This window comes from Rhamphochromis longiceps, linkage group LG7 (genome assembly GCF_057381845.1).
Source record: "Rhamphochromis longiceps isolate RC_006_pf linkage group LG7, R_longiceps_female_GT1.1, whole genome shotgun sequence".
Classification (NCBI taxonomy): domain Eukaryota; kingdom Metazoa; phylum Chordata; class Actinopteri; order Cichliformes; family Cichlidae; genus Rhamphochromis; species Rhamphochromis longiceps.
This window is the reverse complement of record NC_140563.1, coordinates 40,001,007-40,117,037: the sequence shown is the minus strand read 5'-3', so window position 1 is coordinate 40,117,037 and position 116,031 is coordinate 40,001,007. Positions and strand designations below refer to the sequence as shown.

General features: G+C 40.8%; 1 protein-coding gene across 4 annotated transcripts; it reads left to right on the top strand.

Moving 5' to 3' along the window:
- The first annotated feature begins 49,338 nt into the window (after positions 1-49,338).
- Positions 49,339-114,084, top strand: plppr1 (phospholipid phosphatase related 1). Of its 4 annotated transcripts, none has more exons than XM_085413626.1 (8): positions 49,339-49,381; positions 71,587-71,697; positions 86,543-86,731; positions 99,384-99,516; positions 102,424-102,674; positions 106,482-106,658; positions 112,009-112,140; positions 112,701-114,084. In XM_085413626.1, the coding sequence occupies exons 2-8, from the start codon at positions 71,638-71,640 to the stop codon at positions 112,731-112,733; spliced, it is 975 nt and encodes a 324-aa protein (XP_085269752.1). In that variant the 5' UTR covers positions 49,339-49,381; positions 71,587-71,637; the 3' UTR covers positions 112,734-114,084. The 4 variants fall into 4 exon arrangements, with proteins under 4 accessions (XP_085269752.1, XP_085269754.1, XP_085269751.1 ...); XM_085413628.1 differs by lacking the exons at positions 49,339-49,381; positions 112,701-114,084 and adding exons at positions 49,920-50,109; positions 112,480-112,693; XM_085413625.1 differs by lacking the exon at positions 49,339-49,381 and adding an exon at positions 49,921-50,109.
- The last annotated feature ends 1,947 nt before the right edge of the window (positions 114,085-116,031 follow it).

The following is a 116,031-nucleotide window of genomic DNA, read 5'->3' as shown; positions in this document are numbered from 1 at the left end:
CTCAACTCATATACAGTGGGGCAAAAAAGTATTTAGTCAGCCACCGATTGTGCAAGTTCCCCCACCTAAAATGATGACAGAGGTCAGTAATTTGCACCAGAGGTACACTTCAACTGTGAGAGACAGAATGTGAAAAAAAAATCCATGAATCCACATGGTAGGATTTGTAAAGAATTTATTCGTAAATCAGGGTGGAAAATAAGTATTTGGTCAATAACAAAAATACAACTCAATACTTTGTAACATAACCTTTGTTGGCAATAACAGAGGTCAAACGTTTACTATAGGTCTTTACCAGGTTTGCACACACAGTAGCTGGTATTTTGGCCCATTCCTCCATGCAGATCTTCTCGAGAGCAGTGATGTTTTGGGGCTGTCGCCGAGCAACACGGACTTTCAACTCCCGCCACAGATTTTCTATGGGGTTGAGGTCTGGAGACTGGCTAGGCCACTCCAGGACTTTCAAATGCTTCTTACGGAGCCACTCCTTTGTTGCCCGGGCGGTGTGTTTTGGATCATTGTCATGTTGGAAGACCCAGCCTTGTTTCATCTTCAAAGTTCTCACTGATGGAAGGAGGTTTTGGCTCAAAATCTCACGATACATGGCCCCATTCATTCTGTCCTTAACCCGGATCAGTCGTCCTGTCCCCTTGGCAGAAAAACAGCCCCATAGCATGATGTTTCCACCCCCATGCTTCACAGTAGGTATGGTGTTCTTGGGATGCAACTCAGTATTCTTCTTCCTCCAAACACGACGAGTTGAGTTTATACCAAAAAGTTCTACTTTGGTTTCATCTGACCACATGACATTCTCCCAATCCTCTGCTGTATCATCCATGTGCTCTCTGGCAAACTTCAGACGGGCCTGGACATGCACTGGCTTCAGCAGCGGAACACGTCTGGCACTGCGGGATTTGATTCCCTGCCGTTGTAGTGTGTTACTGATGGTGACCTTTGTTACTTTGGTCCCAGCTCTCTGCAGGTCATTCACCAGCTCCCCCCGTGTGGTTCTGGGATCTTTGCTCACCGTTCTCATGATCATTTTGACCCCACGGGATGAGATCTTGCGTGGAGCCCCAGATCGAGGGAGATTATCAGTGGTCTTGTATGTCTTCCATTTTCTGATGATTGCTCCCACAGTTGATTTTTTCACACCAAGCTGCTTGCCTATTGTAGATTCACTCTTCCCAGTCTGGTGCAGGTCTACAATACTTTTCCTGGTGTCCTTTGAAACCTCTTTGGTCTTGGCCATGGTGGAGTTTGGAGTCTGACTGTTTGAGGCTGTGGACAGGTGTCTTTTATACAGATGATGAGTTCAAACAGGTGCCATTCATACAGGTAACGAGTGGGGGACAGAAAAGCTTCTTACAGAAGACGTTACAGGTCTGTGAGAGCCAGAGATTTTCCTTGTTTGAGGTGACCAAATACTTATTTTCCACCCTGATTTACGAATAAATTCTTTACAAATCCTACCATGTGAATTCATGGATTTTTTTTTCACATTCTGTCTCTCACAGTTGAAGTGTACCTCTGGTGCAAATTACTGACCTCTGTCATCATTTTAAGTGGGGGAACTTGCACAATCGGTGGCTGACTAAATACTTTTTTGCCCCACTGTAAGATAATTTCCTGATATAAAGGGTTTTGTTTGGAACAGCATTCCTCGTTACAAAAGACTCTTTTATCTTTAAATATGTAAGAATAATCGAAATGTTCTTTCTTAGAACGAGCAAGGCATTGTACAACAGAGATCGTTTTTAATCCCAAACACAATTCTCAACACATATTTCCTCATTTTTCTTGGCTGTGTGGTTTCATGACTACTTGCTTCATTTTAGGCTGACTTTCATGCTGTGTCTAGAAAATAACTGGCAGTTAAATTTCACCAAGTGGCTTTTTAAAATTTCATTCTCTTTCTGCTTTTGCACTGGTTTATTTCTCATGAGTTAAAAAAAAAAAGCTATACAAATGAACACACGCACACACAGACGCACAAAAATTACACACAGGAAGCAGGGGTCTGCAGCATGGCGGACTCTGCTGACACAGAAAAGCTGGACCAAGCCTGCAGCCTCCACATTGACAATGCTACAACTTAACACACTGCACACACACATACTCTCCCTCTCTCTCTCTCTCTCTCTACACACACACACACACATACATATATATATACATATATATATATATATACATATACATATATATATACATATACATATACATATATATATATACATATACATATATATATATATATACATATATATATATATATATATATATATCATGCATCCCAGACCAGGAAGGGGATGGAGGAAAATGAGCAAAAAGGAGTGCAAAGCTGATTTTCTACAGAGACAGGCTGAAGACACAAAGCAAAGACAGCAACACAGAGAGGAAAACAGAGCGTAGCATTAAATGGCTGATGTGCTTTAAGGTGAGATATCTGTGGTGGGAGTGCGAGGGCAAGTGAAGAAAAGAGAGGCAGAGTGAGATGAAGAGAGGGAGGAGTGTACACGGTGTGCCGCGTGTCTCCTCTCCAGTCATGACTGAGCAGCAGCCTCACCATGACGGAGCTCCCGTTCCCATGACAACCCTGGCTGTCAGATGGAGGGAAGAGCAGAGGAGGGATGCGGGTGAGGAAGGGAGCGATGGACGGAGATAGAAACATAAAGATGAACGTGGTTTACTTACGGGGCGTTTGCCGTGCCGTTCCGCTGCAAAGGTGTGTCTGACATGGCTGCAACACCTGCTTCTTGCGCTCCCTTTTCCTCTCTCTCCTTCCTCGTCCTCTTCTCCCACTCCTGTCCTCTAGTGTCCTTTTGACAGAGTTATGTCCTCCTCCTCCTCACCTCCTCGTCCTCCTCCCTCTTTGCCTCTGTATCTTCTCCACCTCCTCCTTCTTTCCTTCTGCCTTTTCGGTGTGTGTTCTCTATACGCCAGGATGTGTCAGAGCAGCTGCTGCCGCCGCTCCTGCATCACCCCGCTCTGCTAGCAGGAGGCAACGGGTGCAAGCATGTGTGTGTATGTGTGTGAGTGAGAGAGCGAGAAGGACATATAGACAGAAAGAGCGAGAAAGAGAATTTAGTCAAAAGATATGGTTGAGGAGGGAGTGATGAAAGAAAGCATTGACTGTTGCATAGAGATATAGCCAGGGATAGGGAGGAGAGGGTGGCAAAGAGGCAGCAGAGAGAAAGAGAGAGAAACAATGGCTTTAGGGAGTTGAAGGATGATGAAAGGAGTGGCCAGCTTGTTTTCACTAACTACCTCTTGCAAACAACCTTTCCCCTCTGAGGATGACGAGGGGTTTCTTTAAAGAGACAGGTGGGATAGTAAAAGACACTGTTTGGTCAATTTAAAAAAAGATTTCAGAAATGGAAGATTTCTGAAGGGATAAGAGTGACAGGACTGCGCTGTGTTATAACACTGATTTGAACATGACAGAACACACTGTCTTACACTGACTGGCCATTTCATTAGTTACACTTAGCTAGTACCTTCAGAGCTGCTTTAATTCTTCATGGCGCTGATTTAACAAGGTGATGGAATCATTCGTCAGAGATTTTGGTCCATATTAATGTGACAGCATCACACAGTTGCTGCAGATTTGTACATCCATGATGTGAATCTCCCGTTCCATCACATTCACGGTGCTCTGTTTGATGGAGGTTTGGTGACTGTGGACAGTGAACACATTGTGATGTTCAAGAAAAGAATTTGAGATAGTTTGAGCTTTTTGACATGAAATGGAGATGGTCAGAAGCAATACTCAACTAGGCTGTGGCATTTAAAGGATGCTCAGTTGGTACTAAGGGCCTCAAAGTGTGGCAAGAAAATATCCCCCACACCATCTCACCTATATGAGCCAGGATGGGTCCAGGGCGTCATGTTGTTTACACCAAATTCTGATCCTGCCATTAGAGTGTTCATCAGACCACACAACGTTTTTCCAATCTTCTATCGCATACTTTTTGTGAGTCTGTGCAAACGGTACCCTCAGTTTCCTGTTCTGAGCTGACTAGGGATGGGTATCGTTTAGGTTTTATCCGATACCGGTGCCAAATCGGTACTTTTGAAACGGTGCCGGTGCTTAAACGGTGCTCAAACCGGTGCTTAAAGAATGGAGAACACAAACTTTGTCCAAAAACCTCTCATGTTCAGCTGGTTTTTTTTGTAAAAAGATAACAATGTTAGCCTTTTCTGCAGCTATGTGGCATATATGGCATCACTCTTGGCTGGAAGCAGTGCTTAAACAATGGAAAAAACACAAACTTAAACCCTCTCATGTTTAACTGTTTCCCACTTTTTCTTTGGTCATTTTAGCCTTTTTGGCCAGGGTGAAGGGAGTATCTGCCATCAAACAAGAGGACAGCTGCATGTAGCTATGATGATGTTTGCTAGTTCACCTTACATGCATTAATGTAATAACGTGGTTAGCCTACTCAACGTAAATTACACACGAACAACATGAAGCTACTCACGCAGAGAAGAACGGCTGCTGCTGCCATCATCATCCGTCATCATTTCTGCTACACTGGCAGGGCTAGGGGCCAGGACTCTATTCTTCGGGTTTTTGGGGGATGTTGCTCCGGGTCCGATAACTGGCAACCCACCCGACGTGCACGGTGTGAGGTCTCGCAGCAAGCTATCAAATACGGCGCATTTCTCGGCTTTTAAAAAAACGCTATGTGTCGCCAGCTGTTTAATCGGATTCTTGGTGTTACCTCCTTTGACAGTATCACAGTATCAGCTTAAAGCACTTGTTGCAGGCTGCTGAGTTTGCATATTTTGCTGTGAAGTACAGCCAGACTTTTGACCGCTTCGCCTTGGACATTTTTAATCTGTAGCTCTGCTCTAACAGAACGTACGTACCTGGCCCCGCCTACTATCCTCGGAAACGTAAAATGATTGGCTAGAAGTGTATCACAGCTCAGGAAAAAAAAGCACCGAAATAAAGCACCGAAATGTGCGCTGCTTTTCGGTCTGGTTACTACCGTTTATGTCAGAACCGGTGCCATCATGGCACCGGACACCGGTACCCATCCCTAGAGCTGACAGGGATGTCACCCATTATGGTCTTCTGCTGCTGTAACCCATCTGCTTCAAGGGTTGACATGCTCTTCTGCAATACTTTGGTTGCTGTCAGCCCAAGCAGTCTGACCACACTCCTCTGAAATCTAACGTTAATAAGGGATTTTCTTCCAGAGAACTGCTGCTCACTGAATATTTTCTCTTTTTCGGAGTATTTTCCTGAACCTTAGCTAGGATTGAAAATCCCAGTAGATCATCAGTTTCTGAAATATTCAGACTAGTCTGGCAGCAGCAAACATGCCATGTTCAGAGTCAATTTAAATCACCTTTCCTCAATATTCTGATGCTCATTTTGAACTTCAGCAGGCCGTCATAAACATCTCTAAAATCCTAAATGTACAGAGGTGCTGTTATCAGAGTTAACAAGCAGCTGAACAGGTGTACCCAGTATGGTGGTGGTTGACTATCCAACATGCCTGAGTTTTACAGCGAGAATGCATCCAAAACTAAAACACAACAGAAACTGAAAATGCATCCTTACCCCAGCAGCTCTCGTATCTCTAACAAGAGCCCCTCTCACCAGACAATTACGTGTTAAATTATTTGTGTCATATGTGTTGAAAAATTAAACCAAAGGTCCACAGAGATGTTTGGTTTTAGATTGGATATGAAGCCTGTTTTTCTGGGTGAAAGTCCTCTAAGCTCTTCAGCCATGTACGTCTATCTATGTAGACTATTTTGCTCTTACCCAGCAAGACCGGGGCCCTATTTCAGGAAGCCGGTTTAGAAAACTCAGAGTGAAAAACGATACTCAGGGTTGAGTAACCCCGAACTGTCCAACTCGGAATATTTGGTTTCAGAAAGGCTGATAACAATTAGTTCAGTCAACGCGGAGTTGCTTTAACCCCAAGTTAAACGCGCGCACGAGGATACATAAAGCCCTGATTAGTGGAGCACAGATTAAGCGAGTCACCATGGAGACGGAGGGAAAGAAGGCGCGGTCAATGCATTTTACAGCGCTTGAGGCCGAAATTCTGATGGCAGCATATGCCGATAACATGCAAATTTTGCGGAAAAAAAATAACACAGCCTCAGCTGCAAAAGAAAGGGAGCATGCATGGCAAAACATAGCCGACAGAGTCAATGCGTGAGTGTTCATTTAAACATTGATCTAGGGATTTCCACCCATTTAACACATTATCTTATTATATTTCATTATATTTTATTTTATTTTTTATTTCATACATTTTATTTTGTGATGTGATGTGAGCGCAGGTGCAACCCAACAGGCCCCAAACGTTCCTGGCAGCAAGTAAAAATGAAATATAAAAATATAGTCCAAACAGGTAAGGTGTAATTGTATTATGAGCCATAGTGCTTGGTCTGTTTGTCCGATGTAAATCAATTGCAGTTAGAGGCTACATTAATTTCCCCTCTGTAAGCACTTATTGAAATTATCTGAGCACATTACAAGTACATATTTGCTTACTCTGTATGATCAAATGTGACCCGTTATAGCCACTAGAAAAAAAGCGGAGGCCCGAAAAACAGGTGGGGGTCCTCCACCACCACCACTCACAGAGCCTGGCCACTTGGCTTCCACATTTGTGATAATGTTGGCAGCATCATATATGATCTTCACAGTGCAGAGAACACAAATTAGCATCCATTACTATAATGAAATAATCTGTTAGTTTGAAATGCTACAGGGAACTATGTACCTGTACATTAATGCTGTGGAAAGACTTCCTGTTCACATAGTCTCCTTCATTTACTGAAGGAGCAATGATTGGAATGTGAGTGCCATCTATACAGCCACTCACGCCTGGGAACCGTGAGAATAAATGTAAAATTTAAGTAGTAGTTCAAGTATCATCACATCATGAATTAAGTTTCGTTCATCCTGATACCTGCAATTTTGTGGAATCCCTCTTTGATAAATCTTGTGGGTCTGTGACCGGGGAACACCACAAACGAGTACAGGAGACGTTTCAGTGCAACTGTAACATTCCTGACTGCCCGACAGACGGTAGCCTTGGAAACGTGCTCAGCGTCACCAATATTATACAGAAAGCTCCCGTTTGCAAAAAACCGAAGTGCAATACAAATAATATGTACAGAACTGAGCGAATGTCCGCGATGTGTCACATGAGCAATATTAGGCCTGAGGATGTTATTCAAATAAATTATAGATTGTGCTGAAAAACGGTAACGTTCACACAGAAAATCATCAGGAAATGATAAAATGTCCGAACGCGCTCTAATCACTCTCTCCCGGCGGAGAGCTCTGCGGAGAATTTGGGCTTCAACATCTACTGGCTCTTCAAGGAAGGGGCACGCCATGTCTGACACTTCCTACAGTCAGGTTTCTGACAAAGAGGCGGAGAAGGTCAGGGTTAGTTGAAGTAAACCTGCTAGGGGGCAGGTTAGCTTCACGGAGTGTGTCGTCATAGTAACTCACTCAGAATTAATCTAAACTCGCTTTGTGAAACCGAAAACCCAGAGTTTTCGTTAACTCAGGGTATACTTACTCAGAGTTTGCACTAAACCGGCTTCCTGAAACAGGGCCCGGATGATCTGATATCCTCGTGTTGGTGTTGTTCCCAGACCATCATGAAAATGTTGTTCCAGGTTCAACATTGCAAGTGACCAATCACATTGTTGTGACGTTATTCCTTTGCGCGCCAAGCCATTCATGCATTTATGAAATTCCAATGTTGCAAGGACAATATCAATTCTGCTTACTGTTTATTAAAGGGTTACGGTTAGGGTTAGGGTCAGGGTCCGTTGATCGGCGGACAGAGGCGGTGTCACGCAGCTTAAGTACAGTTTTTCGTTTTACGCCGGTTTTTCCCGAAGTCGCAAAAGTATGACGTCACAACATTCTGATTGGTCACTTGCAATGTTGATCCTGGAACAACATTTAGTATGATGATCTGGGAACAACACCAACACGAGGATATCAGATCAACCAGCAAGACCTGTGATTGGCTGAAATCTCCCGCCACAGGCTATATTTTATTAAGAAAAAAACCTAGTTTAGAATTTTTGCTTGGACATGTAATGACTACATTTGGGAGATTGCAGTTAGTTCCTTCAGATTTCAGCTTGAGAAATGAGAAATATCTAATACGTCAAGGAGAAGTGCAGCACACTGAAAGATAAATGTCCATTTTTCTCTCTATGACTCCAAAAATATCTAACAAAACTGTAACGTGTTCTTTAATTTGTCTTTCACTGTAACAGTTTATAAATATCCACAGCTGGCAGCAGTTTCCCGTGTCCAACTACAGATCTCTCAGATAAGTACCACAAACAAACTGAAAACACAAAGAGGATTGTGTATCAGCTATTGAATTAACACAACATATTACAGATATTCCCAATGTAAAAGTGGTTTGTGGCTTTTTGGATGTCATCAGATATTTTAAACTGACTACTGGTTGCTACAGTAAGTGCAGGGTAGTGATTGCTGTTTAGTCTATGGGAACTTTTCTCAGAAAGCTGAACAAGGAGCTCAGATGTCTTTTTATGGGCTCTATAACCTGCTGGATGCACACTTAGCAGCAATGAAAGGGGGCCAGGGAAAAGCAGAATCTAATCTTTCTGGTTTCTCTTATTTCCTTCTTTTAATATTTGACCAAGTCCATGAGAACGTGCCTCACTCTGACATCTTTCCTTTTTTCCTGCTGTTATTAACCAATATTTTTCCCCCACTGACAGGAAGAAGGACATGAAAACATTTACAATGCAATACAAAAGATTACAGCTGAAGTAAAACAAAAACTCAAATCCCTTAGGGTTAAGGTGCTACTCATCTACCACCGTCACCCATCTGTCTGTCATCTATCCCAGAATCTCACTAGCTAAGTGGAGCACACTTTTAAACCAATCAATATTCCCCCACTGGCCACTTTATTAGTACACCTCTTCAACTGCCTGCTGATGCAAATATATAATCAACCAATCACTTGGCAGCAGTGTTGGGAAGGTTACTTTTAAAATGTATTCCGTTACAGAATACAGAATACATGCCCCAAAATGTATTCTGTAACGTATTCCGTTACGTTACTCAATGAGAGTAACGTATTCTGAATACTTTGGATTACTTAATATATTATCGTGCTTTTTACAACAACGTGAATGTACTATTGCTGTGTGATTTATTACTATTACTGAAGGTCCGCGACTCCGAACTGTAGTAAAGGGACCTCTGACTAATACGGCGGGGTCCCTGTCGGCTCATAGCCGAAAAATAGCTTTACTTTGTTGTGTGGGTCAACTTTTCTTGCGAGAGACAGAGAGAGGCGTTGAAAGACTGCTCCAACGGAACTTATTGTTTTCGGAGGAAAACACGAACACGGTGTACAGTCGAGTCTTAATAGCTTACTTACAGCTGGGCTCGTCAGGCACTCTTCTTGGCTGCAGTGGTTATTATTATATTTACATGCTTCCAGCTCCCGTTTTTCCTCGACGACAACTCGTACCTTTCCACTCGCCTTTTTCTCCCTCCTCGCGCTCACAGACACATAACGTGTATGGCAGTCCATTCTCCCTGCAACACGGACTACACTGCCCATGATGCTGCATTCTTTAGAGCTATGCTTGTAGCATTCTGCCTGTTAGCTTAGCACAACAACAACAACGAAAAGGCGCTCTCTCACCCAGGAAACACACAGTCGCAGAGAGAGAGAGAGAGCGTCGCCCTGTAACCATGGCAACCGTAACGCTGCCGCCTGGAACGAAAGAACGTAGCTGTCAAACAAAACCCAAACAGTCCTGACCCGCGACAAAATGAAACAGGAAAGTACCGCAGTGTAATCCATTTATTTCAACAAAGTAACTGTATTCTGAATACCACCTTTTTAAACGGTAACTGTAACGGAATACAGTTACTCATATTTTGTATTCTAAATACGTAACGGCGGTACATGTATTCCGTTACTCCCCAACACTGCTTGGCAGCAACTCAACACATTTAGACTCAGGATGTAGACATCATCAAGACGACCTGCTGAAGTTCAACCTGAGCATCATAATGGGGAAGACAGGTAATTTTGCACAACGTATGGTCTGTAGTTGTGTGTGCCAGATATTCACAGACAAATTATAAGACTTAGGAGGTTAAATACACTCTACAAAAATATAAACGCAACACCTTTGTTACTGCTCCCATTCCCCATGGGATGGACGTAGAGACCTAAAATTCATTCCAGATACACAATATAACCATCCCTCCCAAACAGTGGTCACAAATCAGTCCAAATGTGTGGTAGTGGGCACATCTGCTATATTGAGATAATCCATCCCACCTCACAGGTGTGCCACATCAGGATGCTGATCTGACATCATGAGTAGTGCACAGGTGTACCTCAGACTGCCCACAACAAAAGGCCACCCTGGAATGTGCAGTTTTGTCTCACAGCAAAATGCCACAGATGCCACAAGCAATGAGGGAGCGTGCAATTGGCATGCTGACAGCAGGAATGTCAACCAGATCTGTCGCCCGTGCATTGAATGTTCATTTCTCAACCATAAGCCGTCTCCACAGGCATTTCAGAGAATATGGCAGCACATCCAACCGGCCTCACAACCGCAGACCTCGTGTAACCACACCAGCCCAGGACCTCCACATCCAGCAGGTTCACCTCCAAGATCGTCTGAGACCAGCCACCCAGACAGCTGCTGGAACAATTGGTTTGCACAACCAAACAATTTCTGCACAAACTGTCAGAAACCGTCTCAGGGACGCTCAACTGCATGCCCGTCGTCCTCATCGGGGTCTTAACCTGACTCCAGCTCGTCGCCGTAACAGACTTGTGTGGGCAAATGCTCACATTCGATGGCGTCTGGCACGTTGGAGAGGTGTGCGCTTCACGGATGAATCATGGTTCACATTGTTCAGGGCAGATGGCAGCTGAGAATGTCCCAGTTCTTGCATGGCCAGCATGCTCACCGGACATGTCACCCATTGAGCATGTTCGGGATGTGCTTGACCGGCGTATACGACAGCGTGTACCAGTTCCCACGAATATCCAACAACCTCGCACAGCCATTGAAGTGGAGTGGACCAACATTCCACAGGCCACAATTGACAATCTGATAGACTCCATGCGACGATGTGTTGCACTGCATGAGGCAAATGGTGGTCACACCAGATACTGACCGGTTCTGGGTCCCCAGACCCCCAATAGTGCAAAAAACTGCACATTCCAGGGTGGCCTTTTGTTGTGGGCAGTCTGAGGTACACCTGTGCACTACTCATGATGTCAGATCAGCATCCTGATGTGGCACACCTGTGAGGTGGGATGGATTATCTCAATATAGCAGATGTGCCCACTACCACACATTTGGACTGATTTGTGACCACTGTTTGGGAGGGATGGTTATATTGTGTATCTGGAATGAATTTTAGGTCTCTACGTCCATCCCATGGGGAATGGGAGCAGTAACAAAGGTGTTGCGTTTATATTTTTGTTGAGTGTAAGTTGTAAAGCTATTTTGTATTATAGCTCAATACTGCCATAAATGTTCTTGGTCTTGAGTTTTTCGCTGTGCAGGTCATTTACCCGGCTCAAGGACAAAGTGAATATCACATTTCTTAAAGCACTGACATGTTTCACATTCCTGGTTGTCACACTTTTGTCATCACTTGTATGGTTTCTTCTCAGCTCATCTGCTTCCTCACTGCTGAGCCCTCTTTCTCCCTCTGTGTCCCTTCCCATCAGTTTGTGTTGAGTCCATGGTTATCGTGTTGCTTGGTATGTCAGCTATTTAGAGGCAGCTCTTGAGGTTTAGGTAGCGACCTTAAATGGGCATCACTCTTGCACCCTCCACCCTCTTTTACACACACCAACACTCAATCCCACCCTGGAGGCTGTGTTTTACTAGCGTGTGTTTGGTTATTCATGTTGCTGAGCGTAGGCAATATATTATAATGGTAATATATAGATTTTAACATATACAGTTAATGCATTATCCCCATGGGCTTGGTTCTTCTTAAGTCTTTTTCTAATATAGAAGAAATAGTGATGCTCAGAAGTGACTCATTTATAAACTCATAACTTTGAGAAATTAAAAGTTTTAATATTATAGGTTATTTACTGAACTCAATTTGTTTATGAGCACATTTAAGAAAAAGTTGAGACATATGAGACACAGAAAATTGGATCAGTTAAATTCAAAGCACAGAAAACATAAATGGATGTGCACTAACACAACAGCATTGTGCAGAGGATTTCACAGAAGAGAGACATATTTTCATGACAAGGCATGAAAAGGCAACAGAAAATAAAATGGTTGTTAGATATTTTACTGATAAAACCTTTGAGCTCTTTATTTCAGCCAGTAGTTGTGGAGTTTGCTGAAGGGCTATGATCACCAGCTTCAGTTAAAACACGGTTTTGTGTGCAGGAGAAGTTATATATATATGTATATAACTCAGGGAACTCACTAAAGGACATATTACTGAATTCCAGGAGCATGTGTCAGACTTTGATGTCTTAAAAATAAGTCATTGTCACCCTTAGATGGGCAGGGTGAGGTGAAACCTAAAACTTGACTGAAATTTGTGCAGGATGCAGAAGAACTGATCCATTAGAGAGCAGACTAATTTAGCTTAATTCAAATGTTAAATAACTTGTATTAACAAAAAACAGAATTAATTTCAATGTAATATTTAAAGAAGACTGGGGGGCATGAGTTTATCTGTGAAATTTAACTGTTAAGGATGTTGAGTTCTGAGATTATGTGGCGCTAATTGTTTAATATTAGGAAACATTCATATATAAATGGTAAATGGCCTGTATTTATATAGCGCTTTACTAGTCCCTAAGGACCCCAAAGCGCTTTACATATCCAGTCATCCACCCATTCACACACACATTCACACACTGGTGATGGCAAGCTACATTGTAGCCACAGCCACCCTGGGGCGCACTGACAGAGGCGAGGCTGCCGGACACTGGCGCCACCGGGCCCTCTGACCACCACCAGTAGGCAACGGGTGAAGTGTCTTGCCCAAGGACACAACAACCGAGACTGATATGGAATATTATTTGCTTCAGGATGACTTTTAAATACAGTCTGAAACTGTGGTTATTATACCAATTACAACTCTATGGATGTGTTTGAAAATGACATTTAAAAATATATATATATATTTTTCTCTCCATGTTTTGGCTCATTGTTGACATTTAGCAAGAGTATTAGAATCTGCCACATGTGGCTTTTTTCCATTTTCACTCTGCTCCCCTGCAGTTCTGATATTATGAGTTGTGGCCTTAGATTAGTGCTGGGACATTTTCTGCCTTTCAAAGACTGAGTGAAGAATATTGATGCAGGGGAAACTGAATATTATGAGGCGTTGTTTTGTGCCCAGGCCACCAGTTAGTCACATTTGGGTTTAGTAGCATTCAATAATCAAGTGACTCATAATGTGAACTACCCTGTAATATCTTACAGTCGTACTGCATATGTAACCCAAGATGATGAACATTGCAGAATATCTTTAAAATCATGAAGTCTACTGCCATCTTATGGATTTATAAAGCTATTAAAGCTACTTCCTTGTTCAGTAGGGATTTGTGTTTGTCCCAGGAACAAACCAGGGATCACTATGGAGCCATTCTAAAATTTTAAAAGGTGATTGATGATTTATAAGTCATGTAAAAAAAAGACATATAGGTGTAAGTACAAATGGAACAATGACTGTGTTTTTAAGAGATCCTTAAAACAGGGTTTATGTATTTTAAAGAAACTAATGTTTGAAATATAATAAGATTTATCTACAGTCTACTCTGCAAAAGAAAGCTAATTATTGTCATTATTTTGTGGCCAATTATATATTTACTGTAAAACAGATGCAATGAGGCATTATTTATATTGTAACAAAGGATATAATAACCTGAATATGCAGGATTTAAAGTGTTATGAGTTTATGAGTTCATATAGAAAAGTTTGTTAGACTAATGTTATAATTCAAAGGTTATTTTTGATTATGTTGAATTTTCACATTTTTATGTGTGCAATAATGAAGATGTGCCGCAAGTTATGAAATTTATGTTCTTTCCAATTAAAAAATAATGATTAAAAACCTGACGGTCGCTGGACTTGCGCGTCCTTGAAGCATCCAGTAGAGGGCGCTGGCTGTCAGACTTTAAAGTGGAAGTATGCCAGTAATTTCCTACCTTAGAGATTACATTGCGATTATATTCTTTTAGAGATTTACTGCAACTTATAGCCACATTATCTCTCCCTATATGTGTTGTTTTTCTCATTACAATTCTCAATTCTCAAAAAATGTCTATGACAAAAAACAAATCTCTGTAAAAGAGACTCACAATTCAGCCTCGCCTCAAAAGCTGATGTTGTATGCAGAGAGTGCTCTGCTGTTTAGCAAATCTTTTTCAAGGTAAGTTCTACACTGTGTCAGACATTTAGCTTGTTAGTGTGTGTAGTTTGTATAACAAAAATGTCAGGCCTGGTTCCTGCACTCTCAAACAGATGCACAGACAGAGACAAGTGGTTTCTGCTTTCTGCTCCACTGGGTTTTGGTTGTTGAAGAAAGTCTTTGAGCTAAAATAGCCCAGGTATACCACAGGAACCACAACTGGGATTTGCTCTGACCCACTTAGTACCTCAAACAGATTTTACTCCAACACAAATGACTTCACTAATACTGGGGACAAAAACACTTTAAACACGAACAACTTGCTTTCATTGTAATGAAATGAAATCTCAGAACATTAGGCATCAAAACATACCTGAAGGACTTAAAATAATTAGTGGCCTTTCAGTGTGGAGTGTGCAGGTTGTTCTTGTGCTTGTATCAGTTCCCTCTGGACATTCTGGCTTCTACCCAAAGTGGTTGTTACATGTAATTGTTACAATTACACTTTGTTGCACACGTGGACTATGGACATCAACAGCAGTATTCATTCTTGTTCCTTGAATTCCACCTTAAGGGTGAATGCATATTTGGTGCAATGTTATATCTCCATGGACAAATCTGCATGGTAGATAGAAGCTAAGCGGCTTGTCGTCTGATTGCAAACTTTCCATAAGACCCAAGTTGATCCAAATGTGCTCATGGACATGGAAACTTAAACAAGCCTCTAAGTTTAACTGGTGATTCAAAATCATCTTTAATAGTGTGTCATTGTCCAACTCTCTATTGGCCTTGAATTAAAGATAATACTTTAGTTTTAAGGACTTACAAAGCAAACAAACAAGAACTGGATGCACAAGTTTGAATTTATTTTGGATTTATTCTAATCCACACAGGGTCAAAATGATATATTGAGTCAAATATACACATACACAAATATACACATACACTTCTTATTGGTAAGCTTGATTGACTATAACTGGTAGTTTCTTTTTGCCAGCATAAAAACAATTTGTTTGATCGCATTGGATTAACCAATATTCATAACAAAAGTCCAAAGAAAAGTCCAAGGAACTCAGTGAAGAACTGTAGATTTACACAAACTGGGAAGATCTCTCGTAGCCATTTCTAAACAACTACAAATTCCAAACTCATCTGTTAGTAAGCTTTTCAGATGTGCGACTACTTTGTCAGGATCTGCAAGATGATCAAAACTATCATTCTCAGATGAGAGGAAATTAGGAAATTGCAGCAAAAGGTGGTTCTACAAAGTATTGACTCAGGGGGCTGAATATTTATGTAATTACGCACACCCCACTTTTCAGTTAATTATTTGTAAAAAATGTTTGGAATCATGTATGATTTTCGTTCCACTTCTCACGTGTACACCACTTTGTGTTGGTCTTTCACGTGGAATTCCAATAAAATTGATTCATGTTTGTGGCTTTAATGTGACAAAATGTGGAAAAGTTCAAGGGGGCCAAATACTTTTGCAAGCCACTGTAGGTCTGTAGGAGCTACATTCAGTTTTGTCTTTTCCAGACTTTGATATTACAGAGATAAGAGCTTGGTTCCATGATACTGGTATTTTGCCACCCCCCAGGATATAATTAAAACAGGATTTCAGTAACGGTGTAATAATATGTTTAAAGATTTTATACCCTTCTGAGGGAAAACCATCTGAGGTTTACATTAACATGGACTGAGAGGGCACAGACCAAGATAGAAGGCCCTGCTCCAAAATGATCACCTTCAAGCTTGAATGAGAAAAGAGGTTTGTTTGGAAAAGTAAAGCCAAGGCTTTCAAACCTGAACACACTGTAGTAGCTGTCCAGCATGGTGGCTCAACTTCATCTCAAATAAACAGCTAAAACTCGGATACAATCGGGTGTTCCAAGAGGATGATGATCCTAAACACACATCAATAATGGTTTTTAAATGGATAAAGCAGACTAACATTAAGCTCCTGGATTGGCCTTCCTAAAGCCCTGAACTCAGCCCTCTTACAAATGTGTGGACAACGCTTAAAAGCTGTGTCTATGACAGAAAACCAACCAGCTTAAATGAACACTACCGAGCATTTTATTTATCGAATGAAGCCAGCTGAATCAGATTTTCATTACTTAAGGCAGTTATACAAGAAATATAATTAATAAGAACAATATGCGCAAACTTTTAACATAAAAGTTGTATAAGACATTTTTAATGCAATCAAAACAAGTAAATGACAATGCAAATTTTCACTCACTGCTAGTACTTTAAAGCAGTACAAAAACATTTGCAGATACTTAACTTTGATACAGACAGTTTGAGTGGTTGACCCACTTCAGTTGTGCAAATACGTGTGGTGATAAACAATTCATAAACATCCGAGGCAGGATTTGGAGGAACATGCAGGATGGCAACATCCTTCCAGTCAGGAAAAAGTTATTAAAAGAAATAAAATATTAAACAAAAGAGACCCATTCTCTGATCTGAAGCGCAACTACTGGAACAGGTGAGGCTCACTGCTATTTTTAGCACCTGTTTTTTAAGGTCAGTCTGCCATCAAAATGTAAAATAAATGGACAGTGACAAACCAAATATGGGATACAAAGGACACTTACCTTATTTTTTTGGTATTTAATATCATAGCTATCAGCTGAGTAAGAAGGTAAGTAAGAAAGGTGCAGACATGATGGACGAGTAGTCAGTCTGCTTGAAAACTGCATGTATAGTGTTTCTGTAGACAAGTCTGTGCAGTCACAAAATTGGCATGGGGTGATGATATGTGCACGGAGTGGCTCACCATCTGATCACAGTTTGTGTTACTCGGGCTCTTGGATACTGTGTAATGGTGTGCTCAGAGCAAACTGCCCAAATGGTCTTGCATCACTGTTGCAAGGCAAGACAGAGTGCAAATACTAATTAGAAAGCCATATTATTCACTTATATCTGCAAGAGATGTAAAAATGATTTCTGCAATGAAGTTCATTTTTCAGATTGCACAGTAATAACAGCACTTTTTAATTTTCCTGAAATTATCAGGAAAAATGCTTTCCAAAATGTCTTATGTCGAAAAAAATACCCAAACATTTACAGAATCTCAAGTCTGAATACTGTTTTCATGGTTCAACACTTTCAACAGTTGAGAAGATAAAATAAAACCATGCTAATTAAATTTTTCTGCCAGTTCCTTAGTGATGTTTTTCAGACTAAAAGCTTGAAGCTTAAACTAAACTTCTGAGTTCTGGTCTGATGGCAATGTGGAGTCTATCTGCCGTCAACATTTATCCATCTATGAGCAGTGTGAATAAAACATCAGAGAGGAGATTGTTAATTGTGTCCTGTTTGCTGACTAGTCATATTCATAACGTACACACAGACACAGGGCTAACACTTCGGTTCAGACTGTTGGGGTGGTGGAGTATATGTGAAGTATATATAGAGCTATAAAGCAGTTGGTAAAGGGAGGAACATTACTGTTAGCATTTTACTGGGAAATCCCAAGTACTGGTTTGGAGGAGGGGAAACTGTGTGGGAATAACTGTGAGGATAACCCTGTGCTTGGAGGGTGGGTGCTGTGTGTACATACAGTACTGTAACAATGTGTGTATGTGCATGTGTGTGTGTGTGTGTGTGTGCGCGTGCACTGGCAAGTAAATGTTTGTTTTGTGGGTTGAATGTACTTCTACTTATGATTTCTGCAGGTTTGTTTTGGTGTCTATGCATGCACGTGTGTGTGTGTCTGTATATGTGCATGTGAGCGCGCAGCTGTGACACGCAAAAGAAGGCCAGGGCCCCCGAGACAAACGTGGCCGCTTACCCGCTTGGTTGCCATGACAACGGCAAGATTGGAAAGGCTCTGTCGGAATTGCCATTAAAATGGAGAGCGGCGCACCACTGCATGCCTACACACACACACACACACACACAATTCATTCACATGAAGACAAAGCAGGCATAAAATCACACACAAACACGAGCTTACACACAGTGTGGATCCTCTGTGTTGGCTGCATTGCTGTGGCGTTTGTGGCATAAGAGATATGGTAAAATATACAAACCCGCCACAACTACAACATCGATATCACAATTAATGGCTCATAATTCCCTAAGGGCAAGTGGTGTGAATGTGAGTGTGTCTGTGGGTGTGCATGTGCAATAATGGGACATTGTTAAAATAGTGCTGCGTAGGAGAAAACAGGAGGACCCAGCAGTATACTTAAAGACAGACAAGGCTTAAGGAAGTCTTGTGTTTTCCTGTGTTTATGTGGATGTGTGTGTGTGTTTGTGAGTTTTATTTATTCTTACATCTTTAATAAGGTCCAAGGTGAGCACGTTTTTGAAAGGTGAAAGGTGAGTGTAAAAATGCACAAACAGTGAAGGACAATGGCATTGTCTCACACTTAATTCTCAGTGTACCCTTGCGGGTCTATAAAACTCTACCCTCTATTTCTCTCAAACACACACACAAACATCACACACACACTGAATCTTTGTTAGCTGGATATGTCGACACAGTCTCAGACTTTTCCTGCTTGTACAACAAACTGACTCGCTGACTTGCAGAGAACTGGTGAAACCCAGACCTCTGAGAAAACTGCTGTCCTGTAGCGAAGATCAACTGGCAGGTCTTTACTACCATGAGGTTCGTAGTGGATCATGTTGGCAGGGAAAAGAGAGCCAACTCCAACTATTGGGATAATGTGTTGGGATAATGTGTTACAAAGTAGCACACTGAAATACTCGGATAACTTTTTTTTTCTGATAATAAGTGTAATTTAATAGTTCATTTCTCAAAAGCCTGAATATGCATCCATTCAGGCATTCATAATGTTTCTGTCTCCTTCTGACTCTTCGCATATTCAGTCCTATGTTTGTGGCAGATGGCGGAGACAACGGCCTTTACAAGTATTCACATTAATCTCTCTTTTTATTATGTATTCTGATAAAGTGTCTCTCAGCTGATGAGGAACTAACAAACATAAACTCCACTCTTGGTGAGGCCTGTTGGGGAAAATAACAACGATGATCGTGCTACAGTTAAAAACAGCGAGAGGTAGCTAAAGCTGTCGCTCAGTGGAAACTCAACAAGCGTGTTTCATGTTATCAGCTGTTTGCACGGCAAAGTGAACACATCAGAGGTAACTGTGCAGCAGGTTATATAGATACAGATTTATCTCTAAAGATAAAATTGGTCGAAAAATGGCAAATATGGTGCTTATGTAGCGTTTTTCTACTCTGTTTCTTTGTGAGTCTTATTCATCAGTTCACGCAAACACATTTTTCATGGCCAAAGCACTTTAACCAAACATTCACACTCTCACATGGGTAACTTCTGGTGCAGGAGGGGGGAATTAGACCACCAACCTTCGAAACTAGTCGCCGATCAACTTTACCTCCTGAGCCACAAGGAAAAAACACAGAGAAGCTATTTCAACTAATAAAAAGATTGTCTAGCAAGCATTAAAAAGCTCTTAGATGATGAGTAGGAGACCACTGTGAGAATGCTATCTGTATGGGAAGAGCAGCCTTTGCTACTCTAGCAAAGTTAGAGTTACACTAATTAAACATTGCATTATTTATTTACCTTGGAGCACAAGTAAACATCCTACCGGGCATAATAAAGATATTTACAGAGCACACGATTGGACTGGAAAGTCTCTCAAAAAACGTTTATTTCCTTAAGTGAGAATATTTTTTTACGGCAGGGCAGCATCATAATCACTGTGTTAATTTGCACTTGTCTCATACTTACACTTGAAAAAATTAGATTTATATTGTAGTAGGAGGTGGAGATAGAAGCTGAAATGTAACCTACTTGTGAAATGTTGACTGTATACACACAAAGAAGTTTCTGTTATTTAAGTCATACTGAATTTGCTGCTCATTGAATTCAGACATTCTGCCATTAGACAACAAGTGACACAGTTTTGTAATATTTTGCTGCAGCTAAACCCTAATTAAAAATTTATTTACCTCCAGCTGCAAAGCAAATACAGCTTCATCCCCTTTTTAGCAGCAATACCTTTTAGCTATAAATGCAAAATTAAGTGGTTACTAATGTTTCTGCTTCTCTTATATATATCTGTGATCACTTGCAACCTCTCCTCCTCTCCCATTTCACTAAAATTGCTGTTTATATCTTCTTCCCATTAATAGTTTTGCAAAAACATGTAGAATTTCTAAACAAGACAGTTTTACTATTCCACTATGCTGCAAATAGTGTAGTTAATTTTTTACCACTTCTACTGCTTTCAGTAAATGTACACATATTTGTTTGTTCGTAAGTTGTAACTCATGTTTATCAATTTGGAGATTTAATTGGAGCTTGCCAACCACTTCATTAATGCCCTGGTCCCTCTTTTGCCTTTAGAAATGCCTTGGCATAGATTTAACAAGATGCTGGAAACAGAGATAAGAGATTTTGGTCCATAATGATGTGACAGCATCAAGCAGCTGCTGTAGCTTGCGATGACTGAGCTTTGTGACATGGTGCATTATCCTGCGTGAAACAGCCACCAGTTGGTCACTGTGTTCAACAAGGGAAAGACGTGGTCAGCAATAATACTCAGGCAAGCTGTGCAAAACAATGTTTTAAGGAGCCTAACAAGTGCCAAGAAAATATCCCTTCATACAAGGCAGGATGCATCCATGAGCTGCCTAAGTTAAAATGATCAGTGTTGTTACTAGTACTAGCAGTACTGGGCCTATGTTTATATGTATCAGATCAATACTAAAATTTGCAGTATTGCACACCACTACCATTCAGAGATGCTCTTTTGCATATCTGCATATCTCATTTATAATGACAGGCTTTTATTCAGTTACCTTCTAACTATTTTAGTTGCCTTCTTTGAAGGGGTTTAGTCATTTTCCTCTATCCTGTGGCATAAACAAGGCATTTTCACCCAGATAAATGCCGCTCAGTGGATACTTTTTCTTTTTCAGACCATTCTCTGTAAACCCTGGAGATGATTGTGTGGGAACATCCCAGCAGATCAGCAGTTTCTGAAATACTCAGAACAGCCTGACTGGTGCAAATAACCATGCCATGTTCAAAGTCCTTTAAATTCCCTTTCTTCCCCATTCTGATGCTCAGATTGAACTTCAGCAGGTCGTCTTGATGATGTCTACATGACTAGATGCACTGAGTTGCTGTCATGTTACTGGCTGGTTAGACATTTGGATAGGTGTATCTAGTGGCTAGTGAGATTAAACAGGTCATACATTTTCCAACATCAAGGGAAGTACAGCCAGCAACAATAACACAGCTGCAGTCGATAAAATCGACTGGAAAAAATAATCAGTTCCCCATATCAACTTGCTGTTGATTTAATTTCAAGTTCTGAGAATGGCTGACCAACTCTCAAATATATAGATTTTAATATACACATTTTTTTCTGTACTAATCCACCAGAAAATGAAATCAGTTGCTAAGATGTTTCACAGCTGAAACAGATCTTCCCTCAGTGGTTTTGTGTGTCTGGACATTCTGCGTGATTGAATCCTCTCAGGCGTGATACACTTGCTTGTGTTTTTATAGTCCGAGCAGGGGCAAGCGGTCTACACACCCACTGTAACGAAAGGTTAACCTAAATGTTAAAGAAAACCTCAGGGGTACTTTTTCTGAATCTCAACTGGCTTTCAAGTGTGTTCACTCATTCATTCATTCAAAGAAAGTGATTTGCATGTTGGAAAATAATGTTGAACTGGGAAGTGGATGACTTCAAGATTGATTAGAAGGTAATGTGTCTTACACACATAATGTATAATTATTTTTATAAAGTCAGTTTCTCTCTCTCTCTCTCTCTCTTTGTCTCTGTTCTTCACTTCGTTGACCAGATTTCTATGTAGATTCACATTGTTGCCTAAGGCCATGGCTTCAAAAATATGGTTTCGTAATACTGCTCCTTTGCTGCCTACATAATCCCTTTTCTCAGGCTCTGGATCCCCCTGCCTTTATTTTTCCTCTTAGATGCTGTCTCCCTAATTTAGGCTGCAACTCCTACTCTTTCTCTCTCTCTCTCATTGTCATAAATTCTCAAAGAAAAGAAAATGTCTTTGTTTCTCTGCCTCCTTTTACTCCTAGTGTCTTTTCAACAACATAATTTAGCTCCAGCATAAATATTTAACATCCATTCCACTACTGTTCCACTGGTATTTATTTTATTTATTACACAAACAGCAATGGTGTGTGTCTATAAGATTGATTTGCTATAGCAAAAACAGTCAAAGGCATTCAAGCTATCAGATACTAACATCAAGTCAGTGCATGTTGCACACTTAGACACCTCTATACACTGTTTTTATCCAGATCTGTTGAGTACACGTGTGCATATGCCCAGAGTTGATCTTATGCTTAATCAGACATTGCTTTGTGTAAAACAATCTATATAACCATGTCTCAAAATCATAACAGGTAAAGGAAATATTGGAAAACAATGTCCTGGCTGAGAACGCTGTGTCATCCTGAAAGGATTACAAAAACAAAGAGTTTTCTAAGGTCTGACGTGACATCATCCTGGCTACAGGTTTGCCAGTTTCATCTTTGATTGCATTTTATGCTGTCTAGCTTTTGATCTTTATATAAGGTGAAATAATTTTTGATGTTCAAAATTGATCAGTTTCACAGTGTGTGTGCTTCGAGCAAACACCAAACGGAAAACTAAATGTGAAATATGGTGATCTCACATGTGCCAACACACATATGCTTCTAGTAGCTGCTGTGCACATGGCAGTCAATGTTGCTGTAAACATGCTTAAAGGATGCAGATGAATAAGAGTGGCAAGTGTAATTTCACATTTCTTTAATGACATCTTCGTCATAAAAAATGATATTTTGCTGTTTCTTTATGTATTTAGTTTGTTTCTGTTTATGAATAACCTGTAACCTTTTCATCTAACCTTTATAAATTTTGTAACGTGTACAGTACTGTGCAACAGCCTTGAGTCACCCTTTTGTTTCTTTATAATCTGCTAGGAACAGGAAATAAGTACAGCAAATCACTGAAAAGATATATAGAAATACACTGAATAAGGAGTCTGTAAAATTCCAAAATAAAATTCCCAGTCAATAATTGGTATGATAACCTTTATTTTCAACACAGCTTAACCTCCTAAGACCCGAACTATTATTACATGGCATGCATTTTTAATTTCTTTTGATATTTGGGCATATTGGGCCCCAATGAATGTAAAAACAAAACAGTTGAAAACAAATTGAACTGTATTCTTCCACCATTTTTGATCAGGCTTTGATGAACACTACATGGATCAAGTGAAGGTCCAGATGCATCTCTCAGGTTCTGTGTCAGCCTGACACACAAAGACATGACTTTCAGGTACTGTTCATCTGGCTGTCAGTTCTTTTTTTACTACATGTGTCTATTTTCTCAACTTTTCAAATACACATGATGAGATATGCCAAGTTTTCAGCTAATAGGTCTTTTGAAGTCACCTTGTTATCAACACAAGCCTGTCAAACTATGCTATTTTTGCATTTTCCTTATATTCATCTAAAGAAATGTGACCAAATGATGTGTTTTTGCAATGGCCTGTTAGTAAAAAAGTGTCTAAAGATACAATTTAAAACAGAGTTTATGCTAAATTGTCTGTTATATGTAGACACAAGACTGCTTTGTCTTGAGTTAGGTGCCTTATCCTTGAATGATTTATAGGTCAGTGTTAAGACGCTTAATAACCAAATATAAATTTTTTTAAGTTAAAACATTTCTCTGAAAATACCAGGTACAAGGACTGGACTGAAAATAAGTGAAAAAGCAGCCAAAGTCAAAAGAAACACTTCAGAAATCCTGAAGAGTTATTTCGCAAGACTGCAGTAAAAGCTCACATGAAAGTCTCACTCCTTGGAATCAAAATATACAGAAATGAACGGTGGCTCTATGTAAGTGCACCATATTCATAGTGCAATGAATAGAGATATACTTGTCTATGTGAACACAACAGGGTAAATTATCTCCAGTTAGAATTGCTGCAGCAGATAGTGTAATTCCAGTGGCACAGTGATTTTAAACCATAGATATAATGTCAGACTACCCTAATATTTAGGTAGTGTTATTACCGTAGTCCTGACATTTATAACAGCTGCTGCATTGTGTCCTACAGTGTAAATTACCTAACACAAAAAAATTTACTGCTGCAATCAAGCATTATGCTCACATACAGTCAGTAAGTTTATGAGGACAAAGCCATTGCTGAAAAAGAGTGACCTTTGAGTGACGCTAATGGAAATACAGGCTAAACAGACTTTGCTTTTCCTTATTTTGAAAGAAGAATCTTACAGCATTAAATATATTAGTGCACAGACGGGTGGCTGGTAGATTTGCATCACATTGCAGCTTGTGCTATCTTCACTGACCTGTGAGACTCTGTGAGAGGTGGGGAGGTGACAAAACATAAGAGGGAAGAAAGGAAGTGGTTGAACAAAAGATTGCATGCTGTATTATTTATCTCCTGCAGATGTAAGTCTACAGTATTTATCCCCATGGGCAGCACATTTCTGCTCTGACCGGTAATAAATTACTTTTCTCCTGTGATGGATAGTTTTTTATTTTATCATAGGTTTGATCATCTGCGTGTCTGCTGTGTGCACTTATAATGTGGAATTGAATCAAACTCTCAAAATATAAAGTATTTGAGTACAATAGATATATTTTTTATATGTTCCACTGTTGGACACTTTGGTGCCCTGAGCCAAATCCATTACTACTGTGTTTGCTCCACTTTGTTGTCCTGGTGTGCATTTGTTTGTGTGCATGTGTGTGTGTGTGTGTTGACTCATATTGCTTCCATAAGCTTTTAACCATCTGAGTCTATAATGGAGATGAATGCTGGCTGCTCTGTCTTACAACAGTGATTTAATCACACAAACAGGCAGCTAGATTTTATGTGCACATACTGTATATATGTGTTTGTGTATGAATGATCTCTCAGTCTTTAGCTCAGACCACACAGATCTGTGTTTCTGACAGAGAACCCCAGGGCATAAGTATGAAATTGCAGCAAAGTGGATGAAAATGTTTGTCTATGCAAGCCTTCTTGAAAGTATTCATGAGTTTGGGAGCAAGATTTTTTGGTCATTCTCATTTAAAAATGAGATGAGAATTATGGGTTGTTTTTTTTCCCTGAGGCTAATTTAGACGTAAGATGTGAGTTATTGTGGATTTTCAGTCTGAGGTTTACAAGTATATACTCAAAACTATGATCAAATTGGAGCCTGAATTATTATATATTGTGAAAATGAATTCAGTCAAAGTCCTTTAATAGTGTGCCAGCCTGTTTCTTTATAATTCTTTATAACTCATAGTGTATAGCTTAATTGGTGTAGCTATGGCAGCCATTTAAACCCTTCCTCTGCTGACATCATAACCCTATTTATGCTTCTTAGAGCACATCTGGTTTCATTCAGCTAAAACCATCCACCTGAAGAAGTGACTTCTCAGCGTCTAAACTGCAGAATCACTGTGATTTCAATGTGTAGCGCATAAACAGAACAAACAAACTATTTCCAAAAGGGCAGAAGTCAGCTTTAGTCTGTTCTTTTCCACCCTAGTGACTTGCTAGTAAAGGTCATAGAACATTTTATGGTAGCACATTATAATACAGCCAGTGACTAAGGGTGTAATTCCCCTGTAATTAAATGGATTTTCAATGTTTTTTTAAATTTAAAATTCAATGTTATTATATTTGCATACAAACACTTAAAGTTAGGTAACCTAGAATAAGGGCGTAAACAGACAGGTTATTACAGGAAACAAATAGGAAATAATTATACTGTATATGAAAGATTAAGTATAAATTTAAGTAGTGAGTAAGTCATTTTAAGTACTCTGTAATTTCCTTAACTTTGTCTAACATCTGGGTTAGAGAAAAAGAGTCTAACTTAACATCAACGGTACTAAAAGTAGCTGTAGATAATATTACATCTGTTGGATGATTATTGGTATTTTTTTCTCTAATGATAAAAATTTTATTCGTGAAGAAGTTCATGAAGTCATTACTAGTTAACGTTAAAGGGATGGTTGGCTCAAAAGAGCTCTGACTGTTTGTCAGCCTGGCTACAGTGCTGAAGAGAAACCTGGGGTTGTTCTTATTTTCTTCAATCAGTGACATACTCTATGAGCATTGAAGATGATAACAGTGGGTGGATTATATTCTTAAACTTTCAGAGCTTTCAGAAAGACATTACTGGGATAAAGTCTACTCTCCACTGCTGTGTAATCAATTATTGTAAATGTAAATGTTCTCAGGAAATGATCAGACAGGAGAGGGTTTTCAGGAAACACTGTTAAATGTTCAGTTTCTATGCCATATGTTAAAACAAGATCTAGAGTGTGATTAAAGTGGTGGGTGGGTTCTTTTACATTTTGAGAGAAACCAATTGAGTCTAATAACAGATTAAATGCCATGTTGAGGCTGTCATTTTTAGCATCTACATGGATGTTGAAATCACCCACAATAATTATTTTATCTGAGCTCAGAACTAAATTCGATATAAAGTCTGAGAAATCAGAGAGAAACTCTGTGTAAGGCCCAGGTGGACGATAGATGATAACAAGTAAGACTGGTTTCTGAGTTTCACAGCTGGGGTGGACAATGTTAAGCATCAGGCTTTCAAATGAATTAAAAGTCTGTCTTGGTCTTTCATTAATTAATAGGCTGGTGTGAAAAATTGCTGCCACACCGCCTCCTCGGCCTGTGCTTCGAGATTTCAGGTAGTTAGAATGACTCGGGGGTGTTGATTCATTTAAACTAACATAATCATCCTGCTGCAACCAGGTTTCTGTAAGGCAGAGTAAATCAATTTGTTGATCAATTATTAAGTCATGTACTAACAGAGACTTGGTGGGGAGAGACCGAATATTTAATAATCCACATTTCACTGTTTTACTCGTTGGTTCAGATGTGGATACTTTATTGTTCTTTCTTTGTAATTGTTTGTGTTTAAGTTGTTTGTTGCTGGTTTTTAGTTTGTTTTTTGTCTGTTTGGGAGCTGACACAGTCTCTATGGAGATGGGTTTTTGGGGGGGTAGCAGGAGGAGAGAAGCTGCAGAGAGGCGTGTAAGACTGCAACTCTGCTTCCTGGTCCCAACTCTGGATAGTCATATTTTGGGGGGTTTAATAAATTTGTCCATATTTCTAGAAATGAGAGCTGCTCCATCCAAAGTGGGATGGATGCCGTCTCTCCTAACAAGACCAGGTTTCCTCCAGAAGGTTTGCCAATTATCTATGAAGCCCACATCGTTTCTGGGACACCACTCTCTAGCTTCACATGTCTGAGAACAGAATCACCAATTACCAGAGTTTGACCCCCGGCGGGTGTGTCGCTGAGTGGGGAAAAACGGTTAGACACATGAACAGGTTGGTGGTGTACCTGGGGCTTCTGTTTAAGACTATGCTTCCTCCTCACCGTCACCCAGCTCCTTGGGGTCTGCCGGGGAACAGCTAGCGGGGCCTACGCTATCTTCGGCTGCACCAGCTACAGGGGCCTGGCTTGCTACGGATGAAGGAAGGGTGCGAAGCCGAGTCTCCAATTAAGTAATCCTGGCCTCCAGAGCTGCAAATATGCTACATTTGTTACAAGCAGTGTTGCCAACTTAGCGACTTTGTCGCTATATTTAGCGAGTTTTCAGACCCCCTTAGCGACTTTTTTTCTAAAAAGCGACTAGCAACAAATCTGGCGACTTTTTCTGGTATTACTGGAGACTTATTTATGATGACTTTTTGACGTGAAAACGCGTATCGCTCTTACTCTCAACAGGCAGCGATGCTGCCTTGGGCACCTCACCCATGCCAAAGCACTCCCAGGCGGAAGATAGTCCTCCCCCAGCTGCTATCAGGGCAGGAGATGTTCACACCTGTGCGTCCAAACGGCAAATGAATCGTGTATGAGTGAAGCCACTGCTCCCACACTGACTGTAACTCAGTCAGTTTTTCTTTTACTGTTATGCTGTTTTGTGGATCACAAGGTTTAAAACTACTTATAAACACACACTCACACACAAAGTAACTCCACCAGAGTGCCAATTTCGGGTCACTTTTGCAGGTCCAAGCCCGGATAAAGGAGCAGGGTTGGAATTGTGACATTAAAAAACAATAATTGCTAAAAGAAATTTAATTTGTAGTTCTAAATAAATTCTAACTGCATTTAGGACGTTTTTTACTCACTTTATGTGTCTTCCACGATGTTATTTCTCTCTCCAACAACGTAGGTTACAATTACATTAGCATGACCAATTATGCAAATTAGGCGGTGACGTCATTTGGCGACTTCTAGCGACTTTTAGGACAGCCAATAGCGATTTTCCTTACTGAGGAGTTGGCAACACTGGTTACAAGTATCATCACAGCTAAAGGAGGCCGAGGAGTAACTAAACATCTGACACAGTGAGCAAGAAAGTGCAGGAGGGACAGATGAAGAGGCCATGCTGCTAGCGAGTTGGCTACGAGCTAAGCTAAGGTAGCGCAGTGGTTCCCAAACTTTTTTTGCTGTGCCCCCCTTTGTTTTACAAGAAAAATGTTGCCCCCCCCCCGCACGCACAAACACATCCTCCAACCACACACACTCATATTTTGCTCCATTGCGGTTTATTTCACACCTCAAACATTTAGTAAACAATTAAGTAAATACAAGTAATCTGCAATAAGTTACAGGTAGTAAGAAAATCAACTCCTAACTCTTTTACGCTACGTCCACACCTACATGGGTATTTTTGAAAACGCATCTGTTTGGTTCACACGTAAACAGCGAGATTTTTTAAACCTCCTCTTTTGCATTTACGTGTGGACGAGGAATACAGAGTTCGTCAGGCAACGTCAAAGGTATGTGCTTTTTTCACGTCACGCTGTGCGCACGTTATTGTTTATATGAGATGAATTGCAGAATGGCAGATATTCAGATTAACAGTATTTTGTCTCTATCTTCAGGTTTTACACGCTTACACATACACACGCAGTTACTGTTCCTCCATTTACAAAGTCAGAGGCGTCACGGTGTGATTATTTTAGTTGTAGTTGTTTGTTTTCCTGTGTAATAATATTCAACATTGCTATCAATACATTTTTCAAAAAATGCCTCTCTGTGCAAAATGGGTTTAAAAACATAAAAAAACTGTGGGATACTGTTTGTCCATGATTTGAACCGAGGGAACAAATCGTGGCAGGATCAGCCTGATATTATTTGTATCCCACTGTAACTTTACTGTATAAAGAGCTAACATCTCCAAAATGTCAGGAGTAGTTAGTCATTACAACAAGTGTTTGTGAACTAAAAATCAAGAATGTGGGATACTGTTTGTCCGTGATTTGAACAGCCCAGCGCTGCTCCTGACAAGGGAAAACCAATTCTGCAGTGGAGACCTACCTCGGCACTTGTGCAGGTGAAACCAAAGGGAAGATATGCTTCACACTTTGGGAAGGCTTGAGCTAGCGAAACAGTAAAGACACAGTGAGTGAATACTTTGGCAAAACAAAAACATTATTTGGCAGAAAATAGTGTTAAAAATACGTCCTCAGGCTTTAAATTCGCTTCACAAACACAACTGGATGGTCTGGTTCAGTTACTCAGATTAGAACACCTAATAGCACAGCTCTCATATTACAAAGGGAAACAATTTTTAAAAAAGCCATTTATGAAAATTTTGGTTTTAAATTTGCTGTATGTACGGATTGAAAAATGTGAAACCAGGCCACTCTGTTGACACACAGACATGAGTAAGAGCACTGATACCTGGTATTCAATGAACAAAATGTTCTGTTATTTAAATTTTTAAGTGCTCCACTGTGAGCACTGAGCACCTTTCAGAATTATAGAAAAGGACACTTTAAGCTAGACTGCATATTCTCCTGAAACAGATTATCCCGTTTGTTCAAAGTAATTCAAGTGCAGCGACCAGAGGACAGTTTATGGAAGACATTCGAAATGTCAAATTTAATAACGCTTAGTAGGCGTACACACATCCTGTAGGAACCGTTTGAGAGGTTGCTCAGAAGCAAAACTTTAAGTTTGATTTTATTTGTATTTTGTGCTGGAAGAAAAGACAAACACTCCAGAGAGCTTCGCTTTTGTAGGATTTCTCTGGGGAAATATTCCTTAGCTCTTCTTCAAACGGAGAACGAGATGAAAACGGAGAACGAGAGACAACCAGGGAAAAGCAAAGAAATGGCAAGACAAAAAAAAACAGGAGAGAAGGAACAGAAGGAAAGTGCCTATAAGAAGAGGAATGTAGACACAGCATTAGAGAGGATTCTCCACTGACTGTGTTTATGATCAAACAGATGAAGATAGAATGAAACATGTCAGAAAAATACCACAGAAAGGGTGTGATGATTTGTGGCTGATGCAAATGAAAAGCTCCAGCTCTGAGGGCTTTTGTCTCGCCTCATAATCCTCCCTGTACCCCGATCTCCCTCTTCGTTAAGCCCACATCCCCCTTGAATATCCCCACCCCTATTATCCCTCTCACTTTCACACATCTCTCTTCCTTTTCCCTCAAACCAACTTCAACTGTGCCATACTTTGCTGCTCACTCCCCTGCGACCCTCCCCCTCTGATTTTTCCCACTCATTTTACAGCTCCCACTCCCCTATCGCCCCCTCTCTTTTACATCAATCCTCCCCTCCAAACATTTTGGCTTCCCAGCTGGGACCCACCCCCCACTTTTCTCCCTGTGATCCCGTTAAAGCTTCATGTCAGCATTAGTCTCTGTTCGCACATATTAAGGCAGACAGCTGTTGTATGGGTCTTGTTAGAGGCATGAAGAGTCTAGGTCAGCACCATCATCTGTCTGTCCTGCATGGTCAATGGAGGGAAGTAGACTACCTCTTTATAGCATAAGCAGTTTATAGTTTTATATCAATGAACAGTACATGGGTAGTTGTGGTCATGGCTAGCTGTATAGCTGCTGCTTTCTTAACTGAAATGAGGAGAAAACAACCTCATTTATTTATTATTTTAAATTCTTTTAGTGTTTTTCTTCTAATTTTAAACACAGAAGTCTAATTGTTTGGAACTCATGACCTCCACATCAGTGGTGACCTTGGCCCCAGACATCTACACAAAACCCTTTCCAAAAAGATGAACAAAAAAATGCTGTTGAGAAACAAACTTTCTTTCAATTTAGGGCACTTAATCACACTGACGCCACTTTTCTCCTTCAGTGACTTTCTAAAGGTCATTTATGCCTTCATCTCATCTTAGTCTGACTATTTCAATACCCTTCATTTAGATGCTACAGCCAGCAGTGTTGGGGTCATTACTCGTTACAGTTTTTTTTGTATCTTTAGTAATGCCTTATGTTGCTTAAATGCACTCCAGATAAACGAATTCATCACACTACTAGTACTTTTACTTCTACATTACTCTGTAACATGACCTGAAATACATTATCACATAATTACCAGTTAACAATACATCTTTATACTATGCCCACATATTGACATAATTCCTTAATAAGTCCTTAATAACATGCAATGATGCAATGATCAAAAGGCAAAGTTTAATATTAGAACTACCAAGAGGTTAATTTTGACACCCTTGGTATTTTAAAAATCGTGTAACTCTGTTAAATTAAAACCAGCCCAAAAAGACTTAGGCTATTACCCCTGCGATTCTACTGTACATGTACAAATGGAGTGAAAAACCCACTTTTCGGGCAGTACACCCAGACCTAGAAGGTAAGCAGGGACTCCCATTCAATACAAGTTCTACTATTTGTTTAGGTCATGATTGCACCTTGTGACCGATATCCTCTTGTTATGTTTAGCAAACAAAGAAATAATGCATCATGGGAAGCTCCCAGCAGCATAACTAAAGGAGGTTTCAGGTTCAGCGATTCTAGAGCTGGTCCATTGAAAATGATTATAGACTAACCAGTTCCCATTAATCACAAGTCCACTGTATGAGAACCTGTATGAGGTGTGGATCAAGAATTTTGCACAGCAGTATATAAATGTACAAGAGTGAAACTGGTCTTCAAATTGAAACCTGATAGTATGTGACAAAGCATATCAATGAAAAGCTCAAATTATACTTTTAACAAGAATGCTGAGACAGGACCTAAACTATGAAAAACAGATGATGTGATTTTATCCATTTCATCACTGAATACTGCTGTTTGGTCACAGAGATAAGCACACAGTGTCTTTTGGCTTCAGTGGCCTCGCACACTGGGTTTATGGCAATAGTAAGATGGTAAGATGTGTTGCCTCCAGCTCATCATTGTAAAGGCCACTTACTGTTACATTAAATGTACTGGGTAAGCAACATTTTTCAACATGCAGAGTTAATGTGAATATTTTACCCAAAGCATGCTATTTTTATAACCTAAGTAAAAAGGAAATTAAGGTGAGTGGAACAAAGTGAAACCAAGTGCAAGACACAGGCTCAAATGAATATGAGACAAGCACAAGAGTGTAAGAATTGCATTATTTGCTGGACTGGACTGAGAATATGTTGATTGCTTAAAGTGTGCATGGCAGAGTGAATGACAGAGTGCCCATTTTAAAATTTTTCTGCCTTTGAAAACTCTTGACCACATGAATGCTTTAGGTTCTATAGTATGTTATGTGTCACGGTTTGCCGGGGCAAGCCGTGTGAATAATAATGGATCCAACTGCAGGCTGCTGAAGTGGAGGGTGAGTTTATTTGCAACTAAAAGGTACAACAGACAGGGTGGCGAGGAACAAAACGGTGAAAACTCTAAACTGGGAAAACTAAATAAAACACTAACCGGAATACAAACGTGACATGCAGGGAGAATGACCAGAGAATCAACACAGAAGGGTGGAAGGGAAATAACACAGACGAACCAGCAACTACCATGACAGAAGACACAACTTAAATACACTCACATAAGACGCAGACCTTCACAATAAAACAGGAAACACATACACGCAATGACATAACACACCAACTAAACACAGACTGGGGGACACAGAACATAGGAACATGAACAGAAGAATACAAACACCCAAGGTAACCAAAACCACAGAATACTAATAGACTAAACATAAACACGGAGTCGCAGACTCCGGACCATGACAGGACCCCCCCCTCAAAGGCTGGCTCCAGACAGCCCAACAAAAAACAGCCAGAAAAACAGAAAACAACCCGACCAGGGCGGGCGGCGGGGGTCCAGGACGGAGGGCTCGGGGCAAAACAAAACAGGAGCACCAGAAGGTCAAAGACACAAAGAAAAACAAAAACACGAGTCCAAAACAAAAAGAAAGGCACACCAGAGCACAGGAAAACAGAGTCCAAAGCAGAAGAGTTCAGGGGGCCGGCCAGGAGGCCGACAGCACAGGAGTCCAAGACAAAAAGAGTTCAGGGGGCCGACCGTGCGGACGGCAACGGCGGCGACGTGGATACAGTTCGGGAGGCCGGCCGTGCGGACGGCAACGGCGGCGACGTGGATACAGTTCGGGAGGCCGGCCGTGCGGACGGCAACGGCGGCGACGACAGCGCTGGTCCGGAGGCCGGCCGTGCGGACCGGCGACGACAGCGCTGGTCCGGGGGCCGGCCGTGCGGACGGCAACGGCGGCCACTCAGGCGATGGTGATCCGGACCAGGCGAGGCTGAAGGCTCGGATGAAGCTGGACCTGGCGATGAGGCTGAAGGCTCGGATGAAGCTGGACCTGGCGATGAGGCTGAAGGCTCGGATGAAGCTGGACCTGGCGATGAGGCTGCAGCTGGCGATGAGGCTGCAGCTGGCGATGAGGCTGCAGCTGTTGCTGGCTGGACGGGCTCCTCGGGCCCTCCAGCTGACGAAGCAGGAGGCTGGACGGGCTCCTCGGGCCCCCCAGCTGACGAAGCAGGAGGCTGGACGGGCTCCTCGGGCCCTCCAGCTGAAAATGGAGACAAAGGCCGGAGCGGTCCCTCGGACCCTCCAGCGGAGACACGAGACAAAGGCCGGAGCGGTCCCTCGGACCCTCCAGCAGAAGCCATCACAAAGCCAGCAGGCATGGAGTCCTCTGGCAGACACGAAGGCAATGGATGCTGTGCTGAGCACTGGCCCTGCTCAGACAGCACTGACACGGAGTTGTTCTCTGAGGGCTGCTCAACCTTCAGGGGTCCAGAATCAGCTGGGGACTGAGACCTAGCCTCTGGGGAAGCCCTGGAGTGCAGAACGGTGCCTGAAGCAGCTAAAGCGCGAGAAACTCCCTGACTGGACCTTAAATTTTCTCCCTGCATGGAGTGAATGAGTGGAACCGGTAATGCTGGAGCCAGGGCTACGGGTAGCAGGGGCACTGGAGCTACTGGGACCTGCGCGACAGGCGGCACTGGAGCTGCTACAGGCGGCACTGGAGCTGCGAGGGAGCTAACTGAGCTGAGGGTGGCTGCGAGGGAGCTAACTGAGCTGAGGGTGGCTGCGAGGGAGCTAACTGAGCTGAGGGTGGCTGCGAGGGAGCTAACTGAACTGAGGGCGGCTGCGAGGGAGCTAACTGAACTGAGGGCGGCTGCGGGGGAGCTAACTGAACTGAGGGCGGCTGCGGGGGAGCTAACTGAACTGAGGGCGGCTGCGGGGGAGCTAACTGAGCTGGGAGTAGCTGCGGGAGAGCTAACTGAGCTGGGAGTAGCTGCGCAGGCGATACGCAGCTCGCGTTGACATCTGCCACACAAAACACAGCCCCTGAATGAACAGTCACGTTGTCTGGAAAAGACACAGAGTCCTCACTCACCACAGCCGGCGAATTAGAAGTCCGAACGTCCGGCTGTGGGGTGGCGCGACCGCGGCGCGATCGGCGTTTCCTCCCCGCAGAGGGCTCCGACGGGCCTGGAAAAATCGCATCCGATAGGCGAGGCAGACGCGGCTGCTCCGGGGTGGCTGTAGTTTGTTGCTGCAGGACCCAGTCCGACAGTTCCCGAGCTTGCGCCGCCTCCCGGGCTTCATACAAGTTGGCCAATAAGTCCAAACATCCTCTGACCTGGCGGAGATAGGGATTTCTGTTGAGGATCGCCTCGATACCATTTATCCCAACGATCCTTGCTCTCGTATTCGAGGTGTGGGTTATCCAGTCGACCAGGCGTTGGACTTGCATCAGATCCCTCTCCCCGGGCAAGTCTGCTGGATCCATGTTGTGGCTGGTTCGTACTGTCACGGTTTGCCGGGGCAAGCCGTGTGAATAATAATGGATCCAACTGCAGGCTGCTGAAGTGGAGGGTGAGTTTATTTGCAACTAAAAGGTACAACAGACAGGGTGGCGAGGAACAAAACGGTGAAAACTCTAAACTGGGAAAACTAAATAAAACACTAACCGGAATACAAACGTGACATGCAGGGAGAATGACCAGAGAATCAACACAGAAGGGTGGAAGGGAAATAACACAGACGAACCAGCAACTACCATGACAGAAGACACAACTTAAATAAACCCAGAGAACACAGGGAGATTACACGCAGGTGGGGAACACAGCTGGGAGTGATTATCGTGACGAGACTAGGGAGGCAAACTGAAAACACTCACATAAGACGCAGACCTTCACAATAAAACAGGAAACACATACACGCAATGACATAACACACCAACTAAACACAGACTGGGGGACACAGAACATAGGAACATGAACAGAAGAATACAAACACCCAAGGTAACCAAAACCACAGAATACTAATAGACTAAACATAAACACGGAGTCGCAGACTCCGGACCATGACATTATGTCCCTTCATCTTTAATCTTTTCATTATTACGCCTCTATATATGTGTTTACATTCTTTGCTGGTCTTCCTCCAGTCCTTAGCCTCATCAAATTTCTGTCTTTTTTCAGTCACCTCTGCTTTCTTCATTGTATATGCATCACTTATCAACATTCATTATGTTTGCTTCCCTATCCTCATCGATATCCACACTAATACTTTCCCATTCTATTTTTTCCTTTTCCACTTGTCTCATCTCTTATCTTCCTGTATTTTTCTCCTCTTATGCGAACGTTTGTCCTTTCCTGTCGTCGTATCAGCCCCATCGCCTTTACAGATTTCCATTTTGGTCAGCGGTCCCCAACCCCCGGGCCTCGGAAGGGTACATGAGTCGTTTGGTACCGGGCCGCGAGAGTTGAGGCTCAGGTGTGAAATGTATGGTTTTCAGTGTTTTTATCGGTTTTCAGCGTTATTTTGTTATCGTTTTTATCGTTTACTCGGTTTTCCTTGGTCTTTTCACGTGTGTTATGAATACATTTTTTTTCGGTACCGGTACTAGTTTTATTTTGTTGTATTTATCCGCGACATCTTAAAGGCCGGTCCATGAAAATATTGTCGGGCATAAACCGGTCCGTGGCGCAAAAAAGGTTGGAGACCGCTGATTTTGGTTACTCATCCCTCCGCTGAGTCTGCTTTTCTCTGAGCTGAGCATTCCCACCCTGGCATCAGTTTGTTGGTTACCACGACAACCTCCTGAGCCAAGTTATTTATAGCAACAGATCACCATTAGTCCTTCCCAATACAGGCTGTATGTGGACACATTCTTTTTTTGTTTTTGTTTTTTTTATTATTTGTGCCTCAGTGTGTGAACTTTTGTTTCAGAAATATAGGTCATATATGTAAAAGACAAGTTATTCTAATATTTTATGCAACATTGAAACATCAAAATATGCATTTCCATTCAGTAATGTTATTTTCTGCCAGCAATGCTGGTTTTTTTGTGGTCCTGCTGGCTGTAGTGATCCAAGTGTGCAGTTTCCCCTGGCTCAGGGGAAAATTTGGCAAAGGTCAGCTCATTGCTCCGTTTTTACAGTAACAACTCTTCTGTTTTAGTTTAGTCTCACCGCTCCCACTACTGGTGCAAAATAATCCCACTGTGCATGACACCTATCAAGTGCCACTGGGAAATAAGGTAATTGACTGGCTGGTGAAAGTAATAGTTCACAGTGTAGCCATGTGGCACACAGAATATAGTCAATCAATCAATTACAAAGAACCTCCTTTCCTCAGGATGGATCTTCCAGCATGACAATGACCCAAAACATACCCCCAAGGCAACTAAGGCCTGGCTAAAGAAGGAGCACATTATGGTCTAGCTAGGTGATCAACTACAAGAAGTGTCTTTATGTATATATATATATATATATATATATAAGAACGTGTCCTTCGAGGCAAGTGTCTGCATTTGTAGCATCAAAGTATTTGTCTGTTTTCTCACTGTAAATTACTCTGTGGCTTTGACAGTAGTACATTTAAAACCTCTTTGTCTGCTCTTTATATTGCGTGCCTCTCCAACATCGATTGCAGCCAAGGCCACTGCTTCATGGCTGGCCTGTGTGGTTACCATGGAAACGAGCCCACAGCTTAGGAGTCGCCGAGAAACTAAACACCCTCCGATCAATAAGCTTCCCGAATAATGGGGTCGTAGACACACACACAAAACACAGACACACTAACCCGTCAGTCTCAGACCGACTCTGAGGCTCCATCAGTAAGTACAGTTGCACAAATTCAGCTTCTTATTAGTGTAGGAGAAAAGAGCGAGAGTCTTTTGAAACCCACTGAGAGACTTAACTGAGAGCATGGAGAGAGGAGTCATGGCAGTTGGCAAACTGCTGAAGAGGGAGATCTGGAGTGTGACTATCATTAGTCTCATACAATCCTGTGAAAAGAGCAGAGACGCTAAAATACAGAATACACATTGCACACATTAAAAAGGTAAAAATCATGCCTTTCTGCCATTAATACAATTGTGTGACAACAATATGAAGAGGACATACCACTATTGCTGATTTGTTACATGGGGGAAACATGGGACTTCTGGAGAATGTTACACATGTGAAGTAATATTGTAGTAATCAATAAATGACTACTAAAATCCCACAGTTGCTTCACATTTGGTCTAAAATCTACAGTGTACAGATATTAACGTGATGTTAATAGGTGCATGCACATACATGGATGGATACATATACATATGCATGTGTGAAACTTTCCAGTTAAAGAGCATGTCACCATAATGAAGTGTAAAAGCAAATGTTAAAAAATTTGAACGAAAACTAAGGTATTAAAATGTGTTTTAGCATATATTTAATTTTAGGTAGAACCTGAAATGCATGGTTGCTTGAACAGAAGTAAAAGGCCTTGATCGGTTAGACTTTGGCAGACTCTTGCCTTACATTAGGATGTTGCATAAATCTGTGTCATTTCATTTCATTTTTCCCGTGGTCCCTTTCTTCCCTGAAGGCCAAACACTCATTTTTTGGTTAGTCACACTTTCCTTATGCATGCATGACTACCATGTTGCAGTACACCACAAGGACACACATATATAATAAGCCTTGTTATCTTTTTAGCTTACACTTTATGTGTATAAAAATGTTCTTGTTCATAAGAAGATTATTATTTAAATTGACTGTACTGTGAAAAGGTGCCCACGTGGAAAAGACAGCTGTAGTGAAATGATTCTGCAAAAATGTTGCGCCAGAAAAAATAGTTCCTGCTCTATAAGTGTAGTTCTCTTTACTACTGATTGTTTGGTGAGGCCAGACTTCAGTCTGCAGTGACCATCCTTTGCTACCTCTTGGTTCATACAAATGTGCAGGGCCTTGAAAGTGATTAATAAAAACTAACTCAAAGGAAGGCTGATATATTTGGGTATCAGTGCTGCCACTGGATTACAGATTACTAATAGATCATTATTATTAAAATACATTACCATATGGTTTTCACTGCCCTATGCATAGCCAAGAAAACAGTCCTCATGAACTGGAAAAATAAAAATAATCTTAATTCTAACCAATATAGAAATTATCTATTAGATTACATTAGTCTTGATACAGCCTCTGCCACCACATCAGATCAATTGCTCTGGGCTCCTTTGATCAGCTCCATCACCTAGTGGGGGTGGGGGGTCATAGTTTGGTCCCGCCTTCACTGTTGTGATTGGTGTGGGGGTAGGGACAGGCTTAGGGCATCGGGGGGTTCCCCGGAGGCATCTTCCTTGGGGGGCTCAACCCGGGGTAGCGGTCATGTCCGGTTAGGGGCTCTGTTGGCTCTCAGGTGACTGTTTCCTCGCGGCTGCGTGCAGCGGGGCTAGGGGAGGGTCTGTGCTGACGGACGTGGGTTACTGACCTGGTAGCCTGGCTGCCCCTGGGTGGGTCCGGGATGGGCGTGAGGTTCTGGGGGCGCTCCGTCTCTGGGCTGGGACCCGGACCGGGCCTCGGGGGCTTGGGTCCTGGTTGGTGTGTTGCCGGGGTTGTGGGCGGGTGGGTGCATGGGGGCCCAGCCCTGGAGCAGGGTGCCGCCGGTGCGTCGAGCCACCTGGGGGGCTCTTCAACTGGTGGGGGAGATTGTCACATCTTGCAGGAGCTTTCCTCTCCTCAGGAGCTCCCTCTGCAGGAGGGGGAGATACAGGAGAGGTGGAGGAAGATCTCAGCCTGGGCGTCTATTGTCTTGTGCAGTTTGGAAGATGAGTGGATGACGGGGTGGGTGCAGTTTTCTCTGTGGTGGGGTTGGGTGGACTGTCCCGGGCTCTGTGGGGCCGGGCGGCGCTGCTGCACTGGGCCCGGTCTGGATGGGCCTGGGCCCCCTTTCCCTGGCGGGTCGCGGAGTATGGGGGTGCCTACTGGGGTCAGCGGGGGAGCTGGCCCCAGGGAGGGGTCACTTGCCCCTCCCTTCCTTCCCTCCCCATCTCCAGCTGCCTCCCTCTTCCCGCTCCACCACAACCACCCACACATGCAGGGCCTTGGAGTAGGGGTATGTCACCAGGGTGCAGAGGAGGCTACCCCCCCCCCCCCCCCCTGTCCCCTTCTGGCTGCCTCTGCCTCAATTTTATCCCACAACTTAGACATTCACATTACTCACACTCTCATTACACATACATATAGGATCTTGGGGGTGGGCACGATACACGGAGTCCAAAGTACCATCAGGGTGTACACCCCACCCCTGGCATCGTTGCCCACCTCTCAATTTTAAATACACGTAGACATTGAGGGCTAGCAGGAGGGACCATGCGCTTACCTGCTGCTCTCTGGCAGGTAGCTCCAAGCCCTCCTGGGTTTTAAATGCACCTTAGAACACACATGCATCAACATTACAATGAGCGGGTGGAGGGAGGTTTGGAGTCTTCTCTCACCCCCATTCTCTGCGACCTGCTGGAGCAGGGGGGCTAGGACTAGGAGGAGGAGTTGGCCGTCCGACTGCGGTCTGGAGTGTGGAGCCTTCCTGCTGCTGCGGAGTCGGGGCGGTCTGCCTCCCCCCACCGCAGGGAAAAGGGAAACACCACCTGGGTCTGGGTGCAGTTCCCCCCTCCAGGGGCGGGGGCACCTAGACCCGGTTTGTAGAGTACGCTTGGGGAGTGTGATCGTGTGTACAACGTCTCTTTATGTCTGTCTCCACGTTGGTTGAGTGTGGAGTAAGTGCATATGAGAGCATGAGGGTGGGAATGGATGTTTGTATCTGTGTGTGCCTGTATGTCTGTGTCTATATGTCAGGTTGGGTGTCAGGCGCCACCTCTCTGGGGACATCTCGGGCCCTCCAAGGTTTGGAGGCCTATCTCCCCCTACCACCACTTCCCCTGTCAGTGGCGGACCCCCTCAGACATCGGTGCGTTGGTGGTTCTTTGTGTCCGGGGATGGGCGTCCAGGTACACACCGGCTCACTCCTTGGCGGCCGCTTATCGGGGCCTGGAGCCTGGGGCTCGCTCGGGCCACTTCGGAGGTGGGGTGCCCCCGGCCTCTCGGCCTGGGGCTCGGTCACTCAGGCACGGCTGGCTGCCGGCGGAGCTCACGGGCGCGTCACTGCAACTCCCCCTGGCTTCTGCTCCGCGGCTGCTGAGTGAGCCCTCATCTGGGACTCTCCTCAGCTCTTTCCGGGACAGTGGCGCAGCTGCCCCTCTGTTGGTCTTCCTTGGTCTCTTGTGTTCTGGGGGCCTCTGGATGTCTGGAGTTTTGATCTCCTCCACACCTGCTTCACGCCCTGGAGGACGGGGCTGTGGCCCCCCCACACCCTCTAGCAGATTATTACATGAAGGAACCTTTTAAAAAACAAAAAACAAGCGCGTCCATGCTCACAGGTGTACACACGGGTGATCACACCCACAAACTACACCCTTTTTGGCTCCTACCTCAAAGCACACTGTTCTGTTGATCTTATGTGCTGCACAATAATGTTTAATATTTAGTATTTACTGTCATATTCCCATATATCATTGTGATGCTGTTTATTCTATTACTCTTGTTCTCTTCTGCTTGCTTTCTTTTTTCTTTCTCAGCAGGTGATCCAGGTGATTGATATATGCATTTTTTTTTCTCTGCCCGTTCTGTTGGTTTTTGTCTTTTGCCCTTCTCCCCCGTCCCTCTTCTCAGCTGTTTCTCTTTCCCTCTTTCTTTCTCCCCTTCTTTCCCCCAGTCAAGTCTGTCCTGTATTCAGTAAGTGAAAATAAAATAAACAATAAAAGGTGAATCAAATGGACCATTACGGCAAGGCTGGGATGGTCAGTTTGGTAAAGTAAATCTGTTGGGCATCTTTCTTTGCCTTTAGACAACAATTCTGATGGCAAAAGAGCCAAACGGGACAGGCCAAAAGAAAAAAAAAAATACATTACGATTATTAGAAATTACAATATTAGAAAGTTATAAATCAGGGTTGATTCAAGCATGTTTTATTCATATAGCACCAAATCACAACAACAGTTGCCTCAAGGTGCTTTATATTGTAAAGTAAAGACTCTGCAATAATAAAAAGAAAACAGAGGAAACCCTAAGAATCAGATGACATCCTATAAGCAAGTGTTTGAGCGACAGTGGGAAGGAAGAACTTCCTCAGTGGGAGTTGCTTTAAAATGTGCTCTAAAAGAAATTTGAGTTGAATTGAGTAAACATTTTAAATTATTCTTCAGTGACTGACATGAAATGATTCTATTATACATTTATTTGTGGTTCAGCCAGAATATTTCTTACACCCTAATAACCTTGATGGGTGTATAATCACACGTCTTTGTTGATAATTGTTTCTGCCCACCTGTCTTCACATCCTCTTTTCTACTGTAATAGTTCCCCTTGTTCTTTTTAGCTTTTTTGCAGAGGAGTAAAGCTGGGTACTATGTAACCCCATCATCTAAACTGTAGATGAGCACCATATATATTTAGACTCTTGACTCCAAACTCAGTTTAGATGTTGGATTGCACTCCAGTCATCTTCTTACCACTATGCTTTATTACTGGTAAAACACTATACTATGCTGCTGAGTCTGTGTCAAGCCTCTTTGGCAGATGGGGAGCATAACAGGTATAACAGGCATAGATTATATGAGATGACAAGCGTGCTGTGGGATGCAATGAAAGCAGATATTGCTCTGTGTGTGTGTTTGTACAGTATATGTCAGTTTAGGTGCATATAAAAATATTGATAAAAATGTAATTATTTTACACATCAGAGTCTCTGATGGTGTTAGTGTGTGCTGCTGTCTGATGCTCCAGAAAGACCTGTGAGAACTACATGGCAATTCTCATGTAATTTCTTTATTTGGGCATAGGCTGATGTCTCCACAGCAGATGTCTTCATGATCTTCATGGATAAACAGTAGAGGACACAGGTAAATGTAAATTAGATTCAGGTGTGAAATCTCCTTTTACCCTGAACATATGACCACCAAATATGTGAACGCTAACCATAAATCTGCTAAAACAGCTGGTAGCGGTGGGGTTAAATTCTTACATTTCCCAGAAAATAATGTATCATGCTCTTGTTGTAAATTACTGTTCAGAATATTGATTATGTTTTCAGGGAAGGGGATTTTCAATATCAGATTACTACTGTAACAAACACTGTGCTCCTGCTACTCTAATGACATCCTGTGTGCTCTGACCACACCGGGCTGTTTTGTTTGACTGTTTGAATAACTCTCAGTTGACCTCTCTCTTGTAAACCAGTTTTCCCAGCTGACTGACTCTGACTCTTGTAAATTTAGTGCAGCAAAACTGGACATGCTGGAACATCTGGCCTAAAGAATCATACTGGTTCAAATACAGTATTTCGTTTTTTAAATTCTGCGTTTATTGAAGTTCTATCAGTAGCAATTAAATGTTTAATCCACCCAGTTCAGTATATTATAGGACTCAAACAAATAAATGCTTCATCATGCCAAATTCAGTAGCATATTAACCAGCTATATACAACATTTACAATCAGGATGTGTCCTGCAAAGCAGCCAGTAGTAACAGCACATTTATTTTAATGAGGAAACACCAAATTTTTTGTACAAGTGTCAACAAAATATTAGTAAACAAAACACAATCTGATTAATCTGAGACATTCCAGCAAGAGGAACTTGAAAACTATCACAACATATTCCCTCCTGATGAGCCATAGATATACACTCACCAGCTGCTATATTTGGAACATCTTGCTAGTACCGAGTCGGACATGCTTTTTTCTTCAGAACTGCTTTAACTCTTCATGGCAGAGATTCAACAAAGTGGTGGAAATGTTCCTCACAGATTTTGTTCCATATTGACTGATATGATGTGATAGCATCACACAGTTGTTTGCTATGAATGTGAATCTCATTTTCAACCACATCCCAAAAGTGCTCTATTGGATTGAGATCTGGTGACTGTGAAGGTGATTTGACTACAAAAAACTCATTATCATGTTTAACAAAATAATTTGAGATGGTTCGAACTTTGTGACATGGCATGTTATCCTGCTGAAGTCAGCCATCAGAAGATGGGTACATTGTGGTGATAAAGGGATGGACATGATCAGTTACAATACTCAGGTAGGCTGTGGTGTTTAAGATATGCACAGTTGGTACAAACCAAACTAAGCTAATGCTAAAGAAATATTGCCCCTACCATCACACCACCACCACCTGAGCCTTAAAGACAAGGCAGGATGGATTGATATTTTCATATAGTGTACAATTCTGACTTTACCATTCGAATGTTGCTGCAGCAGATTAGACTTATTAGACCAGGCAACCCTTTTCCATTTTTCTATCATCCAATTTTGGTGAGCCTGAGTGAATTGAAGCCTCAGTTTCCTGTTCTTAGCTGACAGGAGCCACACCTGGTGTCCTCTTCTGCCACTGTAGCTGATAAGCTTAAAGGTGTGACGGGGTATAAGATAAGATAAGATAAGATAAGATAAGATAAGATAAGATAAGATAAGATAGAACTTTATTAATCCCTCGGGTGGGTTCCTCTGGGAAATTCGACTTCCAAAAAAAAGCACAGCAACGACCGAAGTTACAGTTACAGAATTGTTATATATATATATATATACACACACACACACACACACACACACACACACACACACACACACACACACACACACACACACACACACACACACACACACACACACATATATATAAATACAGAGACAAATATAAATAAAATATACAAAGGGGATAAATAGAATAAATAGGAATAAAAAATAAAAATACAAGTGAATTGCACATTTCAAGTATTGAGTCTATTGCACTGTTGACTATTTACAAAAAGTATTGCACAAGGTATTGTACAGTGAGGTGAAGAGGCACTACAGCTTAGTTGTTCCCCCCTCCTTTGTCCTCCTGTTTCCCCTCCCTCTCCCCTCCAGAGAGGAGTTAAACAGTCTGATGGCGTGTGGGACAAAGGAGTTTTTAAGTCTGTTAGTTCTTGTCTTGGGGAGAAGCAACCTGTCACTGAACAGACTCTTCTGGTTGTTAATGGCCGTGTGCAGAGGATGCCCAGCATTGTCCATAATGTCCATCAGTTTCTTTAATGTCCTTTTCTCTGCCACTGTCACCAGAGTGTCCAGCTTCATGCCGACCACAGAGCTAGCCTTCCTGATCAGTTTCTCCAGCCTGGATGAGTCCTTCTTTGCTGTGCTGCTCCCCCAGCACACCACAGCATAGAAAAGTACTCCAGCAACCACCGACTGGTAAAACATCCTCAGGAGCTTCCTGCAGATGTTAAAAGACCTCAGCCTCCTGAGGAAGTACAGTCGGCTTTGGGCTTTTTTATACAGGTGCTCTGTGTTGCATGACCAGTCCAGTTTATTGTCCACCCACAGCCCGAGGTACTTGTACTTGTTGACCACCTCCACCTCCTCCCCCTCTATCTGAACTGGCAGTGGACCTTCTCTGGACCTCCCGAAGTCCACAACCAGTTCCTTAGTCTTTGAGGTGTTGAGTTGCAGGTGGTTTGTGTGACTCCATGCGACAAAGTTCCTCACCAGACTTCTGTACTCCTCTTCCTGATCATCCCAGATACACCCCATGATGGCCGTGTCATCTGCAAACTTCTGAATATGGCATAATTCAGAGTTGTAGCAGAAGTCAGAGGTGTACAGGGTGAAGAGAAGAGGGGACAGCACAGTTCCCTGTGGTGCTCCTGTGCTGCTGACCACTGTGTCAGACGTGATGTCCTTCAGCCTGACGTACTGTGGTCTGTCGGTGAGGTAGTCGGAGATCCAAGCCACCAGGCAGGGGTCCACCTCCATCCTGTTCAGTTTTTCCTGAAGCATACAGGGCCGGATGGTATTAAAGGCACTGGAAAAGTCAAGAAACAGTATCCTGACCGTGCCTTTTCCCCCATCCAGGTGTGAGTGGGCTCTGTGTAGGAGGTACAGGATGGCATCCTCCACTCCGACACCCGCCTTGTATGCAAACTGTAGTGGGTCCTGGGCATGTTGTACCTGTGGTCGGAGGAAGTTGAGGAAGAGCCGCTCTAGAGTCTTCATAAGATGTGACGTCAGTGCCACCGGTCGGAAGTCATTCAGCTCATTGGGCCGGTTCTTTTTGGGGACCGGGACGATGCAGGATGTCTTCCATAGGGCGGGTATGCATCCAAAGATGTCCTTCTGCACACATACCTTTTCCTCTGATCTCTGGCATCAACATGGCATTTTCACTCAGATAACTGCTACACACTGGATATTTTCTCTTTTTTAGTGCACTCTCCCTGGAGTAAACAAAGCAGAACAGAACAAATCACTAGGTTCTGAAATACTCGGACCAGCCTTTCTGGAACCTTCACCCATGTCACATTCAGAGTCACTTAAATCACCATTATTTGCATTATTATTTAAATCTTGGCAGATTGCCTTGACTATGCTTACATGCCTAAATGCACTGAATTCCTGTCATATAACGAGTATTAACAAGCAGCTGAAAAAGAGACCTAACAAAGCGGCTGGTTAGTATAAACATGAATTTCAGTCTGACTAACAGGTTACAGTATTTTAGAAGTACCACAAACATGCCTGACACTAAAAAGTAAAATGTTGCTAGACAATATTCTTTTGATGAAGTTCTGGAGACCAAATGGCACGTGTTAACCCAGGAGTCTTTACAAGTCCATCCAGCTGTGCATTCCTATGCAGCTGTCCCATGGTATATCATCATCACATGAGAAAAAGCAGAAGCAAATGGAAAGTATTTACTGTAAATGCATTTACTAATTTCATTTCATGCTGCTGTTAGTTTTGAGGCTTTTCTTTACTGAGTCTGTTTTTTTTTTTCATTTTGGATCATTCCTAATTATCTTTGCATTCTTTCAAAAGAAATGTGACTACATCTGGGTTCTTTTTTAATAACACATTATTTAAGAAAGGGAATTTTTTCCCTTTTTGCAAGCTAAATTACTGACATTTAATTTGTTTGTGACAGGTCCAACATTTTGAACTTGAAGTTCTCTACTACTTGTATAACATACAAATAACTTACAAATCTAATTTAATACCTCATCTAGCATATTAGCTCATGGATGTGCAGTCCCGTACTTAAAACTATGACCCATGTTTTGTTTTTAAATTTTTTTAAATTATTGTTATTGTTTATGCTTCAGATAATGTGTTAACTTGTACCTAAAACCATTCAGTACCAATAACGATTGTCTTCCTCTAGGCTATCACTGCCCCCATTTAGTACCAAAAATTAGATACAAATCCATCCATAACATTTTGCATCCCCTTTGCTAATCAACTTGTGCTGTTTGGACATTTCTTGATTTTTACTGTAATATCAGGTCTTATACCTGTATTTACATGCTCAGCTTGGTAGGTGTGACCTAAAGCTACTAAGAAAGAAGCGGAGGAGTGAAAGAACTGGACTCAAAATGCACAGGACAGGAAGATGGGGAGCCTGAGCATGGAGTGTAATGTAGCATGCTCGCTGAATCTAGATCACTGAACACACCAGTGTTTCTTGTAGCAGTGATGAATACTGTGATTTGGCTTAAATGCATCCGTCCCAGTTATGGTAGCAGTGCTTTCACAGTGCTAATGCTACAAGTTACTGGGTTGGAGAGGTGGGTATTTAGTCTATCCTTTGAGACAAGATAAATTATTCAATAAGCTACACTTTGGGGAAAAAAACATGGATAAGAAGTAGAAATGGTCTTCCCTCGGGAAGGGAAACCAGAAAATTCTGTTAGAAATAAATACCCAACCAAATCAATGTAACATGTAATGTATAATTAAGCACAAGATTCAACCATGATGTAATAGCGCTATCAAAATGAACTGTGGTTCTATCCATCAATGTGTTTTATTCTAATTAGTCATAGAAGTAAAATCTTAGCCCAAACCCTCCCTAGCATAACCATGCCCCTGTACTGAGGAAGTGATCATGTATGTATGAGTATGCGTAATACAAAAAGGGACAACGCTTTAACAATTGCCCTTGGCAATTAATTAAGCATAAAACCCTTCAGAATGCTTCTTATTATCAGAATATTTCTTTGGTTTATCACTGGGTTTATTATATTTCAGAAGGAATTTCGCCTCTGGAAATTGAGGCATGTCCTAAAATTGAACTCTTCAATATAAATTTCACAGCTATTTTAAAAACTGGTGATCGGTGACTAGACAACTGAGAAAATGAGCCTTATGAATCAATGGAAAAACAGCTGTGACATTTACTATGGTTTCAGAAATTACACATTTATCTAGTGGCAACTGTTGGATAAATATAACCATAACCATAAAAATAACAGCTACATGCATTCGCAGCAAGAAAGTGCTTCAGTAAAATCAGCTCAAAATCAAAACGCAACTATATGCAAATACCCCCCACCCCATACTATATTACCTGTGTTTAAAGAAATAGACCAAAAATGAATAGAACAGGAAGATGGGGACCCCAGCATGGACTGTTGAACTAAATTTGTTCAACCGTGTTAAAATACAAGGTAGAAAAGATCTCTGGGCATGAAACGTTTGAAAAAGTGGGATCCTGTACCTTTGTCCTACTAACAGATTCACCATCGAGAGGGTGCAATATGTCACTGAGGATCTCTCAAACCTCAAACTCACAAAGTTGTGTTCTACTGTCCTGTTGCTCATCTGCACTCATACTGGCCATATGTGCAGTTTTATTGAAATTGTATTAAACAGACACTTAAAAACATTGGCCACACTACAAAAAGTAGAAAAAATCCTTCACAAATAAGCAATCAAAAACTACCAGTGTGCTTCTATACACATCAAACTGTCTCCCAATTATTTGTACTCATTCAAAACCCCAACACAGCCACTGCTAACAGTGACCTGTAGGTATGTCTAAAACTAGCATAACACCAGGTAACAAATCTATTCAGATAGGCACATTATGTCATTAAGAAAATTACTATTAAAAACATTAGATAAGATTGTACAGAAAAGGAATGGGGCCACCCATATGCGTTGAATGAACTCTTTTCAGAAATTGTAACCTGTAATTTGACGTTAATCCCAGAATTGTCACTTTTTTTCAGAATTCTGTAATATTTATAATTTTCCCCTTGGAATCCTGAATATAAAAAAAGTCTCAAAACTAAAGGAAAAAAGTTAGAATTAGGCGTTAGCCCTACATGGTTTAGAGTAAGAGCACTCCCCTTTGAATGGGGCTGAAAAATCCAGAAGCATAGCTACTTCAAGGATTGAGGCTATTGGATAAACTCGGTTTCTGTGGAGGCGGGTCTAACACCAACGAGGAAGTAAAGTGTGCCCATACTGCTTCTGGAGGAGCTCCACATCTGATGCGTACAGGCAACATGGAGAGGTGTGTGATATGATTTGCATAGAAAACTTTTTGAAAGTGCCCTTTTAAAGGCGCTGTTAGTAATTTCAGGCGTATATAAATTATCACATATTTTGAATTAATGTGTGTACATTTCATCGTCAAATCCACCTGTGTCGACATCTCTGTGATATAAGCAAAAATGAATCTGAATTACCTACAGTATCGCAAAAATCGTGTTTGTTTGTTTTTTACCAAACACGAGCGCCGGTATGAATCTTCAGAATTCAATCAGCAGCACCCACATCTCAGAAAGCATCCACCTGTGAACGTGTGGCGCTCCATGAATATATTAAGCAGACCTGAACAGACATCATGCTGTCTTTCTGAGACAAGGTGAATAAATCCAGGATTTTTCCCCCCTAACCTGGAGGTCTACAGGGCAGGGTGGCTGGATAAAAGTGGGCTACACAGCCTACTTGATTGTAACACAAGGGTCCCTACACAGAATTAAATACGCTCCATTGGAGATGAGTACGCGTCTTGTCCCCGCCCCCCGAAAAGGCACAGCATCCATCCTCATGGGCTCACACGCTGCGTGATCCACATCACAAACCGAGAGCGGACGCTTTGCCCAGCCGATGGAGTAGTAGTAGCGGTAGTAGCGTGGGTGCAGTTCACGGCTTCCCCCTTTCCCCCCCACCCACATTCTTCACCTTCTTCTTTAATGGAGTCACATTTTATGTGGAATATTTCTCCATCTCATCGCGGTAAGTGTTTGCGTTGCCCGCAGATGCTGTGGGGAAGAAATGAGAGGAAACGGGACTGTGCAGCTATTGTCTGTTGCTGGGGCAAGTTCGGACCTTAATCAAGTCAAAGCGCTGGAGTCCTCTTCAATGAAAAAGGCTTTCTGTGTGGGTTCAGTGAGAATGCGTGGAAAATAATGGCTTTAAAGCTCGCACAGAATCGATATCGGTATTTAGACACCTGTCTCTGCCAGCAGCAACAGTGACCTCCCTGTGGCGCTTTACGCTCACACAGATATGATTTTTATTTTGTTTTTGGCGATTATTTTCATCTGCTTCTGTATTGTGTATCCGTTAACAACAAGCGGAGGTTTGTGCAAATGTGTCGCCTCTGTTGCTGAGCAAAATTGTGTTTTCGGTCCAGCTAAAAAATAAAAAAATAAAAAATTGGCCCATCTCCCCGCCCCCCCAAATCGGAGACTGCCTAGTCCACAGCCCTCCCAGACACGCACGGCGCAGTAGATGCCTTTCTGATGAATGACTGAAATCCCGTGGTTGGTAGAAGATGTGTGATGGTGTATAGGGGGTAACCGCGAAATCAGCGTGTGTGTGTCCGCAGGTATCGTTTCTCTCTTATTCTGAAATGGATGTATAGCCTCGGCCTCAGATTCAGAAAGAATTGTGTACAACAATACTTAGATTAACCTATTTTTCTAAAGTGATGACATAGTAAGAATGCAAACGTTTATGGGGTAAGGCGTGTTTAACCCTTATAAATTTGTAAGCGTTTATCTACTGTCCTTTTTAAAGCTTTTTTTGTTTCATTGGGTCAAAATGTTCGAGGATTGTTTTTTAATATGAGGTGTGTAAAGTATTGTGATCAATTAATACAAAGTATTAAAAAATCTGGTGTCATTAACTATAAAATGATACATTTCCCAGCTCAGGAGCACAGTCGGTAAATAGTGCCCAGGTGCTTAGAAGTCATTTCTTTCCTCATATGCTGTTGAAGAAGTGCTGTTTGTGTGAGTCGTGCACATTAATTGCATTTGCTGTCTGCTTCCATTTCTAGTAATGGGCAAATATTGTCTTTACAGAAGTTGTATGCATGTTGCCATGTGTGTTAAATCTTCCACGTGTCTCTTGGCTGAACACTTGGAATAAGATGGGATAACGTGACCCGCCCAGTGAGGCAGATTTCTAGTTAGTATTTGTAGCTGGAACCTGTGAATTTCTCTGCCTTCCTCTTTGTGTGTGCGTGTCTGTATTTTACAGGTGTATTCATGCTCGTCCTTGAGGATTTATATCATGCAGCAGACAGATGGCATGTGGCTGGGCATCAGGGGAGCATTTCTTTGGCTTTCAGCAGAATACAAGACTCCTCTTGGCACATGCAATTCCTTATTGGCACAAGTATGCATTTACATGAGTGTGTCGATATATCACACTACGTAGTACATGTAAACATCGCCTGCACTCAGGAAGGCTTGTGTAGGAGGTCTCACTCTACACAGCAAAGGCCATAGTTTTGGGTTTGTGTGTGTCTGTATGTGTGTTTTGCCTTTCCATGAAATGTAGTAATATGACAGGCTGAGGTCACAATGACGTCATATGCCTGGCAATGACATACTGTAACTATACTTCATGACTACTGGGTCATGAAGTTGAAACCTCATTAGGGTGTGTGGTTGCTCCCATAAAAATGTGCAGTTAAGGTCACATTTCTTTATTGATATGATCATTTTAGTTTTAACAGCACAGTGACACTTTCTGTGGGCCTCTGCAGTTAACATATTCAGCATATACTAGCACCATTTACGTTAACGATTTGTCCCATTTTTCTTTAACATTGTTCTTAGATTTAAAGAAAAAAACAGCAGTGAGTATTACACCGAGCTATTTATAGACTTTGCCTTTTATATGGTTTACTCTTGGCTATATACATTGCAGGATGCACTGCAGTCCTCCTTGAACCTTATAATAAAAATGCACTTGTCAAGACTTTGCAATTATTTGCCACTTCATTAGGTACAGCTTTCCAGTACTTGCCTTAAGAGCTGCCTTAGTTCTTTGTGGACAGATTTCATGAGATGGTGGAAACATTCCTTTGAGATTTTGGTCTGTACTGATGTGATAGCATCACAGAGTTGCTGCAGATTTGTTTGCTGCACATCCATAATATGAATCTCCTGTTCCACCACATCTCAAAGGTGCTCCGTTGGATTGAGATCTTTCTTTTTTCTAGCTGTGAGGACAGGCACGCAGTGTGGTCTTCTGCTCCCTATCTGCTGTGCATTCAGAGAGGCTCTTCTGCATCTGATAGGAAGGCAACGGGAAGTTGCCTTCCTATCAGCTCAAAGCAGACTGGGCATTCTCCTCTGAACACTGGCATCAACAAGAGAGAACTGTGGCTTACTGGCTATACATTTTCTCTTTTTTGGACCATGCTCTGTAAATAGAGATCATTGTGAGGGAAAATCCCTGTTCTGAGATTCTTAGACCAGCCGGTCTGGCAGGATCAGCCATGCTGTGTTTAAAGTCACTTAAATTGTCTTTCTTCCCCATTACGATGCAGATTTTCAGCAGGTCACCTTGCACATGTCTACATGACCAAATGCACTGAGTTGTTGCCATGCTATTGGTCGATATATTAGAGATGTTTGCTTTAACAAGTAGTTGAACAGGTGCACCTAACAAAGTAGTGATTGAGATATACTAGCAGGGAAGCATTGCATCCCTGCTTCTGCATGACCCAAGACTCTATAGCTAAAATGTGCTTGTCTTATCATCCTTAATCTCCAGATGAAATACTCAGAGATCTGCCTGGAGCAGAGTAAAGCATCTCGTGAGATTTATGAAAATTAAATTATGCTCTAGTGCATCATTTCGTCCTCACATAAGTAAGTGATAAATCAAAATAAAAATGTGAAATTCAATATACATCCTTACCCGTGAGCTGTCTCAGCAACACTGGATATCTAAGTTAACACTTTTGCCTCTTTTATTCCTTTTTATGAAGTCATGTAAATTCAGGCTGAACTTGAATAAAGTTGTATTTTTACTGCTCTTTGTGGAAACAAATACACTAAGCTCTAATACGGCACTTAATAAATATAGTGTCAGCGTGACAGGCTTCATGTGGTCCTAATGTGTTATAAATAGAAATAATTGCAAGGAAACTCCAGCAAATGACCTGTTTAAAAAAGAAATGCAGAAATAAAAATCAGTAATGCAGTGAAGCTGCTGAAACCGGTGACCTCTGAACTCATGTCTGATATCCAGCACCACTTTTACTCCCACACTAGAGACTCATTATTGATCACATGCAGTCACACACACACATGTATACATGCAGGCTGCCTCACACACATACTCATCCTGAGCTTTGCTGTCTGCTCTTTGATTACCACTACATGTGGGGGCTGGTGTTATTAGTGCTGTGAGGGTATTTTCATTGGGCAGTATATCTGTCACTGTGATGTCTCTGGGGAATGAGTTGCCCCAAGGGTGAGATAAGGTCTGCTGCTGGAGTTGAGAGTGCTTTCCCATATCTAAGAAGACTGATATGTGCAGCTGATAAGGTTTTGAGCTGGACAAGGTGTGCATTTGTGAGAATTTCCACTTCCAGCACAGCCAGATCAAAAATGAGCTTGTCTTTAAACTTCTGGCTCCTTAGCACAGTGTTAGCGTGATTATCGAACTACATCGATGTGCAGCTTATTTTTCTGTTGCATTCACAGGCATCACATGTTGTCTCCCGGGCATCTCTCACCTCAGTCGTGTGGATCATGTCCTGCTGTGTGCTATGTGCAAGGAAGGAAAGCAGTGAAAAATATCTCGACCCCATTCTCCTTAAACTGTCGTTCATGCATGAAAGCAGCTTCAGTGAGGGATAGTTAGCAATAACGCTGGCAATACTACATGAATATTTCCCCTTGTTTTGCCACAAGCTAGACAGTTGTGCACCAGATAATGCGGTTAAATATATATTTGCAAGAGAGATTATTAAAAATTACCCAAAAAGTGAGAAGGTGAATATGAGCTAATAGAAAAATGCTTGATGATGCAGCATGGTACTTCACAATATTAAGAAGAAATCTGTGACTGTTACAAAAGGGCTCACTTAGATGAAACTACATCTGTAGCTAAGATGCATGTGTGTTAGTTCAAATGATTTAAACTTGAATGAAAAATGCATTTTAAATGGGCCTACATGACTCAGCAATACCTCATAAGTACAGATAATAGAAATTCGGAGGGAACAACTGCGTAATACCGGTGTTGCAAATAAACTGTAAGATTATAATTATACTAATGTTATTCTAGAATTGGAAGCATTCTAATTTATGTAAGTACATATTTAGAGAAAAAATAGTTTAATAACATTATGACACGTTAATTAGGTGTTAAATGGAACAGGCAAAATGTTTAGTTAGACATTGGAGGGTCATTGTTTAGTCATTATATTTTGGATATAAAGTTATTTGAGTTTGTTGGGAGCCACAGTGTAGAAGTAGTTACAACAATTTCAGAGAGAGAGTTATTTGTTTGGAAAAGTCAATGTCAAACACTCTAAATAGAGAGATGCTACTAGAAATATTAGAGGAGAAAGGGAATGATGTGATCCTTTAAATGGACCTCCAGAGTTCATTGATGAATCAATAGCAGAGCTAGTTTGTTCGGCATTTTTGTAACCAGAACTGTCAGTATGAGGATGGTGACCTACTCAGTTAATTGATTTTAAGATATTGTTTATTACTTTTAATGCACTTCATGGCCTGGTTTCAAAATATATATTCTCAAATTGCTGTTTCCGTGCTAACCACAGTGCAGCCTGAGATCAGCCAGAAACCTGGTGACCCACCTCATGCTTAAAGACAAATCATCTGAGCGTTTGCTGTGTGGAATGACCTGCGTTAGGAATTGTGACTCACCTCATCTGTGTGTTTTTTTTTTTTTTGTTTTTTTTTTAAATTACAGGGAGTGCAGAATTATTAGGCAAGTTGTATTTCTGAGGAATAATTTTATTATTGAACAACAACCATGTTCTCAATGAACCCAAAAAACTCATTAATATCAAAGCTGAACGTTTTTGGAAGTAGTTTTTAGTTTGTTTTTAGTTTTAGCTATTTTAGGGGGATATCTGTGTGTGCAGGTGACTATTACTGTGCATAATTATTAGGCAACTTAACAAAAAACAAATATATACCCATTTCAATTATTTATTTTTACCAGTGAAACCAATATAACATCTCCACATTCACAAATATACATTTCTGACATTCAAAAACAAAACAAAAACAAATCAGCGACCAATATAGCCACCTTTCTTTGCAAGGACACTCAAAAGCCTGCCATCCATGGATTCTGTCAGTGTTTTGATCTGTTCACCATCAACATTGCGTGCAGCAGCAACCACAGCCTCCCAGACACTGTTCAGAGAGGTGTACTGTTTTCCCTCCTTGTAAATCTTACATTTGATGATGGACCACAGGTTCTCAATGGGGTTCAGATCAGGTAAACAAGAAGGCCATGTCATTAGTTTTTCTTCTTTTATACCCTTTCTTGCCAGCCACGCTGTGGAGTACTTGGACGCGTGTGATGGAGCATTGTCCTGCATGAAAATCATGTTTTTCTTGAATGATGCAGACTTCTTCCTGTACCACTGCTTGAAGAAGGTGTCTTCCAGAAACTGGCAGTAGGACTGGGAGTTGAGCTTGACTCCATCCTCAACCCGAAAAAGCCCCACAAGCTCATCTTTGATGATACCAGCCCAAACCAGTACTCCACCTCCACCTTGCTGGCGTCTGAGTGGGACTGGAGCTCTCTGCCCTTTACCAATCCAGCCACGGGCCCATCCATCTGGCCCATCAAGACTCACTCTCATTTCATCAGTCCATAAAACCTTAGAAAAACCAGTCTTGAGATATTTCTTGGCCCAGTCTTGACGTTTCAGCTTGTGTGTCTTGTTCAGTGGTGGTCGTCTTTCAGCCTTTCTTACCTTGGCCATGTCTCTGAGTATTGCACACCTTGTGCTTTTGGGCACTCCAGTGATGTTGCAGCTCTGAAATATGGCCAAACTGGTGGCAAGTGGCATCTTGGCAGCTGCACGCTTGACTTTTCTCAGTTCATGGGCAGTTATTTTGCGCCTTAGTTTTTCCACACGCTTCTTGTTGACTATTTTGAATGAAACGCTTGATTGTTCGATGATCACGCTTCAGAAGCTTTGCAATTTTGAGACTGCTGCATCCCTCTGCAAGATATCTCACTATTTTTGACTTTTCTGAGCCTGTCAAGTCCTTCTTTTGACCCATTTTGCCAAAGGAAAGGACGTTGCCTAATAATTATGCACACCTGATATAGGGTGTTGATGTCATTAGACCACACCCCTTCTCATTACAGAGATGCACATCACCTAATATGCTTAATTGGTAGTAGGCTTTCGAGCCTATACAGCTTGGAGTAAGACAACATGCATGAAGAGGATGATGTGGACAAAATACTCATTTGCCTAATAATTCTGCACTCCCTGTAGTTTAGGTAAATTTCCTGTATCAATTTGCTCACTTTAGTTTAGATTTTGTGTTTGAAAATTTTTCATTGTAGCATCACAGTAAGTATGACAAAACAAGATTTTTTTGAAGGCAGTTGACAGTCGTGAAGACATCCTACGTATCAATAAACATTTCCATCAGAGCCTTAGGTTTATTTATTTCCAAAAGTAGTTTTAGTTAACTTGACACATGCTGTAACAGGGCACATTAAAAAGGCAGTTTTGAGTACTTAGGCAGGTGATTCTATGTCTGTTTTTTCTGTCTGTCTGCAGACAGATGTTGTATCATCACAAATACAAAAGATATAGATATGAAATTAAAGGCTGACTTTGAAAGTGAGTGTTGTCTGACCCATGCATACCAAATAAAGAGTGCCTAAAATACCCCCAAAGGTTCCAAATGTACTTTTTGATGTACTTTGTCTGCTATATAAATGTAAAACTGTATTTTTGAAGATTTTTTCCTAGTAACTGCTTTGATCCTTTGCTCATACCGAGGCTGCTGGCTTGTGGTTCACTCTGAGCACATGATGGCTTAAGCTTTAGCTGTTTTTGCGTTGGTAGTTTATTTGCAAACATTTTAGTGGTTCCCCCTACTCATTACCTTCCATGCTAATGAATGCATGTGGCTGTGAGTGTGGGCATGGCTGTTTGCCTGTGCTGCTGTTAGTATTTTGTACATGCATGAAACGGACTGGCTCATCATCGCCATAATGCTCATATGGCATTACGGCTCATAATACACAAGCCTGACTAGTCTCAGCCAAGAATGCTGGAAATTGGCTGACTCAGTTCTCTAGACGGTCAATCCGCACATCTCTGTGCATCTTATTTTGGTTTTTTATTGAATTCAAAATTATTGGTAGAAAGATTTTCACTAACACAGCCATATTTTAGGCCACTGGTGTACTTGAGCCCCAACCAAAATGGATAAACATTACCTGATGAATTTAAAGATCACTTTTAAAGTTTCAAACAGGAAAGAGTTTTTCCTCTTGATCTAAACAGTGCCTCATGATGCTGCAGTTTGTGGACTTTTGAACTGTTTTATCTTTTAGTGTTGATTGGGGGTTCGGAAAGTCCTCAGCAAAGGTCTGAATTATAAAGGATTAAACTGGATATTACTGAATATTTACCACCTACTCTAAAACCAGCTCTGCCTATTCACATGCTGTATCCTTATTTGATGCATGATCAAAGTTGATTGCAGATATCCAATGCTGTTTTAGCACTCATAATCTTTTTAGGGTATGTAGTTTTCAAACAAAATGATACAAGGATAATGAGAAGCCACTGTAGCATGATCGTGTTGAAATATTAAGAAATCTCTGAGGGGAAAGACTCCCTTATCTCCAGCTGGGTCTAGGGGACATTGCTGTGATGATTCTGGTGGCTGTTATGGAAAAATAGCTCAATACTCAGGGATGAAGAGCTTGTTTGATCTAAATATAGATGTAAATCTGGAGATGTTACAAGGAAGTGCGAGAAACACTTGCACAATGCCACTGAGCACATGGCTTTAGAAAACATGGAAACCTCGGGGGGAAATGCATTCAAAAAAAAAATTAAAAAAAAAAAAAAAAAGGAAATGCATTCCCCAAGTTATATGCAAATTACATTGAAGCATTTGCATTTGTTTGCTAACGAAATTAGACGATATTTACCGTATTTCCCGGACTACAAAGCGCACCTGAATATTAGCCGCACAAGCTAAAATCAGGGGAAAATCCTGTTTTGTACATACATTAGCCGCACCTGACTAAAAGCCGCAGGTGTTTCAATGTTGACTCATCATATGTAAGAGAATATGCACAAAGGGAATTGTCAGGAAAGAGATGGCTGTTTGGAGACACACCCCTTTTATTAATATTTTGAAAAACAAGTTATGGGTACATATTTGCACATGTAGTACATAACAATAACCTACAGCACACCAGAACAATAGATTCGGCCTACCTTTTAGGCTCAGGTGCAGTGACACAGCTTTAACAAGAAGAAAAGTCAGTCATTCACCATCTTTCTCTTCTTCCTACGCACTAAAACCACCAAAGTCCTCTTCTCCAGTGTCGGATATGAACAGGTTCAGGATGGCTTCGTCATCCACTCTCCGCTTCTCTCCTTCGTTGTCACTTTCAAAACCAAAGAAATCCTCGTTGTCAGTGTCAGAGTCGAACACCCTCAGAAGGGCCGTGGCGGTGTCCTCCTCTCCATCATGCAGCAGTCCAGCCCTTAGAAATCCGTTGGTGATCGTGGATGTTTTCACACTTTTCCACGCTGTCAGAATCCACCGGTGGAGTTGAGCATAACTTGCTTTTCGCAAGTTTATCGCCGCACATCATCCACGCCTCCCGCTGAATGCGTAGCGCTACTTTGAAGTTTGTTTTTCGCGCTACTTCGTACGGCACTACGTTGCCTGGCGGACGGACGTGTGACTAACATACCACTCTTGAACCCCGATCCTTCCGCCAGGCAACGTAGTGCCGTACAACAGCAGAACAAACAAAACAAATCCTCTTACGATATGACAAAAATCATGGACAATCCATAGAAAAGCCGCACCTGACTAAAAGCCGCAGGGTTCAAAGCTGGTGCAAAAAGTAGCGGCTTATAGCCCGACATTTACGGTACTCCATACAGTTCTGGTAATTTTAAATATATAAGGAACTCTGGTTTAGCCTCAAGTTAGTCAAATGTGATTATATTAAGAGGGAATCTCAAATTTAAAACTCAATATATTATCTTGGCATTTATTTAGATTGTTCTCATAATAAATAAGTAGGAGATAATTAAACCTTTAATTATAATTTTCATTTTTCTCCAGTGCAGAAATGAGAATTCAGACATGTGACATTGTCACATAATGGCTGCAGCAATGAACTAAAATGAGCTACAGGAACAAGTGCCACTTTGCTTAATGAGAAAAAAGACGTGGGGGTGACGCTCAGGTCAGCGGTTGAATAAATGTACAGAAATTTTTTTTAAAAACTTTAAAAAAACTGTTTCTTGAGTGTGTTGCCAGTTGGTAACATCTGAGGGAAACGAACTTAGTGTTTTCCCTGCTGCTTGTTCATGCTTAGCTTTGCTTCATCGCTTTCTTTAAAGTCTCTCTCTAGGGGAATCTTTTGAGTATTACATTACCAAAAAATGTTCCTGATCTTCTGGCATGCAGTTCTTTTTACATTTATGAATTAAAATGTGAGCTGATTATCTAATAGGAAGAGCTGCACATTTGACAAATTATTTTGTAATAGTTTTCATATTTTTTTCATCTAATTGCACAAGTAAAATGTTTAGTTTCATTAATAAATTAATGAGGTTAAATAATTACAGTCAATTTTAATCAAGAGAATTTTATTACAATAATATCACAAACAATATGTATCTTTAACACCTGTGCATATGTTGTGCTATGCTATATGGAACACTAAAAATAACTTTCCATATGTGCAAGTGGTAAGCGTGATATTGGAGGCCTGGGGAACTGTGGCTGATGGCAAGAGGAGGAAGACAAGCTAACACCCAGAAGAGGTAGCAAAAGTTCCCTCTTCCCAAATGACCCACCTACAACACGTTTATCTTCTTTTTGGTCCTCTGTGTGCCCTCCTTCATGTCTCTTTCTATTTATCAGTCTCCTGTCCTGTGCACGCTATCTGCTCTGAGTCAGTGCCCTGTTTGACGTTTTGGTTTGGGGGGAGACGGGAGAGGGAAGATGATGACATTATTTTAGGTTAACACTCTTACATGTGTATGTGGGAAAAAATGTGTAATGACAAGACTCCATTAGTGTGAAGAGGTTGGTTCAATAGAAGATTGTGGATCTTCCATCCAGGAATGATCTTTGGACTTTGAAAAATATTTATTGATTTGTCATTTAATCCTTGAGCAGCAGAGTATTAAATAATGTACCCTACTATCTGAAAAAAGGGATAGATTTCCCAGGAAGCACTTTTAAAGAAGCTACAAGGGAAGATTGAAAACTGACTATTTATAGCCACAAAGATGCTCTGTTGGCAGGAGTGTTAGCCATGGGACATCTCTGTTTCTTTGGCTGCACACTGTTTTGGAGTCAGAAGAAGAGGCGAAAGAAGAAAAAGCAAAATGAGCTCTGCATCAACCATTTTCTGTGGTGATCATTTCGGGAAAAACATTTTGTTGAAAAAAGCTATTCGTAGTTTGTGCTGTGAATCATAACCGTGAGCCTCATTGGGCCATTATTCTGAAGTCCTGTTATTAAGTCACATCGGTGTAGGGTGGAGGCGGACTAAATGCTCAGTTGGCATGTCACCATCCAAAACATGTTTTCCATTTTTATGCAAAACTGCTAAATATGAAAACATTTAGACGATTTGAACGGGGGCACTCGTAGTCATGAGCCTAAAGAGAACTGTCACCCATATCTGGAGCTTCCTGTTTCCCAAGCTCTGTGCCAAGTTTAGCTGGCTGGCCTGCAGCATTACTAAAACGCATTACGTACTCTGTGTGTTGCATAAGAATGTGAAGTCACTGTAAAGGATAGACTTCCCCCCCATTGGTTCATGGATTCTTTATTTTAAGGCTGAAGTTGAGCATTTTGGCTGTTAATTATTTTGCTTTTTTAAAACCAGATGTAATATGTAAGGAGGGACTTCAATGCATGGAGCTGATTGGTGTTACTCAAAGAAATGCTTGCGATTCCACTAGAGGTGCCACAGTGCATCCCAGAGGGCAATAAGACAGATACAAGATTGGCATAGAAAATCCAATAGGTGTTAAAAATAAAATTCCCCATGCACGCAAAAAGCTCCAATACTGGAATGCTACTACAATGTGTGAACGACACTCACCCAGTGTATTCCCAGGGTAAAGCCATGTTAACTAATGATTTAGATCATTAGCTTATCAGCAAAGTTTTTATTGAGGTCATAAATAATTTGAGACGTAGATGAATATTTTTAAACTTCTGCATGCAAATACACAGTTGGACTTTCAACCAAAGGAAGTCTCTGGACCCAGTGAGCATCAGTTCTCTGGATCAAAATTGCTTGTTGATGCAAGAGGTCAAAGGGAAATGGCCAGACTGGTCGAGCTGGTAAAGGAAAACAACAGCAACTGAGAAGAACGACTTTGAAAACAGAAGCAGCATACCGGGTGCCACTCCTGTCAGCCAAGAACTGGAAACTGAAGCTGTAATTCACCAAAACTGGACAATTTGGGTGATTTTGGCTGTAAGGTCAGAATTTGGCATAAACATCATGAAAGCATGGATCCATCCTGCCTCGTATCAAAGGTTCAGGCTGGTGCTGATGGTGTAATGCTGCGGGCATTTTTTTTCTTGGCACATTTGGGTAGCAAGTGACCATCTTTCAAACATCACAGTCTATATTATGTTATGATCCGTCTAGGCGTGGCCAGACTATAACACAAGGGTGATCCATCCCGTCCAACCCCAAGCAGCACATCACGCAATTAATACTTTTTGACAGTGATTTATTTACAATGAGTGAATTTAGAAACAAAGGAAGGGAGCGAATTATAACTTCGGCCAAAACAACAAACAAAAGGGAGCCTATCTCAGGGATAAATCAAGCTTACCTATTGAAAAGAATTAAACCAAACGACAATGACTTACCTCCCTAACTAACAAAAACAGGAGAAAACTGTAATCAAACAAAAAGGCGGTCCACCCCTACATACTCCTGCATTAAACAAACATTACTAAACAGTGAACATACAGTCTGCCGGTTGGGATGGGCCGAGGATGAATGACTGGCCGTCCATGGCGGTGTCTTCTTATATGCTGCGGTCATTATATGCGGTCATTAGCCAATCGGTGCGATCCGTCCCCCTTTATGCACCAGTCACGGAGAGGCACCTGCACACTCAGATTTACATATTAGATAAAATTACGACAACAGTTGTGGCAATGAGCATTGTTCCTGACCTCACCATAACACAAATGAAACATAAACTCTGGGGCAGACTCCAAGCCTTCTCATATTGGTTGCTGCTGCACTAGATGAGCTATAGTGGCAGTTAAAGCAGTTCTGAAGGCAAAAGGGGATCTGACCCACTAATGAAGTAGCTGGTGTTAATTTTTTTTTTTGTTAGCAATTTAGACTGGATGAATGGACCACTAGTATTCTGTTGCCCTGGTATTATATTTCTTTGGCAGTATATTTCCTTGTGCTGGTATTTCTGAACATCATGTACTGAAGCAGCCAGGGTGCCATAAAAATTATGGTTTTTTTTTTTTTTTTTTTTTTTAGACTTCAGTAACAGATGTGTTCAAGTAGAGTAGAAAGAGGACACATCAAGGCTACAGCAACAACAGGCCAGCAGTGATAACGGGAGGTAATATTTCATTTTTCCATGCCCAGCCACTCGCTCTATCACAAACTCTGTCATTGTGACATTCAGACAGTCATCACACTCCAGCAGAACAACTCAGCTGGAGACCAGGAGATGGTCAATCAGGTACAATATTTCTGTGCTCAATATTTCATAGTCAGCTCTTGCTGTCTGTGAGAGAAAAGCAGTCACATCCAGACAAAGTCATCACAGCTGAGTGGCTGAGAGGAGGAGATGCTGATGAATCGTGACGAGGCCTGTAGGCAGCTCGTTTGATGATCTACCCTCTGGTGAGACGATCAGATCACCTTTCATCTGACTCACTGTTATTAAGTGTCTTTTGGTATTGGAAGAAAAGTGTTCCTTTGTTGAAATTCTCTTCAGACTCTGGGTTTTTAGGCACCAGAAAAAGAGAAATCATGTTGACTTTACCATGACTAGGTGCAGTTCAGGCTGTCGTAGTGTCTGAGCAACAAATGAATGTGGTGTCAATTGTTTGGATGCTGAGTGCAGCCCCCTTCAATTTTCTGATTTCAATCATCTGTCAAAGAGCCCCCTAGTAAAGATTGTGGTTCAACCGCTGCATTTTTTCCCCATCCATGTCTGGAGTATTATCCACGGAGTAAGTAAAGGTGTAGGCAGAACAGTCTCAAGCCTTTCACTAATAGATACTTCACAGATTCAGTTTTGGAAACACTCAATTTTCCTACTTTACAGAGGGTCACTAGTTTAAAGCTTTTTGGAGTAAATTACTGTTATGATCCCTAAATTTAAGGTTCAAAGCAACCCAACATTTGAGATACCACAACACTGCTGCCATTCAACAGAAATTGCAGTTGGAAACAAAAGGAAACGGGAGTTCCAGCTAAAACAAACAAAAGACAGAGAAAACCCTGAACCAACCACACAATGGATCATCAGATTCCGGCTTCTCTCCTAAACTAGTTTTGGAAAACTAATAGAAACCCAAACTAAAAACAGTAGATCCAGTAACTCCCACTCAACCTATACTTTAACCAGATTTATGATGAAATGAACTGCCAGGATGCTTGGATGGGAAACACAAACCCAAAACATCTCCTTCATATTTTGTTACTGGTCTGACAAAAATCGAATCACTTCCTTATTTACATGTGTACATGTAAAAGGATCCTACTGTTTACTAGATTGTCTGGAGGTTGGCACTGTACTTGCTACGTCTTCCGTTTGACTTTGATTCCCTGTCTGCTACATGAGGCCATATTAAGGCTGGGTTATATAGCCTAAAATCCATATCGCAGTATAACTTAAAGCATGCGCGGTAACGATATATATATCGCAATATATTCTTTTCTTCCTTATTTTTGCACTATAAGGCGCACTTAGAATCCTTTAATTTTCTCAAAAAGTGACAGTGCGCCTTATAATCTGGTGCGCCTTAATGTATGAATTCTGGTTGTGCTTATTCACCTCGAACCGATTTTATGTGGTACACGGCGCTCAAAAATCTGTCAAAAATGTTTTAGTACGACTTTGGTAAGCTACAAAGCTGCACCGCTTAATGGATTGTCGGAGCATTACCGCTACCGTAGTCAGGAGCCTCGCAGAGTAATCTGGGTCCGCTTCAGGTCCCATGTCAAACGAACACTGAGCGTTAAAAACTGTCTAAATTTGTTCATCTTTAATAAAATGGTCAGTGTCGCTGCTTTACCAGGTGTAACAATTAAGTTTAATATCCAGGCAAACATGAAAACCGAGCAGAATTAGAAGTTAGCTGGAAGTTAGCTTGCTAGTTTCCACCTAAACATGATATGCCATGTTCTGACAGAGAGGTTTCTAGAAAAAAATAAAACGTACAGCTCTGCTATCACTTCCAACATAAACGAAGACAGGAAACTAAACAGCAATGACTTTTGTAGGGTTACTGAAGTTGGACTAGCTGGTATATGATGATGTGCTACGTGATCGCTAGCGAGACAGCTATGTTAGCATAACATAAACAGTGAAGCTGGTGGATGAACGCTAACTTTTTTCCACTTGATAAAAGTTAACGTGAGGGTCAAATGTAATCGCATGGCAGGATGCTGTAAACGGACCAAACTTCAGTCAGGATAACAACTGAGATAATCCATCCACAATACGAGGTTAGTCATTAATATACTGCAACAACATGGGAATAGAGCAGCTGCGAGAGAATTCAACATTAATGAATCAATGTTACGGAAGTGGAGGAAGCGCAGTTTTTGGCTCATATTCCAAAACGTGCTTCGTCTCTTCGCTACTGTCACCCAATTTGCAGATGATATTGCTTGCAGCCGCTGCGATGCTTTCAACCAAAACAGGCGCCGCTTGATGACACCATCAACATGTGCTATTGTGGTATAGTCAAAATCTCTACCATTGGCCAAATTCATATCGTTTCTACTGTTTATACCGCTCACCCCTAGGCCATATTACTGATTTCTTTAAAGTGTTTTACACAAATACAGACATTTTGTCCAAATGTCTTCATCGGCTGGGCTCTACTGACTATTTTTGTTGACTATCATCAGCTGTGCTTTGACTTAAATCTCTAAGGTAACAAATTTTTAATGCACCAGTCTAGAAAAACAAATGTACCCTGTTGTCCATACATACTAAATACACTGGGAGTTATTTAGTAGTACATAGAAACTCAAACAAGTATCTCTGATCAGATTTACCACAATGATAAACGCAAAACAACAAAAATAACATAGCAGGATACATGAAGTCTTTCCATTTGACTGCCTTTGTAAAATCATGGTTGAATGCAGTAAGATGTAGAAATGATAAATAATTGCTCTTGAGTTTGTTATGTTTAAAAAGAAAAAACATACCTTGGAGTCTGTTAATGTGATTAGTATGGTCACTGACTTTGGGAGGCTTTTTTATGACTATTCAATTTCTTCCCTGCTGTTGATGCCATAATCTGAAAAGTTACTGAGTCACTGGAGGCTGATGATACTGTTAATGTGTACTGAGATGGATTGCAAGGATGACTAGCGTAGGGTTCAATTAATAGATTTTTCTATGACATTCAAGGCTTTTGATGTGGGTGCTGGCAATTTTAGTGAACTCTAAGTCGATCTTTAAACTGGAACACCTCAGTTCACACACACTAGACAGCTATCCACTCTGCTCCTGTGACCTTGGGCAACAAAGCAAGTCTGTTCGACGTCTGTAGTGATGCTGTGTTACAGCAACACGTGCACTGATCTTTCTTCACGGGTAGACGAAGATAGACTGGAACATTTTCTTTTATGGGTATATAAGATGTAGCAGCATGATATCTTGAGGCACAAAACTGATGGGTGGATTGCTGCTATCTAATACTGACTTGAGTAGCCTGGATTGAGTGTTAAATGAGATGGGACGAGCACTTAGGGACTGATTAGACATGCCAACATTGCTGTCTGTCTTTGTCTAATGACTCAGTGAAACTGAAGTGTTTGGTTTCAAATCAGGGTGAGTGTTGGGATCAGTAAATCTTTGTGTGAGGCTTTAACTTAGCAGAGAGACCGTCTTATTGTGTATTTCCAGTATACAGTGCTGTATAGTAAATGCTAATATTTTGGTAATATTATTGCTAATGCAGTTGCCTTTGCTACCTCTTCTAAATCATCAGTAATAACAGGGAAACACACTCATTGGGCACTTTGTTAGGCACACCTAGACTGCCTTAATTCTTTGTGGTAAAGATTCCGTGACGTGCTGGAAACATGCTTGAGATTATTTTTTCCATATTGACTAAATATCATCACACAATTGTTGCAGATTTGTCGGCTGCACATCCATGATCTGAATCTACCCATTCCCATCTCCCATCCTGATCTGACTGAAATCTGTGGAGGCCATTTATGTACAGTGAGGCGGTGTTCAAGAACACAAGGAACTAAGGGGAACTAACAGTGTGTCAAATATGTACCAGATATACCTAATAAAGTGTCTAGTGATTGTAGATCTTAATTAACTTTTTGTGACATGCATAAGTAAAAAAGTATGAAGGGTAAAGATGCATTTGAATTTCAAATTTAATATTAGTAGGTTCACATTGAATCACTCTCAATTTAGTTGAAGTAAGTGCAGCATCACTATTAAATGTCGTGTTGTTGGAGTCTGTCCCTTGTAGTCTAATACCACACAGGGACAAATGCAGTTACAAAACAATTAGGAGTATGGTGGGTATGTTGACATCTTGAACAAAGTCTGGTAGTGTGTTCCAGTAAAGGCATTAAACTAAACATTTACTGTATCTTTTCAGCATATAGACAACTTGAGGCAATGTAATAAAATAAGAAAAAAATCTTTGCGCTAACTGCTGAACTGCTATGTCTCTTTAACAAGCTATTAGTTATTTTAATAATTTGTAGTTAATATATTTATCTAATAAATTGTTAATGGATAATAATGAATCTATACATTAACAACTATAAATCTCATAAATCAAATTAAATCTTAATTCATTGTGTACAGTTTACTTACTTTATTCATGACCTTTAAGGTAAAAGCTTGAAATTCTGGGTATTTCATCTGTTTGTTTCCCTGCGTTTAAAAATTGATGCACCTTCCTGTTTGTTCTTTTAATATAAAGCTTCTGCTGGGAGGCACTTCTTTTAGAAAGTGGGAGGAAGAAATGCAGAGACTATTGTATTTTTGTATACTTTTTGGCATCATTTGGGAAAAAATCCCCCCAAAAAACATTTTGGCGTATATTGTACTTAGGATGTTCTCCCGCACTTCCTCTGGGCTCTGTTTTTAGAAAACCTAGTCCTTGATGGGAGATTTTAGGATATTGCTTTTCAGGACCAGATCTGACGAAGTCTTTAATCTGGAAAAGGAAAGTTCATGAAGCACTTGCATATGTGTGCATCTCTGGGCTTAGACGAGGGAGGGGAGAGAGAACTGCTGCAGGAGGATGTGTATAGATTCCTGCCTACTGTAGCTTTAAACACATATAGGATGCATGGTCATGTGATCATTATCCGCAGTGACTGCTAGCCAGTTGGGAGCACTGGGACATTTCTCAGTGGCCTGATGGTTGTTTAAGCCTGCTGTGTAACATCTAGTTTCACTAGTGATACTATAGCAAACTGGAATGAGTTAACAGACCACCCAGAATCCTTGCATTAGCTGTGACTCTTGTCACCAGACTGTACGATTTCCCTGCAGTCTCTGTGAGGTTTTTTTCTTTTTTTGCTTGATTCTTGACTATAGAGATTATCATCTGAAAAATTGCATCTCATTCTGAATTGCATACTAAAAATAACTATGATTTTTAATAGATGCAAGTTAATGGCTTTGTGTGTTTGGCCTTATGCATTTGTATGTTCTCTGAAGTTTTCATTAATGCACCCACTGCCATGCATTTGTAATTTGAGTAACACTTCTCTCAGAGGAACCTAGTGAAACAGTTTTAGCCTTTCACCAGTATTGATGTTGGCTATAATGTTCAAAAATGAAAATTTTAAACATTATATCAATAGCACACACATTTGTTTGGTTGTGTTAGTGTCTAGTTGTTTTTTAACTGAGCAGCTATTTTTGCAGTCATGTTTCTAGACCCTTACCTTGTTACGCTCAGTCTAATATAAGTTGCTTTTGAATTAATGATGAATTTGATGAATTCTTTTAGTTCAGGTTTGTGTAGTGAAAATCACGCATAGTGAAAGCCTGAAACAACTTGTAGGTTGCTACGTTTGTTGGAAGTAATGTCACATGGTCTCTTTTTTTTTTCTTGTCTCACCTGCTCTCATCTGTGCTTTGGTAGAGAAATGTGATTGATTGATCCAAACTTGGTCACTACCTGATAAACAACCGTACAACAAACCGTACAACAAAATGTGAAAGTATTAATTTATACTAATTCTTTACTTGTAGCAGCTTTTTAAGAATATTATTATAAAAATTTCTGAAACAGGAGAGCACACAGCCTCAAATATTAAATTGTTGAGGCGCTCATAAGATATTTATATGTATGAATATATATGAGGTAGCAGAAGTAGTATAATTCTACCATCTAATCTTTCTGTAGCAGGTGTTCATTTATGATGAATAGTTTAGATAGAAGATAGAAAAAGAGGAAGAAACTAAGAAAGCACAAATTAAATAACTGCTATTGTTCTCTCCAACTTTGCTCTGTAACAGACCCCCTCGTTCATGCTCCTCCAGCCTTTCATGATTCAGAATTGTGCTTTAGATAGAGAGAAGCTCAAATTAGCAAGGTTACCCTTTAATGAGGATTTAGGAGCGATTACAAGCCAATAAGACACATTAAATATCTGCGTGAGGTCAGAGCTTTGTTGATTAACACGAATAAATCAACAATTACTCCAGCAGATACTGACATTTCTGGATTTCCTTAACCACTTTTTAATCCTGCCTAATCTACACCCACTGAAACTGTAAGGCACCTCTTGTGCTGCCAGTGTTCTGCAATTGGAAACTGAAAGCCATATCAGACTGGTTTGGATGCAGAAAATCAAATGACACTGCTGTTTTTGTTTTTCCAGTATTCTGTTGTTCACTACATATTTGTTTCTCACGCTCACTAGTGAGCTTGCTGTTCTCTGTGGGGAATAGCTATGTTATTGTTTTTCGACAATTAGAAGCCATAATGAAATGCAGTTAAAGAACACGACAGATTGACAGACGGAGAACGGAAGCAGCGGCAGTTCGAGTGCAGAAGATTGGCTCCATCAGCGCGGCTTCAGAAGTTAAATTGAATTTTATTAATAAGGTTAATACTGCCGTGTTGTTTCATTAAGAATTTGCTTTTGTTCTCAACTGAACAAAGCTGACAGGATTAGTAAATGCTTTCTGAAGATGTGTTTTGTATTGGGCTTTGTGCTGTTAAAAATACAGTTAAAGAGCTTTACCCAGACTGAGAAATTAGCTAAAAACCAGCTAAGAAAATTAACAAAAAGTGAAGACTGTGCAAAAGTCTTGAGCCAACCCTCATTTTGCTTCAAAGGAACCAGACGTGTTCATGAGCAATAGTTCTTCAAGCTTTTTGATGTTTTTTCAAACAGCTTTGGACATTGGCTGCTTTTTCGCCCTTTTTTAGTCTAAAAAGAGTATTTCCTTTTTCTTGGTTAAGCTAGGTCAAGTTAAGTGGCTTAGCTTGAATCATTTAAGGCAACTAACTTGAGGGATTGACCTGTTTAGTCTACACAGAACAGAGTATTTAGCGAAGAAGCTATTTTAAATGATATCTTTAGGCACTTTTGTTGCTAACAGCCTATCACAAAAATAAATAATTTGTTGGTGGCATAAGCAATATTTAAATAATAACAAAAAATAACAATTTGTTGCGGAGGGCAAAAGTGACAGACATAAAAAAACCCTCTACAGTAGGGCTGCGCGATTTTGCATAAAATGAGAATCACGATTTTTTGGCTTAGAATTGAGATCACGATTCTCTCACGATTTTCTTTTCCAGTATAAATATTTATTGTACTTATTAACTGCACATCAACTTCGTAACAGTTGAGACTGAACATAAAAACAATAAATAAACATAAAAACAAATGTCTCACGTTTTGTTGTTGCCGCAAAATGTTGTACTGCTTGAAATTCTGTCTCCACTGTTGCTCGACACTGCGTGTATAGAGCAGGTAGTGCAACAATAGAAAAATAGTTGCGGGACGGCACTGTGTAGCGTTTGTCTAGGGTGTTGATCATTTTCCTAAATCCCTCGTTTTGCACAGTGTTGATGGGAGCCATATCTTTGGTCAGGTGATAAGTGATAGGCTCCGTAATTTCTTTGAGTTCGACGTGTATAGGGAAGCGCTGTATAAGGTTCCCGTTATTGGTGTTTGGGTGGTTGACCGGGACGGATTTTCTCCTGTCACTTTCTCGTCATCCCTGACGTGCTCTCCGTTGCTTTTTCCCTGCTAATTTTAGCATCACACGGCACAGCTTCTGTATCACGTAGGGGACTTCTTATGAAAATGACCACAACTTTGCGGTGACTCGATTGGGGTGAATATAAAGTGATGGCAACTCTTCTTTTCTCACTCAGAAACATTTGGAATCTAAAGACCAGATGCTTATTGACCTCAAGTGACATACAGCTGCATAGTAGAGGGGATCAGTTTTTCTCCATGGTGTTTGAGGCCTTAGGAGATTTTTAGATATGGAAAACTGCACCTGCACACAAGACAATTCTTACTGTTTCTCTTGCAGTCATTTAGGCCAAACAGCTTTCTTAGGTGCCTTCTGTTGATTGACAAAAATAGACAGGAAGCACAGCTGGCTGGTAAAAGACCCAAGGGCTGACCTTGGCAACAACACAGGGATTGAATTTCCTAAGAGATCTGGGAATTGTGGGGATCCCTCGGAAGGAGCTGGCGAACCACAATCTTTGTGTGCAGTGTTTTTTTTCTGTGTTTTTTTTTGACAAGTAGAACTCTAATTTAGTTTCTGCAATGTAACAAAGCAATCTCTTATCTGCTTTTAAATTATTTATTATCTTTTGTAAATGCAAAAAAAATAGTAATAGTTAACATGGTTCTCATCAATAGCCGATCTTGCTGAGGACTCCTGATAAAATAGATGAAGTAGATGCATTTCTGTCATTATCAGATGATGGCAGCTGACACTTGATGTTTCTGTCTTTGCAGAGTGACCCTGCAGTGAATCCTGAGAACGTTAGTCTCCCGACAGGAGACAAGATGGCGTCTAACAACACCCTGCGCAGCTACTCCATCATCCCATGTTTCATCTTTGTAGAGGTGAGGGAGTGTGCGTGCATGCATTGTCTTTGCGTGATAATCTGGGCTTCTGCATAAAGTGGTAAATTCATGCATATGACCCTTGTTTGGCAAATGAACATGATGGAAATATGGTTTTGAGTGTTAATTTACCATAAGTGAACAACCAGAGTGTAAAGTGTTGAAATGAGTGTGGAGCTGAATGCATGCGTGTTTGTAATTGGGCAAGTGTGTGTGTGTGTGTGTGTGTGTGTGTGTAAGAGTTGTGCAGCTCCTGAATTTTTAATTACTGTGTTAGCTGAAGGTCCTTAATCAGAGAGATGTCTCAGGACACTTTGTGTTATTCTCCTCCATCTCTCTTTGTGTTTTACTCGTTCTCCCTCTCACACAGAGACACACATCTCAGACGAAATATCCTACATCACAGTCTCAGATCAGTTTATACACTCATGTTCTTTCTGCCTTTATCTCATGCTTTCTTCTTGCCCAACCTTTTTGTCTCGCTCATTTTTCCTGACACTCATCCATAATGGGACTGTTACCTTCTGTTAATTAGTGTTACTGCCTGCTAGTGTGATCCTGGGGGTGTCCTCCAAGATAAGTGAAATGTGACTCTCGCATGCATGTGTAGTGAGTTTAAGACTACACTGATAGGATGTGCAATAGGAAATGTCACTGAACACTTTATTTCCACCCACAGCCAGAGTGAAAACCATTCTGAGAATCAGAACTGCTGCACATGCTCTCAGCATCTGCAATGGTGATGAAACAGACATCACGTGGTTTCTCTTTGAACATGTGCCTCCTCAAGAAAAGTGCAGTAAGTGACAAAAAACCAAACAAAACAAAAACCAATTAATCCAACATACTTTATTTTACATCTGAAAGAGAGAAATGGAGCCATTCCTCAGGTCCAGGGTGTACCCTGCCTCTCAGCTCTCATCCAAAATACGTCTATGCTTCAGTCCAAACAGTACATTGTTTGCAATATAGCACTTCACTAGCACTTCTTCTGATAATTTCCTTTATAATATTATGTGGTTTCATAACCGTCACTTATGAGATTGTGTTGTCTAATTTCACTCCAGTATTATTTGAAAAGCCTAGAGCTAAAAATACTAGATGGAAAACAAATAAAAGAAAACAACAACAGGAGACAGTGGCCATGGATGTGCCGTGATTGTATGTTTTTACCTCATAGATCACATGTAGTCAGTTACTATGTCACTTTCACTCCCACTGAGCCAAACTGTTTATTTTATGCGAGAAAATTGCTATAAACAGTAACTATAAACAACAAAACAACATCAAAAATACTGCAGCTGTAAAACATCATCTTGGTACACATTATTTTTAGATGTGAGATGTGGCTCATCATTAAAAAAAGCTCTTTTAGACAGTTCCTTCTGTTTGACGATGTGTCACCATTGTACAGTTATTTGCTCATTTAGAGTTTTGAAGTGTCAGTGCTTGAACGCTGTGTGGAATGATGAGATGGCCTCTTTAAAAAAAAACAACAACCAAAAAAAACATTAGGAGATATAACGAGGGGCGGGTTTAATGTAACCACTGATTAAGCTGGTGACACATTAAACATCTAGGTGGTAAGTACTGATAAGTCAGTGTTTTAAATGTAAGTACAGCAATATGTTGGAAATATTATCCATCAGACTGGATTTTATATTCAATAAGTCTAACAGTGGGTTTGATACATTACCTGAGCATTTTGGGTAATATACAATAGGCCTAGCGACCATCTGGCAACCACCAGGGAATACATGTTTTTCCCTATCTGGTTTCGGGTGGATGCTAGAAGCTGCTGGCAGCTGCTGTGAAATAGATTGCTAAAGCCCCAGACATGTAGGACTAAAGTCAGCTGGTGTCTCCTTGGTAACTACCGGTGACTAGGCAAAAATATGCTGAGTGATTACTGGAGGTTGGTGACAGTCCCCAGTTTGTTCGCTAGCATGTTGCTATGACCAAGTAGCAGATTGTTGCATATAGTTTGCACCGAAGATTCAGACTTTTTTGTTTGTTTTCCAAAGTTTCACCTATCGAAATATGTCGGCTGCAGCACCGAAGAACCCCCCCCCCCCCCCCCCCTTTTTTTTAAAGGCAAACGTTTCTGGTTTGCGTCACACTTTTTTCCAAGTATCACTACAGCTACAGCAAGTGTTTGCTGACAAGCTGATAACTTCCATGCAAACTATAGTACTCTGTGACCAACCAACGGACTCACAAGGAGGTTTTTGGTGCAGCGCCCTCTTTGCAACTGATTTCACCTGCCAACAGCAACTTCCAGCAACCATTAGCTGATCAGAGGGGAGTGTAGATTTTCCTTAGAGACCGTAGGATGCTTCAGGGTTACCCACCGGCCTCTAGGCCAGTTCTTATTGATGGACATGTGTCATCCACCAATGCCAGTGGCAAATGGACGTTAACTTTTTACTGGCTAAATTTTCAATGCTAGTGTGATGATGAACAAAGTGACTTTTAAAAAACTTCATCTGTAAGTAATGACGACGTCTTCGTGTACGTGTTCTTTGCACAATATTGGCCAATTTTTGTTGTAATTTATTTTTCCGGAATATCAAAATGAATTTTCCCTGAATCGAAGTATTAATAAATGCTATCATGTGACCTATTTTGAACTTTTTTCATTTGCTCAGTGGTCAGATTTTGCTTCCAAATGCATTTGCTCCCCATTTCTCATACAATACTACACCGCCAACTTTAGCTTGGTCCCAACAGTTCTTATTACATATTGGGGGGCTCTATCAGCGTTCGGCTATCTGACATATTTATTCCGAAGAGAATCTCAACTTGGCCTCTCACGCTTCGATATTGACCTTTTTTATTATATGTCTCTCTCAAAGCAGTCGGCTTTATAGAACTGCAAGGCTAAAGCGATGAGGTGCAGCTATATATTGAGTCTTTAAATGGTATTTCAAATGTAGTTGTAGTCATCAGTTAGAGCTTCTATAAGGGCATATTTTGCATTTTTCAAACTGGGCTTTACTACATTCTTATTCATCATCTTGTCTCTATGTGTCAGTGCCCAATAAATGGGAAGATTTTGCTTTCAGATTCATCATTTGGTTTATTGGCTTTTGCATCACAATCTAAGCTTAAAAAGTCATTGGCAGAGTGCTCCTAAGAGAGACACTGTAATACCCTGATGAGTAGCAAGCTTCTTCTCTAATTTTCATTACCCTGTTTTCACTTACTCCCCCTTTTTTCTTCAGCGACACTTGTCAAAGGCATGCTATCTATCTCCCTGTTTCATTCTGCTCATCCTCGATTTCTCTTTCTCCCCCTCTTTGATGTCTTCGTCACATCCTCGCAGCCTCATTTCTCTCCTGCCCCTCCTTCCTCGGCTGTACTTGCTTCCTCCCTCAATCTCTTCTCTCTTCTCTTCCTATTTCGCGTGGTGCCATAGGAGCTCTTTCTCCCCTTCACCCAGTTTCCCATCATTTAAATCACTACATCTTGGTTTGTCTCGCTCCTTTTTCCTGCTCCTTTTGTTTCTTCTCTCCCTCCTTTCCTTCTCTTACTCACCCTGCCTGTCACGAACACAGCAAGGCAGAGGAACACTGCCGTCACGTGATCAAGACGGAGGGGCCTGATTGGAGCAGCTGGGCCATGTAGTTCACTGCCAGAGGCAGTCTGACAGGGAGGATGTTTATTTGTGGTGATTTGTTTATTTATTCGTGTAACTTGTTGCCTTTATTTCATCTGTTACTTGACGTCAGGATGTTCATTTGTTGCTGCCATTTGTCTCTCTGAGTGTGCGGAGGAAAAATGGGAGATGAAAGGGGTTGCAAAAAAAAGAAAAAGATGGGGCATGAGGGAGGAGGAAATGGATAAGATGAAACAAGCAAAAAAGGGGGAAGGAAGTAGAAGGAAAAAGTGAAAAGTTATGAGAAATTAATTAAAGGCTGAGCTGTGGAGACAAGCTGGGAAGAGCGAAGAGAGGACCGATATATCCTGTACCTGCATGGGATTATGTAATGTATAGAGCTGTGGGCTCTCATTAATCTAGCTACAGCTATCTAGCTTTTTCAGGTTTTGCATGGTTGAAGAAAAAGCTGGATGCACTTACTGTTAGCAGCCTGCTAAAGCAGCACAGGTTGCCAGACTATTTGGAAGTAAACCAATCTCTTGAGAAAATGTCTTTCTTTTATCTTCTTTGTTTTCCTTATCTCCTAGAAGCTTTAATTAAAGCTTCTAGTTAGGTATACACAATTTAGACAGCAAACTTCCCAACGTGCAGTCATTACTGCAGGGAGCGGCTTTGTTATTTAGCTCAGAAGAAGTCAGATATTGTGTGAACTGAATTCCAGTGTTTGACGTAATTTGTACTGGAAAATGAAGCTAATGTGAATATGTGTGTGCTGTTATGTCTCACGAGCAGTGAAGGCAAACAGCTGTCTGTCTGAAATGTTCATTAAAATAAGTGGCTCTAATGGTTTTAGGTTTAGAGTATGAATATTATTAGTTGCTTCTAAAAACTGTTAAACTAACAAAACAACTGAAAATGGCCCAGGTGTACTCAATGTGCCCGAGGTGATATTTTTTTTTGTACAAAAACAGCTGAAATGCACTTCATACTCTAAACCCAGTTCAGCTGTAAAGTTGCTGTAAAATGAAGAGTGAATTCTAATGAGTTTAAAAAGCATTATGTGGTTTGACCGTCTTTATTCTCTAACACAGCCTGGACTCTCTTAGGCTAGCTTTCTTCTTGAAGGACCTTCAAAGCTGTTCTTTGGATGTCCGCTGCCTCTTTGTTCCGTTCTCTGTCAAGCTCATTGCACAATGCTTCAATTTTTAGTTTTAACATTCTTAATAACATCTTGAAAAGTTCCTGAGCACCACTGGCTGAAATTAGACCTAATCATCGCACTATATGACCTGATGCCTTTGATTTTAAGTCTAATTCTTATATATTTCGTCATACCTCAGTCTTTTTCTCCTCTTTTGCTTTCTTAAGAATAGCTTCTTGACAGCAACCCTTCAACTGAGACCATTTATGGTGAGGCTTTAGTAAACAGTAGATGAATCAACTGAAGAACCACAAGCATTTCTGTCTGTGAAGGTTCTCAGTCATCCAGGTCATCATAGTTTAAGGAGCTTGCAAAGAAAACCGTCTGGACTTCTTTAAGTTGCTTGAAGACGTTTCACCTCTCATCCGAGAAGCTTCTTCAGTTCTAAGGGTCAAATGGTGGGGAGTCCCAGATTTAAACCCAGTGGGAGTTTCCCCCCAAAGAGGGACAAAGGACCCCCTGATGATCCTCTACCTAATTACATGAGCCAAGGTGTGAAAGCGGGTGTGGGTCCTAATCAGCTAGGGTTTCGGGTGAGCTCATGGTGAAACCTGGCCCCACCTTATCATTAGATTTCCTGAGGTCAGATGGCCCAGGGTGTAAATGGGTGTTAAGGCGTCTGGGAAGGGATCTCAAAACTGGATTATAGATGGCAGACAGTTGGTGTCGTAAACCACCGCCTCTGTTCAAAGATGGTCGCTCACAGTGGACATAGATGGCTTCTTTCACTCCTCTTTTAAACCATCTGTCCTCTCTTTCCAAAATGTGAACATTGGCATCCTCGAAAGAGTGTCCTTTATCCTTAAGATGCAGATGGACTGCTAAGTCTTGTCCTGTGGAGGTGGCTCTTCTATGTTGTGCCATGCGCTTGTGAAGTGGCTGTTTGGTCTCTCTGATATAGAGGTCTGGGCATTCCTCGCTACACTGTACAGCATACACCACATTGTTCAGTTTGTGTTTAGGTCCACTGTGCGTAACCATCTTTGAACAGAGGCGGGGGTTTACGACACCAACTGTCTGCCATCTATAATCCAGTTTTGAGATCCCTTCCCAGACGCCTTAATGCTCATTTACATCCTGGGCCATCTGATCTCAGGAAGTCACATGATAGGGTGGGGCCAGGTTTCACAATGAGCTCACCTGAAACCCTGGCTGATTGTGACCCACACCTGCTTTCACACCTTGGCTCATGTAATTAGGTAGAGGATCATCAGGGGGTCCTTTGTCCCTCTTTGGGGGGAAACTCCCACTGGGTTTAAATCTGGGACTCTCCACCAAATGGACCCTTAGAACTGAAGAAGCTTCTCGGATGAGAGGTGAAACGTCTTCAAACAACTCAAAGAAGTCCAGACACTTTTCTTTCCAAGCTCCTTAGACCAGAAGCATTTCTATTTCTTGGATTTTTTTTGCCTGAAGGATATGACTTTTTAAACATTTTTAATCCATTGTATATAATTTTTGGCCTGTCAATTCTTTTTTCCTCTGCTTGTCCAATTTCCTCAGATTCTTTGAAGACACACGGCATATTTAAGTATGATATGCAAAGTTTTCAGCTAATAGCACTTTGGGAATCCCCTTGTTGGTGCAAAAATACAATTTCATGCCTGTCAAATTGTGTTATCTTTAGCATTTTTCACAGAGTCAACTAAAGAAAGAAATGGTGTGTTTTTGCGACAGACTGCTAGTGCCTAAAGATACAATTTAAAATTCCTTCTTTGCTAAGTTCTCACTGTAGTGCAGATAAAACACTGGTTCATCCATTGAGTCAGGTGGCTTGGAATGATTCATAAAATTCAGGAAAATTCATAGGTTAGTATTAAGTGGGTTAATACACAAAAACACTTCTCTGAAAATGGTTGTGTATAAGGTCTGAAGTGAAAAAATCTGACTCCTTTGAAGAAAAATAGAAAGAAGTGAGAGTTGGATCAAGACTTTAGCGCAGTACTGTTTGCTGAAATTGAGCAGGAGCAATTGTTACACCCCCTGCACAAAGATTTAATCATATGTCTTGAAACTCCACGTGGCAAAGACACTCTGCCTAACACATGAATGGACCTGAATCAAAATTTGACTCTGTTATGACTGATCTTTTTTTTAGTTTTTAAAGTTATATAACGCAGACGTTTGGCAGAGCGTTTCTCAGCCAATGAGGTTAATTAGTAACATGATGAGGTATAAAACAGGTGCCCCAGAGAGGCTAAGGCTTTCAGTTAAGATGGGGATGAAATGTGAGAAATAGATCAAACACTTATGGACTGTTGGGAAATAAGTTAATGAAACACAGTCGTAAACATGCTGCTGACTCAACTTTTTTGAAAGGTGTTGCTGACCAAAGTACAGTAGATGAACCTGCATTTTTCCAAAAATCACCGATATGTCTTTGCACTATTAAGAATTAAATAAAGGCATAAAACCATTTGAAAATAACTGCATGCCCATTTTCATTTATACTTTAAGTAGCCAACTTGGAAGCCTGTTTGTAGAAAAAACAAAACAACCAGAAAACAGTAGCTGTCTTCTATGTAACTTACAGACAAGTCTGACAACAGAAGTGTAATATCACGGTCTAAAGCCTGGCAAGTCGGGCTTAGATGCCCATTTCTGTCAGTCTTTTTTTCCAGTCTACTAACACAACATGACAGTGAAATGAAAATCTAGGACTTTGTGTTGGATTTATATAACATTTTCCTGGTTGTTTTCATGATGTGAGGGAGAAGATGAGCAGTGGTACTGACAGTAAAAAGATTTTGGAGTGAAGGGAGAGCAGATAAAAAAAATCCTTTGGGAGGAAAGATTTAATTAATTTTGGATGGCTATTATGATCAAACTGACTTTGTAGGATGTAATTAAAAATACATAACAAAGAGAGACTGAATCAAAACGGTAAAGTGAAGGTGATGGCTCTGTTTGTGTTTATCACAATGCCCTGTCCCTTTCACATTAGATGTAGATACTAGACTCATATGAAAATATCGATTAAAGAGGTTATGATGTTTATAAAGCAGATTTACATATTTTATGGGCAAGTTATTTCGACCAAGAGCCAAACGCTTTGAGAAACACCACATTAAGAATAGAGCTTCACCAAAAAACATAAATAAAAAGCCTTCCCTGACACCTCAGTGCTAAAATAGGTGAATTTTACACTCCAGTGGAGAAGGATAATAGAAAGCTGCCGTTAACTTTGTATAACCATTTTATTACAGCCAGACTTCTGTCAGTGTCTCCTCCACATAGCTAATGCAGTATGACGCTGGCTCTGGAGTGAATATAATGCAGCCACAAGTTAATGCTTTATGCAGAGAGATGGACTTTTGACCAGGTGGGAAAGTGTCACAGAAAAACCAGCTTATGAAAGTCACAAAAGTGGAGAGCGGCCTCCAGGAACTAGACTGCACCACAATTTTCTTTTCAGGTGAGTGAGATTTGGTACACTTAAACATCAAAAGGTAATTATAGGTGTGACTCACAACCGTGCAGGCTCTACTATACAGGGAGTGCAGAATTATTAGGCAAATGAGTATTTTGTCCACATCATCCTCTTCATGCATGTTGTCTTACTCCAAGCTGTATAGGCTCGAAAGCCTACTACCAATTAAGCATATTAGGTGATGTGCATCTCTGTAATGAGAAGGGGTGTGGTCTAATGACATCAACACCCTATATCAGGTGTGCATAATTATTAGGCAACGTCCTTTCCTTTGGCAAAATGGGTCAAAAGAAGGACTTGACAGGCTCAGAAAAGTCAAAAATAGTGAGATATCTTGCAGAGGGATGCAGCAGTCTCAAAATTGCAAAGCTTCTGAAGCGTGATCATCGAACAATCAAGCGTTTCATTCAAAATAGTCAACAGGGTCGCAAGAAGCGTGTGGAAAAACCAAGGCGCAAAATAACTGCCCATGAACTGAGAAAAGTCAAGCGTGCAGCTGCCAAGATGCCACTTGCCACCAGTTTGGCCATATTTCAGAGCTGCAACATCACTGGAGTGCCCAAAAGCACAAGGTGTGCAATACTCAGAGACATGGCCATGGTAAGAAAGGCTGAAAGACGACCACCACTGAACAAGACACACAAGCTGAAACGTCAAGACTGGGCCAAGAAATATCTCAAGACTGGTTTTTCTAAGGTTTTATGGACTGATGAAATGAGAGTGAGTCTTGATGGGCCAGATGGATGGGCCCGTGGCTGGATTGGTAAAGGGCAGAGAGCTCCAGTCCGACTCAGACGCCAGCAAGGTGGAGGTGGAGTACTGGTTTGGGCTGGTATCATCAAAGATGAGCTTGTTGGGCCTTTTCGGGTTGAGGATGGAGTCAAGCTCAACTCCCAGTCCTACTGCCTGTCACAGGCTGGGTCTCCGACCCAGCACTCGGAGTTCTCTTTGTATTTTTCTCATTTTTTGATATGTTATTAGTTTTTGTGTTATTTCCTATTTTGCCTTTAGTTTGGGCAGTTATTGGTTATTGTTCTTGGGTTTTTTATGTTTGGGGTTTTGTATTCATTCATCACGTATTAGGTCTGTCTTATTGTGTTGTCATGTTTAGTTTTCAGTGTTTCCTGTTTTATTTTGACAGTGTCGTGTGTTCTTTGGTCATTGTATTTAGTTTCATTCTCTCTTGGTCCTGTCATTAGGGTTATGTTTGTCAGCTGTTTCCCCCCATGTGTCGCCATTTCCCCTGATCACCTCATGTCTGTATTTAAGCCTTTTGTTTTCTGCTTGCCTTTATCGGTTCGTCTGTTTATTTGACCTCAGTCTTAGTTACGGTTTTCGTCTGTTATGTATTATTAGTCTTAGTCATGGTCTTTGCTTGTTATTTTCCACCACAGTCATAGCTTAGGTTTTGGTCTCAGTACCGTTTAGTATTTTGTTTTTTAGTGTCTTGTCAGTTTACTTTGGTTTCCTGGTTTACTCCTGCCGTCATCTAATAAAGGATCACTTTTCTGTTCAAACTTACACTACTCGTCATCATCTGCTTTTGGGTCCTGTTTCCATTCACATCGGCGCACCCCGCCGTGACACTGCCAGTTTCTGGAAGACACCTTCTTCAAGCAGTGGTACAGGAAGAAGTCTGCATCATTCAAGAAAAACATGATTTTCATGCAGGACAATGCTCCATCACACGCGTCCAAGTACTCCACAGCGTGGCTGGCAAGAAAGGGTATAAAAGAAGAAAAACTAATGACATGGCCTCCTTGTTCACCTGATCTGAACCCCATTGAGAACCTGTGGTCCATCATCAAATGTGAGAGTTACAAGGAGGGAAAACAGTACACCTCTCTGAACAGTGTCTGGGAGGCTGTGGTTGCTGCTGCACGCAATGTTGATGGTGAACAGATCAAAACACTGACAGAATCCATGGATGGCAGGCTTTTGAGTGTCCTTGCAAAGAAAGGTGGCTATATTGGTCGCTGATTTGTTTTTGTTTTGTTTTTGAATGTCAGAAATGTATATTTGTGAATGTGGAGATGTTATATTGGTTTCACTGGTAAAAATAAATAATTGAAATGGGTATATATTTGTTTTTTGTTAAGTTGCCTAATAATTATGCACAGTAATAGTCACCTGCACACACAGATATCCCCCTAAAATAGCTAAAACTAAAAACTACTTCCAAAAACATTCAGCTTTGATATTAATGAGTTTTTTGGGTTCATTGAGAACATGGTTGTTGTTCAATAATAAAATTATTCCTCAAAAATACAACTTGCCTAACAATTCTGCACTCCCTGTAGATTGCTGAGAGAGTGGAGTCAGACTGAAGAAGCTGAAATTACATGTTTCTTTTGGACAGTTTTAAAGATTTGAAACAACGTGATGACTCTTGACGTTTGTAATGGCTTATTGATTGTTTATGACCCTCTATGATTTATAGTTTGGAGCGATAGAAGAATAATGTGGGGTAAAGAGGAAATAGGTGTGCTTTGTAAAGATGTAAAATGCTGCTTAATTATTTGTTCCAACAACTGTAATTCTTTTTTTTTTTTTTATGGCGAGCAAATACAAATGTGGTTGTGACTAAGCTTCAGGCAAACTTAAGCCTGTTTTAAATAAATGCAAATAAGTAGAAGGTCACACTGAATGAAATCATGGTAACAGTAATAAATAAATAGCATCCCTCCAATTAATCTGTCCAAGCCCGTTTATATGCAGTGTCCCGTATACCTGAGATTCTTCGGTACGTGATCCCACAGGGTATTACATGGCATTTCTGCGAGCTGAGGAATTTACATATTTTCAGAGGAGACCTGAATAATGTTTTAGCCGATTACCCTGCTGGAGCTTGTTTGCTGAACATCATAAAATCATGAAATGGATCCAGTATCTGTGTCTGTAATTTGGATGCTCTCGAGCAGCTTTAAGATGGAGGATTTCTGCTTCTGATGTGAGCGGCTCTGTTTTGCTTGTTATTGTTAGTTATGAGGTATGACCTGTGACAAGGCTACATATGGTGCGCATCAGAGTGTTATGGTTCACCGTAGCAGTAGATGAGATTGTGTGTGAGCTGCACAAAAATGTTCTCCACAGCAGGGTATCCTGGTAACAACAGCAGAGGGCAAAAAAATAATATAAACTAGCTTGGTGTTATTCAGAGAGTAGGCTTAAAACAGACAAAGTGCACATAAACGCACAGGTGCGCTCACCTGGACGTCTTCACAGAGCCATCTGTCACATGACTGCCCGTGCCAACATTGTCGACACAGCGGCTTTCTTGCCTTCGCTGTCTGGATCCTGCAGGCAAGATTGTCCAGTCTGGTTCACACACTAATGTATTATAGTTCATATAATACATATATATGTCATGTGCTTTCTATTGGAAAAATGATCACTTTTGATGAAATTATTTAATTGAAAAGGACATACTGTTGAATTTCTGTAAAGCAGCAGTTGTATATAGTAATTTATTTTTAAACTCAGGACACAGAAAAGGTGTGCAAACATTGCAATCTCTCACTTTACTCCAGTACTGGGTACCTACCATTCTTCATGGAATAGATTCCATAAGGTGCTGGAAACATTCCTCACAGGTTTCGGTCCTCATTGACGTGATAACATCACACAGTTGCTGCAGATTTGAGGGCTGCACGTTTGTCAGTCTCCCGTTCCACAACATCTGAAAGGTGCTTTATCAGATTGGGATCTGAAGACTATGGAGGTCATATGAGTACACTGCTATGTAGGGCTGCACGATTTTGCATAAAATGAGAATCACGATTTTTTGGCTTAGAATTGAGATCACGATTCTCTCACGATTTTCTTTTCCAGTATAAATATTTATTGCACTTATTAACTGCACATCAACTTCGTAACAGTTGAGACTGAACATAAAAACAATAAATAAACATAAAAACAACAAATGTCTCACGTTTTGTTGTTGCCGCAAAATGTTGTACTGCTTGAAATTCCGTCTCCACCGTTGCTCGACACTGCGTGTATAGAGCAGGTAGTGCAACAATAGAAAAATAGTTGCGGGACGGCACTGTGTAGCCTCCGTAATTTCTTTGTGCCTGCGGGAGTTCGATGGGTATAGGGAAGCGCTGTATAAGGTTCACGTTATTGATGTTTGGGTGGTTGTTGACCGGGACAGATTTTCTCCTGTCACTTTCTTGTCATCCCTGACGTGCTCTCCGTTGTTTTTTCCCTGCTAATTTTAGCAGCCAGCTTCTGTATCACGTGGTATAAGGCTCCGCCCTTGTCATATGTTGAGCAGGAAGAGTGAGCGCTTGTTTTCATGCAGATTACGTCCCGGATCAAAATGCGGTACAGTCGTCGTCGTCTTTTTTTTTTTTTTTTTTTTTTTTTTTTTTTTTTTTTTTTTTTTTTTTTTAAATCGTTGTCATTTGGAAATGAGATCGCACATAAGTATGAATCGAGATCGCGATTTTCTAACGATTAATCGTGCAGCCCTACTGCTATGTTCACTAAACTAACCTGAGATGATTTGAGCTTTGGCTCATCAGTCCAGACAACAGTGGTCCAGTCTCCTGTTGTCCATTTTTCCAGAGCCCGTGTGACTTGTAGCCTTGGTCTCCTGTTTTTAGGAAAAATTGAGTGGCAACTGTGTAAGTCTGCTGCTGCTGTAGCATTCAGCCATGCTCTTCTACATATGTTCTAACAATATACACTAACAAGTGTATATTTAACTTACTGTTGCCTTCTTATCAGCTTAAAGCACTCTGACCTCTGACCTCTGGCGCCAACAATTTCCAAAATACTCAAACCAGCCCACTTAGCACCAACACCCATGCCATGTTCAAAGTCACTTAAGTCACCTTTCTTCGCCATTGTGGTGCTCAGTTTGAGCTTCAGCAGATCATCTTGAGAGTTAGATTAATTTTATGCCATGTGGTTGGCTGAGTAAAGACTTGTTAACCAGCGGTTAAACAGGTGATTGGCTGTTGAACTGCTTAACAGATATTTATGGGAAATGTAGCCTTTAGCACAAACAAAAGGATGACTCTATAATGAGGCAGCCAGCTTTCATAGAAACTTTTCTCTTTCTTAAGCTGTCAGTGTCAGTGATGCTGTATTGTCTCATCAACGAGATAATAAACCCTAACACCAAGCTGAACATTGTTGCAACGTTTTGGAGAGATGATTGATAATTAAAGGAACTGTTCAACCCCAAATCAAATATAAATGTTTTTGTCTTGCCTATTTTCAAGATATCTGCTATAGAAATGTCTGTCTTCCCTTGAATGTAGTGAAACAACATGCCATTCGCCTGGTACTCAAATTGCATATGAAAAACTGTTTCACAGAAGTCGGGACCACCTAGTTCCATTATCTGTAAGAGAAGGCAGACATTTCTACCAGAGGTGACTAAATATATGTTTAACTTTGGGTCAGACTGACCTTTTTAATGATAACTATGCCTTCTAAAATGTCCTGCAAACATAAAGACTGTGATTACTGTGACGCTATAGTGTAGAATTGCAGAACTGTGTGAAGGATTACTGACTCTGTGGTCACTTAGCGACACCAAGTGTTGGATGGCAGAATTACAAGCATTTGCCTGTTTTATATGAACCAATCATAATACCAATACTTAAAATAAAAAAAAACCACAAAACTTTCTCTGCGTAACTTTAAACATTTGGAAGGTTTTGAACCAACACAAAGTTTTTGCCAGTCTGTGTAATGTTCTGTTACTTTATCAGTTCTTCTTCTGATCAATAAAACATCTTCTTACTTGCTTATTTGTAGTCATAGGTGAGGCGCAGACCAGTGCCACTGATTTACCGATTTACTAAACAACTCTTTTCATTTAGTATAGTATTTTGTCATTGTTCGACTGATTTTGATGCACTATTCCTTCCGCTTCCCGTGACGTTGTTGTTCATTTTTGATCGCGTCAAAGAATGAAAATGTGTCATCGCTTTCCTTTGATATTTAACCCCAGACGATTTTCTAAATTGACAGTGTTATTGGGACATTAGTGGGTGAGTGACACAAATGCGGCTGCTTTTTCGTAAACAGCTTTAAAAAGCCTTGCGGTGCAGCTTGGTGCAATTTCTATTTCTGTGTTGGTTCATTATCACTGACGAAAGATTCTATATTTATATATATTTATATGTATGAAAAAAAAATTGCCTGCAGAGAAAGACGGCGAAAGGAGGCCAGAGACAAAAGATGATAGTGGGATAAAAGGATGTGGGGGTGAGGGAGGAAGGGAGGTGGTAAGTGATGGTGGTGCCAGTAGTGGTGGTGGTGGTGGAGGGGGCTGTATGTACACGACCAGAGTTAGCATGAGACAGAGGAAAAACAGAGAGAGAGAGAGAAGGAAAGAGATGGGATTTTAGAGGATTTAGGTGGTGGTTTTGTATTAAAACCTGTTAGACACATCGTAACCAAGTACAGCGACGTTCAGGAATCAACTCAGATACAATTCGTTGGATGAAATCTACTTTTTTTAACACCTGGGATCTGAATCAGGACAACCTTCGGTGAACTGGATACACAACTAACATCTCCCTTCTTTCCCTCTTCCTTCTCTTTTTTTTCTCTTCTTCCTCTCCAACTCCCTCCGAACATGTTCTTCTTCCAGCTCGTCATCATGTCCGGCACGGTCCTGTTGGCCTACTACATGGAGTGCACGGACCTGTTCAGCGTCCACGTGCAGGGTTTCTTCTGTAATGATGCTGACCTGATGAAGCCGTACCCTGGCACGGAGGAGTCCAGCTTCGTCCCTCCTCTCATCCTGTACTGTGTGGTGGCCGCTGCTCCGACGGCTATAGTAAGTAAACAGCAGTGTTTAAAACCAGGTCTTCTCTGTGGATTGCTCGAATTGTTTTACGATTTTCTCGTAAACAGCCGTCGTTAAATCCAGCTTGGGTTCATTTATTCAGGGTCTCCTCATCTTTGACTTTGCTTCGAATCCTTCGCATCCATTTATTTTGAGGAGTGAATAATTTAAAAATGCAATTATCATTACTCTGCTAGGTGTCCTAGTATATGCAGGCTAATTTAAAGTTGTAATTTTGCGTGACATGACCCAGTTTTGTGGCAGCATTTTTAAGTAAAACTGACTTGCAAATAATATACCTATCATTAGATATCATCCATTCAGCCTTCTGTCTGTACGCTACAGCAGCTGCATACCTATCTTTGGTAAAATATGGAAAAATATGCAAGAAAGATTTCACGGCAAGCAGTTTATGCCTGCAGGCCGTACTCTTTCAATATCTTTTTATGGGTCAGCTAATAATATGTATGTCCCTGATTTCCTGTCTGTAGAATCTCTTTGACTTGTTTATCATACTCTACAAAACATCCTGCTAAAGTGAAATGTGAGGCTGTGCTATACAGGGAGAAGTACATGTTGAAATACAACTTCATATCATATCTCATGGAAGGCAAGAATTACATTCACTGACATGACTTTTATTTGTTTGCAGACATTTTAACAAGGACATGTTATGCAAAATCCATTGCCTAGTAATGGCATTATTAGCATATTAGGCTAATTTGTCACAGGATGTAAAGCACACACGTGTAATCAATACCATGAGTCATATTTGGCCATATCTGTTGAGGGTGGCACAGTCCTGATGCACCAAAGCCATGTGTTACTACTCTGGTGTTTAAAAAATTCCAGCTGCAAAGATAAGAAATCATTCTCTGAAAACAGTCATTTCCAAGCTGACTTGTACGCTCATACCGTGCATGCACTGCTGATTTAAATGCCTCAAACAGGAGTTGCGAGTTTCAGCCACCAGGTGTCAGTTTTGCTCCATGCTTATTAATTTCAGCCCGTTCACAACAGGCACCATCTGTCTCTGAGCCCTTGGGTCAGCTCATTATTAAACCCATGTCAAATATTTTATGAACACTTCCTGAAGCGTGTTTGCATTTGCTTGTTTGATATTAAAATGTATTTTTTCTCTCCAATGGGCCATATGTGAAGGAAAAAAAAAGTTAGTCTGAGAATACAGAGAACGTTTGGTTTTTGAGTAGCTGCTGTCTGAAGGTCAAATGGCCACGTATATATGTATTTGAAGATGTACTATGGATACACTGATAGCAGCTATTTTACCAGCATTTGTTTGTTGTCAAAATCAAAATATCTCACCAGTGCTAGAGATTGTACAGAACTGAGATTAGGATCAGTGGGTTTGACTGGTTGATGTGCTGCTGTGATTCTGAAGTGTAGTGTAATCACTTATTCTTTCTGTAGGACAATTAATTTTCATTTATCTTTTTTTTTTTTTGTGCCCTGGTTTTCTTGTTCAAAAAGACAGACTTGTTGTAAAGACCATAAACAAGATCGTGGATCATCAGCTTTAATGTCCAATCAGCATCAACTTCCCAGCTTTTTTGCACTTACTTGGTATTATTTTATCTACTGTTCTAATCGAGTTATTGAGTGGTTGAAAAGCTGGCTCACATGCTACATGTTCCATTGATTGTAATCTAAATTTTGCTCCCTAAATGAATATAGAAAACCCTTTTCAGTAGTGTCACATGTCCATTTCCCTCATAACCTTGTTTTTATTTTAACAGGCATCTAATCATGGATGTGATCGTTACACCAGTCGGTTAACACATGCACTACCACCCATTTATTTATGATCAGCTGCCTCCTTTGGTCCCTTGTTTTTATGCGCTTCTACTTTAGGTGTTTGCATAGAGGCTTTGAACACCGACTGTTGTCACAAGCGTGTTTCCTGAAGTAAAATCTGAATTATTGTCACTTTTATTGAGGAAATAAAAGACATCCCATAGCTTGCATTTACCTCCATGTAGGTGTTTGGTCTCTTGATGTGTCAGCAGAACGGAGAGAAACACACCTCTCTGCATTCACACACATATGTGCACATGCAGATTTGACATGCTTTATACAATAACACAAGCTGGTTTAAAATCTGGAAGGGTGCTCTGATTGGCCAGGAAATGTGACAGATGTTATTATTTACACTTCATGGGGTAAGAGTGCATCTGTGTGCAATTTTGACTCACCTTTCTGCAGTGATTACTTCAGTAAGTGGGTGTGCTCACTGACCACTTCATTAGGTACACCTTACTAGTACTGGGTTGGACCTTCTTTTTCCTTTAGGGCTCCCTTAGTTCTTCATGGGATCAATTCAATAGAGTGCTGGAAACACTCACCTGGGATTTTGGTCCATATTGACATGATAGCAGCAGCTGGTTGAAGATTCTCAAGAATCTCAAGTTCCATCACATCCAAAAGGTGCTCTATTGGATTGAGATCGTGTGATAATGGAGCCTTTTTGAGTATAATGAACTCATTGTTGTCTTTAAGAAACCAGTTTGGAATGATCTGGGCTTTGTGAAATGACACAATAACTTGCTGGAAGCAGCCATCAGAAGATGGGTACAGTGTGGTCGTAAAGGGTTAGACATGGTCAGAAATAATATTGAGGTAGCCTATATCATTTAAAGAATGCTCAAAGTGTGCCTAGAAAATATCCCCAAACAATTATTAAGGCCACCAGCAGCCTGAACATTTGGTACAAGGCAGGATACATCCATGTGTTCATGTTGTTTATGCCACATTCAGACCCAACCATCTGAATGTTGCAGCAGAAAGCGAGACTCGTCAAACCATGCAAGGTTTTTTTAACCTTTTATTTTACTGTATTGTACTGTAGCTTCAGCTCTCTGTTCTTAGCTGACAGAAATGACACTCATGCTGGTCTTATGCTGCTGTGGCACAACTGCTTCAAGGTTCTGCGTTTTGTCTGTTTAGAGATGTTCTTTTGCATACATGAATTGTAAAAAGTGCATACTTAAGTTACAATTGCCTCAAGTATGATAGCAGTCTGGTCATTCCCCTTTGGCTTCTGACATCACTGAGGCATTTCCTCCCAGAGAGCTGCCACTCACTGGATATTTTTGTTGTTTGGACCATTCTCTGTAGACACTAGAGATGGCTTGGTGAGGAAATCCCAGTAGATTGGCTGGTCCAAGTACTTCAGAAACCGCTTACAACCAACAACCATGTTCAAAGTCACTTAAATGACCTTTCTTCCCCATTCTGTTGCAAGTCATCTCGACTATGTCTGCATGCCCAAATGCTTTGGCTGCTGTCATGTGATTGGTTAATTAGAATCTTCGATAAGGAGCCATTGAAGAGGTGTACCTTATGAATAGGTCAGTGAGTGCATGTGTGTATACTTGGTCATGGTATGCAGTCAGTAGATAAGTATAATTATTTATTTTGTTGTTATCCTTTGTTTATAAACACCACTCTGTCACTGGAACATTTGTTAGTGGATGATTTTCGCATCATACCTGCAGATTAAATCTTTCTTCCTTTCTCCAAGTGTCACTTATTCATTCAACCTTTATCTTGACTTGTAAATTGCACTGAACCCACTTGCAAGCGTTATTTACTATATACAGTAGCTGACTAAAAGGCCAGCAGTTGTTTAACGCATTGTTTGCGTAATTTAATACTCAGTCTTAGTCCCATCCCCTCCTCAGAGAGTGCCGTGTCAGCTGTTAAAGCTTTTTTGTAATCCTGCCACTTCTTTCCACTGTTTTTTTTTTTATTCTGCCCCCTTTTTTGTGACTTTCTCTTTGGAATATGCTCTATATGGCCTTTCTTTTACAAATTGCCTTTAGCCATTGGTACGCCATCCCATACCTTATAATTGTGCCCTTTGAGTGTGCTTTGTCAGGTGCTTGACACTGTGTGTCATTCCATCTCCATGTGTCATAAAACAGAGGGGCATTCAGTCAGAATTAATGATGGCAGGGCTGGGACGTGGGCCAATTAGTACAGAGTCAGTAAATTATGCAGTTTTCCACATGGCCGGACCAATGGGATGCTGTGAAGGTTAGATGGGCTGTGTTCATGCAACAGCCTATAAACCCGTTCAACCATGGCATAAGGCAAAATAGAGCCCGTTTTATCATTTTCAGTGCCAAGATGATAAAATATTGCTTTTGCCAGGTGTACATCCCACAGAAACAAAAGATAATGTTTCCCAAAATGGGCAACATCTGTGCATTTTATCACACACCATTTTAGCTCCTTGTGGCTTATTCCACTTCCTGAATTGTGTGTCTTGGTAGCAATACTGAAAATGATGGGCTCATTAAGAAGAGATTTAAAGCTTAAAGCAGCATTGATTGTTGTTGTTTTTTTTGTTCTGTTTTTCCCTTTTTCCCCTCTTGGCAGAGTAGCAAGACTTAAGCTCGACATCTTTACATATTATCACCCTCTGAAATGAATATGCAAACTGTATCCTATTCACACATCCTCAAAGACACAAAGCAGTATCAGCGTTCATTTGGTGTTTCAGGAGTCATATTCTGTTTTAGTTTTGTTTATTTTCTGCATTGAATCATGAGAGAAGTATTTGTTTCATTAGCTGCTAATTGGTCTAACAGCTCCTCAAAGCTCCTGTAAACAAAGCTGATGAGCTTAAAGACGTGAGTATCTTCTAAAGAGTTGAAGGGAAGTGCACAGTTGGGAAAAGTTATGTCACTGTATCGTTACACAGTTAAGTCAAAACAAGCTCTATTTTGACTTAACAAAGTGTTTATTTTACACTTTGTTCCATTATTACACAAAACTGTGTGTCTGGTTTTTTTTTTTGGTTTTTTTTTCTTTCTTTTTCTGCAACCAAACCCGGCAAACTCAGGCCCCTGGAGGTTCTGATCAGTATTCGATATTATGGCATTGCCATATTGCCAAGCATCCACCAGCATTGGTTTAAAATGATGCATTTTGATTCAATTGCATTAATATCTAAGATCTTTAGATTCACAAAAATTAAATCGTATTTTATGATGCTGCCATGTTCCTCCTACTGACAGGCTAAAATGACCCATTTTTAGCATTTAAATACCAATCATCACCCTGATATTTGTATTTTTTTTTTATTTTCTCAATGTTATTTGGTCATCAGTTTGCCAACAATATGAACAGGCCAAATAATACTTTATACAGTTAACAGTCTTTATTGTTCCAGTAGTTGCTAATGAACAATCTCATTAGTTATAGCCGTTGCCCCGTTTTCATTTTCTGTCCTTATTAACTAAAGGAACATGTTTTTCATGTTTCTACCATCGACTCATTGGTTTCAGTTGTAATAAAATTGCTCTTTAATGCATAACCCAAAGACATTTCTATTTCTCAGTAAATACTACACTCGTATTACTAAGTTTTTTTTCTCCTTATGAAAAATGTTGTAATTTAGGTTCAGAGAAAGGCTAGTACTCACATTATAATGTGGAAGCTGGAAAAGGAAAAACTAAGATGCAGATGCATAAAGAAGGATGGTCCTAACACTAAACTTTTAGGAGTGTCATTTATTATGTGTCCCTTTTTTTTCAAACATTTGAGCAGCTTGATATAATTTTTAATGTCACAGATATTTCAGAGACTTCAGATTTTACAAGTTTTGATGTCTCAAAGCTATTGGGATACACAAACTGGAAGTCTGTTCTTTTCTCTCATGTCAGGTCACTTACTGAAAAAAAAGCCCCCTCAGAAAGGTTTGCATGTTCTTTTTAATGTCTCTTGTTTAACCTTTTCATTTTCTGCTCCAACATCATTGTGTCAGTTGAATGCCAAGTTGTTTCTCAGTTTTCTGGCATGTTACATAGAGATGGCTATTTTCAGTCAGTTTTTACTGACATTTGTATAAAGGAAAGTGGGGGGTTGCATGAGTTGAAATAACACAATCAGTCAGTAGTACCTAACCTTTTCAGCGATGAAACAGACTCTAGTGAGACAAATGCTTCAAGGCAAGTGCTAGCTGCTAGAAAATGTAAATGCCATCATTTAGAAAAAAACAAAACAGAAACAAAATAAAATTAACTAATCATTTAAAAAACCTGCATGGAAACACACTGATCCTATACTAGTTAAAAAAAGTTATTTGAACCAGTGTTCACCTGTGTGGCAATGGTTAAAGTCACTGTAATAAGTGTAAGTTAATAGGTTATGAGGTCCTTAGAAATCCTTATAAAATACACATAAATGATCTGTTAATAAAACTTTTGTCAGTAATATTTAATTTATCAATTTATCAAATGTCTAATACAGTTCACTGATAGTAGGACCAATAGTCTGTAATAAATACAGGGGTTCAAACCTGCCTGGCCCTTCATGAAAAAATAATTGCACACCTAAACACAATAAGTGGATGCCAACCTTGCAAGAAAGAACTGTAATCAAGCGTTTGTGATAACTGGCAATAAGTCTTGATTTGTTTTGCAGAATTCTTTTCATTAAGCCTCATTGGATGGTTTTTGATCATAAAACACTTTGGGAACACCACACTGCACGTAAAACTGTATTATTGGAAAATTGTACATAAACTCATAAATCTCACCAGTGTTATATGGTTCAGCTCATTATAAATACTTTGTTTTATTTAATCTCCAGCAATTCGTCATGTACCTCATTTTAGATATGTGGACTTCACAGTGTCATATATCTCTAAAAAGTTACTTACAGTAATAACATTTTCAGCTGAATTAAACAAAACTATGCGACGCGTTAACATTTAGTATCTACAGAGGGTTATAAAAACATTAATGAGAAATTAAAGTGGTCTAGTCTAAAAACAGCTGTTGGCCAAGGTGGTTTATAAGAGGAAATGTATCTGTTATGATAATAAGAGAAGTGTGCTTTTTTGCTAATGCAAGCTCTGTTTCCACACAAAGCACATGCTAACAAATCTCACAGCGGTGAAAGCAGGGCCATCAGTCGCACGACTGATGTATTCTGTCAAATCAGAGCGTTGCCTACAACCTGAAAAAAGCTACTGGCCTATAATCTCAAGTCTTTGTTAATGGGACACTAATGCTTTCAAAATACTTGCTCCTTACAGATTACGTGCTCCGTAGACAAGCACAGTTAAGGCTGTTTACGAAGACCCAACTACAGCCACCCAATTCATTTAAAGGATGGGTGCAAGCAGACAGGAACTTGATGGGACACCAGCAGTGTTGGTCAAGTTACTTGAAAAAAGTAATCAGTAACTAATTACTGAATACTTCCCCAAAAAAGTAATCCCGTTACTTTACTGATTACTTATTTTCCAAAGTAATTAATTACTTAGTTACTTAGTTACTTTTTAAAAACACGATTTACAACCTGAATAGGTGATAAAGCGATAGATCTTTCAGCCCAATTCTACTTTTTCTACATAATCCATCATACAAAATGTAATCAAATGGAAAAGTCTCTTTTTTTAACTTGTTTTATCAGTTTTAATTTTTTAACTTTATGCATCAAGTAAAAATTTAATTATATGCAACATTCTCTGACTGGAAGAAATTAGTTTAACATTTAAACCTATTTTCTGCACATTCCAGCACATAAAATAAAATATTTTTTGTGTTTACACTCACTCTTTCAAATAGATGCAAGTAAAACACAGCAGAAAATAAATAAAGTCAAAGACTCAGCGGTCCTGTTGCTCTATTTTCACCTGTAAAGCAGGACTACGGTAGGCGGAGGTTTACCCTGGTGCAGGTGTGCCGCGGTCAGTTGAAGAATCCGCGAGTTTCTCTGTGAATTTCCCATTACGTGGTAGCGCACTCGGTGCTTGCTCGGAAGTTTAGGGGGTTTTTTTTCGCTGTAAAAAGAAGTTTTCTTCCCACGCACAACGGACACTAATGTTTTTGTCACTTTTTATGGAATCAAACTCAAAGTAAGGTCAGTACTTCCACGCTTTAAACGCTGCACGCTCATACTCTCTCCCGCACTCGATATGTGATCCATTGTTGATCTGCACACAGCTGTTGTCACTAACAGCACACTCGCTTACGTCACTGTCCTCGCAAAAAATCACGGTTTTAGTAACGCAGTAATGCAGCGTTCCTACGGGAAACTAACGGTAATCTAATTACTGTTTTTGCGATAGTAATCCCTTACTTTACTCGTTACTTGAAAAAAGTAATCAGATTACAGTAACGTGTAACGCGTTACTGCCCATCTCTGGACACCAGTGCCTCTAACATTAACATCAACATATACAAAGAGACACTCAGGTGTACAGGAAACTTGGTGCTCAGGATGAACATGTAACTAGAACCTACCTAGAAACAGTGAACGAACAGCAATGCTGCATCACCCTAAAATGCTGTATTTGCCTTTGAAAACAAGGAGAATTCAAAAGTTCCCGATATGACCTATGTTGCACTATGAGGGCAGCCAAGCGGAATTAGAGAGACAAGGTACAGACACGGCTCAGCAGTAACAACTCTGAGAGCATGTGGAAGGAGCACTTTACACTTTGTAGGTAAGCCCAGGTGCACAGCCAATGTCACCGTCTTGCTCCACGATGAGGTACATAAGTTTTCTGCCCATTTTGAGAGTCAGAACGCCACTCTCCCTAAGAGGCCTTCCAAAAACGTTAAGGCTGGCACTCTGATCATTAAAGAGGATGACGCACAAAGTTTTTTCCAGCATGTCAACACCTGTAAAGCAGCCAGACCCAGCAGTATCCCCATCAGAGGATGCAGCTCACAGGAGTCTTTTCTTTCTCTCCCTGCCTGTTGTCCCCTCCTGTTTTAAATCATCAGTCATTGTGTGTGTTCCAAGAAAGAGTAAGGTAATATGCTTAAATGACTGCCACCCTGTTCTCCATCTATCATAGGAAAATCAATTTGAGATGCAGATGAAGTATTTTATTCCTGACATTTTGTCACCCAATCTGGACCTGATACATTTGCCAAGAGGTATAGCTTCACTGATGATGCTTCACCCACAACACGTCATAACACTCTCAGTGATGTGCCAATAAATCGTATATATTTGAGCACAGCATGCATTACCATAATTCCCTAAAGAATCAACACTTAAAGGCCTTGGACTTAACCTCTGCAGGAGGATTGTGAACTTGCTCTCAAGCCAACACAAAGTGGTGAGGATTGCCCCTGTGACTATGTCCTGATCTTCCTCCTATCCTCCCAATATTCACATTATCACACAGATCCAGATTAGAAGTTACGATTGCAGATGACACATCAGTGATTGGCTTAATTATCAGCAGCTTCTCAAACTAAATGTCAAAACAAAGGACTTTAAGAAGAAAGAACATTATCAGCTGCATGTATGTCCTTTGAAGCTTATATACCCATTGACATCACATGGGACCTACTTGCTAAAGGAAAAATACCCATAAAACATAAAATCCTGTAATGTGATTGTAATTTAATTGCTATACCGGTAATTATCTGTGTTTGTTCTGACTGTAATTTCTTTTTGACTGGGGACAAACACATTGACTTTACCTTTAAAACTGCTTTTTTTTTTTCTTTTTGAGTCTCAGACAGGTCAAAGAAATTGGTCTGCACCTTTTTTTTGTTATAAATCTTCTGTCTGGGTCTGGAGAAGGTGGTGGTAGTAACCCAGCAGATTAGTCACTTTAAGCTTTCATCAGGTCATTCTGTCTTTTGCTGCTACATAATGACATGAGGCATTTCACCTTGTTGGCTGATGGATCATTTCTTTCACTTGGCCATTACAGTTTGACTCTCTCATATGCACACACACACTCACATGCATACTGCTCAAAAAATTAAAGGAACACTTGGGTCAATGTCACTACTGGTAGCATGTGGTAGAGGTTGTCTAGAGACAGTACAGAGGTTGCACAGGTTGTCCAACTCCTCTAGGATGGCACATCAATACAAGCCATTACAAGGTTTACTGTGTCTCTCAACACTCTCAAGAGCATAGAGGAGATTCCAGGAGACGGGCAGTTACTCTAGGAAACCTAGAGCCTTAGAAGGTGCTTAACTCCTGGGCAGGACTGGTATCTACTCCCTTGTGCAATGAGGAACAGGATAAAGATGCCAGCTACAAAATGAAATCCAGCAGTCCACTGGTGTGAAAATCTCTGGCCAAACAATCAGAAACAGACTTCACAAGGGTGACTTGAGGGCATAATATCCTTAAGTTGGCCCTGTGCTCACTGCCCAGCACTGTGGAGTCCAATTGGCATTTGCCATAGAATACCAGGTCAACCACCGATGCCCTGTGCTTTCCACAGATGAGAACAGGGGCGACATTATGAAGGCAGTTCCATACCACTGACTGGCCGTCATGCTCGCCTGACCTAAATCCAGCAGAACACCTCGGGGACGTTATGTTTCAGAACATCCCAGTGCTGCCACGTTGCACCTTAGACTCTCCAGGAGCTCAGTCCAGGAGCCCGGTCCAGATCTTGGAGGAGATCCACAAGGACATCATCCATTGTCTCATTGGGAGCATGCCCCAATTAATCAGTTAGCATTGCATTAAAAAGTGCATTAAAAATATATTTAGAAATTTTTTGTAAAACATTGCAATAACAGAATATAAAATAGTATAAAAACATGTAGGCCTAATTGAATTTAACAATGTATTAATAATACATTGCATCCTTATAATAAGAACCTTATTAAAAAGCATTGCTGCTTTTATTGCTACTTTCCAATTGTAGCATAGGTTTTGGCTCTATTTTTGTTGACTATATATACAAACTTCAGTCATAAATTTTAAACATTGGTTGACTTTTAATTTGTATTATTGGTACTTTAAAAAAGGAGGCTCTTTAAAAATAAATTCAAATTAAGCCAGTTAGGCTTAATAATTAATTATGCCAGCTACCTTTTATTTAATGCAAAATGTATTTTGGTTCACTGCAACTGCTGCTAGTCTGACTGTTACAAGTTGTCTTCCTTTTACAGTTTTTAAAGCTTGCAAAAGCTTGTTTTGGTCACTCTGTCTGCAAAGATAGACATTTTTGGATCATTAGACATCAGGAGATTGATTTTTCTGCCATGATGCATTTGAACCTTGTTTCGCTATGCACTATGCCTCCCATCCTGTGACACAAATGGTTATTTGAAAATATGAATCCACCTTTAGTCATGCTGGCAGTTGCAGACAGGACTGAATCAAGTGCATAGATTTAGAAGGTTCATACTGATTTTTATGTGAGTGCTTTCAGTGCTCATTTATTCCTTTTAAAAAAATTTTTACTTTGCATTTCCTGACATCAAAACACGAGCTGCTCTCGCTGCTAACTGCCACACAGAAAGAGATGGACTGGAGTTGCGTTTACAAGAACATGATGATGAGAAAGCATTCATGAGGGATGGAGGAAAATTCACCTGTCCTAAGGCCCCAAACAAACACACATCAAAGGCCAAAACCACATGGGTGCACACATATGCACTAAGTGTATGCACACACTGTCTCTGATAAACACACACATTTATTTGAAGCAGTCTTTATCACCCAAGGCGACTGGCAACGAGATCCATTTTGTGTGTCCAGCAGCAGTTTTTCCATTAGACCTGATGAAATGTCCAAACTATAATGGACCTGAAGAAAGGCTGCATTAAGGCACAGTGGTTTATGTACACGGGCCAGACTGGATAAAAATGTTTCTCTGCTCCATAACAGGATGCCAAAAGTTAATGTTTCCCCATTTCCTTCTGTGTGTTCGCTGGGTGTGAGTTTTGTTAAAACGTTAAGTGCGGGTTCTGGAGGGTTCTACTTTTTTGATAGTCAGACATTTAATTTCCTGCATTTTAATGCGTCAGTTTTCTGCATTTATTTATAGAGTAAAGGTATTTATTTATGGGTTAAAACACAAATTTTAAGCCCCAGTATAACAGAATATTATGCAGTACAACTTTCAGGCAATCTGTATTGCTTTCAAATATTTATTCTTGTGTAAACAAACCTTTCTCATTTAATATTATCCCTGCTGAGCCAATACAACACATACAGGCATGGTGCACTGCTCTGCTGTATTTTGTGTCTTTTGTTTTGGAAAATGATTCATGTTTGCACATGGCACCCTGTGATGCGTGTTCTATTAAAAAAAAGTTGCACTGGGTTTTTAATAGCTCATATTCATATACTTTATTAAAAAAAAGTTTTTTAAAAAGTAAACGTAATCTAGACTTCCTTGGTTCTCAAATCTTTTTGGGAGGGAAAAATTCCTCCTCTTGCCTTCTGGCTTCTCCATGATTATTAACCTGGCAGCATGTGCACAGCACCAGAGGTGAGGAGTAGGTGCTGCATGTTGCTGACTGAGATCACAACACTGTGTTTCTGTGTGTCTGTCTGTGGTTTAATTGTGTTTGCCACAGCATTTGTATTTTTTATTTATTTTTCTAAAATATTAATATTTTTGGAGTGAAAATAGACTGTGCAGAGAAGAAAACATCCAACCCTGTCGGGCAGATATTTGATGTAACATTTTAGCAGGTTTTTCAGAATAAAAGTTTATTTATTTAGGTTGACAAATACAAGTTTAAATATTTAAGGAGGAGACGTCACGTCTGCCCTCTTTGAAATCTCTGCCTTTGTTCTGTGCGCTCCTTTTTGCTTCTTCTGTGTGCATATTCACCTATTCATATTCTCTTTTATTTTTTGTGCCTGTGTGTGTTTGTGTATGTAGATTTTTATCGGAGAGGTGTCCATGTACATGATGAAATCAACGAGGGAAGCTCTGTTGGCCCAGGAGAAAACAATAGTGACAGGAGACTGTTGTTACCTCAACCCCCTCACCCGCCGCATCATACGCTTCATAGGTAAGAACCTTGTATTGCAATGTACTCTAAACTGCCCTAAGGTCACTTGTGCTAATGGTACCAGACAGTGACTGAAAACTCTGAATACACATGAAAAGTACTTTGGGCTTCAGCATGTGTAAGGTCCCACCAGTATTTGCCTGGCGCATCACCTCAGTGCAGCTGCGATGAACTGAAAGACCGGAAAATTATGGATCACTGATCTGATTGAAATAATTTCATTCAGTTCTCCACAAAGACTGTGTGTAGAATAAGGGATCAGATTAGTATTCAAAAGCGCATTAGCATGCAATTCTGTGATCCATCACAATAAGACGCTGCTTGTGACTTCAGCCTTGTTTTGTTTAATTTAATACAAAACTATATGAGCAATGTTTATTAATGTCATAGCTCAATAAAAGTTGCATCTGCAACATCAGCCAAGCCTTAACCACGACACAGCATGCTGTACATTCACAACTAAACTCAATGTCGGTGCTGTCAGTCACCTGTGAGGGGAGCTCACATCCAGCCATGGATTTAGCAACCCTGATGATTTACACCTTACACCTTGAAAAAACAAACTTTTTTAACAGTTCTGATTTATCCGGTACTTCAGTAAAGAAAGGGGCTCTCAACAAACATGGCCATCAAGGAGCAAAACAACTGTGACATGTGTGTCTGGTACTGACTTTGTTGCTGTAATGTTGTCGAGTCACAGTGATGTAGTGTGTTGAACAGCTGTAGATAAAATGGAAAAACTTTTTTTAAAAATGACATGGTAGCTGAATGATGACTTTTCTTTTTTTACAGTGAAGTTGGATAATGTTTTTGGCTCAAGTATCAAGTAAATATAATTTGAACCAATGCGTTTAAATGATGTTGACTGCTTAAGCATCAGATGTCACATTTTAATTAAATTGAAATATGCTGCTAAATAGGGCTGGGCTATATCATACTGTTCACGGTAATACCGGTGTAATTTTGGGCAACGATAGGAAAATGAAATATCGTGATAGAATATGGGTAAAACGCACATGCGCAGTGCCTTTGTTTACATACGCACATGGCGGCGACGCAGAATGAGAAGGGTGAAAGTGGATCGTTAAATGAAACGGATGAACCACAATTGGTTTGTAAAAATGCTGCAACTTCAGTGGTGTGGAACTGGTTTGGCTTTCGTCCGTCAGATACACAACAAAGCACTATTTTTAGTAGAGCATGCTAGCGGGCCGTCGTTATTACCGTGTTGTTTGGAAAATACGGCACACTTAAAATCAATCCTTTGATTTTTCTGAAAATCGACAGTGCCCCTTATAATCCTGTGTGCCTTATGTATGAGTTCTGGTTGTGTTTACTGACCTTGAAACGATTTTATGTCGTACACGGCGCTGAAAAATCTGTCACATGTTTCAGTAGACTTTGCTAAGCTACGAAGCCGCACCGCTTGATGGATTGTCGGAGCATTACGGCTATGGTAGGCAGGAGCCTCGCGGAGTGATACGTACTGCGCTTCAACATAATATTACCGTATTGTGTGTATAACCTCTTTTTAAGTTTTGTGGATATCATACATGGTTATGCTGAGGATATGTCGGCCAATTTCCACTGGAAATGCCTTTTGCTTAAACTGTCAGCAAGGAATTTGCACTGTTACATTTTTATATAACTTTAAATGCACATAAAAAACAGCTGCTTGTTTAAGTGAAAATACATTGATGGGGTTTTTTGCATTAATAAAGTTGTGGAGTTGTGGAATTTTTAAATGTATATTGTGATAAATATTTTTGGTCATATTGCCCTGCTCTACTGCTAAACTCAGTGAGGCTCAACTGTTATGGGCAAAGATATGTGATATTAGATTTTTTCACCAGAACGCTGCCCAATGCAGACCAGTGACCAAAGGCCAGGCAAACACTGGGATAGAGGAACCTCTCATGTAAAATAATGTTTGTGGAGAAGCCTTTGCTTTTACTGATGTATTTCAAATATTGCTTACATGTTTTTGTATGGTAAGCTAACAGCTGTTATCATGGAAAAGAAAGGAAATTAAATATATTTTAAAAACAAGGACAAGTCCGTGTGTCAATTTTCTATAAAAGCTCTATAAAACCTTTGAATTTTGATTATTTTATAACAACGCTTTACCAGAATTGGGCAGACAGACTCTGTTCCAGTAGAGAGAGTCTGCTGGACTTTCCTGTCATAGTTGAAGAAAAAAAACTTTACAAAACACATTAGAAATGCAATCAGCAATTCACCTGATTTATGTTTTGAGACCTGTTAAATTTGTGAAATTGTCAAGGCATTTCCTGCTCACTTGTTCCCTCCCCTCTCTTCTCTCACTCTAACCCCCTCCTCCCCCCAGTTCCCTCATTGCCCTTCACACAATCATGTCCCCGTGCCCCTCAAAACCTCCCTCTGCGACTCCCTCACCCCACCCGCCTGGATGACAACACAAAGCACATTAATTTCATGGCCAAGCAAGCTAGATAATCAGCAGTCATATTTCACAGCAAAAGGAATGCAGACGTAGACACTGGTCAGTGTTAGTGGGCTGAAAGTGTCAGCGCCATCATTTATATTAAACGCTATCTTATTTTTATGGTCTGTATTTGGCTTGCTGTTGTCCATTTTTCCTCACCTTCCATTTCAACATTAGTTAACTTGCACTTTGTTTTGATTCAGACTGGGTGGTCTGTCTGAGTGATGCAGACCACACTGTGACATCTTCAGTGATGTCTGCACACACACACAATAGTCACGATTTAATGTGGTGGAACTGGGAGCTAGATAAACACCCACACTGGAGGGTGATAACTTATATAAACCCTTCTGTGTTTATTTGTGATTGTTTCATTGCTCTGTGTTTGTGGCTTTTCACGTGCTCTTCTCTCCTCTCCCGTCTGTGTGTCTGTGGTGCCGCAGGTGTGTTTGCATTCGGTCTGTTTGCTACAGACATCTTCGTCAATGCAGGCCAGGTGGTGACTGGAGGTCTCTCGCCCTACTTCCTGTCTGTTTGCAAGCCCAACTACACTGGCACCGAGTGTCGCTTTAATCACCAGTTTATCGTCAACGGCAACATCTGCACCGGGAACCACGTGGTGGTGGAGAAGGCTCGGCGGTCGTTCCCATCTAAGGACGCTTCGCTGAGCGTTTACTCTGCCGTTTACCTGACGGTGAGAGGACCGCACCTTATCCTTTATTTCAGAGACAAAAAAAGGCTTGAAAAAACATTTTATAAAACGTATATCTAATGTAATGACACAGTATATGTTTAATTAAACAGCATGCGATATATTTTAAGGCATGAATGTGTGTAACGATATTTGCATTTAGGTGTATATTTCATTTCCTTTCATTCTCCCTTTGTAGCACGTGAACACTCACGTTTGTGTTTGTTTATCCCATTTTAAATTAGAAACCAACCAATAATGTGTAGACAAAAAAAATTCTCCAGGGATTCAACCTGAGCATAGTTAATTAAAAGCAATGTCATGTTCTAGTTTAGAATAGAAGGTAATTGGTTTACTCGTCTGTGGGGAAAAAACCAGACAGAAAATATATAATTTGAGCCGGGCTGCTTAAAGTTGTACTGCACATACCTGTACCGTATGTGGAGTTAAAAACTACTGAGTAAGAAGGAGTATTTGTTATAAACACAGCACCTTCGGTTCTTTGATGGAGGAATTGGCAAGGAGGGACTTCATGCTATTTGAAATTGAGGTGAGGAATATTTCACACTAGCACAGCGACAGTTTAGGCGTTTTTAGAAAATTGGCTGGAGGTCGCATGGAAAATTACTTTTTGAAGCGATAATTGAAGAGCAGCTGTTTGACATCTGAGTGACAGGGTGAGGGCCTCATCTTTGGAAAAAAGAGAGTGGAAGTGCAAATTTTATCAACAGGAGCAGGAGGAATACAAGAACAGATTGTTGTTGATGAAAATTAATTCGATACCTTCGCTACTTGATTGGAATTAGGGCTGCACGATTAATCGTTAGAAAATCGCGATCTCGATTCATACTTATGTGCGATCTCATTTCCAAATGACAACGATTAAAATAAAATTAAATTAAAAAAAGACGACGACGACGACTGTACCGCATTTTGATCCGGGACGTAATCTGCATGAAAACAAGCGCTCACTCTTCCTGCTCAACAAATGACAAGGGCGGAGCCTTATACCACGTGATACAGAAGCTGCGCCGTGTGATGCTAAAATTAGCAGGGAAAAAACAACGGAGAGCACGTCAGGGATGACGAGAAAGTGACAGGAGAAAATCCGCCCCGGTCAACCACCCAAACACCAATAACGAGAACCTTATACAGCGCTTCCCTATACACGTCGAACTCTCGCAGGCACAAAGAAATTACGGAGGCTATCACTTATCACCTGACCAAAGATATGGCTCCCATCAACACTGTGCAATTAGGAAAATGATCAACACCCTAGACAAACGCTACACAGTGCCGTCCCGCAACTATTTTTCTATTGTTGCACTACCTGCTCTATACACGCAACGTCGAGCAACAGTGGAGACAGAATTTCAAGCAGTACAACATTTTGCGGCAACAACAAAACGTGAGACATTTGTTTTTATGTTTATTTATTGTTTTTATGTTCAGTCTCAACTGTTACGAAGTTGATGTGCAGTTAATAAGTGCAATAAATATTTATACTGGAAAAGAAAACCGTGAGAGAATCGTGATCTCAATTCTAAGCCAAAAAATCGTGATTCTCATTTTATGCAAAATCGTGCAGCCCTAATTGGAATAGAGGTAGGTGAAAGTTCAAGAGGTGAAAATATATGCAGGTAGACCTTTTTGTTTTTAAATGCTGACAGTCCTCCCGCTTATTAATGGGTTCTCTTGTTAGGTTCAATTTTTTATTCTCTGTGGGGGAAAAACGATGTCTCTGTTTTGCAGAATCTTGCGCTACTATGATGTAACTTTTTCACAGCCTTCCCTGACTGATTTGCTATACCATGGGGGCTTTGCACTATTTTGAAATGGTAAAATATTTGTCACCAGGATGCAGAGGAGGCTACCCCCCCCCCTCTGTCCCCTTCTGGCTGCCTCTGCCTCAATTTTATCCCACAACTTAGACATTCACATTACTCACACCCTCATTACACATACATATAGGATCTTGGGGGTGGGCATGATACACGGAGTCCAAGTTACCATCAGGGTGTACGCCTCACCCCTGGCGTCGTTGCCCACCTCTCAATTTTAAATACATGTAGACATTGAGGGCTAGCAGGAGGGGCTATGCGCTTACCTGCTGCTCTCTGGCAGGTAGCTTTATGCCCTCCTGGGTTTTAATTGCACCTTAGAACACACATGCATCAACACTACAATGAGCGGGTGGAGGGAGGTTTGGAGTCTTCTCTCACCCCCATTCTCTGCGGCCTACTGGAGTGGGGGGGCTAGGAGGAGTGGGCCGTCCGACTGCGGTCTGGGGCCTCCCTGCTGCTGCGGAGTCGGGGCGGTCTGCCTCTCCCCACCGCAGGGAAAAGGGTAACACCACCTGGGTCTGGGTGCAGTTCCCCCCTCCAGGGGCAAGGGTACCTAGACCCGGTTAGTAGAGTACGCTTGGGGAGTGTGATCGTGTATACAGCGTCCCTTTATGTCTGTCTCCACGTCGGTTGAGTGTGAAGTACATATGAGAGCATGAGGGTGGGAATGGATGTTTGTGTCTGTGTGTGCCTGTATGTCTGTGTCCATATGTCAGGTTGGGTATCAGACGCCACCTCTCTGGGGACATCTCGGGCCCTCCAAGGTTTGGAGGCCTATCTCCACCCACCACCACTTCCCCTGCCGGTGGCGAACTCCCTCAGGTATCGGTGCGTTGGTGGTTCTTTGTATCTGGGGGTGGGCGTCCGGGTACACACCGGCTCACTCCTTGGCGGCCGCTTATTGGGGCTCGCTCGGGCCACTTTGGAGGTGGGGTGCCCCCGGCCTCTCGGCCTGGGGCTCGGTCACTCAGGCACAGCTGGCTGCCGGCGGAGCTCACGGGCGCGTCACTGCAACTCCCCCTGGCTTCTGCTCCGCGGCTGCTGAATGAGCTCTCATCTGGGACTCTCCTTAGCTCTTACTGGGACAGTGGCGCGGCTGCCCCTCTGTGGGTCTTCCTTGGTCTCTTGTGTTCTGGGGGCCTCTGGATGTCTGGAGTTTTGATCTCCTCCATACCTGCTTGATACCATAGAGGACAGGGCTGTGGCTCCCCACACTCTCTAGCAGATCATTACATGGAGAAACCTTTGGAATGCAAGCATGCTGATCCACACAGGTATGCACACAGGTGTACACATGGGTATTCACAGATGCGGACTACAGCTTTCTTGGCTGCTGCCTCAAAGCACACTGTGCGCTGTCTATCTTGCGTGCTGCACAATATCGTTTATTATTTAGTAACTATTGATATCTATGACTAGCTAGTTTATTGTGATGGTGCTTTTTTTTTTTTTATTATTATGTTGCTCTTTGTTGTTTGCTGTCTCCTCTGTTTTTTTTGTTTTTTTTTTCTCTCCATACAGGTGACCCAGGAGGTTTTTTTTTTTTGTTTTTTTGTTTTTTTGTTTTTTTTTCTCTCTTCCCCCCCTTCTCACCGTCTCTTCTCCCCTTTGGTTTTCTTTCTTCCTCTCCCCCTCTTTCTTTCATTCTTTCCCCCTGTCCTATTTAAAAAAAAAAAAAAAAAAAAAAAAAAAAGGATGACAAAGGATGAACTGAAGCTCCGCCATCACGTGATGTCACATGCTGCTGTTTCTGATGTCACTTCCAAAAAAAAAAAAAAAAGAAAAAAAAAGAAATGGTAAAATATTTGACTTTATTTTAGTGGGAAAACCTCCAGTTGTTCTGCATGGGATCTCTGTTCCTAATCCACCTAAACAGAAGAGCAGGAGCCTGTTTTTTTTGGTTTTGTTTTCGTTAAAGACATTTGGGACAAAGAACAGTCTAATCTTTCCACCTTTCTCCTTCTAGATGTACATCACCAGTACAATCAAGACCAAGTCCAGCCGCTTGGCCAAACCAGTGCTCTGTTTGGGCACACTCTGCTCCGCCTTCCTCACCGGCCTCAACAGAGTTTCAGAGTATCGAAACCACTGTTCAGATGTAGTGGCTGGATTTATACTGGGATCAGCTATTGCATTGTTTCTGGTGAGGACTACTAAAACTTGCATTAGGTTTGGGAAGGTGGTGGAGAAGGGGTCGGAGAAGAAGAGAGAAAAGAGAAGGTGGATTCTGGTCATGAGCTACTTTCAAATTATAATATTCATTTTGAGCTTCATTTTGGAACAAACCCAAACTGGTAATTGGATGATTAATTCAAGCTGCAGCTTCCCAGAGCCTTTAACGTGGGTTTGTTTTCATTTCAAAGTCAACCATGTGAAAATTTATGCCTTAAAATTCTTATATACAGCAAATATTTTTATGTATATCTTTGATGAAATTCATTTTAGTGACAGTACAAGTGTTGGAGAGGGCACCAAGTATATAAAAAGGTGAAAAAAGAATGAGGTGTGATTTATGTTATGCTCAATAAAGGTTTAGATAAAGGTAATTTAAGCTACATTGATCAAGTTAAGAATACACTGGCTGATTGTGGGGTATTGGAGAAGATGAAAAGAAGAAGGAAGTGAACAACCCAAGATTCAACCTGAAATCTGTAAGCGCAAGGACAAAAAAAAGAGAAGAAAAATGAGGTAAACACTACTTTTAATTAATTTTTAGATCGTGGAGGTAACCAGTGATGTGATTAATTCAGATTCCGTACTCCAGAGGTTAGGCATCCTGTTATTTACCTTCGTAAAATAACTGCCGTAGCAGTTGCCGAGGATAAGATGTGCAAAGTGGGCTCATCTTTCCAAGCAAGACAGCAGTTTCACTGGGCTGCTGTCCATAATGTAAAATCAACATCAGTTGTCCTGCGAGATTTAGTCAAACTGCTTGGCTTCTGCTGCAAGTTAATGTGCTTTTTTCAGACTATTCATCATATTTTATGCTGTGATTAAATTCAGGGTAATAGCTGCAACTTAAACTGATCACGTTGTTTTGTGCTGAATGGGAAAGCTCACTCAGGAGAAAGGAAGGTGAAGGGGACCCCCACCCCCTGCCCCCACTATCCAAAAAGGTTTATTTAATAACCTCAGAGGCTTCATTACTTCTAATTGCCGCTGAGTCCTGAGTGCCAATGCGGGAGACACATGGAGGAGAGACTCAGATAAGAAGAAGAAGCTAGAGGTTTGTTATTTGTACATTGGTTGATATGAAGGGAAAATCAGTCCTTTTACAGCTGTCATCTGTCTACAGTGATGGTATTAAAGTGCTAATGTTTAATATATGTAATGTTTTAGTAGAGTGTATGCTAAACTAATTAGAACTAAATACCAAGGACAGCAGAGATTAGTGAAAATGCCAGAATCTCGATTTGGTCACGACTCAAAAAGTGAAAAAAAAAAAAGGTCACAAATTAAGTCTGACTCAATATTGCACCAAAGAAAGTTAGTGGCATTGGAATAGTGTGATTTACATGTGCAGGTCAAGCTTGGTCTTGGTTATTCTTTAAATAATTCCTGCTGTGGTGCAAAACAGTCAGGTTCAGTGTGGTCACATCTTTTTCTTGCTGCATAATAATAATAATAAAAATAATGTATACTTTATTGATCCCCGTGGGGAAATTACTCTTGCTGCATTTGACCCATTCACCCAGTGAAGCAGTGGGTAGCCACTCAGCAGGTGCACCGGGGAGCAGTGTGTAGGGACTATAGCCTTGCTCAGGGGTATCTCAGGGTAGCCGTTCAGTGGATTCAAACCCCTGATCTTCCGATCATGGGACCACCACTCTACCTACTGAGCTATCCCCGCCCCTGCCCATGAGGAGGTGGATCCACTGCACCTGTTTCTTTGATAATTGATAGTAGCTTTCAGTGATTAAACTGTTAAAAGTGATATACATTATGCCATTGATCTTCAGGAAAAGATAAAAGGAAATGGGGTTGTCTGTGCAGGTTCTCACCCATCCAGGTCATGGTAGTCTTAAGGGCCTTGAAGTGTAAGTCTAGTTGCCTTTAACTCAAGTGCTTAAAGAAAAGGAAATCTGTCATTACGTCATTGAACATTATTTTCAGTTTATTATCAGCATACCATGAATGAAGGTTGACCATATTCCCCTGTATTTGCCTTATATTTACAATGAAGCTTATCAAACTCGTTTCACATGAGAACTGAGCCAAGTTGATGGACTGCTATCTTGCAGGAAATGAATTGATAAAGAGAAAGCTGAAAGCAGGTATAGTCTAAATCCTGCTGCTATCAGTGCTCACAGAGAGGAGATCTGAATGGACTCACCAAACAGCAAATGCCTTTGGTCTTTCAAGAGATTTGTCCGCTGCCAGCAGATTGAGGGATCATTGTTAAGAACTTGGTTTTAGAATTGGCTCCGGGATGATGTTGGTAACATAAGATATAAAGCTGTCCACTTGATTCAAGGGAAGGCGCATGCTGACTTGCTGAGTCTAATAGAAGCTAAATCCCCTGAAATTTGAAAGTGGTTCCAAACGAATTCACAGCATGTAGAAATGACACCTAAAAGGCATGCATGACTCATATAAGTCGCAACCACTGTAAGAGGTAATATTACAATTCATCTGCTATCAAAGATGAATTGATAAAATAGGGTCTTGAATTATCTGCATAATGGGCAACAACAACAACAACAATCTTTATTTATAGAGCACATTTAAAAGCCTTGGGCATACCAAAGTGCTTTACATAAAACAATAAAAGGTTCAAACATTGATAACGGATAAAAAATAAATAAGGAGTTATGTTCATAATGCAATGTGAAGATAGAAAATAACTTTGTAAGGGTGGAGATGCAAACCGTATCACTTTGCTGCTTCGAAGTACAAGAGTGTGACTGGATTGGGATGGAGATTTATGCTGATACATGAAATTATGTAAAGCATAAGATCATATGGTTACATTCAGTTCAATCAATTCAATTCAGTTTTATTTATCTAGATCCCAACAGCAGTCACCTGGAGGCGATTTATATTGTAAGGTAAAGACCTGACAATAATACAGAGAAACCTGAAACAATCAAACAACCCCCTTTGAACGAGCACTTGGCAGCAGTGGGAAGGAAAAACTTCCTTTTAACAGGAAGAAAAGTCCTGCCACAACCGGTTGACGGTGAGGGGACAAAAAACACAATTAAATAACCGTTACTGAACAGTGCATCTCAGGTGATGGTGCAAAGTAATCCAAAGTCATTTCATAACCACCTCAACAAACTACTTTCCACTGGGAGGAAAATAAAATAAATAATACATTGCATTGAGTGCTGAACCACCAACACAGTTTCAAGTTTCTTTTAATCACAAGTCTGGGGAAAAAGCAGCATTTTTCTGTTGCAAAAATCTGAGACCAGGAAAGTTTCTAAATGATTTTTCAATTCAGCGTTTCAGTGGCAATCTTCAGATTCACTTTGTCTTCATCTGAAACAGTAGGCGGCAGTTCACACACGTCTGTTTTTGCATGAATGACAGGACACACAATGGGGAATGAAAAAGCAGGAGGTGGTTCAGTTTAATAGAAATGTGTTTACAACAGCCACATCAACATGCAATTTAAACTTGTGATAAAAATGTAAAGAATTGTCAAACAGGATAGTTATTTGTAAATTCTGCCCTAGGAGCTATAATTCACTCATTTACTTGGTCTGGGAGCTCTAGAAATTCAATGCCCATGAACAGCCACAAACAAGAAAACCTTGAGCTTCCTCCTGCTTCATTTTCTCCTTTGCTGCTGCCTGAGGGCACGGTTGGTGTCTGGTGGGATGGGATCTCCCTTAGGCTGCCTTCTTTGATTAACTAGTCTGTGGAGGAGTTAACAAAGACTGCAACCTTACTGGTGTCTCTACCATTAAAAATTCTGACTAGTGGACAAAATGGAAAAAATACAATTACCTCTAATTTATAAACATATAAATGAAGAAACAGCATCTGTTTTCTGCACCTGTTAGCCCACAAAGATTAGCACCCTGAAGCATTTCTGCTGGCTAGATGAAATGATATCCAGCTTTAAGGGACTCACGCAATGTTTGATTGCTCTTTTATACCCATATAAACGTTATATCACTGCAGTAAAAGTTCTGATGTGGAAAATGTAGCCACGTCACACCAAAAAAAAAAAAGAAAAGAAAAGCCCACCAGAGAATTTTTTAAGGTAGCAAAAAACCCTATAACAGCTGGCTCTTGCTGCGGCGTTTAAAGCTGAAAGGGAACAGGATGTTAGTTTTCTGCAACGTTTGTAGGTACATGACACTGTATGGGGGAGGGCACTGTAAGATCAAACCAGCAATCCTGAAAATGAAAATAACAACCAAAAGGGAGACAGCCTGCTCCAGAATGCCCTTTGATCAGCAGACTCACACTGGGCTTCAGACCTCCATTAGCTCTTTTATTTTTAAAAAATCCACCAGATGTGGCCCTGGATTTCTTTTAAAATTTAAAAAAACAAATACTAATTGTCAGATCGGTGGCTAGAGGAACCTGTACCTTAAAACAACATCACAGCTCATGCCTCCAAACAAAATGACCGAGGTCATCCAAGCTCCTTGCGACTGGTCTGTATGAAGCAAGACTGTAACATGAAGATGCATCAAAATTGACTGCATAATATCCCCTTGAACAAAACTAATTTTTTGGGCGCTCATCCAGTAGTTCAGTCCAGCCCTTAAGGATTATAATGACATTCATAAATAGAGAGACGTGTTTTCCTTTCCCTCAAATTCACATGCATTTTTGGGAACAAATGTTATTTGGGAGAGGGGATCGCTCTCTTTTACTTTCTCTCTCTCTCTCTAACACACACACACACACACACACACACACACACACACACACACACACACACACACACACACACACACACTGCGTAGAGTTTAGTATGGGGGGAACAGTTAATGATGAATAACGGATTTTCAGAAACCTACTATAGAGACTGTCATTCTCCTATCCTCACCTGTACCTTTCCAAATGAGCCATATCAATTCATACAATGACCAAAATCAGCTGAGCTGCCCTTTCCTTGAAATTTGTGAATTAGTGAAATCTCAACAGCTGTTGTTGTGGATTATCATACTATTTATTACATATATTCATAACCCTTTGGATGAATTGTAGACACTTGATCTTCAAGTCAACATTTCGGTTTACCCATTTATTTGCAAAACGTATCAGTGATCAACCTCGGCTATACCTCCTTAAATCACCGTAGCAACTTTACTGATGATAGCATTAACCTCAAAGCACCACTGTGCAGCCTCACCAAGATGTGAACACGGCTGTAACATCAAGTTACGCTACAAAGTCTCTTCACTCGTTTTATAGAGTTTAAACAACTTTTTCGGACTTTTTGTGTTTGAGTTTCTAATGTTCGTGTGATTTGCTGTGTCTTTCTGCCTGTCTCACTATTAATGTTAAACTGTCCTCATACCTTACAGGGTATATGTGTGGTGAATAACTTCAAAGGTGTCCACAGTGCAGCGGCAAAACAGAAGACTGAGGAGTACCGCGGTCTGCCTCTGATGACTTTCCCCCGTGTGGAGAGCCCACTGGAGACCCTGAGCGCACAGGTAGCTAAAAACACTTAACCTGGAATCCCATAAACTTTAATCTCTATGATGCACATTATCTTTCTTCATTAATTGGCAGAATTCCCTCAAGGCCTGCAGCTTAAAGCAAATTCCTCCCCTCAGATAAGGAATTCTGTAATTCTGGAACTTGGTGTCACTGTAATTTATTGCCATGTACTTTTTTTTCTACTTTTTCATGCCCTTTTTAGAAGGTCCAAGTGAGGGTGGTGCATAAATCCAAAGATAATTTTCTGTTATCAATAAGTTATTTGGTTAAAAATGTACTCTCCTTCTTTCTCCTTCTTTCTATATCCTTTCTTTCTTTCTTTGTTCACTAAGCAATGACACGTGGCAGGCTTGACGTTTGCACTTCACCCCTTTCCTCCTAACCAAATGCACAGAAACTTAACACAGAGCACTCTTGGCACCAGCTGACACGTGATTTCCTCTTCCTTTTCATTTCCACGCTTTCTGTTTCCATCCACTTCATTTCTTTCTTTGTCTTTCTCTACCCCTGTCCCTTTTTTCCCCCCCATACTCCCTCCAACATCCATTTTCAGAACCACTCGGCATCGATGACAGAGGTCACATGACTAAGGGGGCAGCACCGGGTCACGTTTGCGTCTCCACAGCACTTCCAGACACAATGACGAGGACGCATGTCACGTGGCTCCGAATGCTTACAAAAACCACTCCTGATATATCTGTTTAAATCACCTGGGGGACAAAATACACCATGTTTGCAGTGGTTTTCATTTAGTTGGGCTATGCTCAGTTCAACCTCCCAAGGCACACAGATCAGGCAACAATATCACAAATCGCAACATAAGCACAGATTGTTTTTCCAGGTTATTTGAGATCATTGAAACATGGGACATTTTTTTCCTCCAAGGTGTGCTGTTTGTAGTTAGAGGACGGTGTTTTGTACATTTTGTATGAGCGAGTGCCGTAGCCTATCCTGACGATGTTAAAACCTGCACACTTCCTGTCAGCTGACTCACTCTGTTTTACATCACATCCTGCCGGGTGAAATGCCTTGTCAATCACCACATGTACCCCACTCGGTTAGAAAAATCTGCTATGGAAAAAAAAATATTGATGTTGTTGTTCTGTGGTGTTTGTCATTTGTACAGAAAAAAGACAGAATCCTTCTTTTTATTATCTCTGTACATTAACTGACCATGTCAGGTCATATTTTTTATGGATTTTTGTTAATATGTATGACTATTATGATCCATTTGGACCTGTTTGCCTGCTGTAAACCTGGATATGTTTTGGTATCAGTTGTTTGGGGAACAACTCCTCTCCCCTTAGGAGGAAATGGCAAGGATGAGTCACTGAAATGCTCAGAAAATGTGTTTTTGCACCTGTAGTGACATGTCATCAGGCTAAATATACAAAAATCTGATTGGCTTAAATGCATGGTATCAGTGTGCTTCACCCCAATTTGCAGATTTACTTTGATGTTAACAGGAAGCTCTCTATGGAGAGATCCAGAGGAGCTAGCCCGTGCCAGATCCGTGTATAGATTATGCTGGTATGGTTTTCCAATTATATTTACTGAAATTCCAATGGAAGACATCCCTAATAAGTACATGGCGAAAAATATAAGAGATTCTTTTCAAGTGAAACTGAGTAATTTACTTGAGGCCTGGTTAGTCCTCCTCACTGAAAACCAGGCTAATGACTCCTGCTTCACTTTTCCTCCTCGAGGTACCCCTCCCTCTCCCCAACCCACCAGTGGATTGTGATGCAATGTTGTGATTCCATTTCCTATTGGAAGATATGCCCAGCATGAAGAGAGAAGTCAAGATGTTTTATAGATATTACTCATTATCATTGTGATTACAATTGTCTTTTACTTTGAGAACAAAAAAAGGCATTTCAGCTGAAATGCTACATATATTTTCTTTCTTCGTTTGTCCAAAAAAATTAAATAGTCAGTAGCAACAGTGTGTCCTCTTGTGTTTCTTTTTATGTACCCAAACGCTTCAATGAGAATGGTAACTTTTCATTTACTTAGAAAATATGTGACCAACGACAAGGACAATCCATCTTGACAGTCAGTACTTGTAAGTTACGTGTGAAACGTGTCTGTCCTTGTGTTTGTCTGAATATCCAGAGATTTGTTTTCATTACTTACCATTTTTCCCCTGATTTGAGCCTTGCAGTGTCACTTCAGCTGCATACAAATCCTACCTCCTTTGCTGTGTCATCTGCATGCTAAAAATGCAGTCACATTATCCTTCCAGTCAACAAGTTTCTGATTATAGGCCAATGGATAAATGTTGATCTGAGCGATAACAGACTGTTGGACCATTCGCTGTGATGTAACGTAATATAATGTATGAAACTGGATGGGTACCCATTAGATTAATTAATTCTCCAATACCTAAACACTGTGCATCATCATTTCTATGAGTGTGTTACATACTCCTGAATGTTAAAAGTTGAGCCAGTGTTAACTCTTGATTTCATTTGAATAGTAAATAGATGGATTTTTATTTGCAAGATGGAAGTGTAATGCAGTTGGTCCTTAATCACTAAATGTCACTGGATTATTACAGGAACAGCCCAAGGACATATTGCATTCCTAGGTTGAAGAAAACCAAAACAGGTTTGTTATTCAAGATGTTTGAGTTACAGGACAATTTCACTGAACAAACCTTCAGTTCAACCAAAATATTGCAACCATATGCAACAGACTTGCAATCTCATTGCCTTTGAAATGGTTGCTTTCTAGTTAAGCACTAGATCTGCAGCCACTTGCAGTCATTTGCCATCTTCAAGGTGACTTTGGTATGTTAGGATGGCAATAAAACGACAATAAGACAGTCGGTCTACTATCGAAACTGTCTGTGTTAATACAGTTAATAAACTGTGATAAATTGATGTAAATTGCAAATCTTTTGGTTTCTACATGCACAGAAATTCACATTAACAACTTAAAACCATAGACTTGAAATGTAGAAAATCACACAGGCCTGTAACCAAAATATAACCTGTTGGCAACCCTGTGAGTCAAATAGTCTACTGGAGAGGAGTTGTGCTCATAGACATAGACAGACTGACTAAGATTGATTGATAGGTTGATAAGATTCTGATGAGAAAAAGCCACATATTTCCAGACATATTGAAATATGCTAATATTCACATGTTCACTCAAAGCCTAACATGTTAAACATAAAAGCAGTCAGTTATTCTAAAACAGAGTTGTAAGATTACTGCTTTTAGAGGATATGCATCCCTGGAAACTGAACTGTGAGCTGTTGCAATGATTTGTTTTAGACCATCTGTTTTAACAGAGTGCGGTTACACCAATGACTTCATAGGCATGGTGTCAGTCAGCCTAGAGTTGACTGTGAGTGTATGCTCAGTAAATGTAAACATTAATTAATCTGGCAGTCAGTGTTTGAATCAAGCAGTCAACCCTGAGACCATGACCCTAAATTTCGAGTTTAATAAAGAACGTGTACGAGTACACCTTAAGGGTTGTTTTTGAATGAAAAGTTAAGTAAAACGAATGCCGATGACTGAAATTTGAGTCTGATCCTTCATATTGTTGCTTTGGGGGTGAAGCCAGAAGAAAAACGGGATGTTTAAGTGAACCTGTGTTTACACAGGCACTCAAAAAAACACCATGAATATGGCTTTATTCTTCTTTCATGTTATAACTTGTGACAGGCGGCCCTTCTTTTCCCTCACACCACACCCCTGTCCAGCTGCTACCTGTGCTACCTAGAAAAGTGATTAAAATGAGCATAGTTGTGCTAAAACCAGGTTATTTAGCTTCTCTAGTGATTCATCCTGTTACAGCCGCGTCGACTTCACTGATGTTTATGTCATAGCTAAGCAAGGCGTACACGCACAGAGACACAAAGAAAGCTGACG

Bases quoted from the DNA above. Each gene is read 5' to 3' on its own strand.
- plppr1 (XM_085413626.1), top strand. From the start codon at position 71,638: ATGGCGTCTAACAACACCCTGCGCAGCTACTCCATCATCCCATGTTTC. The intron at 99,517-102,423 runs GTAAGAACCTTG...GTGGTGCCGCAG, and splicing joins CCGCATCATACGCTTCATAG to GTGTGTTTGCATTCGGTCTG. The intron at 102,675-106,481 runs GTGAGAGGACCG...TTCTCCTTCTAG, and splicing joins ACTCTGCCGTTTACCTGACG to ATGTACATCACCAGTACAAT.